The 143175-nt window shown below is 38.7% G+C and overlaps 17 protein-coding genes across 17 annotated transcripts in view; 8 read left to right on the top strand and 9 right to left on the bottom strand.

Moving 5' to 3' along the window:
- Positions 1-11784: 11784 nt before the first annotated feature.
- On the top strand, positions 11785-13225 carry GCK72_008848 (uncharacterized protein; the record flags this gene model as incomplete). The annotated part of the gene is made up of 4 exons (XM_053727080.1): positions 11785-12101; positions 12800-12878; positions 12923-13051; positions 13100-13225. The coding sequence occupies 4 exons, from the start codon at positions 11785-11787 to the stop codon at positions 13223-13225; spliced, it is 651 nt and encodes a 216-aa protein (XP_053586657.1).
- Positions 13226-37446: 24221 nt separating this feature from the next.
- GCK72_008847 (uncharacterized protein) lies at positions 37447-39610 on the top strand (the record flags this gene model as incomplete). Its single annotated transcript, XM_003107614.2, has 4 exons — positions 37447-37509; positions 37554-37681; positions 38481-38589; positions 39506-39610. The coding sequence occupies 4 exons, from the start codon at positions 37447-37449 to the stop codon at positions 39608-39610; spliced, it is 405 nt and encodes a 134-aa protein (XP_003107662.2).
- A 3050-nt stretch (positions 39611-42660) lies between these two features.
- Positions 42661-45700, top strand: GCK72_008846 (uncharacterized protein; the record flags this gene model as incomplete). The annotated part of the gene is made up of 6 exons (XM_053727079.1): positions 42661-42689; positions 42846-43009; positions 44326-44430; positions 44481-44583; positions 45476-45587; positions 45650-45700. The coding sequence occupies 6 exons, from the start codon at positions 42661-42663 to the stop codon at positions 45698-45700; spliced, it is 564 nt and encodes a 187-aa protein (XP_053586656.1).
- A 970-nt stretch (positions 45701-46670) lies between these two features.
- GCK72_008845 (uncharacterized protein) lies at positions 46671-47065 on the bottom strand (the record flags this gene model as incomplete). Its single annotated transcript, XM_003107473.2, has 2 exons — positions 46671-46967; positions 47015-47065. The coding sequence occupies 2 exons, from the start codon at positions 47063-47065 to the stop codon at positions 46671-46673; spliced, it is 348 nt and encodes a 115-aa protein (XP_003107521.2).
- A 1295-nt stretch (positions 47066-48360) lies between these two features.
- On the top strand, positions 48361-50168 carry GCK72_008844 (uncharacterized protein; the record flags this gene model as incomplete). Its single annotated transcript, XM_003107565.2, has 3 exons — positions 48361-48368; positions 48425-48897; positions 49897-50168. The coding sequence occupies 3 exons, from the start codon at positions 48361-48363 to the stop codon at positions 50166-50168; spliced, it is 753 nt and encodes a 250-aa protein (XP_003107613.2).
- A 2487-nt stretch (positions 50169-52655) lies between these two features.
- On the bottom strand, positions 52656-53906 carry GCK72_008843 (uncharacterized protein; the record flags this gene model as incomplete). The annotated part of the gene is made up of 5 exons (XM_053727078.1): positions 52656-52751; positions 52852-53031; positions 53080-53197; positions 53388-53423; positions 53857-53906. 5 exons carry the CDS (start codon positions 53904-53906, stop codon positions 52656-52658), a joined length of 480 nt encoding a protein of 159 aa, XP_053586655.1.
- A 3035-nt stretch (positions 53907-56941) lies between these two features.
- GCK72_008842 (uncharacterized protein) lies at positions 56942-60396 on the top strand (the record flags this gene model as incomplete). Its single annotated transcript, XM_053727077.1, has 4 exons — positions 56942-57031; positions 57075-57351; positions 59056-59208; positions 60074-60396. 4 exons carry the CDS (start codon positions 56942-56944, stop codon positions 60394-60396), a joined length of 843 nt encoding a protein of 280 aa, XP_053586654.1.
- Positions 60397-63996: 3600 nt separating this feature from the next.
- On the bottom strand, positions 63997-65247 carry GCK72_008841 (uncharacterized protein; the record flags this gene model as incomplete). Its single annotated transcript, XM_053727076.1, has 5 exons — positions 63997-64092; positions 64193-64372; positions 64421-64538; positions 64729-64764; positions 65198-65247. The coding sequence occupies 5 exons, from the start codon at positions 65245-65247 to the stop codon at positions 63997-63999; spliced, it is 480 nt and encodes a 159-aa protein (XP_053586653.1).
- A 3021-nt stretch (positions 65248-68268) lies between these two features.
- Positions 68269-68746, top strand: GCK72_008840 (uncharacterized protein; the record flags this gene model as incomplete). The annotated part of the gene is made up of 2 exons (XM_053727075.1): positions 68269-68358; positions 68402-68746. The coding sequence occupies 2 exons, from the start codon at positions 68269-68271 to the stop codon at positions 68744-68746; spliced, it is 435 nt and encodes a 144-aa protein (XP_053586652.1).
- A 1657-nt stretch (positions 68747-70403) lies between these two features.
- GCK72_008839 (uncharacterized protein) lies at positions 70404-72040 on the top strand (the record flags this gene model as incomplete). The annotated part of the gene is made up of 2 exons (XM_003107558.2): positions 70404-70536; positions 71769-72040. The coding sequence occupies 2 exons, from the start codon at positions 70404-70406 to the stop codon at positions 72038-72040; spliced, it is 405 nt and encodes a 134-aa protein (XP_003107606.2).
- A 1602-nt stretch (positions 72041-73642) lies between these two features.
- Positions 73643-76728, bottom strand: GCK72_008838 (uncharacterized protein; the record flags this gene model as incomplete). Its single annotated transcript, XM_053727074.1, has 5 exons — positions 73643-73824; positions 74778-74919; positions 75042-75154; positions 76371-76512; positions 76663-76728. The coding sequence occupies 5 exons, from the start codon at positions 76726-76728 to the stop codon at positions 73643-73645; spliced, it is 645 nt and encodes a 214-aa protein (XP_053586651.1).
- Positions 76729-80739: 4011 nt separating this feature from the next.
- Positions 80740-82602, bottom strand: GCK72_008837 (uncharacterized protein; the record flags this gene model as incomplete). Its single annotated transcript, XM_053727073.1, has 3 exons — positions 80740-81012; positions 81988-82115; positions 82440-82602. The coding sequence occupies 3 exons, from the start codon at positions 82600-82602 to the stop codon at positions 80740-80742; spliced, it is 564 nt and encodes a 187-aa protein (XP_053586650.1).
- A 14071-nt stretch (positions 82603-96673) lies between these two features.
- Positions 96674-100870, bottom strand: GCK72_008836 (uncharacterized protein; the record flags this gene model as incomplete). The annotated part of the gene is made up of 2 exons (XM_003107478.2): positions 96674-96937; positions 100649-100870. The coding sequence occupies 2 exons, from the start codon at positions 100868-100870 to the stop codon at positions 96674-96676; spliced, it is 486 nt and encodes a 161-aa protein (XP_003107526.2).
- Positions 100871-101458: 588 nt separating this feature from the next.
- Positions 101459-104273, bottom strand: GCK72_008835 (uncharacterized protein; the record flags this gene model as incomplete). Its single annotated transcript, XM_053727072.1, has 5 exons — positions 101459-101573; positions 101624-101743; positions 102709-102900; positions 102949-103224; positions 104197-104273. The coding sequence occupies 5 exons, from the start codon at positions 104271-104273 to the stop codon at positions 101459-101461; spliced, it is 780 nt and encodes a 259-aa protein (XP_053586649.1).
- A 12779-nt stretch (positions 104274-117052) lies between these two features.
- On the bottom strand, positions 117053-121485 carry GCK72_008834 (uncharacterized protein; the record flags this gene model as incomplete). Its single annotated transcript, XM_003107630.2, has 8 exons — positions 117053-117138; positions 117263-117456; positions 118374-118472; positions 118522-118633; positions 118683-118861; positions 119243-119802; positions 120635-121320; positions 121440-121485. 8 exons carry the CDS (start codon positions 121483-121485, stop codon positions 117053-117055), a joined length of 1962 nt encoding a protein of 653 aa, XP_003107678.2.
- A 3867-nt stretch (positions 121486-125352) lies between these two features.
- On the top strand, positions 125353-129255 carry GCK72_008833 (uncharacterized protein; the record flags this gene model as incomplete). Its single annotated transcript, XM_003107646.2, has 7 exons — positions 125353-125410; positions 126364-126602; positions 126832-126984; positions 128098-128259; positions 128312-128396; positions 128463-128717; positions 128765-129255. The coding sequence occupies 7 exons, from the start codon at positions 125353-125355 to the stop codon at positions 129253-129255; spliced, it is 1443 nt and encodes a 480-aa protein (XP_003107694.2).
- Positions 129256-141845: 12590 nt separating this feature from the next.
- GCK72_008832 (uncharacterized protein) overlaps positions 141846-143175 on the bottom strand; it is a gene marked incomplete at both ends in the record, with an annotated part of 6302 nt that continues 4972 nt past the window's right edge. Inside the window, 4 exons of the mRNA XM_053727071.1 lie at positions 141846-141948; positions 141996-142088; positions 142627-142776; positions 142833-142919. Of these exons, the coding sequence (XP_053586648.1) occupies positions 141846-141948; positions 141996-142088; positions 142627-142776; positions 142833-142919 (433 nt within the window). The remainder of the gene's footprint in view (positions 141949-141995; positions 142089-142626; positions 142777-142832; positions 142920-143175) is intronic.

The raw sequence follows: 143175 nt of genomic DNA, 5'->3' as shown, positions 1-143175 counted from the left end.
CAAAAGTTAGGGTTCAGACTAATTAGATTTTGAAAAAAGAGGGAGAAGATGTGAAGGGGTAAGGGAACGGATAATTATACAACAACAGTAAACGGAATCTCATTTATTAGTCTTAAAAGTGTACAAGTCTGATCTTTTTTCCGTCAGTTCTGTTATAAGGAGGTTATCCCTTCAAAATTTCCAAATAGTAGCTTTCGAGAATGGATTACGGCGACCGACGAAAATTACAAAGTTTTCCTGCTCATTTATCTTAAATTGTCAAAAAAGACAAATCCCGAAACCGCCATGAGGTCAGCTTTCCACAAGTTTAGATTTCATAGTCGTCAAATTTTACAGTTTATGTAAGATTTTGAATTACCTATTTAGATGCAGTGTCTGAAAATGTAACTAATTATGCTATCTGCAATTTTTTAAATTAGACTAGACATCACTTCCTTCTTAGCCGATCAGTAACTATCACATGTCAGACACCGTAAGAATTTCGATCTCCACTGACTAATTAGGTTTGGGAAAAAAAACGAAGCAACCGAGGAACAGATAGAAAAAAACAGGACCTTACTACCCGCCGATGTTTTAATTGAGTTAAAGTGAGGTGGAAACTAAAATGTTTGTGTCATTCATTGCCTACGTTGCCTTAAATTAGTTGAAGCATCGAGTGACGTCATTACCGGTAGTCTAGATACTATCGGTAAATGAGTGGGTGGGGAAATTACTTGGACTTGAGTTTCAAAATAGACTAAGATAGGTCAATCTAACATTTCAGAGAAGGGAGGGGGTCTTTTTGAGAAATGTCTGGCCCAGATCATCTTTAAAATTGGAAAATTGCTCTAACAGAGTATTATGAGAAAAATAGGAACTCCATTATGTCACTGAACTACCACTTTTGATTCCGGTCATTTTGGAAAACAGTCAATTTTTGTCGGAGAGTAGTCAAACTTGCACAGTGTTTGAAAATATAACTGAGGACGTGATTTTAAAAGTTTCAAGAATATAGGCTCCTTTTTAACCGTTTCATGACTATCCCGGAGGCGCGAGACGTCTCAAATCGTCCCATTTCGAGCGCTAGCTTCAACTATTCCTTATCTGCATACTTGTCAAATGAGGGCCGGCCCCCGGGCCCGGCCCGGCCCCCGGGCCCGGCCCGGCCCGGCCCCTAAAAAGCCCGGCCCCTCAGGCCCCTCTTTTCAGGGATATGGGATTTTTGAGAAAATTTTTCAAATTTTTCCCAAAAATTCAATTTTTCATGAGGAAAAATTTCCCAATTTACTCGTTTTTTATACTTTTTTCACGATGATTTAGTATATTTTTCGAAAGATTGACTGAATTTTTCAGCGAGACGCCTTTGGCAATAAAAAACTCTAATGTCAAATCTGATTTTTTCCCAGAATAATCTGTGTGTTTTCGTGAGTTCATTTCCATATCGAAAGAATATAAAAATTCGGTCGAAACCCCGCAGAGATCAAGCGGCGAAACAGTTTGGGCATTTCTGTAGCCGTGGAAGAAAACAATAAAAAATGGCGAAAGTAATTATGTTATAAAACTTGAAGAAAATTCTTTGAAAATTTTCTTTCGATATGAAAATGAATTCAGACACACATACATTATTCTATGAAAAAATCAAAGTTGAACTTAGCCCACCTTTACTCAAATTCGAAAAAAAAATTTGAAAAAAATTTGAAAAAAAAATGCTCTCCAAAAGACGGGCCTGAGGGGCCGGGCCGGGCTTTGGGCCGGGCCGGGCCGGGCCTGAAGTTTTGAAAAAAAAGCCCGGCCCGGCCCGGCCCGGCCCTTGACAAGTATGCTTATCTGCAATCAAAGCCTGCTAACTTCTGTTAAGCACCGAGGTATGACTCGGCGGGGCTCACCGTTTCAGACCGTCGGGCACCCCAGGGCATTGTCGGTTTGAAAGTACTGTCACAACTGAATTCGTGAATATATATCACGATGCCTAACTGGATTCACTAGATTCTCCTGTCAGAAGTGGAATCCTCATCGATAAGAAGTATTCTTTCCCACGTGACCTCCCGGTGTAAGGATGTCTGCGACATACAAAAAATTTCAGACAAACGTATGTCTTTATTGTAGACATTTTCCCATTTAACAAAGTTCCTAGAATTTCAAGTTCTCAGAAACTACACATTCAACAAAACTCTAAGAAATTCCTTTGGAACAATTAAAAATTATTGTCCCACTTTTTTATTGCGCAAATTGAGCCAGAAGAACAAAATAAAACACAGGGAGGTTGCTCTTGTCCAAAGAATACGAATGACGTGGAGTACTAGGAGTACTAATTTCGTGTCGTGATGTTCGTGAAGACAACACGGATTAAATTGTTGAGAGAGAGGGAAGAAAAAGAAATCAAAAGGTCAGAGGTGTTGCATTGAGGGATCTATTTTTGCAGAATGAAAGGAAATGAAATATTTCGAAAAATAAGAAAATCGTTTAACTTATATTTCCGACACCCCCTCGAGATTCTGATTTCAGTTCTGACTTGATAGGAAGTTTAGAAAAATGCAGAAATCTCTTTCTTACAGCATATGAAAAGCTATGCGCCGGACAACCTAATAGAAAATCTGGAATATTTATTCAAGTTCAAACCAAGAGATTCTTGAAAACCCACCTCTAGACAGGCAAATACGAGTATAAAAAGAGTTCACCTATCCAGACAGTTTTCAGCTGCTAGTTTCCGTTTTTTCAATGAAAATGAATTATCAGATAGGGAACTGGTGGACAATTAACAGAATAATGACACATGGATGAATCGGAATCTGGAATGTTTTTTACAGCGCCAGTTCCAGAACAACCACATGCATGCATTACACCACTTCAAAAAAGATACATCAAAAATTCAAAACTTCAGAGACACCTACAATATAAAGCTACCAAACGTAGCCGGCTACCGTTTTATTAACTTAGTCATGTACACCCAAAGAGGTCGGTTTGACCACTAACTTCCGAAGAATTAGCTTTAAAAAAATGTTGACCTTCAAATTAAATTACCACTCAAAAAAGGTACTGGAAAATGCTATAAATTAGTTAGGACCCAGAATTGGTATGCTGACAGGCATAACGCTTGACAAGGAAAGTACACGACAATCTCGGATAAATAATCATTAGAAGCTTGATCATAGATGGTTTATTCGCATGAAACAAAATATTATGATATGAAAAATATACCAAAATGTAGATCTCGGCGAGTTGTATCATTCTGATATATTACGTGCCGGATGGTCATTTTTTAATGGGCCGCGGGCCGGCAATAAGTGCCAAAAGAGCAAAAATGTTCAAAAAACCATTCGAGCACGGCCCTCGACACATTAACAAATTCCCATCCGGCCCATATCATATCATATACATAGAGCTCGTCAAGATCTACATTTTGGTATATTTTTCAGACCATAATATTGCGTTTCAACCAAGTTACGCGCCGGCCCATTTCGGCCCGTTTTAGCCCGGTTAGCAAGTATGCTAATATGATTGAACGATTCAGGAAAATCTGGAAAGTAACTGTTTTCTCGTTTTCATGTCCAACTGGTTCAGGCCCTTCGTGAGTGAAAACTAGTACCCAAACGTTAGCATGAATGATTTAAATGATAAGAGACAATACGGTAAAAATTAAATCAATTCTGTCATAATGACCAAAACTACATACAATATACATACCAAATGGCATTTCTGACACGGAACTACTACTACTCCAACCATCATCTTCTCCAAAAGTGACGCTGATGACTTCTGAAAGTTTGTGTGGCGCGTGCTGCTTCTCACTCTTTTCAGTGTGAATTCAAAAGACATTTAATACTTTGTGGCACCTCTTCTCGTCTCCATTGTTTACCGAGTGTAATTAAAATAAGTTGGAGGGAAAAAGAGAAGGAACTAGGAATGTATGGGTGGGGGAGTGGTGGAAGAGGAAGAATGAAGTCATGGTAATTTATGTATGCACATACTACTACACTGTGTCATCGAAAGTTGGAAGAAGGAAACTTAATTAAAAAACGTAATGAAGTTACGAGAAAAGGAAAAAGTTATCAAAAAATCATGGGTTCCAGAAATAGACTACTGACAGTATTAGCGGAGCAGAGTTCTTACAACTTTGTCCCACCGTAATCTCTCTGCGTCTCTCACTTTTCTACGCAATTTTCCTCAGTTTCGGTAGAGCGCAGTTGTAAGAGCATTGATTGTAACTTTCAGAAAACGAGACTAGACAAGTCCAAAAAGAGGCAAATGAGTAAGCAGTCTTGTGTGGGCGCGACGAGATAAGACTTTCCCTCTTCTTCTCAACTTAACTCAATTACCACCCCAGAAATTTCTGTATGAATGCATTATTAATAAATGAATAGTCTTCTTCGAAGAATCTCTCTCTCCTCCCACAATTTTTGGAGGAAATTTGTCATCTCTTCTTCTCTTCTTCTTTCCCAATCTAACCATTCTATTCATGGGGCCGAATGATGGATGAGCAATATACCGAAAGAGCATATATTTTCAGAGAGCTCATGTTTTATGCGTGCACCACCTCATTCTCATCAGGAAGGGCGGAAAAGTTTCAAAAGGTCTTCGTGGAGTTTATTGAATGACGATAAAAAGTTGAGAAGAAGGGGAAAGAAAGTATTGGATGGGATGGGAGGGAGGAAAAATGGAGCATGGGAGATCAGGAGAGGAAGATTGACTTTATAGGCGAAGGTATTAGCTCGACACAGTTCTTACAACTGCGCTCCACCGCAATCCCCTTGAAAAAATGTTTCTTTTTCTCAGAGTCTCTCAATCTTGCACACTATTTTCTTCGGTTTCGGTAGAGCGCGGTTGTAAGAAGCGTGCCGTGCTAATAGGTCTCAAGTACGGATAATATGGTCAGGTTCACAATTCATTCAGGGCTGGGAGGTGTCTCTAACTAGAATTTGTTATAATTTCTATGACATTGGTCAGTCGATGCCGTTTGAAGGGACACGTGAAACATTGGGATATCACTATTCTGGGCAAGAGTGTGGGTTTTCGTAGATCTTTTTTTCTCCGAACTATCGATAACCTAATAAAATTGTATTGGTTACTGTAGAAAAGCACCTCAAAAAGACCGTGGGGCAATTTGATATTGGAGTTCCCAGCCATGGACAATTTTCGCTTTTTCAGGCGGCCTTGTAGAGGACCAGAAGATTAGTCGATGCGCAAAAATTCAGCACATTTGGTTAATCCGCGGCAGGCAGTACGGCAGCAGTAGATTGGTGGGTCAAATTCACCACCATGGTGATAAATTTACCATGAGATTTTGGGAATGGTGGCATAGGCGGCCGTCCCGAGCTCGACGGCTAGTCAGATACCAACACAGAGTGAAGTCAAAAAGAGCTCAAAAACGCGCCGAGGGTGCGCCAACTTGCCTGGCCTATAGGGTAATATGGTCAAAGCTCTTTTTGACTTCACTCTGTGTTGGTATCTGACTAGCCGTCGAGCTCGGGACAGCCGCCTATGCCACCATTCCCAAAATCTCATGGTAAATTTATCACCATGGTGGTAAATTTGACCCACCAATCTACTGGCAGCCTTGCCCAGATGGAACATAATGCGCCGAATTCCAGGTACGCCTCTATCACAAGATTGAGAAATGTGTTTGTGTCAGATAAAGATGACAATACCATCAAAGTTATTATAAATCACGTAGTGCAGCGCAAATTCCCGTTAGTCAAACTGAGACTGAGAAAGATTGGATCATAAGAAAAGTAGGTAATAATAACTGACTGGATTTTAAAGATTTATAGATTAGAAGTCTTGATCACGTTGAACAACAACTGGTAACAATCTTGTACAGTTATCAGTTAACCAAACACAACGAGACCAAAAGTTCAACCTTCCCAATCATCACTCAGTGTACATTACTAAAAAAAAGTTGGACGCATCGGGGGTCTGTGAGCTCTACTCTTCCATTCAAAACACATCATATTAGACACAGAAGGCGGAATTACAAATAGAAAGTGATGAAAGGCAGCAGGAGGATCTACATAGATGATGCAGAATACATTTGTTGATTGGAGAAATGACCAGAGACCCCGCTTCGGACGTCTAACTCTAGTTTGATAAGTGGTCCTAGAGACTAGAAAAATGTGTCAGAAATCAGAGAGAAATTTGTACCTTCTTCTTTTTATTATTGTTGTTTTTCTTTTTGGAAAAAAAAACTTCCGGATTTTAAAAGGTGTCAGATTGGAGTATAAGGGGATAAAAGATTTCAGGGAAAAGAAAAAAAAACACTCGAATTTTGACTTTAATGGAGTGGTTCGAGGAGATCTATGGAACGATAGATGACAAAATGTTTTCGGTCTAGCCATTTCTTGGGACAGTGCTCCAAAAGTGAGTGAGGGTTCAAAAAAAACTTGCAAATTTCAAAGTGCAAAATCTAATTCGACAGAACACATATTTAAAGTGGACATTTTTCAGGACGAGAGTGAAGGACTTTTAGACAAGTAGCTAGAAATTTTTCAGACAGAAATTTTCGAACGCAGAAAATGAAAACTCACTGAGTAGCGACTCACAGTTAGTTGCCATGCGGACTGTGATACTAAATCAAAGCATCGTGGAAAACCTTGTTATAAGCAGATTATGGTTTTTACAACCGCGCTCTACCGAAACGAAGAACAGTTTATGAAGAGACGCAAAGAGAAACGTGTCATTGTTTCGAGATATACTCAACCTCAAATAGCGAAATGTGCCAGATGTATTGGCAACAACACCAAACATTATTCTGAAATTGAAAATAGGAACTCCAGAAATAAAATCAGGAAACATGAGTAACGAAGGAAGGGGGTGTACATAGAAAAAGAATCTGGAAACAGGTGAAAACTTTAAAAAGAAGAAAAAGAAAATCCGGGAAATGTCGAGCCAAACTTTCGGAATTGATCATAGGTAGGTGAATAACAGGGTATAGAAAAAACATGAATCATGAATCCGAGATTTTATATTTCTTGCCTCCCTTATGCCAATTAACTATTTTTCCGTGAAGAAACAAAAAAAAACATTCGTCAATTTCCTGTGGCTCCTATTCTTACATAGAGGTGCCAAAAAACAAGAAAAGAGCCTCAAAGAGCACACTCAATTTAGTCGGAGAGATGGAACCAACGGGAAACAATTTTTGGAAGGAGAGCAGGGAAGAGAAGGAGAAGATGAACATACATCACAGAAATATGAGAATATGGAAAAACGGTGAGCTTTGGGGGTTCAAAGAGAAAGACCGAAATTTTATACATTTGTGAACTTTGAAGTGTCATTTTTGGATAGAGTTGATTCCCGCAATCTGAAGGTCATGGAGTCGTTTTGGAGCTATGGAATGTGACCTATGTCATTGGAAAGCTCAGAAAACGCTGATTCCAAATATATATTTTGTTTTTGCCCTCGAGACCTGATCTTCGAGAAAAACAAGGTCAAAGTTCGGAATGTTCATTTTGTGACATCGATGCAATTTCTGACAATTTGGATTTTACATTAGAACGTTTGATCTGTGGGCATTAATCGGTTACAACTCAATATCTATAGAGTCTCCGTACAAAAAGTTGCCAACACGAAAAGAAAGAAATTTTTTTTCTTTTTCATCTTCAAACCTCATAAGCATCTGGAATTTTGAAATAACCCAAGATACCAAAGGACACTTCATATATTCCACAAAAACTTTAATCTGAAGTTAAAATACAAATAAATTTTGAAGAAACATAAGCATCAATTCACAGTGAACCAAGCTCCGGAAAATTCATTGGCCGAAAACACAAAAAATCCGCCCACCTCACTAAAAATTTCAGATAAATGACTTTACCCTTACAACACCTACCAAAATTCTGCGTAAGTAGAAAATACTGATTGATTATCGTGAAGAAGGAAGGAAGAATGAGAGGAAAGGTGAAAAAGATCCATGAATAGTAAATGGCAGTGAGTGTGAGGAGACAGTGATGAATGGTATTTTCGGGTAAAACCAATTTGTGCTTTGGGTTGACACGTGACTTAAGGCGTTCGAGGAATTTCTAGAAGCTTCCGTGGAATAATGGGTGCTCATTTGTCACGGGCAAACGTTGAAATTTTTGAAATTTTTTTTGATATTTTTTGGATTTCTTGGAAAAAGTCTAGTTTTCAACTGAATGTTTGGTATTTCAGTCAAAATGTATGGTAATTTAAGCATTTTTTTTTCTGAAATTTCAAAAGACCAGAGCGGGCCGGGCCGTGAGAAAGTTCAGCCTGGTCTGATTATTTGACAGAAAAAAGATGAAAATCAGCAGGTGAAATGAAGATATTACGGAAAAACATGCGTCACTAACCCGAATCGGAAGACTCGATTTTTTGAGATGTTGTATTATTTCTTCAAGTTTGAGAGGCAGAATGTCAATGAACACTGAAAGCTTGGTATACGGTATTGATATAACTTATGATTAGAAAAACAATGCTTATAGGCGCAGGACGGTTTTCATAATTGCGCCCTAATGAAATCTTCATCCGATTTAGTTTTTTTCATCTCGGTGGAGCGCGGTTGCCATTCTAACAACTATAGGAACATCACGGTGTTTACAAAACGGTATTCGGCAGAGCGCAGTTCCTGAAATAGTGTCACGCTAATAGATTGCTAAAGTTTCTAAACGAGAAAATAGAGTGTACATTAGTCACCAGAAATAGAAGATCAATCTCATGGAGGTCCCGAGTGTGTTTTCACGAAAAAAAGAGCATTTCAGAACGGAAGTTAATTAATTGACTATGGACTCCCCCACTCGCACTCTTATCTGAAACACCATCTTTTTGTGTTTTTTTCAGTCTATAGCAAGAAAATAGGGGTGGCATCGACGAAAAAAAATGTAAAAGGAAATATGAAAGGGTTAAAATTTTAAAAATCCAGATTGCCTTCAGATAATCTCAGATTTATGAGTTTTTCAACTAATATTTCATATCCACTCGAGCTACAAATAACTGCAAAAAGACAAATATTTATCCTCCCACATTACTTTATTTGTAGATCAAATCATCCGCCCTCTGAGATGTTTAACATTTTCAAAAAACGCATGTACTTCCGGTGCCAGATTTGATTTCTAGTTTTCTATTTATGAGCGAATGATCAGATGGATTAGAACGATGAAAGGGGGGATATGCTGGGATTATACGTATGGAGAGTAGAAGTACAACTATTGTGTTTGTGTCGGTCTGTGTGTCGGTGAGTATGGATGTCGCTGAAATGAATTATTTGGGGAGTGGAAGACGTACTCGAGTTTCCATTAGTTTTTGTTACATTGTTCGAATTTAATGTTTCAGAAAAACGTAAGTTTGCAACTATAAAACTCGATTATTAGGCTTAGAAAGAGAAAATTGTGAGAATACGAAGGAAACATAGATTTATACTCTTGATGGTGAAAAGTATAAGTCTGATGTAGCTTCGAAATAGTTAGATGCAAAGTGGCATAGTTGCGAAATGACTAGTTGTGAAGCCCACAAGTTCACTATTGAAAGAGTCAATTTTTTTTTTCGAAAACTGTCTTTTTTGGAAAAAAATCTTAACACTGATTTTTGTAGGTTTCAAAGGTTTTTGAGGAATTCTTTTGAGGAAACTTGAGAAAAATATGGAAAATCTTTAGAAAATATATGTTTCCAAAAAATTGAAGAGAAAAAAGTTCAAAATTAAAAAATGTGGGACGATCAGGAATTTCACAAGTCTGAATTTAACAGACAAGATTAAAAGTCAGAAACGATCTAGATGGAACATGTAGATAGATCGACCCGTTCTAATAGACAGACAGGAAACAAAAATTTCGGAAAGAATGACACACACACACCACGAAAAAGTCTGATCTAGGCGGGATACCCTCATTTTCTGATCTCCGTGTTTTCCAGATGAGACCTCACGTCATAAAACTTTTTGCAGCAAAAAGCATTTCAGACCCACGAAATCCTTGTGAGATCAGATCAGACGTATTACTTCAATGTCCTACTGAGTGATGAACGTTGGAACAATTTCGAAACAAAAGTGGATGATTTGGAAGAAAAAGCGTCATACAAAAAGTTTTGAGACTATTGGATATTCTATAACTTTTTTGGTGAAACACGGGGACGATAATCATCCAGAAGTGTTAAAAACCGCAAAGGGAATGCAAAATCAGTTAAATAATGAGTAATTAAAAAAGCATAACGAAATGATTCCAGGTTTATCCAGATTAGTCAAAAAGGAATAGGTTTCAAAATGTGTTAGGCGGATTTTCAGATCAAAAATTCTAAAAACGAGAAATTGGTAAGTGCTGGCCAAACTTTTCAATTGTTTTTCTAGCCCAGCCATCACCACTTGGTAGTTTTTCCCTGTCAGTCTATAAAAATTCATGAAATTTCATTAAAGTATCATCGCGAGGAGACTGACGGGAAAGGTCCTTCATGTGGCCTAGTAACCCAATAGCAAAAGTTCGGTCAGCACTGATCACTTTGGAATTTCTAGTTTTTTGAAAAAACAAAAAAAAACAAAACTTTTTTCGGACTGATAGTTTTGGAATTTTTCAGGGGTTTTGGGTCCATACGTATTCCCAGATTCCCGAAATCCCCATTAAAATGAAACGGTGAAATCAAAATAGAAACCTAATATAAAAACTTGGAGAGCAAAACTCACGACACAAAAAATATAGTCTAGTAGTTGAAGGATATAATTAATAGATCTTCCCAAAAGATAAGAAAACTCGAGAGTAGGCGTGTAAACAATTCATGAATCACACACTTTCTCATTTCCTCCTGGATTCAGAATCCTTCTGCTTCTTCTTCTCCACGTGACTTTATACTTTTCTTATCTAGATGGTGTGCTTCGTAGCTTAGACATTCATGGAAAAGCGAGACAAAATGAAACGAAATGTTTGATTTTCAGGGGAACGGAGGGATTGAAAAATAGGAAATGGAGAAGGATCGAGATGTTTTTGGACCCCTCGGTCCGGAAATTTCTTATTATGTGTTCGTTTTCTTCTTCAAGATTAATGGATTTGGCGTGCAAGATTAATAACAAAGAAGCACGAAATAGCTGGAAAGTCAATGGAATGCGATGAAAGAATCATACTTGCAAACCTTGCCGACACGGGCCGGCCCGTAACTCTCTTCAAACTCAATGTTATGGGCTGAAAATATACCAAAATGTAGATCACAGCGAGTTTTATGTCCGTGATCTACTACGGGTCGGATGACTATTCGTTAATGTGCCGCGGAAATGGCTTTTTTGGCCATTTGGAAACCAGACATTTGGAAACTAAACGTGAAAAAGTACACTGAATAATAAGGTTTGGTGACGAGGTGGTTTCGAAATGTCCGGCTTCGGAATGGCAAGGTTGCCAAGTGTCTCAGTTACCAAATGTCCGGTTTCGAAACTTTTATATAAGCACGGCACGCTTCTTACAACCGCGCTCTAATTGAACCAAAGAAAATTGCGTGAAAAAATTGAGAGACTCAGAGAAAAAGAGACACTTTTCAAGAGGATTTCGGTGGAGCGCAGTTGTCAGAACAGTGCCAAGCTAATATGTTTATTGCCAAAAAGTATAATTAAACTATTGTTAAAAACGAGTGATAGAGGTATTGAGGAGAGTTTCAAACTTGGATGAAAGACATTAGCAGTGATAAAATTTCCTTAAAAACCTTCTTTCAAAAAGCAAGAACCATAAATTTCAGCGTGATCCATTCAATTTCTTCACGTGCCCTTTTCTTTCCCCTCTTTTCCGAAACCGTCAAAAATTAAAAAATTAATTAGTTTTCAAAAATAAAAGAATCATCTTCGTCAAATTTCAAAAAAGGTATCAACGAGAGCAAAAGGCAAAAAGGATGTGTATCACAAAGAAGGCAACCAAGAAGACAACAGAACACAAGGATTCATCAGAAGATGCGAAAAAGAAGGCGGCTCAGAAGAAACCGACCAAAAAGTTTAAGATTCCGATGTTTGCCAAAAAGAAAAAGTCCGCCGAGCCAAAGGTGGAGGAGCAGAAAATTGAGAAGCCAGAGGAGCCAGAGGAACCACCGAAATCTGTGAAAGAAGAGGAGCAAGAGGTGGATAAGAGAGAGGAAGATGCAAAAGGATTGGATGAAGCGAAAGTGGAAGTGAAACCAAAAAGACCAACTGTCTTCCGCCCAAATTGTGCCAAGTGAGTGTAGTTTTTTTTCTCAACGCGTAAGATTGGTTTCCTAACCAGGTTGCTCTGAAACTGTGACATTTTGCAATCATTACTCGAAATCTTGATTATGATTTTGATCCCTACCAGAACAATGTGAGACGGTCTACTGTGAAAAAAATAAAGTTTGGTCAAGGATGTTGCTCCGCCCACAATTGCTTGCCGCACTTGCGATTGAGACCGCGAAATTTTTTTTTGAAAATCAATACAGTTTTGGCGCGATATGAAAGTGCCTTTTGATGGGGTTGACACAAAAAGTTGACCGGTTTTGTTTTGGGGGCGGAGCTAAAGGCTTAATTCTGAATTACAATTTCAAAAAAAAAGTTTAAATGTTTTTAAAATTTCAGAAAATCCCATAGTTGTCAAGGCCCGGCAAGGCCCGGGCCGGTATAAAATTTTTAAGGCCCGGCTTCAAAAAAATGACCCTTTTTTTTTCCAATTTTTTATCGAAAATGTGACCATTTTTGACTATTTTTCAGAATTTCTTCTAATTCTGACTGATAGTCAAAAATTCGACTTTTTCGCGAAAAAATTCAAAAAATTTCAAAAAATTTCAATAATTCGAACATTTGACTTTCGCGCCGCCAATTTGCCCGGGCCTTCGGGCCGGGCCGGGCTCTGTTTTCGCCCCGAGCCGGGCCTTGACAACTATGAAAAATCCCGATTTTCAGCCTCGCTGGATTGAGCGGCGCCACGAAAAAGAAGGGGAACAAGTACAAGTTTGGACAAATCGATCGGGAGGAGTTATCGGTAACTTTGAATAAGAAATCTCCAAAAACCTAAAACATATTCAGATCAACAACGACAAGACCGAGTTCCTAGAGAACGCGCAACTCACCAAACTGATGTCTCACGCCGATATGAAGGCGTTGATGAATGGACAAAATGCGCCGGGAGAGAATTTGGATGATCCGAACTGTCAGGTATGTTTAGGACCCTAACTTCAAGATCACACTAATAAAAAATTCTAGGACACTGTGGAAGAAGTGGACAGTGAGATGCAAGACATTGCCTTCTCTCCTCTGTTGGCTCCGATTCCGAAAGAAGAAGACAAACAGTTGCATGCTTTAATTCATCCAACTGATCAGAAAGCTTGAACTTCTTTTCTTTTTTAGAGGGAATAAAATAAATATTTTTTGCCGAAATCGAAATTTATGATTTCTTGGAATCCGGCATCCAGGAGAAAACCGACAGCATAAATCAAAGTTATGTTTTTGGTGACATAGTATTTTGTAATAAAAATTCCACCTGCAAAAACAAAAACGAAATGGCGAAAAATACAGAAAATGATCTGAAAAAGAGTGAAAACAACTGAGAAGGAGAGGATTAGTCATTAATTAGCAAGACGTTACATCATGGGTATTAGTTTCTGGAAGTTGAAAGACTATTGGTTCAGGGAGAGGTTTCTGGGAAAGAGGGAGAATCAATCAGGCCAGAAATGGTGTAATGGGTTCGAAAGTTCAAGACTCTCTACCAAATCAAAGTTGTTTTGTTTCAAATTTTCTGCAATTGTTCAGATTCTAACCTCAAGGGGTCACAAGTTTGGAATCGCTCCAAATTGCTAACAGGTATTAAGGAGAACTTGATTAGGCAAATCCTCATTTTTTATATTGTGCTCGTCACTTGTCTCTGTAAACCGTCTTCATTTCTTGTTTTGCAAGTAATTTTTGAATTTTCACAGGGCTTAACCACAGGGGTAAAAATTTGAGACGGTTTATCTCAGCGGCCAGAAACGAGCACAAAACAGACACTTGGGATTTGCCTAATCAAGTTGTCCTTAATACCTGTTTGCAATTTGGAACGATTCCAAACTTGCGACCCCTTGAGGTTCCCCGGGCCGGGTCTTGTCAGCAAAATTAAGGCCTAAAGTTAAAAAGGGTAGTTGACGCCAAAATTCAAAATTCAATATTTTTCGAATTTTTTCACAAAAAAGTAAAATTTTCGACTAGCATTCAGAATTAGAAAAATGTTTACATTTTCGATGAAAAAGTGAAAAAATCTCAAAAAATTAGGAAAACTTGGTTTCTTATTTGAAGCCGGGCCTTGACAAGTATCATAGATGTCCGGAAGCCGGATTCCGGATTCCGAACTTAAGGAATTCCGGGGTTTTTTGTCATTCCGGTTCCGATTCCGGATTCCGGTTTTTGAGTTGCCTATTTCCGGAATCCAAAAGTTGAAATTTAATTTTTTTTTTTGAGTTTAAAAGACGAAAACAGTACTTCCTTTTCAGTTTTGATGCTTAAAAGTAGTTTTAAACTTTATTTATCAATAAGAACACTCGAAAAATGACTTGGTCTTTCAAATTTATCGAATCATTCCGAATTCCGGGTCCCGAAATTCCGGATTCCGGGTTTTTTTATTCCGGTTCCGGATATCGTATTCCGGATAATGACAAATCTCATTCCGATTCCGGATTCCGGACTAACATGGAATATCTCACAGCTTACCTTTGGCCTTCAAACCAAGGCTGTCGTACGGTGGGCCGCGACCTGCAGCTTTTTAGGCCGCGGATCAACCAAAAAAAAACTGAATTTTTGAAAATCGGCTAAGAAGCAAAATGTTTCCATGGCTGGAAACTCTAATATAAAGTTGCCACACGGCCTTTTTGACAGTCTTGCTTGAAACCCAAAAGAAAAAATAGGTCATACCTTACTAAATTGGAAAGCTTTAGCTCTAATGATGGTGGTGTTCAGAAATCAAAACTGCTGAACACAAAATTCGCCCACATGATTTCAATTTCAATCGAATTTTTCATTTATTTTGTATTTGACTCAAAACAAAACGAACAACGAGTTTCACACCAATTTTCTTCCGAACTCATTCAAATTTATTCTGATTAGGGCCGTTCTCACTAGGAGTAGCATTGTTTTGGACAAGAATTCTCAGAAAGATATATGAGAAACATGAAATGGAAAATCTGATTTTAGATTATTTTATTTAGCTTACTAGGGAACGGCCAATAGATACACCATGAGCATTTTACGTTGGAAATGTTAGACTGTAACTGAATTCTAACCTGAAACTCGTTTTGACAGTCGACCTCTGTAATACTGGATATCTAAGATTTCGTTCAAATTGTACGGTTTTTACCGTGGTTTTGCTTTTTATACATCTTGATAAGTCAGTTAAGTCTGTAGACTTGCCTCTGTATGTCTTGGTGCGCGCATTTGACCTATGGACAAACGCGCGCTCTCATCGCTTTACTGTCGAATTTCGTAAAAAAGGAGTTTTTCTCATCAGTTTTTGGGGATACGCCGGCACGTGTGCCGTGTGAGATTCCGTTTTTGTTTTGTTTCAGTTTACCCAACTTGTTTTAAACCTAATTATTGTCATAGTGTGTTTTAGTAGTTATTGGAGCCTTTTGGCGTCACAATAAATCGATTCTTTCTTACAAAAAGTGTGTTTTGTGTGTTTCCTGCGCGTTACAGATTGTATTGATTTCTCTTTTGAATCCGTTGTTTTTCTCGCTCGTTTCGTGTGTTTTCTCGTTATTTTTAGATAATAAGTGTTACAAGTTCTCTTGAATTTGTAATTCTTATTACTTGGGGGCCGATTGCCAAAAGTTTTCTGTTGCAAAACAGAAAACGAGACCTTTTTCGTTCCAAAAGTAGAAGAAAAACACTTCGGCTGTTTCTTCTACAGAGAAGTATCCAAAATATATAAAAGAAAAACACCTCGGCTGTTTCTTTTATAGAGAAAGAGTAATAAAGTAAAGAAATACACCCCGGCTGGTTTCTTTACAAAGAAAATAGAAGAAAAACACTCCGGCTGTTTCTTCTATAGAGAAAGAATAGAGAAATAAGAGAACTCACTTCGCCTGACTCTCTTATTACGAAATATACCATCACAGAATCATTGCATTTCTGGTGATAGATAATAGAAAGTGAACGAATTTACGGATAATTCTTGAAATTGACGTAATATTCGCATATAATTCGTTTCTTTGTGGGTAAAATCACAAAGGGAAGAATAAAGTATTGATTTTGCAGCAGAAAGTTTTGCTAGCAAAAACATACGTTTCTATTATCTCTCAAGAGAGAATTCAATGAAATTTTGAGAACGGTTCGGGTGAATCAAAGAAATACGTGAACTTGTTATCAAAAGTAGCAAAATTATCGATTTTGTGAGGAAATTCTTCAAACTAAATAATTATTGTATTCGTATTCGTCTACTACCGCCCGCTCTGTATTTCTGGTGAAATAATCAAGAGATTAAATTGCAGAAAACGAGGGAAGCAATGGTTGGTGAGAGCAGTGACAATCAGACAATGAATGGAAGTGGAGAGAATGAGGATCTGTTGAGAGACGAGGAGGAGTTGAATTTGCTCAATGAGATCGATCCAAATGAAGTAATGGACATTGACAGTGATGCAATTCTAAATGAAGAGAAGGTAAATCTTGATAATCTCAAAAGTGGGCGAGCATTTATCATGGAAAAGGCTTTTGAGCATGCAGAAAAAATGTTAAGAACCTATACCAAGGGGAATGCAAGCACATATGAAAGTATCATGAGTCGCGTGACAGAAGCATATGAACAGATGATGGCAGAGGCCAACATAGATAGAGAGGAAAGGATTGTAGCAGAAAGTGAAGTGAGAAAAGTTAAAACTGAAAATGAAAAATTGCAGGAAGACAATACAGTGTTGAAAGCCGATGCCACGAGACGCGCGGAGAGAGAAGTGCTCGAAGCGACAAGTCAAAGTCAACGGCAACTAGAAATGGTGAGATTTATGGAAGAAAATGAAATCAATTCTGTAGAGCAACTTGAGAAAGTTATCACAAAAGTGAACAAACTTGGGGAGCTGACAATAAATCAATTCAAGCAATTACAGGGTGAGGAGCAGAAGCAACGTCGCTTGAGAGACGAATCACAACAATTGCAACAATCGCAAAGATGGATGGAGCTGAAAATGGAGGAACTGCAGAAAAAGTTGAACGGAGTTTTGAAGGAAAATGAAGAGTTAAAGAAGATGAGAACAGAAAAGGAAGAGGCCATGAGAATGGTGCAGGTTAACACGATGGCGAATTCGTTTGTGAGAACCGGTGAGCAGAGGCAAGAAAGGAATCAAAACAAACATGAAGTTCAGATCACGGAAAACGGATGCACCCATACGAAGTACAGAGGGGATTCGAGCAGTCGACAAGAACGGTTGTCAGGTAGGCAAGATGAACATGCCAATAGTGTGAGACCGATGCAGCGAGACAGAGAAATGGATGATATAATTGAGAGAGCGAGAGGGGTGGATAGTGATGAGGCAGTATCAGACAGAGCAGAGGTGACATTAAATTCTGGGAGGTATTTCACGGAATGGGATACGGGAAAGCCAAAAGAATTATCTCAAATGGAGCTAATGCATATGATGTTCACTCAGCAGAATCTGCCAGAACCCCCAAAGTTCACAGCAGAAGAAAATTCTGTCAACCTTGAACGTTTTCGGAAGTCATTCAGCCTGAAATTCGGGTCTTTTTCGGAAGAACATCAGATCACACTACTGGAAACAAAATATTTAGGTGGTAGGGCACTGAGAATATACAGAGGTTTACCAGAGCGTGAAAAAGAGACGGTTCGGGATGTGATGCAGTCTATGGCAAATAGATTAAGGATTTCGCCGGAAGATGAGAGTAGAAGGGCAAAAAGCCGCTGGGAGAATCTGAGGAAAAAGCCTGAGCAGACGATCGAAGATTTCTGTTTATCCATTGATGAGATTGCTCACATGGCATTTAAAAGAGTCAATGCTTCGGAATTGTCTTCACTCAAAACAAATAAGGTTCTGAATGCTATCGCTGAAAATGAAACCTTATCGTGTCTGATTGACAATCGCTTGCTGGGGGTACCAGAGAGAGATCATTATGACACATGTCGGATGTTGGCGATTAGATATGAACAAGGAATAAAAGAAAGGAGAGAAAGAAACAAGGTTCACAGTGGTGATAAAAAGACAGGGTTGCCACAGCAGAATAATAGTGCGGCGCCGTCGAGCAATCAATCTCAGCAAAGCATGCAGAATGTGCAGAAAAATAATATGCAGTCACAGAATAAAAGCAACTACACCAATAAGCAAGGGTCTAACACCGAGAATCCAGAGAATCCAATAAACCAGAACTGGAGACAGAGAACTCCAAACAATTCTGGGGAAAATGGAAACACAACGGGGTTTCAGAAGTGTGCGGAATGCAGCTCGATAGGTTGTCATGAACCCAGTTGTTCAAGAGCACCAGGAAATGCGAGAACATTCAGCAGACCAGTAGTCACTTGCTATCGGTGTCAAGAAAAAGGGCACATTGCTACATATTGTCCGCAAGCGAGTCAAAACAAAGACAAAGAACCACAGATAAAAGAGAACACTGTCAGTTCGGTGGAAGAAAGTCAAGTATTGGCCATTCCGTGCAAGTTAGCTGAAAAAGAGAATGAATGCTTGGACAAACCAGTCATCAGAGTAGAAAAAGGTCGTATTGGTGGTGCTGACGTGGAGTTAATGTTGGATTCGGGTGCATGTATCTCTGTGATCTCGGTGAAAACGTGGGAAAAGATTGTTGAAGTAAATGGAGTTGAGTGGGAGAAAAAGTTGACGAAAGGAAAGGCAGATCTTCGGCAAGTGGTTACAGCTAACAACCAGCCGCTCAAACTATTGTATACTGTTGAAGTAGAAACTTCAATGCTCACAAGAACAAGACTAATAAAATACTATGTTGCTGACATTGATCGGGATAACATCATTCTCGGCATGGATCAGTTTAACAAGTTAGGAGTCGAAGTTCGCATTGAAGAACAACCGCGTGCTATCAAGTTATGTAAAGATATCCGCCTAGTTCCGAGTTCAGCAAAGGTCATTCAAGTATCTGTGGAAGGCGTCATGCTAGAAGGAAAGGATCAGTGTTTGATAACTCCAATGCATGAATGTATTGCTACATCGGTGTGTGAAGTAGGGGCAGATGGCAAAGCGTATGTCACAGTTTCCAATTTTGGCACAAAATCGATATTGTTGAGAAAAGGACAGCAGATTGCGGGTGGGGAAGTAGATGACTTTGAGGTACTACAGGAGAAAGTAGAAGGAGAGAATTGGAAGGAGACAGAAGCAACGGTGTGCAACCTAGTACAGAAAGATACAGACATCGAACGGTGGAACACATTGTGTGAGCACCTGAAGAAGCAGGAAAGTAATTGTGAGAGTGAAGAGGAAATCTGGAAAGTAATTCAGAGTTTCCAACACATTTTTGCAGTTAGTGATAGTGAACTTGGGCGCACAAATGCAACCACGTGTGAGATTGAACTGTTACAAGGGGCAGAACCCATTCGACAACGCCCGAGACCCATCCCGTTAGCCATTCGTCCAGAAATCCGAGCGATTCTGCAGAAAATGTTAGCGCAGGATGTTATCAGAGTTAGCAAGTCTCCATGGTCCAGTCCGGTGGTCATTGTGAAAAAGAAAGACGGGTCAGTAAGGATGTGTGTCGATTACCGCAAAGTGAACAAGGTGGTGAAAAACAATGCTCATCCATTGCCACACATCGAGGCAACGCTACAGTCATTAACAGGGAAGAAAATATTCACGACACTAGATCTGTTAGCGGGGTATTGGCAGATTCCGCTAGAGGAAAAGAGTAAAGAGATCACGGCGTTTGCAATTGGTAGTGAATTATTTGAATATAATGTATTGCCTTTTGGTTTAGTCACGTCTCCCGCTGTATTCCAAGCAACCATGGAAGCTGTGGTTGGTGATCTTTTGGGAAAGAATGCATTCGTGTATGTTGATGATTTGTTAATTGCAAGCGAGACTATGGAAAAACACATCCAAGATCTCAAAGAAATTCTAATCCGGCTAGAAGCAAGTGGAATGAAGTTGAGAGCAAGCAAATGCCATATTGCACAAAGAGAAGTTGAGTATTTGGGGCATCGAATCACGCCAGAAGGGGTGAAAACTGAAGAAACCAAAGTGAATAAAATGAAGAACTTCACGAGACCTGAGAATGCTGAACAAATGCGTTCATTCCTTGGTCTTACGGGGTACTATAGAAAGTTTATGCTGAATTATGCTCAGGTTGCTTCAGAATTGACACCGCTGACATCGGTTAAAGTTGCATGGGTGTGGCAAGCAGAACAAGAAAAAGCATTTCAAGAACTGATTCAACTGATCTGCTCAGCGCCAGTGCTAATGCAACCGAACATTGAAAAGGCTCTGGATGGATCTAGACCATTCATGATCTATTGTGATGCGAGCAAGAAGGGGGTAGGTGCGGTTCTAGCTCAAGAAGGAGATGATGGGTTACAGCACCCGATAGCATTCTCGTCAAAAGCACTCAGTCCGGCGGAGAAGAGATACCACATAACAGATCTCGAGGCGCTGGCCATGATGTCAGCATTGAGAAAATTCAAAACCATCACATATGGTACTTCTGTAGTAGTGTTTACAGACCACAAACCGCTCATATCGCTGTTGAAAGGGTCGCCGTTGTCGGACAGGTTGATGAGGTGGTCCATTGAGATCATGCAATTTGATGTTAAAATTGTATACATAGCTGGACAGGCTAATGTGGTTGCTGATGCGTTAAGTAGAGGAGGGTGTCCACCAATTGAAGTTGAGGAAAGTGAGACAGCAGAGTTGCCTAATATCATTGGGGAGATTAGAGATAAAGGAGATGATGATGAGAGTGAGATGTGGAACATGGAGAATTGGCTAGAACTGCTAAAAAGGGAAGAAGGTTGGTGTGAGGTCATCCGGCTATTGGAGGAAAACAACACCGAAGCAATGGTGAAGCTGCCAGGTGTTAAAAGGGAAATTTCAGTTGAGAACTATGCTCTGGTGGGAAAGTCGCTCAGAAACATTGAAGATGAGAGATACAATCGGCATGTTGTACCAGAAAGTGTAAGAGTGGCACTAGTCAAAGAAGCACATTCGGGAAAAGTAGCTGGACATTTCGGCACTGATAAGATCTGGAGACAGCTCAGTAAAAGATACTATTGGCCAAAAATGAGAGTGACTATTGAAAGGGTAGTGAGAACTTGTCCAAAATGTCTGTGTACAAATGACCACCCAAAATTGATTGCTCCATTAAAGCCATATGAAACTTCTGCACCATTGGAAATCGTAGCTTGTGATCTCATAGATGTAGGGCTATCTGCACAAGGAAACAAATATATTCTCACAATTATTGATTTGTTCACAAAGTATGCCACAGCTGTGCCTATTGCGGACAAGAGAGGGGAAACTGTAGTGAAGGCGTTTACGGAAAGATGGGCGATAGGTGAAGGAAGAATCCCAAATAAACTGTTGACTGATATGGGAAAAGAGTTCAATAATGAACACTTTAAACAGCTCACAAAACTGCTGAAAATCGAACATATCATGACAAAAGGATACAATAGTCGGGCAAATGGAGCTGTTGAAAGATTCAACAAGACTCTGATGCACATCATGAATAAAAAGTCAGCAGTACCAATAGAATGGGACGATCAAGTTGCATTCGCAGTATATGCTTACAACTCGGTGGCACATTCTACAACAGGGGAGTCCCCAATGTATTTAATGACAGGAAGGGATCCAAAGGGCCCACTTGAAATGGCGGGAGAGGATGCTGTTGGCATTAATTATACGGATGTAGACGAGTACAAACATCTGATGACTTCCGAACTGCTAAAAGCACATGCTCTTGCTAAAGAACATGCGCAGAAGGAGAGAGAGAAGTATAAACAGTTGTTCGATCAAAAGCATAATACAGAGAAACGGAAATATCCGGAAACAGGAAGCAGAGTGTTGGTTGAAATTCCATCGGAAAAGTTGGGTGCAAGATGTCCAAAACTAGTTAATAAGTGGAAAGGACCATATAGAGTGATAGCATGTTCGGACAATTCAGCTACTGTGGTACCAGCATGGGGAAAAGGGAAAGAGTCATTGGTTATTCCATTTGATCATTTGAGAGTGATCCCAAATGAAATGGGGAATGATCCTATTGAAACAGTGAAGAGTAGAGCGAGGCAGCGCGTAGAAATAAATACCATGCACATACTTGACAAGGAGAAACATCTAACGAATAATTTTTGCAGTGATTTGTACGCATGCCGTTGCCCAACTCAATGTCATTTTGGACTCCAAGAAGTTCCAAATGTTACGACTACGGCGCCGACCCAGCTACAGAGGATGGCTGAATTAGTGAAGCGAATCCCTGCCCTCAAGTCGAAGGAAAAATCTGCGGAGTTACTGTTGCTGACTCAGAAACCAATCCAAGGACTAGAAGTCACTCCAGATGCTCACGCCTTGAAAGCCATGAGTCATTGCCCAACCTTGGCATTATGGGTCCAGGATGTCCGCGGATGGAAGGATGCATATGACCAATGTCGCAATGAGCTTCTCCTCAAACATGTGGGCTGTAATTTGGGCTCAATCAAGACCATCCAAGCCGTTCTCGCACCAAACGTGAACGCATCGGAATTCCCAGTAGTGTTGCGACATAAATGTGTTGTAAAGAATGCAGAGAATGCAGTAGCCGAAGTGACGGAGCAAATGTTGAAAGTGAATACTGACCTTCTATTGCTGGTAGTGCCATTTTCTCCAAGTGAGGATGATCAAACAATGTGGAGAGATCTGGTGAATGCAGTGCCATCAAACACAACGATTTACTTGGTTCCGGCCTATATGAAGTCTTTTGACCATCAGAAGATGGAACAATTCATAGCGCTTTTCGAGCGTGTCAAGCGAGACAAGGGAGAACTATACCATGTATCTCCTAATGATATAGTGGAGGGGAAGCAAAATCGAAAATTGTATTCGGCAAGTGAGCTGGTTGATCCACAAGAGTATTGGACCATTGTCAAAACCCTATTGAAGGAACGAAAATTGGAGTGGCCTAAATTCCAAGTGAGTAAGAAGGAGGAAAAGAAGTCAGCAAATCAGGCGACAGTATCGGGGAGTGAGGAAAAAGCCAGACAGGAAGGAGGAAGTTCAACACCATCAACTTCAGACCGACACCATCCATATATGGATGTTTATCGAGGACGTGGTCGTGGACGCAGTGTCCGAGGAGGAGGATTCCGCCGCGAGACATATCACCCATATAACCATATCTCCAAGTGATTCGATACCAGGATGGAATCTATTCAGCGGGTTTCGTGTTATGCTTCAACTATTGTTAATTTTTAATCGATTATTGCATCCATGTTCTTGCTCATGTTTTCTTGTCTAAATGTTGTAGTAGGTAATTGTATTAAAATTCATTGTAACTACCGTAATGGTAACTATTTTATTCTAGCTTTATAAATCCCCACCCTTATAAGTTTAGGTACATTATTTCTTAAGTTTAGGTCCCCGTGAGCACTTGTTATTATCCATTCCATTCCACATATTTCCTCTGTGTAACTCCAATTTCTTTTTGGTGGCAGATACTCAGCGAAAAGAGAGAGCACCTTGATAAGAGGGACTTGAAAAATACGAAGATGTACGGTTTTTACCGTGGTTTTGCTTTTTATACATCTTGATAAGTCAGTTAAGTCTGTAGACTTGCCTCTGTATGTCTTGGTGCGCGCATTTGACCTATGGACAAACGCGCGCTCTCATCGCTTTACTGTCGAATTTCGTAAAAAAGGAGTTTTTCTCATCAGTTTTTGGGGATACGCCGGCACGTGTGCCGTGTGAGATTCCGTTTTTGTTTTGTTTCAGTTTACCCAACTTGTTTTAAACCTAATTATTGTCATAGTGTGTTTTAGTAGTTATTGGAGCCTTTTGGCGTCACAATAAATCGATTCTTTCTTACAAAAAGTGTGTTTTGTGTGTTTCCTGCGCGTTACAGATTGTATTGATTTCTCTTTTGAATCCGTTGTTTTTCTCGCTCGTTTCGTGTGTTTTCTCGTTATTTTTAGATAATAAGTGTTACAAGTTCTCTTGAATTTGTAATTCTTATTACTAAATGCAAGAGGCGTTCAAAATCAAATTTAGGAAAACTAGCTTTCTAGAAATATAAGGACCTAGTTCCTTATCAAAAGATAACGAGCTTTTCCGTAATAAATTGGACGACTACTAACCGCAAAAAAGCAAGCAAAGTCTCCAGAGAAATCCGTATTTTCAGACATGAAGCATTTAATTATTTTTTCCATGATAATAACAAAGTGGAGAAGAAGCAATACTGGAGAAGACAAAATAAGAGCACATGATGTCTGAGACGTCTTCTGATGCGGAATTCTGATTTTTTGATTCAGAAATTCAGGATTTTCAATTCAGAAGACGTTAAAAATAATACAATTGCTTATTCTGAAAAAGGTTGACTTGACGTTCTCATCATTATGAATTCTAAAGTTTTTTAGAGCTTTTCCAAGCAATTGACCCATCTGAAAAATATTTTTCAATGCAAATGTGCTTTACTGAATTTGGATAAGTTTTGGCGGGAGTTTGAATTCTTGATGAATAATATTATCAAAAGAAAAAAGTTACGACATTTTTTCTCCCGGCAAAATGCAGACTCAGTGCAAAATTACTACTTAGTCGAACTTTTTTATTTCGACAATAGCTTCCTTATATTTCTGAGTGTTTTCTGATTTTCAGATGAAAAACGAAGAGTCGACACCAAAAATGAACCACTTGGAGCGAGAATATCAAATTATCGTTTCCTCACATTTTTCTTGTTTTTTTTTTCAAAGAGAAACTGCGAGCTTTTTTGGATTTTACGTGGGTTTCGGGATGTTTCTGTTTTGAAAATATGTAGTTTTGAAACTTTAGCTTTTGGCAAGAATAACATTGATTAGGAAACTTTTTTGGGCTGTTCGGCGACCAACTTTTTAGAATCTGACTAACAGAGTTGTGCGGAAATGATTTTTTCACTGAAGCCTGAAGTCGGAAACCGGAATTCCGCGTAACTCTACTAACTAGTATCAGTTTTGATCACAGTGGCACTGACTTTAAATAGAACTACAGTACCGGACAAAAAGGTATCAACTTTGGCTGTTTTCAGTGGAAAATTACCAACTTTGAGAGTGTGCCATAGTAATTCTGATTGTCACACCAAGAAAACTTTTAATGGATCATACAGATCAAGGGTAGAACTTCATTTTTGTTGTTGACAACTTTTTCGTTCGGACTAGCAAGTTACATAACGACAAAGTAATTTTTTCCTCAAATCGACCAATTTCAGTGCAAAATAGTGCGATTTTTGAGATGTCCCCTTCAAATGACCATAACTCTCTAAGGAGTGTCCGTACAAAAATGTTGTCAACTACACAAATAGAGCTCTGCGTTCAATCGATATGATTCATTAAAAATGTTCATGGTGTGACAATCAGAATTACTATGACACACTCTCAAAGTTGAACTTTTTCACTGAAAAAACCAAAACTTAATATACTTTTGAGCGATACTGTAGAACTACATAAGTTTCTAAAAAACTATACAAAAAATTATAATTGCAGTACCAGATACAGTAGCGGGCAGGGGTGAGTATACCTCCCTACTTTCATGGATACCTCAGCTCTTTTGCATAAATTGTTTTGACAGATACCTAAAATATCCAGTAAAACAGGTATACGTTTTCAGTTTGAAGCAATCAGCAGATTTTTCAGATTATTGATTTGTTTTAATCTTGATCTTTAAGAAAACGTTTTATTGAAATATGCGTATTCAGTCCATCAACATTCGGCGGATTACGGTGGGGCGAAATTGTAAAAAACTCTGCTCCGTTAATACCCTCTCTAAAAACCAGGGTTGGGAAATTCCGGGCCGGGCCGACTGAAAAATTTTCCTCGGTCCGGCCCGGCTCCTGTAGAAATTTGAAATTTTTTGAAAAATTCTTGGATTTTTTTGTTGATATTTTTTTGCAAAAAAGTGGATTTTTCGACTGTGTTTCAGAATATCGGTAAAAGCCTTAGCGTACGAGAAATTTTGAGAACTTTGACTTTTTTTAAATGAAAATTTTGCAGAAATTTGTGAAAAAATGGTGCTCATTTTTTGAATCCGGGCCGACCGGGCTGGGCCGGGCCGGAAGAATTTTTTGTCAGCCCGGCCCGGCCCGGGATTTCCCAACCCTGCTAAAAACTCTATTATAACGGCACCCATATATACTCAGAATTCATGAATAAGACTATCCGGTGTTTTTTCTTGGTTCTGATTGGAAGCAAAAATGCAGAATAACTTTAAATTCATGATCAAATAGAACGTCCAAAAAAGTTTTCCGTTTAACTTCAATGAGTTTCTGAAACCACAAAATTTATTTCGGAAGCAGTTAAAAAATATAACGGCATGCCGTTATAATACAGTTTTACGGTAATTCCATTTGAAATTCATGGTTTTGAAGAACATCTTTTTTAAAAAGCGCATTATTTCGAAGTTTCCAACTTGTGGCATAATTTTTTGTTTCAGACTCTTTGACTTGTTTCAGACTTGTTTCAGACTTTAGTTTCAGGCTTTAGTTTCAGGCTTTTCTCCAATTTATATATTCACTATGTTTTTTTTCCAAAAGTTTTCATGTATACTTTCTTGGATAGTTTTTGGATTTTTGTTAGACCTTATCTGAAACTGAGCACATTCCCCCAAAATCTCAAACTTGCAACGAGCCGGGCCGGGCCGTGACGAGAGTTTCCACGGCCCGGCCCGGCTGAAAAAAATTAACTAAATTTTGAACGAAAATTTGAATTTTTTTGAATTTTTTCCCAAAAATGCCGAATTTTTGACTATACTTCAGAATTCAATCAAAAGCTAGTTATGCATCAAAAATTGAAATTTTTAATGTAAAATTTCAAAAAAATTCAAAAAATTTGGTACTGTGAAAAAAATAAAGTTTGGCCAAGGATTTTCAAAAAAAAATTTCGCGCCAAAACACTTTAGTTCACAAATGCACTAAAGTGTTTTGGGCGCGAAATTTTTTTTTGAAAATCCTTGGCCAAACTTTATTTTTTTCACAGTAAAAGTTAAGTACCTTTTTTTGAAGCCGGGCCTTCGGGCCGGGGCGGGTCGGGCCTTGAAAATTCTCTACCGGCCCGGGCCGTAAATTTGCAAGTATGTAAAATCTATTATAATTTTGCTCTTGCATAACACTATAGAATTCCAATATTTTAATATTCTACTACTACAACTTGTACAATTTCCGACCATAGTTTTAGTGAAGTCTAGTCTCATCATCCATTTCGTATTCAATTGTTTACCAAAACACAAAAAGAAAAGCATTCGCCCCCCTCCCTTTGTCTGCTTCTTCTATTCCTTTTCATCTCCATTTTCCCACTATTCTATTCCATTTCCCTGTCTGCTCCTCCTCGTAATACCTTCTATTTTCCAGAACGTTCCCCCGCTCTGAAAATTCTTGTTTTCCCTCACCTTTTCCTTTTTCCATTCCTTTATTTTGCACCGACTGGTATAATTTTTGGGGAATAAGGCATTGAGACTCTTTTCAGAAAGAATAGAGGAAGTGGTGAGTGCAAAAAGGGAGTTGTTATTTGTGTCTCATGACCACGAGTTTTGGAAAAAGAGCCACACAGCTTTTTCTTTTTTTCTGAGCAACCATCAATATTCCCTCAATATGGGAGGTTATTTTCGCATTTGACTTCATTTGTTATCTTGCATAACAAAAGAGAATGAGGCGTCTGATGTCTAGATGTCATGGGAGAATCAAATATGAATGTTTTATTTTTCAAGTTGAAGTATTAGCACGACACGCTTTTTACAACCGCGCTCTACCGAAACCGAAGAAAATTGTGTGCGAAATTGAGAGATTCAGAGAAAAAGAGAAATTTTTCAAGGGCATTTCGGTGGAGCGCAGTTGTAAGAACTTTACCGAGCAAATATGTTCGTTGAGTTTCTCTATTCATTCTGTAATAGTAATAACGTTGTGATGTAGAAAAGGTATAGTGATCATTTATTTATTTATTTATAGAAAAACTTTTTTCTGCCCATTTCAAATCTCAGGTGCCGTTTTGTAACTCTTCATGATTTTCAGTGGTCCAAAACACTCGAGAGTTCTTGGAAAGTTTCGCTTTAGAACAGATTTTTTTTCATTCCTGGAAACCTCTAAAAACTTTTTAGAGCATTTATATTTTATTGCAGTAGCATTAAAACAGGAGTGAATTTTTATGTGAAGTAAGCATTAAAATTGAGTTTTATAGTTTGCTTTTCTGTGTTCTGAGAAGTTTTATTGTTGTCATGAGGCCGAACTTTTGATCAAAGTATTGAAATAATCGGAAAATTGAGGTCGACTTAAATGTTTTGGTTGTTTGAAATTCGCAGATTTTCCTTTACCCCAATTATTAGATTCTTTAGATTTTATTTGCAAATTTTCACTTTTTTATCAGATTTTTTGTCTATTACGAAAATTTCCTCTTCTAAATTTCTCCTCTGGATTTTTATCTTCCCCGGATTTTTCCTGTTTTGATTTTTTTCCACTCGTCAGATATTGTTTTCTCTAGATTTCTCTTTTTTGGACTTTTCCTTCCCTGGATTTTTTTTCCTTTTTTTTTAGGATTTCTTCTCCGTACTTTTTTCTTTCCAGAATTTTTTTTGCTTTTTTTTTTTAAACTTTACTTTTACTTCCTAAATTTTTCTTCTCCGGATTTTCTCTTTTTTCCAAGTTTTTCTTCTTTTCCTGAAACTTTATTTCCTAAGTTCTAATTTTTTAAACTCTCCGTTCTCCAATTTCTCTCTTCCCCCAGAATCATCATTCTACGGATTCTGCTTCTCAGAATTTTTCTTTTCCCTGGATTTTTCATGTCTTCTCAAAAACTCTCTATTTGCTCTACAATAACTTTCATCACTGCAATCACAACAAAACAACCGTAATGCCAACAGACTGATATAATTCAGGGCGTGTGTTTGTGTATGTGTGCATGTGTACATAAATACAACAAATTCCAGTTGCAAAATAAGAAAAAAAAATCAGTTGATACGATTTCGTATTATTTGATTTCCTGGCCCTCCAGGTGTACGCGTGTGTTTGTGTGCACATTTAGTGGCGGGTATAAATTCAGGAAGTTATTGTTTTTTTGTTGGAAGTGGAATGGCGGCTTTTTTTTTTAGTTTTTTGGGGGAAAAGTGACTCGGAAATTACTATTTCTCGAGGTTCTTTTTTATAGATTTTGTTTCTCAAAACTGTTTTTTTTTGAAAGGCGCCAAAGGTACCCCAGCCACATTCTCAGGACAAACAGACACACAGATAGAATCGACATATTTTTTCTCTACGTTTTAAGAAAACGTCAAAGGCGCCCCAGACACAAACTTAGAACAAACTGACACTAATTCTCTCTCATTAACTTATTGGGAAAGCGCCAAAGATACCCCAGACAGATATTGCGATTCCTGATTTTCCTGATTTCCGTTTTTCCCTATCAAAAAGAACCAGCCGATTCACGAGTCGCTTGAATTAGACTTGTTTTCACTTTCAAAATTTCCGAAACTCGAGTAAATCTCATGTCTATTCAGATCAGTGGAATCCAAAAACCAAGAATCTAGTGGTCATAAAATAGAAAGGTTATTTGTTTTTTTTTCCTTCTCAGACACCCGACTTTTTCAATTTCCAACCAACTGATCCTCCCCATTCAATATTGACTCTCTCTTTCTCTCTACCCGATTGTCCTCTTGTCGATCGAAAATTGTTTGGGTTTCTCTTTCTCTCTCTCTCTCCGTTTCAACTTTTCACTTTTCCCTACCTACAAACAACAACACATGATTGCAACAAACGTGTCCATCTCTCTTTTTTAAATTCTCTCTTCTCCTTCAAAACTGATAAGTGAACAAATGATGATATTCGTGTGTCTGTGTGTCCAGTTTTCTAATGTGATATGGTTTTGGGAGTAACCGGTTACAGGGGGGAAGAGGGCAGGTCAGTAGGATGATTGTCTTGGAGGAACATTTATGGAGTCTCTGTTGAGTTGTTTTATTGTTTTTCTGATGTTATTTAGGAAATGGAAGGTTATACTACATACGTCCCCGTTTACACTATATCTGTTTTGCAGAACAAAATGTTCACTTTCAAATCTTTGTTCGATTTTCAAACTTCAGGCTGATAACCTAACATCTTGTTGTTACAGTTTTGAATCCTGGAAACTGTCTTCATCCCATCGGTACTAACAGAGCTTAGGCATTTACGATACACTAACAGGCAGGGAATTCTAGAATTCTGCCTACTTGGACCGGTGTGCCATACTAATTTTATATTACCGTAAAACCTCTAATATAGGTGCCCCTCAGGATCAAGAGTTTGGTGCAAAATATCTCAACTGCCTTGAGAGCTATCAAATTTTTTCCAACTGAAGAAATATTTTATAAGTATTCAGCTATATTTTGTCAGTTGGCAATTTTTTGATATTTCCTTTGAGAAAAAAGATACACCGCTTTAAATTAATCATGAAGATGTTGAGTTTTTAAATAGCTGCTAATCTACTAGATACTATTCTTGAGACGCTGTTTTTCCGAAGTACCAGGGTAATACATAAATTACAGCTTGGTTCAGAACATGAAATATTTCAAACATATTTCCATAATTCGAGTGGTCAACTACAATAACAAAGCCCTTGATTTTGTCTACTTGTTCCAACAGTATTTGTAAAATTTGGGCTCTTCCTGCCACTGTTACACGATTTTCAAAATGTCCTCCTTCTCTAATAGAGCGGTACTGTAGTTAGTTGTATCTGAACAATAAGTTGACCAATGTTGAGAGGAATTGTTTTTTGCAAGTAATGCATTTTCAACTAGAATAAATATACCGATTAGGTTTTTATATTTTTGACCTGATCTCTGTACTCCAGCTGAATTTCTTTTCCCAAATAAGTAACCAAAAACCTAATTTATGTTCTCTAATTCTTGCAACCCCCCTACTTTCTCAGAACTCTCTTCCATTTTCTTCCCCCCTCTACACCAAAAAACAGAGACTTACACCAAAATGTTCTCCATCCCCTCTCGTCCCAATCTATCTTTCCTTTTTCCAGTTTTCCCATGTGATGTATCAATTCTCTGACACCTCACGACGATCCGTCCGAAAAGTCACAAGTGTGCGTAAGGGGGTGTCCATCTGTTCCAATCTACCCTCATTCATCTTTTCCTCTTTTCCACCACACCGCATGATATTTCCGCTGCTTTTTCAGCTGACTGGTGGAAATAGTGAGAGGGGTGACCTGTGTTGACCACCCGGTACACCCCTAGGGTACAAGTTGCAGAAAATGAAGAGAGGGATAAGATATCGATCATTTGTTATAGGGGAAGTCTTGCAAAAGAGAAAATGAGAGATTTAGAAAAATGGAAAATTTAGGTTTTGCAAAAAGTAGTTAATTTGTTTCCCAGGATTATTTGCGAAACTAAATTTGGAAATCTGAAATTCAGAATTCGAAGCAGAGATTAAAAATACAGAAAATTGGACGCCCCAATCAGACGACCGGAACTTTTCTTTTTTGATTTCTCTCTTATGTTTTTTACAAGGCATGCCTGGCGCGCCTCGGGCGCGTTTTTTTGTTTTAAAAGCGTCAAATGCGCTCCAGCCATCAACAAAACCAAGCTTTAGTAGTGTGTGGCGCACCTTAGACGCGTTTTCCTAGTCCAAAACGCATCGAGACAGATTACCGAAACCTGTAGTTTACTAGCTCACCTTTGACGCTTTTTTCCACAATGCGTCAAAGGCGCGCCAGCCATTCAATAAAAATTGACCCTGGAGTGTCTTTGGCACGTTTTTTTTCAAATCAGAACCGTCCAGGTAAAAACTTCCCAAATTTGAACCACTTGAATCAGAATTGGTACTAATCCAACCCGACTAAAAAAGGATAGAGTTGACGGTCCTGATTAGTGCCAGTTCTTTTCCGGTCGGTTCTATTTTGGGCAGTTTTTGCATAGAAATATCGAATCTAGTACGAATTATAACTGGTATGAATAACAACTGTTGCAACAAGGTGTTTCAACTTTCGACGGTAGTTCCGAGTTGGAAAAAAATTCATAAAATTACTGTACTCACTCCTATACACGTGCTCCTTACCGAACCATAATTCGTATTGTGTTGTTAGAATGTACATAATTGGTAAACTAGTAATTTTCTCGCTGGTCTATTAGAGAAGCATCCCTTAAATTAAGTTCAAATCAGAAAACTTTTTCCAAAGTTTTTACGACCCTTTTTTTCGTTAATTTCGAAAAACTCCACTCCAAACTAACTTTGTTTTCCTCCTCCTCTCTTAAATTCGTCGTCGTCCCAAATGACCCATCCAAAAAAGTTACCCGGTTCCAGGTACGAGAAGTGTCCTCTCTCCCTCTGTCTCCACCGGACGTGCTGGCCTGTGGCCGCCAGGAGAGCGTCCCGGGATTGAATCAATCAGCTGTCCGCAGGGTTTTCAACTTTTTCATTCTGCGTCTCGACAACTTCTCCCCATCCCTCTCTCCCTAAGTGTCCTCTGTCTCTTTCACGACTTTTCGCAGGACGCAGCACACACTCCTTCGAAAAACATGAAAGGAGAGAATATATTGACCACTTTATGACCCCCCATACCCCACTTTTCCCAATTCATATTCGTATAGTCAATCAGCTAGAATTGGTGAGACGACACTGAGAGGAATACGATCTTCCAGTCTTGATCTTTGTTTTGTCAGCAGACACTTTTCTTGTTTGTCACGTGTGCAGCCGTTTCGTCCGCACTGAGTACGTCTAGTAGCACATACTTTGGGAAGGGAGGAGAACATAAACGTGTGATTGTAGAGGTATGACCTACTGGTTATCCTGTTCTTTTTTTCACTAAATGAAAATATTGACCAATTTTTAAAAGTCTTGGTCAAGTTTTCAGAAACTATGATTTCCCATGTGTAGGTTCATCTCAATGACCCCTTCAAACCGGTTCAATTTTCTCATTTCCTGTTTCACTTGTGGGTTTATTGAGGGTCATTTGATTAACTATCACTTGAATAGAGTGTCAGAGGGGGGCCTAGTCTTCACTATCATTCATTTTTTAGTCCGGATGTCCAAGTTTTATGGTTTATGACCATTTTTTCAACCACCATGTTAGTATACTATAAAAACATCACAGCTGGTCAAACAGTTTTCGAAAATGTGATTGTAAGTAAAACTACCATGCCGTGGGGCCAAAAAACTGCAGTCTTTTTTTAACCATACCATTTTTAAATAACAACCTTCATTTTTGTTGTTTGCAATATTCTTGTACAAACACCCTCTGGAGGACACCTCCACGTAAAACACCCTCACGTAAATAATTTTACTGACGCTATTCGATAAACTATAGAACTTTCACTTATAACTTTTTATGCATGCTCCTTACAAAAAATCCGTCCACTACAATATTAAAGTACTTGATTTTGTCTATTTGTTCCAACAAAATTTGTAACATTTGGACTCTTCCTGACAGGGGTACACGCTTTTCAAAATGCCCTCTATCTCAAATACAGTTAGTTGTATCTGAACAATAAGTTTGACCACTGTTGGCAGTAATTGTTCAAGTATTGAACATTTTGAAAATTCTATATCCTAGAACATAATTTTGTCTTCTTTTAAGGGATTGTCTAAAAAAATTAAATATTGAGTGTCTTCGGACCATTTTCTCCGTTTTCGCTCAATGCAGAAATCAAAATAACAAACATCACTACTATTTTTTCTTCATACTCAAATTATACATTCCACAAGAAACATCCAAAGAACCGAGTTCCTTCCTTCCCTTCTTCTACTCTCTATCTCTGCCCATTTCCATTGGGAATTCTCACATCACATGCGCCCATTTTCTTCATCTAACTCTCTCTTCTCTCTTCCTCTATCTCTATTTCCAGAAATAGACGCTTTATAGTCTTCTCCCTCATTTATCTCCATTTTGTTAATGTATTCATGGAGGGGAAGAAGATGACGGAAAGATTAGAAGAGAGACCTTCTGATGAACAAGAAAACAGCCAAAGGAAGAGGAGGATATGGTGATAAGCATCAGAGCATGTGACATGATGTTTGAGATAGAATCGTTGATGGTTTTTTTTATGCAAGTGATGATCACGAAAACATGAAACATCAGAGGACTTGCAGAACTATATTTTATTTACAAATTATTGTTGTTTTCTAAGAATCGGTAGACAGAAACGTACTTGCCACGGTGACTAGACAAAACTGGAATCAAAATTTTGCAATGCCAGGCCCGGTCTGTAGTTCGTATAAAAAATCCACGTCCCTTAACAAGGGAAGGATCCCGAGTCAAGATGGAGTTTCAGGGTCAGACATATATCACTAGAACGGAAATTTTTCGCTGGTTTCAAATCTGTATTCTGTTTTTGCTAAACGATCTCGTGAAAAGTAAGCCTTCAATTCCCTTTCCGGCGCTTTTTTTGTACCTTATACCTTTTTTTTAACCTTTTTTTTACCCGTTCCAACCTTAACCGTGTTGACCTGTTTCTGCAAGGTTTTTAACGATGGAGTATTCATATCAGCCTGTTTACAACGCTAATTAGAAACAATTTTCATGAAAAGTTCCGATACACGCTGCCACATATCGGTTAGTTTATACTTGTATTAGCACGGCACGATTCTTACAGCCGCTCTCTACCAAAACCGAAGAAAATTGTGTGCGAAATTGATAGACTCATTGAAAACGAGACATTTTCCAAGGGGATGTCGGTAGTTGTAAGAACTGTGCCGAGCTAATAGCATATTACGAGCCGGATTTAAGACAAGTTTTGTGCTTGTTGCTGGTTCGATTGTCAAAAATCTATGAAATTTCGAATCGTACTAAGTCACAGATGCCCATATCTACCTACATTATGATAAGTTTTTTACACATCAATTTGCTTTTACGACCCGGTTTGCAATCTGACAATAAACTAAATTTATCTTGATTTTCCCCATATTGCTCTTCCCCAAAATCGAAAAGTTAGTTCAGAACTTCCTATCTCCCCACCATCCCCTGATAACCTTAATTTGTGATCCTTCAAAACTACGTCTGCAGGCGAACTCTAGTTAAAGTCCAATACACTTATTCTGCACATTTCATCTTTTTGAACGATGAAGGCTTTCCTCTTTTTTTCTCTTACAAAGTCTCAAACCAACTGACATCGTTCATCAAAATGCATCCAAACGATTTTGCCCTTTATCCCGAGAGTCGCTCGCGTTTTTCTCGTTTTTCGAATTCTGACGTGCAGGTGTCGTCTTTTATTGCACTTTTTCCTTCATTTCGTGTATGAAATTTTAAGAGCTATCGTAAAAAGAATATCATGCGCCTTTAAATTCCAAGCAAGACCTTCCTATTTTTGGGAGCCTAGACCAGGGCTACGTGCAGTTTGAGGCTTCCAAGTATGACCAGAAACCTTGTTGACCATTTTGACCTTATGAGTGTGCGGCAAGTGCGTTCTACTGAAAAAACTCTGTCGTATTTCCGATTGCAGTAGAGCGCGGCTACAAAATCCGTGCAGCGCTTCTAGACCAAGATTCCGCTGGGCAGTTTTTTTTTCAAAACTTTAGCGCCAATATCCCACACTCCTGTTCTACAAAATCTTTTTTTTTGAAAATCACAGGTGTCCTTCCGTCAGTCACCTGTACTTACAACCCTCATATATCAAAGTGTCGCTGTCCTTCATCCCGCCCATTTCAATCCTCTGATCTACCCGTCGTCTGACAAAGTCATTTCTCGTTTAACGATTCATTGGTACGTGTCGGTGTCTTCTCTATCTGAAGGTGTCCTTTTAGTGCATTTGGCAAGTGCGAGCCACCACCAGCCGGGGCGCGTGTTCACTCTCTGCGTCTCTCGCTATCTCGGAGAGTTGTAGACTTGGTTGTCAGACACGGCCATTCTTCGAATGAAAATGGTTGAGAGAGACACATTCGAAGGCTTTTCTTTTTTCCCATTTTTAGCCCCCATGAAACATCTTTTGAAGGCTCTTAAGATCTCCTTTCTTAAGTTTTTTATCCGGTACAGTAGGATTCGTGTAGTGTTTTCTTTTCTTATATTAATTAGGTATTTTGATTTATCATAATCAGATGTCAGGCACCCCTGGTCTAGACAACATTTCTAACAAGCTCGTTATCAGCTTGCCAAACCATCAGTCAAAGAACAGAACACAAAGTTTGTTATTCATGAGAAGCCTTGTTGTTGTGGTTTGGTAACTAGGCAATGTTATTATAAGCAATGGATAGAACATGAAGATCAGCTGGGACATAACGGGTACTGGGAAGTGTTAGCTGAAAATTTTCATATTTCTGAAAGTATCTTCCATTCATATCAAATACTACCGTAAAACCTGTAATAGAGGCACACCAGCTAACAAGAGTTTGGAGCATCCTATCTCGGCTGTATTGCAAGATATGAAATTTTTTCAACTGAAGAAATATTCTATGAATATTAAGCTATATTTTGTCAGTTAGCAGTTTTTTGATATTTACTCTGAGAACCGAGATATACCGCTGAGAACAGGCACGGCTAGGTGCGCCGCTATTACAGATTTTACGGTAACTGACTAAAACATGATTAAAAGTTATATCAATTGCTGTTTTACCTATGTTCAGTAGTTCTTATCCGTACCAGGTCTAATCCAGGCGGTTCTGACCAGGATTATCAAACTTTTTCGAAAATAATCCTTTGGGACAGAGATACATGGAAGTAAATCCGGAAGTTATACGGAAATGCATTCTTTTGGACAGTATGAAACTGACAGCAATTATTACCCTCCGTTCATGAAAATTTTCAATATTTTACTTATCTGGCACCAGTTGACCGAAAAAAGACTCCCTTTCTGACTTCCGATTTCCTACTTCCAAGCTCCTTGGGTCAAATCCGGAGACGCTGGTACCAGATAAGTAAAATGTTCAAATTTTCCATGCAAGGAGGGTAGTAATACCTTCGAAAAAATCTCACCTCCGTCTAATTTCCGGATTACTTCCGCGCAGCTCTGCAAAAGGAGATTTCAGTTCTTCAAGACATGTCTACTAGCTTTTTCTCAATGATCGAGTCTAAACTATAAATAGTAAAATTTTCGAAAATTCCTAAAGTGTAAGCACTTTTCTTCCCAATTTCATAATAGGGCCAAGCCAAGTGAGATCACCAAAAAGTTCAAAAAACTACTTCCCGGAACGCCCCCGATTCTGACCATAATTAGATAAACTCCTTGTTCTTCTCTCCTTTTGCAGAATTCAAAATAATCTTATTCTCCACGTCTCCTATCCTTTTGTCTTCTTCTTCTTTTCTTTTTGCCTCATTTTCACGTCTTCTTCGTCTTCTTCGGCTGAAAAGCTGACTCATTTCGTGCTCAGGCTCTAGGAAGATGAGAAGAAAGAAAATAGTCTATAATTATTTTTCTCTTCTTCTTCTCTCCCCCCTTTCCTTCTCCTGTTTTCAATTCTTTCTTTCATTTTTTCTTTTCACACAATTTCAAATTATTTCCTATTCAAATTTTCCTCGTTTTGCAGAAATGATGAAGGTTCTTGAGAACTCGAGTAAACACAACACACCGAAGAAACAGAAAACGTTTCAAGTAAGTTAGACGGAATCTTTGATACTAGGGGAATTCGTTTTCAGCACTACCTCCCAGCCGGTGATCGGTGCTACAGCTGTATACACTGTCGGGCCAACTTGGCAGCCCATTCGGAACTGATCTCGAAGAGTTTTCAGGGCAGTCAAGGGAAGGCGTACTTGTTCAACGCAGTGTAAGTTGGGGAATTGAAAGAAATTAGGTTCTAGAGAACGATATGAGTTTCTTGAATCCTAATTAGCTGCTCAAATAGAGAATAGAGTTTGACGGTCCAAAGATATGTCATCATTTTTCAAGTCAAGTTAAAATACATACGCGATTCCTCTGAATGCGATCGACAATCTTCCAAACATCCACTGCTCATAAACTAACTAGAGAAGGTCATGTAGTCAGTTTGGAGATATGGGACGTGACCTATACCATTGGAAAGCTGAGAGAATGCTGATTTTGAATATATATTCAGTTTTTGCCCTCGAGGCCTGGTTTTCGAGAAAAATTGGGTCAAAGTTCCGGCAAGTAATTACCCTATGACGGCAATCTGGTGTGCACCGGAACTTTGACCCATGTTTTCTCAAATACCAGACCTCGAGGGCAAAAACTGAGTATATATTTGGAATCAGCGTTTTCTCAGCTCTCCAATGATGTAGGCCATGTTCCAAAAGTCCAAACTGACTCCATTCCCATTCCTTGATTCATATGATCATCATGCCAGAACAGCTATTGTGTCACAGCTCCAACCAAACTTTTAGCTCACGCTCTGCGTTTATTTTCGACGTTCTGATACCCTCGTGCATTATTTGCCCATTGTTTCATTTCATATCTCCAAATCTATTGACGCTCTTGATTTCCTTGTCTCTCTCATGAAAATTCATAACCTTCTCTTCATTCTTGTGACCTGCTCTTCTTTCTCATTACCTCTTCACTCCTCTCTTACTCACAATTATTTTCAAAAACTCATCACTTCCTGTTTTCAGTGTGAACATTGGATGCGGGCCAGCCGAGGAGCGTGTCCTTTTGACCGGTCTTCATGCGGTCGCCGATATTTATTGTGAGATCTGCAAGACGACGTTGGGATGGAAATATGTGAGTAATGAAGGGCATTTTCAGGGGCACCCCGGGGGAGAGAAAGAGGAAAGGAGTGTGGGTTGGGAAGGGACGGGGCGGGGAAGGTCGTTATGATTTAGGAGAGGGAACATTTTTCAAGAGTCAGATAGCCCATGAGGGACTGATTCTTTGAAGACACTAATCATGTATTGAAATGGAAAACATCATACTTGTCAAGACTCGTGCCTTAGGTTCGGCTCGAAGGCCCGGATAATTGGCGACAAAATTCAAACTTTTTCGATTTTTTTGAAATTTTTTTGCTAAAAAGTAATGTATTTAACTATAATTCAGAAATGTTCACGTTTTCAATAAAAATTGAATTATGAGATGGATCACATATGACATGGTGATGAACTCTTAGTCTAGGGAAGTGTTAAAGCGCTGTAACTCTGAATCTTGAGAAACAATTATAAAAATTCAATCGGTACATGTAAATCACAAAATTTTGCGTATTTTGTTAGTTGACAACTTTTTGATAGCACCGCCCGTTCTTAAGATACAAGCGTTTGAAGTTCTTACATCTCCGCGTCTATATCTCTGTAGGCTTGTTAGCTATCAAAAAGTTGTTAACTAATAAAATGTAGAGCTAAAAATTCTACACATTGTACTAGTTGACAACTTTTTGATAGCTCCGCCCCCTAAGGAGATACGGGCGGTGGAAGTTTGAAAAAAGAGAGGGAGAGACGTAGTGAGTCGAGAGCGTCTAGGTGTCTGTGACTCTTTAAAACTTCAACTCTCTTATGTGCATTTTCTCCCCTACTGTCATAAATACTAGAAAGTTCTCCAGATGGCCCTGCAGACTTTTTCTAGCGACAGCTGTTGTTCGAGACCGCACACACCTAGCACGATGTCCGCAGACGTTCTTCTCTCCTTCATCTCATTTCATTATTTGCAGGAACACGCCTTCGAATCGAGTCAAAAGTACAAAGAGGGAAAGTTTATAATCGAGCTGGCACACATGGTGAAAGACAACGGATGGGATGAGCAACACGACTCATAACACCCCTCGCCTACTCTATCACTTTTTTCCTTTCTTTCGTATTATTCGTTTCGTTTAGTTTCTAGACGATTCTAGACGAAACGAATAATAACAAATTCAGATCTCATTTTCCCCAGCTGTCTTTGTACATATGTTGTCCATACTTTGAATAGGCATTGACCTGAAAACGCCTGTCATTCCGTTCACCCCCCAGACACTCGCTTTACCCATTTTTGGCCACTCACATCTCTGCTGTAATCGTTTTTTAATTATTCAAAATTATTTGCGCTTTGAGCTCCGCCCACTTTTAGGCACAGATAATTTTGAAATGATAATTTGAGGTTGAGAAGTTTTACTTCGGGATTCCAGATTTCGGATTTTTTCACTTTTCAAATTTACCGTACAGTCTGTAATAGAGGCGCACCGCTAGCAAGAGTTTGGAGCATCCTATCTCGGATATCTTTAAATATATGTAAAAAGTTTAAACTGATGAAATATTCTTTGAATATTAAGCTATATTTTGTCAGTTAGCAGTTTTTTGATATTTCCTTTAGGAATCGAGATATGCCGCCGAGAACAGGCACCGCTAGGTGCGCCTCTATTAAAAATTTTACGGTAACTGAGTATCGTCGCCAACTGGGAGTCGATACTCAGCGAATTTGAAGAACTCGGTGATGTGAGGTTTTAGGAGTCTCAATGTTAAAGAAAATACCAAAATTTAACCGCTGTGACTACACTAGCCTTCCCGACTACAAGGCTACATCATTTTTATCTTCCGTCAGCCACCGGCTAATCGATGAAAATGAAAACAGCCCCCCCTACCCCCCTAACCTCAAAAATCATTCTTTCCTCTGCAGATACACAATTTGTTCATTTCCTTCTTTTCTACTTTTTAACTAAAAAAACAATCACGCGATCCCTCCCCGAATTTCTGTTTCCCATTCTATCTCTCTCACTCCCTTTCACTATAGGTACTTTTCTCTTCAACGGTTTTGACTCTCCTCTTCTTTTAGCCATTTCGGTTCTTTTTTTGGAATTTATTGATTTTTCTTTTCTTTTTATAAAATTTAACCCCTTCAATGTCCTCCAAATTCCCTTTGTTCCCCCCATTCCGACGAATCGACGAACTTTTTGAAAATACGTGGAAACAAGTTACAAATAAACATGTTCTTCTTAAAAACTATCATTTCTTGAATTGAATTTTCCTACAGACAGAAAATGGAGAAGAAAAAGACACTAATGACAAAGATCTCAACGACAACTAGTGGGTCAATCAGTGGATCCAAATCGAAAGAAGAGGAAGTTGAACTTGGAAAGTGAGTTGATTGATCTGATGGTAAATAGAGAAGAAGTGATACGAGTTTCCAAGATTGAGAGAGCGAAAAGATATATTTTGAATAAGTGCAGTGAGAGTTCAAATTCTATAAATAACCTTGAATGTTCCGAATTCATCTATAGATCAAAAAACTGTCACGTTTGTTGATGATGTAATTTTGACGATATGTTTTGAGTGATCACTGATTATTTTGACACATTTGTCCCAATTTTCTAGTTTGTGTGCTCGAACAAACGTAACGTGTTCTAGATGAATTTCAAATTAAGTTTTAGTTGTTTCTGCAGGTCTGCGTACTTTTCAACATTTGTATGGGGTTATTATTCAAGTTTTTATTTCCTAAAAACAGTGAGAAGCCTCGAAAAATAAAATCTATGCTCAATTTGCCCAATTAGAGTTATTTATATCAGTTGTGATTAGTACACGTTGAAGAATCAGCTCTACTTTCTGTCGCAATTCAAAAAAGGACAATAGAGAATGCTATTTAAATTTTCAAGGAGGCATTCAAAATCTGAAGAAACAAAAACCACCTTAAAAATACATTTTTGAGAACAACCTCTCTTTTTTTTTTTGTTGAAATTTTTGAGCACTCCAAAATTGAAAATCGAAATAGGATTTGAAGATGAACATCATCCTCGGAACCGGCATCTTTATCCATTTCCAAAGTTCCAAATAATTAAAGGATACCAGATTTGGAGACGGGCTCGCCTGTTGGATGCAATAAAATGAAATACATTGGAACACAATTTCAATTTTGTTATATCTACCTCACACATTGTTTTATTCTATCTTACTTAGTAAACCACTGCATTTTTTGACAAAGGTGATCTAATGTGATCTAATGAATTTACATCGATAATTCAAACAGTGTTCAGCACTTTCAAATCAAATTTTCCATGTTTTTTGCGCAAAGAATCTCTGAGGATAACAAGCTTTGAATTAGAAATTGAAAGTCATATTCAGATATAATTAAAAAGAAAGGAAATTTAAGAATAATTAATAAACATTAGCAGAATTTGAATAAGAAAAAATGATTAAAAAAAACACTTTTACATACATACTCCCATTATGTTTGCAATTTTGCTGAATGCTACTTTCAATGTATTGGATTTTAATTTATTAGGATAGATCGTATCTGACAGTTAGACTGCCTAATGAAACCATGAAATCTGTAACATGTGAGTTCAACTACCGTAAAACCTATAGAGAAGCGCATCCGCCAACAAGAGTTTGGAGCATCCTATCTCGGCTCTTTTTAAAGATATGAAAGTTTTTTTCAACTGAAGTAATATTCTACGAATATTAGGCTATTTTTTGTCAGTTAGCAGTTTTTCAATATTCCCTCTGGGAACCGAGATATACCGCTGCGAACAGGAATCGCTAGGTGCGCCTCTATTACAGGTTTTAAGGTATCCCGAAAAGGTAACCCTATAATACATCACATGCAACATAGTATTGAGGGTTGTAACTGGTTGTAACACTATGATAAATGAGTATGAGTACGTGACACTCTTTCTTGTCGACAACCGACGGAAAAACCTGTAATGAGTGAGGGAGAGAGAGAGGGCAAATGAGATAAGAGGTCGGTTAGAAAGAGAGAAAGAGAGAGAGAGAGAGTGGAAGACAAATAATCGAAGAGTCGGTCAGCCATTTATTATTATTTGAACTGGAGGAAACACACAGTTTGCCTAGAGAAACTCTGCGAATTTATTACTATTATTCTGGAACTTTCTATAATATGTCAACTTTAAATTTGATAGATAATGAGTGAGTTTTCAACAACAAAAAATCCTATAGCAAATTTTCTTGTAGAGAAAGAGGAGATTACGGGAGTGTTGAGTAAGTCTCTCACCACTTTTCACCTTTCGACACGAAACTCGATACCACGCCTTCCTCTACATATGTATACATATTCTGTTTCAGATGGACACCATCGACGTCAAATATTCTGGAGCAAATCGAGCATGTGCCGGAGTCCACAATCGAGGAGGAGGTTCGGACGTCGACGTTGATGGGTTTTAGCGCGTTTTTGATTGGGATCAAGTCGGTGACACTCATCGTTTATTTAGTGCTTCTTATTGTTTCCAGTGAGTTTTTTTTCAAATTTCCGCAAGACCGTTGATGTGGAGGCGGGCCATAATTGCGGTCGGAGACAGACCCGCTCCGGATAAAATCTTCCCTAACTGGTTATAAATGTGCGAATAAACGGCTATAAGTGTGAGGATGAGCGATGCGACAACAGAACACAAGTTAAGACAGTGACCCATTTATTTACGAAAGATTTAGATAATTTACAGATAGATATATTTAGAAAGCGTCCTTCAGGAAGTGCCGCGGGTCGAATAGTAGACAATAGAGCGGTCACAACCGCGGATCGCTTAAATTGGCCTAAAGGGCCCAAAATAAGAGAGTTTTGGGTATTTCCTTAAGTCAGTACGCGCTTAATTGGCTAGAAATAGTCCTGGAAAATTATAAGGATCTATTTCGCCGTGGAAATCTCTCACTCTCACGCATTCTAACAAAAGATAGAAGTACTAGTCTCTCTCGTTGAACGAGATAGAATCGAGATGCGCGGTCGACCGCTACGCGGACACGCGTCGCGGCTGCCGGCAACGAGATAGTGTTGATGCGGAGGAGAGTTGGGTTCAGTCGCTGAGCGACAGAGCGTGTTTACTGACAAAATGGAATTAAGGGCGGTAATTTGAATTATAATTAATTGAATATTCCTGATAACAGGTGATTAAAAAGAGATAAATAAAGTGAATTAGTGAACAGATTGGAACAATATTGAAATAAGAGATTAGTAAGGCGATGATGAGCCTAGTTTTGCGGGGAAAACCATGTGGGGCTCCTCATTCAGCCTTTCAGTTGTCGACAAATTTGTCTTTAGGGAAATAGTTGACAACAGTTGAGCGCATTTGCAACTTAAATGGAACTCAGGAAAATGCGCTTCATTGTGAAGTAACCCCCAAAACACGGGTAGGGAGTGAGTCAACCGCGCTTCGCTGAAACCGGCAAACATTATAGCCCGAAATTCAGAATCAATTTTTTATTTACAAATTTTAATCAATTTTTTCTAAAATTGATCTGAACGCGCGACAGTCGAAAAAGTGACCAAAAATACGAGAATACTGACATAAATGGGCTCAAAAATTGGTCGATTAAGCTGCGTATCAAAATACCACAACGAAACAGCAAATTGAAAAACTAATTTTTGAATTTACCTCCAAGTCTATTAGAGCGCGTTCGATACGCAGGCTAAAAATTGAATTCAACGGAGCGCAATTGCTCAAAAATGCCGTAAAACAACAGTTCATTAAAGCGCACTAGCAATTCGCAAAAAAAATTGCAAATGTGCTCCATTGAGAATTTATTAAAAACTTTAAATGCTCGAAATTTTCAGTAATCCTCCTCGACAACTCATTCTTCTTCACAATATTAGCATTTGGATGTGCTGAGTTGGTACTCATAATCATCACGATTTATCATGGAATAAAGCCGACGCTTAGTGAGTTTTCTGTTAGAGGACTTGACAAAACTAAGGAAGAAAAATTACAGAAGTGGTATTCGCAATGCTGGGATTCGAGTTGACACTATCACTCGTCAAACTGGTATTTGCGATAGTTTTGATGGCAAAGGATGGTGGAGAGGATTGTTCAGTGTGAGTTGTTGTTTTGAGGACATCTGGGGGGAGTTATGAGTAAAAAAGTGACAGGCAAATCTGGAAAATTTTTGAAAATCGTCTTCTTTAAAGGAGCGATCCAGAAGATCCAAATTCTGAATATTTTATGAAAGCCCCAGATGTCTCCTGAGGCGGACATCTGAACACCCGGAAATATCGACAGACAGACATCAAAAAAGTTTGCAAAATGAATGGGCCAAGTAATCGTCACGTGTGATTGCCCACGGACTCCGGACAAAAAAGAGAAAAACCATGCACGCAGGGTTATCCATATAAATTCAAACTATTTTCCCGCGGAATCGGAAGTCTTGTGAAGCGCGTTTGCATACCACATGGCTAGCTGCCAAGGCTGTCGCACGGCCGGCCGCGGCCCTCTTCTTTTAGGTCCGTCGAGGCCGCGGATTAACCAAATGGGCTGAATTTTTCTACATCGACTAATCTTTTGGTCCTCTACAAGGCCGCCTGAAGAAGCGAAAATTTTCCATGGCTGGGAACTGAGATATAGAATCGGCCCACGGCCTTTTTGACAGCCTTGCTAGCTGCCAATAGAGTTGCCGCTCAGCCAAATCGCGTGTTTATAACGTTGACGAGCAATAGGGAGTTAAATTTTTTGAATGAAGCTCACTTTTCCTTCAATTTTTTCGCCATTTTAACTTTTTGAAATTCGCGCTGATTTTACTAGAGCGCAGATGCTTCATATGGACTTTCTGTGTAGAGAATCCCGGATTTCAAAGACATAGTCTTCTAGAAAACTCACTTGACGTATGTATAGCTTGTTTTCTGTTAGCAATTCAAAAGAAAACTTTTCGGACATCTGGACATACAGAAAGACAGACTTGATTTCTTGTCGTAATTCATGTACCATTTCCAGAGACCACCCGTGTTCCATAATGAACATCTCAGTGAAAGAGCGATTCGGCCTTTTCTTCTTCATTCTCTTCACCGCTTTTGCCGATGGTCTCACTGCTCTCCTCACTATTGCGGTATGTGTTTCTTCGATTATTATTATTATTTTCTGTTCTTGCCTCACTAAAACTCATTCCAGAACTCGCCACAAATGCACGAATTCGAGATGGGCGACGAGTATCTCTTCTAGATGAAATCATAAAATAGGAAACGAGTGAAAACGGGATGAATTCAGACAGATAATTATGATTTTACGCAAATTCGATCGTGTTTTTTTTGTTCTTGTAATAAAACAGGTTTTTGACAAATTTAGGGTGTTTGGTGATGATGTTGCGGGGTACTGTAGCTGTTGGTATGGTATCAGGTTTTGAAGTTTGCTGTTTATTAAGTGTCGTCAATAGTGTTGCCCATAATCGACACATTTCAGTGAAAAATAGTGCGATTTTCGAGCTGTCCTCTTAAAACGACCATAACTCTCTAGGAAGTGATTGTACAAGAAAGTTGTCAACTACAAAAATGGAGCTCTACATTTGAACTGTACAATCCACAAAAAAATTACTTATTGGGACAATCAGTGATACCATGACACACTCTCAAAGTTGGTCATTTTCAACAATTTTAACATACACGAAGGGACTAAGGCACCAGCGAATCACAGTATTTATAACTGCGCTCCATAGAAATCCTTTTGAGAAATGGCTTTTCTACGGAATTTTTTCAAGTTTTATGTTGAGCGTGCCTAGATGTCTATTAATTCAATGTACCTTAAAATCGAACTAGAAATCACTACGCGAGCACTTCATTCAGGTTTTGTAACACACAATCGGCGGGAATGTCTTTGGTCTTATGAATTCCACTGATAAACGCAACCATTAGGGTTACGGTAGGCGTTGGACAATACATCTTCTATTAAGTTTAAAAAAAGAGAAAGAGGTATGTACTAAACTTTATTAACATCAAAAACAAAAGAAAACATTATCAGTGACACAATGCAAAAAAAAGGTGAACAAAAGGAGACTTAGTAATTATGAGGGTGAAGGGTCAGATATTTACCAAGATTTACTAGAAGTAGGTTTGGCTTTAAAGCGAGAGAGGTGATTTGACAGGGGAAGTGATGGACCGGCTGGGTAAGTATTGAGCATCAGGTAAAAAAAAAAGTTTCAACATAGTAACAGACGAGTCTCTACGGTCACAAGAAGATAACGAAAGACATGGAAAAGTTTATTTATGATTTTCCTGCATTTCGTCTTGATCTTTCCCCAGATCTTGCCAAACTTCTTCTTCGTCTTGCTCTCCTCCTTAGGAACTGCCAAAGGTCCTCCCCATAGGGCGTTCCTCCAATCTTCGAATGTTATAACATATCGAATCTCTTCGATCTCTTCGATATGTTCCAGACGAGCTCTTTCTTTCTCGTTTTCCTCGTAATGCTCCGTGCATTCTTCTCGATTGTGAATATCCTGGAATTTATTGGAATTAAGAATGGAAAATGTAATGAAAAACTCACCCAAGGGCATATTTTGCACACTGGGACGTGAATTGCGTTCCACGGTCTCATGTTGGCTAGGTGTGTTCTAAAATAAAGTAATAAGGAAAGATCTATCACAAAAAAAGAAATTAATGGGTGTAAATAAAAACGCTAGCAAGAAGATGTCGGTGAAATCGACTACTCAGTCACTGTAGTGTGAGAACATCATGGAATGACATGAATGCGTAATCTTCTCTTACTGTAACGCATAAACAACTATGTTATCTTTCTTCGTGGGAAACGTGGTCGTTCGTGATCGTGGGAAACTGTGAAATGACTATGAGCAGATGATTGATCGATTGTCGTGGGAAACGAACGTCCCTTTCAAAGTTCGGGAGGATATCGATGAACATTAACTAAAAAAAGTTAAATTTCTGAAATTTTTAAAATTCATTCATTTTTTGATAGTTGTGAATCTCGGCAGATTAAAATTGGATCAAAATGAAGAAAAAGGAAACAGACCCCACCTATTCCAAGCCCCGCCCCTTTTCCCACAGTATCAAAGAAAAATTATATATTTCTCAAGAGGATTACGGTGGAGCGGAATTGTGAGAATTGCTATTAAAGTGAAAGTTATCCATAATAGATTTTCCACATGAGAAATATAGTGCAGCAGAGACCGTACCATCCCAAGCCCCGCCCCATTTCCCACAGTATCCCATAGAGGATGGCAATTGGTGTTCCTCAGGGATCCGTTCAGCCATCGGATCGGCATCTCCTCGGGGATCCGAGGATCGAGCCATTCGATTCTATGTCTGAATGGATAAACGATCTCTGCCTCGGGAAGAATTGGTGTTGGAATCGAGAGGAATCGAGCAGGAATCGAGCAGGAAGAGAATCGACCGACCACGATTAGGAATATAATAGTAAATACCTGTATGTCATTAATTGTATCTAATTAAGAACTAATAAACACATTTTTTGAACTTTTTGTGATCTCCAAAAGTGGGAAGTGCTATTAGCCCGGCACAGTTCTTACAGCTGCGCTCAACCGAAACCCCCTTTAGAAATGTCTCTTTTTCTCTCAATCTCTCAGTTTCGCACGGAATTTTCTATCGTTACGGTAGAGCGCGGTTGTAAGAAGCGTGTCGTGCTAATACTACCGGAATCAATTTTTTTTAAAGTTCCGGCATTTTTCAACGCGCCGCGAAAACTTTAAACGTGAACTAGCCTCCCTCTGATACTCCAACCCCACTGCCCTCTTTTCTTGACCTCTGCATAAAAATCAAAATTGCCATAAAAGGATCGATCGATCACAAAATCAGTTATTCTCGACACTTAGGACAACTCGAATCGCCAGTTCTCCCTCTCTCCAAGTAACTACGATGACTTCGTGAGTTTCCTCCTGACGTACCATCCACATATCTGAATCCCTCCGAATCCTTACAGACTGAAGAAATCGAATCCAACGGAAGTGCACATATCAACAAGTCGTGATCTTGTTCAACGCACTCTCGTTCTTCGCAACACGACCGGCAAGGACTTCATTCTCAAGTTGATCTCCTCCAACGAGGCCATCTCGTTTCCAACGAACGTGTTCCGTTTCCCTCCGTCTTCTCATCGAGTCATTCAGTTTCGTGTCAACTCGTCGAAAATCTCTCAATGGGACAGAACCAAGTTGACGATCAAGGGATTCGTCTTGCCAATCTATGCGAAGAATCTGAAACAATTTATCGATCAGAAGACGGTGGCAGGTACCTCGTGTCAGGAGGCGTTCTCTCTTTCCGTCATGTTCACGGAGCAGTTCTCGGCTCCACAGACGATCATCAATCTGCCGGGAAGTGCCACATGTATCGAGTCGTCTGATCATCCGGTTGATGTGGAGGAGTTGGATACACTCACTGCCATCAATATTGAGAAAGGTGAGATTGCTTTTCAGATTGTGAGTAGGACGAAACTGAGCCGAGATACAAAGATAACGTGTTGAGCTATAAGCGCAGGGCCGATAAAAATCTTGTAACTCGGTTCAAAATGGCTCTAATCGATGTTTGAAACTTGATTTAGAATTCTCTAAACGCTAGCTTTCCGGCCATATAATTTTCTTAGCGAGTTCAGAACGCCAGACCTCCTGTTCTTGCAGACTGATAGCGCTAATACTGAATGACATCAGATTACTTTATCCATACTGTTGAAAGCCATCGAAAACATTAGTTGACCGGAAAGATGAAGCCGCGAAGATTCTGAATCTATTTTCAAAATTTTTCTAACGCTACTAGAAGACACGTAACTCGGTTCACTTGGACGCTAATCAAAATTTGAAAAGAGATTCTGAATCTTCGTAACCATAGCTTACCAGTTAGAATGAGAGTTTTGAGAGTTCTGAAACCATTTTCAAAATTTGAATAGCACCAAAGCTATCCGAGAAACGCCCATTACTAGAAAACCCTATGAAACTATTAGCTCTGGAGGTTCACTGGGTTGCCAGGCGTAAGGTCCGCAACGAAAAGATTTGAATTTTATCCGAGTCGCGTTGCGTACGCGCCGCGGTTTATATCAAAGACACGACAAATGTACGGTAAACTCAAATTTGGCACTCAGCCAAGTCTTTTTTGCACTGTGCTAACCGTTTTGCGACGAAGCGCGTTTACGCCAGCTTACACCTCGCACTGCTGTGGAGGTCCTTAACAACTGCGCTCTACCGTAATCCTCTTGAGACTGCCCGGTTTTGATTCCCTCCATTTTCCACGCTATTTCTTGTTTTGGCACACTGTCGAATTCTGAAAATCAGTTTGGAAACAACTTTTTTTATTCCGTTTTCAAATATCCCACTCAAAATCTCATCCCAAAAAAGAATAGCTTTATGTTATGTAGATTATAAGCTCCCCGACTCCGCCCCCAAATTTCATTATTTTTTCTTCCAGACGTGGTCACTGCCGCTCCAATTGGTTCGATGACTGGATTCGTTGAGGAATACAAACGTGGACAACAGAACAAGGGATGCTGGCTGACAAACTATGTGTGCGGTGGACCCGAGAAGCCACTCGAGAAGCAATCGATAAGATCTCGTCGTTCTGCGTCGAGAAGTGGCGGATCTGCAAAGAGTTGTCGTACTCAGGCATCACGCAAGAAGAGCAAAGAAGTCAATGTGTGTCTCGAGGCGACTCCGTGTGGTGGCTCCACGATTCAGACATAGATCACCTGAATCGGAGGAATGAAATCTCATCTGAAAAGGGTTAACAAGGAAAAATAGGAAAAAATAAAGTATTATGTGTGTAATTTAAAACTGGAGAAATTTATTGGTTACATCAAGATTCAAAAACATTTTTCAGACGGGAAACTCATTTCGAGTGTCTCTTGCCACTTTCGCAACTAGTGATACACGAAATGAGTTGGGTGGGGAATTCTGATTAAAAGTGATCGGGAAAAATTTTAAACATTTGACAGGATTGGGGGGTTTTTCGAGAGTTGCGCGCTCGACGCTGTGTGTATTTTATAAATAATCAAAAAAAAGTTAGTCGGGGTGAGGAAGGAGGAGAAGACAATCGAGAGGAAAAAAGTAGATTCACAGAGAAGGAGAACAAAAAATGGGTGATTTGAGGAGAGGGGGTTGGAAAATACATAAATCGGGCCACGAGAAGGAGAAAAAAGAAGAAGAAATCGAAGAGATTATGGTAGTAGTATAGACAAATTACGGAGATGATTAAACATATGATGCCGCACCGAAATGCTGAAAAAGATTCAGATTTTCGGGGTGGTGGGTGGAGAATCGGGCAAGATTACATGAATCTATGAATCTACTTTGAAGGGGACAAAAAACCAATTGGATGACATTAAAAATTAATAAGACACGCAGGGAAAATGAACAAAAAAGTATCAGTTTACGAACACCGGGTTCTGAAAAAAAATGGGGGGGCGGGGCTAAAATGATAGAGGACTATCTAGCAAATGATTGGGTAAAATGATGAAGAACTGTCAAAAGTCTGAATGATTCGAAAATTGAGCAAATGGAGAGTTTGGTCCATTCGAGACTTGTGACACGACGAAAAGGGGCGGGGCCTCGAGATATCGGGAAAATGGGCGGGGCTTCTGAAGGCGGGAGAAAGTTGGAAAAAACAAAGTTGCCAAAACTCTAAACTCCGCCCATTTTCACCGAAAAAAGGACTAAAGCAAAAAAAACGCTCTGTCGCTAAAATAAAGAGCTTGCTTTCGACGAAAAAACTTGAGTAAATTGGGTGATGAGTGCACAAAAAACTGGGGCGGGGCGTCTACTGAAATGAAACCATCTAGAAGCGATTTGCGTTGAAAAAACACGACACAAAATCACGACACTTTTCTACTTTTGTGTATTGATGTGATGAAAATTGATTGGTGGTGAGTTGGGATGCATGGGGGGAAATTGATGGATGGAGCAATTTGAAGAACAAAAAAGAGAAAAACACAATGGGGATGGAGAGAGAGCAAAAAAGCGAGTAGTCTAGCATGGTCTAATTTTTGTCAGAGAAATTCCAGAAGTTTCAGAGGAAAAATCTTGGTTTTCAAGCTACAGATTTTTTAGGCCATGGCCTAGAAAATCCCTACAAAAACCGAGATTCTCTGAAATTCTCGAAAATCCCGGACAATCTCACAAATGTACTTATTCACACTTTTTACATTTTGTTATACAACAGACGCGATTGATGATGGGGGCGGAGAAGAGAAGAATGGAAGTGGGTGCAAAATTATAAATGAAAAAAATTAGAAAAATTATAGAAATTTTTTCGACAGACAGAGCCAGCGGTCAATAATCGAGTATGGCACCGTTGTGTTCTCACCTATAACAAAAGTTATGATTCGGAAGCTGGAATCGCTCCAGAAATCATTTTTATATCGATGTTACAAAAAGTTCAATATGAGCTACATATCGTATTTTGATTGTCTGGAAACCTGGAAGTTGGAATCACTGGAATATAGGAGACTTATTAATGACCTACTGTGCATATACAAATCCCTCATATCTAAGGAGATATGCACTTATGATAACCTTCGTACGTATTATCCTGATGTCGCCAACTTACGTAGGCACAAATATTACATTCGGTGCGCCTTAAAGAATACATCCAATCAACGTTCACAATTCATTGGTAATCGTGCATTAAATTGGAATGAACTTCCTGAACATGTTTTCCCCGTTAAAATTTCTTCCCGGTGTTTTGAATCTAATATTGCCAAACTAAATCTTACTAAATATCTTACCCTCAATACCCATACCATCTAATTCTGTGACCCGGTCTAATTTAAATCTCACTCAACTCCTCTTCTGAATGTAACGTGTCAGTGACTTGTTCCTTCGTTTCAAATAAAATATAATAAAAAAAGCGGTGTCTCCAAACCCTCATAATTCTGCTCAAAATTGTCGTAGAACCATCATCTTACCACCATTCGAACGATACTGAATTGATGCTTGCTCGGGTCACATAAAATCAGAAATCAAGTCATTTGCTACAAAATGGTCGTAGATCAAAAATTCAAAGCTTGCTTAACACTGCGTACAAGGCAAAGCCCGTCTAGAGGAGCCCGCTGGGAAGCGGGGGGCGCTAGTCGTTTCTTGTGGTAATATATCGTAAGTTTCCTTTGCTTGTAAACGAATTTTATTCATAGAATCGTAGAATCGTTAAAATAAAAACAAGTAATCAGTTTAACTTTAATCATCAACTTCAACTTGTCCGCAGATGAAGATCAAACAAAAAGATTTCAGCTTCAACCAGGTAAGACAACGAACATTTTCCGTGCAGAAGTTCTGAAATTGAAAATCAAAATTCAACTCTGACTTCGCGAAGTATCACGGTGAGTGAACATGTGACACTCTCAAACTAGAAAAAAATGTGGCATAAACTAACGATGAAACCGGGTATGATGAGAAGGACAATTCCAAGCAGTCCTGTAGCGACACCGGTCCAAAATAGAACAGGTTTTGGTATTCCAATAGATTTTACTTCAGCGATGTCCATTGTTCCTAAGATTCCCAAATTCAAGCCCATCACAGACAAAAAAAACCCAGCCAGATGAGCAAGGTCAACCTGAAATATTTTGATGAAAAGGCTAGTCTTTTGCTATCTGGTTTTTACATGAGATTTTCGGTTCTGAAGTCTGCTAGGCCTCGACGCACTACAACGTCTTTTGTTTGCATCTCTTTCCCAAACATGATTTCGAATGCTTTTAACTTTCCTCGCATTAAGGCGAGTTCTGAAAAATACTAATTAGATTGTTTTTTCATAACTCAAAGTAGTCCATCAAAAATCGCCTCTTAAATTGGTAACTTCTCCGTGTGCTCAGTTTTCAAACAGGTTTGTTGTCACAATTTTAATTAATCTCACATAAGTGAAACATCTCTCGAACGGAATCGGGAAATAAACCAGAATTGTTCTTTACTCACGGTGATTGTCTTGGTCCCTTGATTTTTGCGATATGACTGAAAATTCGTTAAATGACGTTTTTGAAAAATATTGCAACACACGGTCTCCCAGTCTGCAAAAAGAACTGCAAGGAAGTTTTTGATCTACTATCACGAAACCAAATTTTTGAGAAAATTGCAGGTGTGAAACTTTACTACTTTAGTACTTAACGTAAAGCTCAAGGTCGGAAGTAAGAAAATTTCAGTTTTAGAGATAATCTGAATGCATTATCCACCCATTCAATAGAAAAATCTTAGTTTCTACAAGTTTCTCAAAAATTTCGTTTTGTGAAAGTTGATCAAAATTATCCTTGCAGTTCTCTTTGGGGCCTGGGAGACAGTGCAATACTCGACAATTTACAACTTACGCAGATAGAGCAGATTGTTTTCCATACACAGATTGAAGATGCCTGAAATTTTCTGTTAGGAAATATTTTCCAATTATACTTACTGAGCCAATTGAGATGAAGATGCAGGCACTTGACTTCTAAATGAAGACATTTTATAAATAAAAAAGCCGTATTTCATAGTTTGAACATGAGCATCAAAATTTCTGGTATCGAATAATGAGAATCCGAGGTTTTCCGCTTCAGTTTTTTTTCAAAGGTTCCCTAGATAACTCACTCTGGAACAGTTCCCGCCGTTTCGCTGAAAGAAAATTGAGATTTTTGGAATAAAATTTTTAGTTTAAAATCTTTAGAAACAAGAAACAGAAATACTCACTCGACAACGTGTACTTGAAACGAACTAGAACTATCATCGCTGAAAATTAGATATAATCTACCATTCCCATGAAGGATTTCAGCTGTGAAAAGTGAAACAGAAACGATTTTCTCATGGAATGAAGATGGCTGAATGAGGATAGCAGAAAGGGGAACTTACGACATTTTCAAGAAGAGTAAATCAATGAAAGGAGCAAAAAGAAAAGAACTGATATCGTTGCTTTTGTAGGATTTTTTGCATCGTCATTTTTGACACGTCAGCCTGTGGAAAAAAAAACAGGAAGAAAGTTCAGTTCACGTAAAAAACAAAAAGGAGCTTGACCATGATATTAGTATTATTTGAAAATAGTTATTGGCGTTGGTTATGACATGGTACATGTAGTGCATGAATCTGGAAGTATGTTGACTGCATCTGCAACAGTTGGTTCGCGTTGTCTGTAGATGGCTCCGTCGAAATCTAGAGTATCGATCGAAAGGTTATGAAAATGTTGTTTTTTTGGACATCACTTGTTTCAAATTGATAAAAATAAATTTAAACTTTTCAAAAACATCAAATGTTGAGTTTAGGTGGTAATTACAAAAAGATGAATGAGGAATCATGTCTCCCAATTTTTTTTAAAATTGCCGGAAATAGGAAAACTCGAGAATTTCCATAATTTCATTACCGGTTGATCAAAAGTAAGGCGTATAGCATAGTTGTACGGAATGCCATTTTCCGAAAAACCGGAATCCGGAATCCGGAACCGGAATCAAAATTTTCATTTTCCGGAATCCGGAATCCGGAACCGGAAAGAAGTTTTTCAAATACCGGAATCAAAATTTTAATTTTCCGGAATCCGGAATCCGGAACCGGAATGACGAAAAAACCCGGAACTCCGGAATGATTCGATAAATTTGCAAGGCCAAGTCATTTTTTCGAGTGTTTTTAATGATATATAAAGTTTGAAACTACTTTTGAGGATCAAAACCGAAAAAGAAGTAATGCAGTTGTCCTTAAAACTCAAAAAAATTTTAAAATTTAAACTTCAGAATTCCGGAAAAAAATTCAAAAAACCGGAATCCGGAATCGGAATGAAAATTTTCATTTTCCGGAATCCGGAACCGGAACCGGAATGTCAAAAAAAACCCGGAATTGCGGAATCCGGATTCCGGACAACTATGGCGTATAGTATTTTTTGAACTTTTTGATAAATAGATCAGTGGTTTGGGCATTCGGAGTTTTAACTATCAGTGTTTAACTATCAGTTGTATGTTTTGTTACGACGGGTGCTGGATGAATGTAGTATTTTGTTTTGGAATGGGTCGGACAGTGTGAACTTCTTTTACCAAAAAATTGCCGGTAAGAAGTTTCTGTCTTGCTCAACGCAATCGGACGTTTTGCAACCAGGAATTTCTGAACCGGACATTTCAAAACCGATAGCTCAGCTGTTTTTATGCGCGAGCAAAAAACCAACAAGGCGATCAAGGGGTTCGATACGGTCCGCGTCAGAAGTTGGTCGGAAGTTGGCCGGATTTTGATTGACTTTAGACTAGCGGTCTTCTCCTGGATACGAACAACTTCCGCGCTAAACCAATCGGCGACTGTCAAGTGGATATCTACTCTAGGTTCTATGATTCTTCTACTATAAGTATTGACGCTGTGATCCTCGTTCTCCCATACTTCTTCTCGGTTGCCTTCTACTTCCTTATCAAATTCTCACTCATCCAGCTCTGATTCTTCCTCGTTATAAAAACTGTCGTCCTTTTTTTTTGGACCGAAAAAAATTTGAATTTTTTTGTCTAATTATAATTTTAATTGAAAATAAACTCAAATGGCATTTTTTGGTATAATTTTCGACAAATTTTGATAATTCTTTATTATTATGACGATTTTCCAAGAACACTGTTTTTGACATCTGGAGCTGTAGCACAGTGTACGGGCTGTCAGAAACAAATTCATCATAATTTTTTATTCAAACAAATTTTTTGAAACAAATAGCTCCAATAGAAAAATTTAAGGGTTTTCGAACTTTAAATCAAGATCGGAAAAAATCGATTATCGGAAAAATCAGGGATGGAAATTTTATTTTAAAATTACTGACAGGAGACACAGGGTCATGAATAGTCCAGCATTTACGTTCTTGTAAATTTAGCGCGAAATTCAAAACATATAGATTCAATAACCAATTTAGTGAGGCGATCATGTTGATTTTTTTTTCTTTGATAAATCCGATCTTTTGTGCGAAGTTTTACCGTGAATTGCAAACCAAACAACGTACGAAGCGACTCTATTGGTAGCCTGTCAATTGGTGTGCAAACGCGCTTCAGTATACTGCAGGTTTCGCGGCAGAAATATTTGAATTCATATGGTCCATATATGACCCTGTGAGGACGGGAAAGAGAGATAGAAGGGCACTTGTTCTTCCGATGAGATCGCTTCAGAAAATACTGCACGAAAATGATTGCCTGAGCAGATAGGCAATCGATTTCTTACGATATTCTGATATGGAATTATACAAACACGGTTTTCTGAGACTAAATTTTTTGCTCATATTACATTATATTTCATTTGCACTATTTTAATATTTTTTGTAAACTAACTTCCTTCCAAAAAATTGGTCTTTCTCAATATTATTTCTTTTCAAAACTATTACTTATCTTTTTCAACTTTGAACAAAACAATTTAGGTATGCGATTTGTCTGAAAAGTATCGTTTGCATACCACCTCGGAGTATCGTGATTTGTTTTTATAATCTTCGCTGATTTTTCAACTTTTTCAAACTTTCATTGTTTTAAAGGTTATTTTTTGTGGTTTTCTTCGATTTTGATTCAAAAATGACTCAAGTTGTATTTACTTTAGAACTCATGAAGCCATGGTATTCAATTCAACTCCCATGCGAGCCGAACTGTGAAATTTGTTCATGGGTGAGTTCAAATCTCAAACCTTCAATCTTTATTTTATCTTCAGGAATCTTATCGTAGAATGTTGGTGGACAAATGTATGGAAGAATATATAGAAGTTGATAGAAGAACGACTCGTCTGGAACGGTTCGAAGGGATTTGCTATGCTAGTCCAACAACTTATGAAGACATAAGAGATGAACTCATGGAAGCGAGCGTTAAAAACATTTTGAGTGATTTGGAGTTTTTAGAGGAGTGGAATGTCGTTTTGGAGAAGAGAGAAAAGCGATACGGTCTTAAGGTTTGGGGAGAAAAAAACGGCATTCGAAAATCGGAGAAAAATTGTAAGAAACTGTGGAGGAACATCAAAATTACATGGAAGAGAGTCAGTTATAAAATATTCCAAAAATGATAGTGCTATTAATTGCATTGACTACTATTGGATGATACTTAAAACTTCGGTCGTCTAGTTTTATTTCAACGATGCTTCTTATGGATTTTCTATGAACCTTTGTTTTATTACTAAATGCTTGTTGAAAGGAGGACTGAAGTCATATTTTTTATTTCATATTCTGATACTTCAGAAAATTCTGAGCAACTTTCATCATTGGAGCATATGCTAAAAATCGCTCCAAATGCCCTAATTTCACGTTTTCCCGACTCAAATTGAGCTTTCGTGGAAGAGTTTTCCCATGTGTATTTTTGCCCCGTGTAGTCCTCTCGGACAAAATGATTTCTTTAATTTCTTGATTTCTCGTTTTCTTGCTTTTTTCAACAAATTTTCGTGTTTTTTTCCTTTTTTACGATATAAATTGAACGATATAAATTGAAAGAAACACGAAAATTTGTTGAAAAAAGCAAGAAAACGAGAAATCAAGAAATTAAAGAAATCTTTTTGTCCGAGAGGACTACACGGGGCAAAAATACACATGGGAAAACTCTTCCACGAAAGCTCAATTTGAGCCGGGAAAACGTGAATTTAGGGCGCTTGGAGCGATTTTTAGCACATTCTCCAATGATAAAAATTGTTCAGAATTTTCTGAAGTATCAGAATATGAAATAAAAAATATGACTTCAGTCCTCCTTTAAGTTCAATTTATTAGAGAATCAATCTGCTTCAAATTATTCAACCTAAACGGATTTTATAACATTCTTTAAATAAAGCGTTTAGGAGCTGTAATGTTTTCGTTACTTCAGTTTTTTGAAGGTACTCAGAACTTTGACGATTTAAAAAAACATCATAAATTACATAGTTGTCAAGGCCCGGGCAGGCCCAGCAAGGCCCGGCAAAGCCCGAAGGCCCGGGCCGGGCCGGGAGGAAATTTTCAAGACCCGGCTTCAAAAATGATATTTTTTTTCCCAAATTTTTTTTTGAAAATTTTTCAATTTTTGATGCTTTTTCAGAATTTCTCCTAATTCTCAATGATAGTCGAAAATTTGGCGAAAAAAATTCGAAAATTCGAAAAAAAATTGAATTTTTGAATTTGGCGCCAATTTTCCGGGCCTTCAGGCCGGGAAAATTCAAGATGAAGTTACAAAGTTTTATATGGCTAGGAAACAGAATTTTAAACAACTGGCGTTCGCAGTAGCTGATTTGAAGACGTCTTTTCTTTTGTGTGCATCTTCTCTGGAACGTGCCCTTTTTCACTAAGATCTTCCTATTCAAAAGCGATAAAACTGTTTTATGGCCCATGAGCCCAATCCAAAATAAAATAATTTTCTGATTTTTTATTCAAGATCAGGGAAAAACTGTTATCAAATCAAAAAACCACTGAACAAAATTTTTATGGAATCTTATTTACAGGATATTTCAGATTCTTTTCAATACGAAAATTCTGCAAAACCGATCGCTTTGAACGAAATTTGTTAACACTGCTTGAAACTAAATATGATCTTTTCTTGTCCATTTTCAGACTTGCAAAACATCAGCCCGGTGGAGAAGTTTGCCGGCCCGGCCCGGTCCGGCCAGCACGGAGTCAAAACTTTTTAAAAACAATTTTTCACAAAATTTATCGAATTTTTTGAAAATTTACATTAATTTTCATTAGATGCATTCTTTCTTTCCGACATGTTCACGGAGCAGTTTTCGGCTCCACAGACGATCATCAATCTGTCGGGAAGTGCCACATGTATCGAGTCGTCTGATCATCCGATTGATGTGGAGGAGTTGGATACACTTACTGCCATTAATATTGAGAAAGGTGAGATTGCTATGAGGGGAATGTTTAATTTGAAAGATAGAGGTATGGTTAGGAAGCTAACACCATTGGGATTCTGAAGCAGGTTTTAGATTGTGGATAGGACGAAACTGAGCCGAGATGCAAATTTTGGCAGGGACAAAAAGTCTCGCAACTCGGTTCAAAATGGCTCTAATCAAAATGTGAAACTAGAATCTGAATTCTTAAAACGTTAGCTTTCCCGTCATATAATTTTCTTAACAATCACAAAAACGTTAGTTGACCGAAAAGCTGAAGTCGCGAAGATTCTGAATCTGTTTTCAGAATTTTACAAACATCAAAACCATACGACATTTGAACGCTAATCAAAATTTGAAAGAGATTCTGAATCGTCGTAACCATAGCTTACCAGTAAGAATTAGAGTTTTGAGAGTTCCGAATCTGTTTTCAAAATTTGAATAGCAACGAAATTATCCGAGATACAAGCCTTCCACAGGGGTGCCAGGCGTAAGGTCCGTAACAAAGATTTGAATTTTATCCGAGTCGCGTTGCGTACGCGCCGCGGTTTTTATCAAAGACACGACAAATATACGGTAAACTCAAATTTGGCACTCAGCCAAGTCTTTTTTGCACTGTGCTAACCGTTTTGCGACGAAGCGCGTTTACGCCAGCTTACACCTCGCACTGCTGTGGAGGTCCTTAACAACTGCGCTCTACCGTAATCCTGTTGAGACTGCCCGGTTTTGATTCCCTCCATTTTCCACGCTATTTCTTGTTTTGGCACACTGTCGAATTCTGAAAATCAGTTTGGAAACAACTTTTTTTATTCCGTTTTCAAATATCCCACTCAAAATCTCATCCCAAAAAATAATAGCTTTATGTTATGTAGATTATAAGCTCCCCGACTCCGCCCACAAATTGTGTAGTTTTCTTCTTCCAGACGTGGTCACCGCCGCTCCAATCGGTTCGATGACTGGATTCGTTGAGGAATACAAACGTGGACAACAGAACAAGGGATGCTGGCTGACAAACTATGTGTGCGGTGGACCCGAGAAGCCACTCGAGAAGCAATCGATAAGATCTCGTCGTTCTGCGTCGAGAAGTGGCGGATCTGCAAAGAGTTGTCGTACTCAGGCATCACGCAAGAAGAGCAAAGAAGTCAATGTGTGTCTCGAGGCGACTCCGTGTGGTGGCTCCACGATTCAGACATAGATCACCTGAATCGGAGGAATGAAATCTCATCTGAAAAGGGTTAACAAGGAAAAATAGGAAAAAATAAAGTATTATGTGTAGAGACCGCAACATTTTTTTCAAACTCGTTTTTTCATAAAAATTTCCATCCTGACCTTTTCTTCAGGTAAATGGAAGTATATTCCCAAATTTTTTTCCGAAAATATTCACTCTCTCCGAAGTTACAGGACCTTTTAGTCAGTCATGGTTTCTACTGAATTCTCTTGGAGAATTCTTTCGTTTTCCTGACCACGCAAAAAATAATTTCTATTTTCACGTTCAGTCAGTCAAATTTTTGCAAAATTTGGGAAAGTTCGAACCAGAAACTTTTTGATTCAAAACCCAGCGTGTTATCCACTGAACTAAATGAGCACAAATGTGACGCTGATAATAGGAAAATATATTTTTGACGTGATTTTTTAAAATTCAAAAGAATTTTTTTGAAGGATATTCAGCATATATCGAGATAAAACATCAAATATCTAAAATTCGACAGCTCAAAATTTTTTGTTTCCAAGTGGATCTAGATCGAAATTTTGCGTAGAATCTGAATCCGTCAAGAAACGATGCGTGTTTAACCTCCTTTAACCTAAACTGTCGGGAAAACTGATTTTCTTTCTGTGTCTGTTGTCTTCCGACACAGAGGAAACTACATTTTACAAATCAATGAGCTTCAAAATTTTGGCCCCAGGTACCTGAAGAGATGTCCAAAAAGAATATGTAAGAAAATAGATATGTTATCACAGAAAGTTTTTTGATGTGATGTCTTGCAGTTCAGATGGCTCCCAAAAAAATTCGACAGCACGAAAATCGAATTTTCTTTCAAAACCTATTAGAGTATGTCCAGAACTATCAGGAACTGTCAAAAAATGATGCGTGTTCGACCTAGAACAAATTAAACGTGACATTTTTCCGAAAAAAGCAAAACGGTTTTCCAGTTTTCCGAGAAAACAAAACATTTGGGTGAAACGAAAGTGTGTTCATTGAATTCTACGTACTCGATTACATAGGGGTCAAAAGTTTACATTCTGTTTTAGCATACTGAGCTCTCAGGGCAGACCGTCAAATATTCTGATAATCTCCCCATGACGCCCCAAGAGAAGAAAATGAAAAACTCCGCCCACGTTCATTGAGGTCCCTAATTATGTGTGTAATTTAAAACTGGAGAAATTTATTGGTTACATCAAGATTCAAAAACATTTTTCAGACGGGAAACTCATTTCGAGTGTCTCTTGCCACTTTCGCAACTAGTGATACACGAAATGAGTTGGGTGGGGAATTCTGATTAAAAGTGATCGGGAAAAATTTTAAACATTTGACAGGATTGGGGGGTTTTTCGAGAGTTGCGCGCTCGACGCTGTGTGTATTTTATAAATAATCAAAAAAAAGTTAGTCGGGGTGAGGAAGGAGGAGAAGACAATCGAGAGGAAAAAAGTAGATTCACAGAGAAGGAGAACAAAAAATGGGTGATTTGAGGAGAGGGGGTTGGAAAATACATAAATCGGGCCACGAGAAGGAGAAAAAAGAAGAAGAAATCGAAGAGATTATGGTAGTAGTATAGACAAATTACGGAGATGATTAAACATATGATGCCGCACCGAAATGCTGAAAAAGATTCAGATTTTCGGGGTGGTGGGTGGAGAATCGGGCAAGATTACATGAATCTATGAATCTACTTTGAAGGGGACAAAAAACCAATTGGATGACATTAAAAATTAATAAGACACGCAGGGAAAATGAACAAAAAAGTATCAGTTTACGAACACCGGGTTCTGAAAAAAAATGGGGGGCGGGGCTAAAATGATAGAGGACTATCTAGCAAATGATTGGGTAAAATGATGAAGAACTGTCAAAAGTCTGAATGATTCGAAAATTGAGCAAATGGAGAGTTTGGTCCATTCGAGACTTGTGACACGACGAAAAGGGGCGGGGCCTCGAGATATCGGGAAAATGGGCGGGGCTTCTGAAGGCGGGAGAAAGTTGGAAAAAACAAAGTTGCCAAAACTCTAAACTCCGCCCATTTTCACCGAAAAAAGGACTAAAGCAAAAAAAACGCTCTGTCGCTAAAATAAAGAGCTTGCTTTCGACGAAAAAACTTGAGTAAATTGGGTGATGAGTGCACAAAAAACTGGGGCGGGGCGTCTACTGAAATGAAACCATCTAGAAGCGATTTGCGTTGAAAAAACACGACACAAAATCACGACACTTTTCTACTTTTGTGTATTGATGTGATGAAAATTGATTGGTGGTGAGTTGGGATGCATGGGGGGAAATTGATGGATGGAGCAATTTGAAGAACAAAAAAGAGAAAAACACAATGGGGATGGAGAGAGAGCAAAAAAGCGAGTAGTCTAGCATGGTCTAATTTTTGTCAGAGAAATTCCAGAAGTTTCAGAGGAAAAATCTTGGTTTTCAAGCTACAGATTTTTTAGGCCATGGCCTAGAAAATCCCTACAAAAACCGAGATTCTCTGAAATTCTCGAAAATCCCGGACAATCTCACAAATGTACTTATTCACACTTTTTACATTTTGTTATACAACAGACGCGATTGATGATGGGGGCGGAGAAGAGAAGAATGGAAGTGGGTGCAAAATTATAAATGAAAAAAATTAGAAAAATTATAGAAATTTTTTCGACAGACAGAGCCAGCAGAACAGAGCCCAGACAGAGCCAGCGGTCAATAATCAAGTATGGCACCGTTGTGTTCTCACCTATAACAAAAGTTATGATTCGGAAGCTGGAATCGCTCCAGAAATCATTTTTATATCGATGTTACAAAAAGTTCAATATGAGCTACATATCGTATTTTGATTGTCTGGAAACCTGGAAGTTGGAATCACTGGAATATAGGAGACTTATTAATGACCTACTGTGCATATACAAATCCCTCATATCTAAGGAGATATGCACTTATGATAACCTTCGTACGTATTATCCTGATGTCGCCAACTTACGTAGGCACAAATATTACATTCGGTGCGCCTTAAAGAATACATCCAATCAACGTTCACAATTCATTGGTAATCGTGCATTAAATTGGAATGAACTTCCTGAACATGTTTTCCCCGTTAAAATTTCTTCCCGGTGTTTTGAATCTAATATTGCCAAACTAAATCTTACTAAATATCTTACCCTCAATACCCATACCATCTAATTCTGTGACCCGGTCTAATTTAAATCTCACTCAACTCCTCTTCTGAATGTAACGTGTCAGTGACTTGTTCCTTCGTTTCAAATAAAATATAATAAAAAAAGCGGTGTCTCCAAACCCTCATAATTCTGCTCAAAATTGTCGTAGAACCATCATCTTACCACCATTCGAACGATACTGAATTGATGCTTGCTCGGGTCACATAAAATCAGAAATCAAGTCATTTGCTACAAAATGGTCGTAGATCAAAAATTCAAAGCTTGCTTAACACTGCGTACAAGGCAAAGCCCGTCTAGAGGAGCCCGCTGGGAAGCGGGGGGCGCTAGTCGTTTCTTGTGGTAATATATCGTAAGTTTCCTTTGCTTGTAAACGAATTTTATTCATAGAATCGTAGAATCGTTAAAATAAAAACAAGTAATCAGTTTAACTTTAATCATCAACTTCAACTTGTCCGCAGATGAAGATCAAACAAAAAGATTTCAGCTTCAACCAGGTAAGACAACGAACATTTTCCGTGCAGAAGTTCTGAAATTGAAAATCAAAATTCAACTCTGACTTCGCGAAGTATCACGGTGAGTGAACATGTGACACTCTCAAACTAGAAAAAAATGTGGCATAAACTAACGATGAAACCGGGTATGATGAGAAGGACAATTCCAAGCAGTCCTGTAGCGACACCGGTCCAAAATAGAACAGGTTTTGGTATTCCAATAGATTTTACTTCAGCGATGTCCATTGTTCCTAAGATTCCCAAATTCAAGCCCATCACAGACAAAAAAAACCCAGCCAGATGAGCAAGGTCAACCTGAAATATTTTGATGAAAAGGCTAGTCTTTTGCTATCTGGTTTTTACATGAGATTTTCGGTTCTGAAGTCTGCTAGGCCTCGACGCACTACAACGTCTTTTGTTTGCATCTCTTTCCCAAACATGATTTCGAATGCTTTTAACTTTCCTCGCATTAAGGCGAGTTCTGAAAAATACTAATTAGATTGTTTTTTCATAACTCAAAGTAGTCCATCAAAAATCGCCTCTTAAATTGGTAACTTCTCCGTGTGCTCAGTTTTCAAACAGGTTTGTTGTCACAATTTTAATTAATCTCACATAAGTGAAACATCTCTCGAACGGAATCGGGAAATAAACCAGAATTGTTCTTTACTCACGGTGATTGTCTTGGTCCCTTGATTTTTGCGATATGACTGAAAATTCGTTAAATGACGTTTTTGAAAAATATTGCAACACACGGTCTCCCAGTCTGCAAAAAGAACTGCAAGGAAGTTTTTGATCTACTATCACGAAACCAAATTTTTGAGAAAATTGCAGGTGTGAAACTTTACTACTTTAGTACTTAACGTAAAGCTCAAGGTCGGAAGTAAGAAAATTTCAGTTTTAGAGATAATCTGAATGCATTATCCACCCATTCAATAGAAAAATCTTAGTTTCTACAAGTTTCTCAAAAATTTCGTTTTGTGAAAGTTGATCAAAATTATCCTTGCAGTTCTCTTTGGGGCCTGGGAGACAGTGCAATACTCGACAATTTACAACTTACGCAGATAGAGCAGATTGTTTTCCATACACAGATTGAAGATGCCTGAAATTTTCTGTTAGGAAATATTTTCCAATTATACTTACTGAGCCAATTGAGATGAAGATGCAGGCACTTGACTTCTAAATGAAGACATTTTATAAATAAAAAAGCCGTATTTCATAGTTTGAACATGAGCATCAAAATTTCTGGTATCGAATAATGAGAATCCGAGGTTTTCCGCTTCAGTTTTTTTTCAAAGGTTCCCTAGATAACTCACTCTGGAACAGTTCCCGCCGTTTCGCTGAAAGAAAATTGAGATTTTTGGAATAAAATTTTTAGTTTAAAATCTTTAGAAACAAGAAACAGAAATACTCACTCGACAACGTGTACTTGAAACGAACTAGAACTATCATCGCTGAAAATTAGATATAATCTACCATTCCCATGAAGGATTTCAGCTGTGAAAAGTGAAACAGAAACGATTTTCTCATGGAATGAAGATGGCTGAATGAGGATAGCAGAAAGGGGAACTTACGACATTTTCAAGAAGAGTAAATCAATGAAAGGAGCAAAAAGAAAAGAACTGATATCGTTGCTTTTGTAGGATTTTTTGCATCGTCATTTTTGACACGTCAGCCTGTGGAAAAAAAAACAGGAAGAAAGTTCAGTTCACGTAAAAAACAAAAAGGAGCTTGACCATGATATTAGTATTATTTGAAAATAGTTATTGGCGTTGGTTATGACATGGTACATGTAGTGCATGAATCTGGAAGTATGTTGACTGCATCTGCAACAGTTGGTTCGCGTTGTCTGTAGATGGCTCCGTCGAAATCTAGAGTATCGATCGAAAGGTTATGAAAATGTTGTTTTTTTGGACATCACTTGTTTCAAATTGATAAAAATAAATTTAAACTTTTCAAAAACATCAAATGTTGAGTTTAGGTGGTAATTACAAAAAGATGAATGAGGAATCATGTCTCCCAATTTTTTTTAAAATTGCCGGAAATAGGAAAACTCGAGAATTTCCATAATTTCATTACCGGTTGATCAAAAGTAAGGCGTATAGCATAGTTGTACGGAATGCCATTTTCCGAAAAACCGGAATCCGGAATCCGGAACCGGAATCAAAATTTTCATTTTCCGGAATCCGGAATCCGGAACCGGAAAGAAGTTTTTCAAATACCGGAATCAAAATTTTAATTTTCCGGAATCCGGAATCCGGAACCGGAATGACGAAAAAACCCGGAACTCCGGAATGATTCGATAAATTTGCAAGGCCAAGTCATTTTTTCGAGTGTTTTTAATGATATATAAAGTTTGAAACTACTTTTGAGGATCAAAACCGAAAAAGAAGTAATGCAGTTGTCCTTAAAACTCAAAAAAATTTTAAAATTTAAACTTCAGAATTCCGGAAAAAAATTCAAAAAACCGGAATCCGGAATCGGAATGAAAATTTTCATTTTCCGGAATCCGGAACCGGAACCGGAATGTCAAAAAAAACCCGGAATTGCGGAATCCGGATTCCGGACAACTATGGCGTATAGTATTTTTTGAACTTTTTGATAAATAGATCAGTGGTTTGGGCATTCGGAGTTTTAACTATCAGTTGTATGTTTTGTTACGACGGGTGCTGGATGAATGTAGTATTTTGTTTTGGAATGGGTCGGACAGTGTGAACTTCTTTTACCAAAAAATTGCCGGTAAGAAGTTTCTGTCTTGCTCAACGCAATCGGACGTTTTGCAACCAGGAATTTCTGAACCGGACATTTCAAAAGCGATAGCTCAGCTGTTTTTATGCGCGAGCAAAAAACCAACAAGGCGATCAAGGGGTTCGATACGGTCCGCGTCAGAAGTTGGTCGGAAGTTGGCCGGATTTTGATTGACTTTAGAGTAGCGGTCTTCTCCTGGATACGAACAACTTCCGCGCTAAACCAATCGGCGACTGTCAAGTGGATATCTACTCTAGGTTCTATGATTCTTCTACTAAAAGTATTGACGCTGTGATCCTCGTTCTCCCATACTTCTTCTCGGTTGCCTTCTACTTCCTTATCAAATTCTCACTCATCCAGCTCTGATTCTTCCTCGTTATAAAAACTGTCGTCCTTTTTTTTTGGACCGAAAAAAATTTGAATTTTTTTGTCTAATTATAATTTTAATTGAAAATAAACTCAAATGGCATTTTTTGGTATAATTTTCGACAAATTTTGATAATTCTTTATTATTATGACGATTTTCCAAGAACACTGTTTTTGACATCTGGAGCTGTAGCACAGTGTACGGGCTGTCAGAAACAAATTCATCATAATTTTTTATTCAAACAAATTTTTTGAAACAAATAGCTCCAATAGAAAAATTTAAGGGTTTTCGAACTTTAAATCAAGATCGGAAAAAATCGATTATCGGAAAAATCAGGGATGGAAATTTTATTTTAAAATTACTGACAGGAGACACAGGGTCATGAATAGTCCAGCATTTACGTTCTTGTAAATTTAGCGCGAAATTCAAAACATATAGATTCAATAACCAATTTAGTGAGGCGATCATGTTGATTTTTTTTTCTTTGATAAATCCGATCTTTTGTGCGAAGTTTTACCGTGAATTGCAAACCAAACAACGTACGAAGCGACTCTATTGGTAGCCTGTCAATTGGTGTGCAAACGCGCTTCAGTATACTGCAGGTTTCGCGGCAGAAATATTTGAATTCATATGGTCCATATATGACCCTGTGAGGACGGGAAAGAGAGATAGAAGGGCACTTGTTCTTCCGATGAGATCGCTTCAGAAAATACTGCACGAAAATGATTGCCTGAGCAGATAGGCAATCGATTTCTTACGATATTCTGATATGGAATTATACAAACACGGTTTTCTGAGACTAAATTTTTTGCTCATATTACATTATATTTCATTTGCACTATTTTAATATTTTTTGTAAACTAACTTCCTTCCAAAAAATTGGTCTTTCTCAATATTATTTCTTTTCAAAACTATTACTTATCTTTTTCAACTTTGAACAAAACAATTTAGGTATGCGATTTGTCTGAAAAGTATCGTTTGCATACCACCTCGGAGTATCGTGATTTGTTTTTATAATCTTCGCTGATTTTTCAACTTTTTCAAACTTTCATTGTTTTAAAGGTTATTTTTTGTGGTTTTCTTCGATTTTGATTCAAAAATGACTCAAGTTGTATTTACTTTAGAACTCATGAAGCCATGGTATTCAATTCAACTCCCATGCGAGCCGAACTGTGAAATTTGTTCATGGGTGAGTTCAAATCTCAAACCTTCAATCTTTATTTTATCTTCAGGAATCTTATCGTAGAATGTTGGTGGACAAATGTATGGAAGAATATATAGAAGTTGATAGAAGAACGACTCGTCTGGAACGGTTCGAAGGGATTTGCTATGCTAGTCCAACAACTTATGAAGACATAAGAGATGAACTCATGGAAGCGAGCGTTAAAAACATTTTGAGTGATTTGGAGTTTTTAGAGGAGTGGAATGTCGTTTTGGAGAAGAGAGAAAAGCGATACGGTCTTAAGGTTTGGGGAGAAAAAAACGGCATTCGAAAATCGGAGAAAAATTGTAAGAAACTGTGGAAGAACATCAAAATTACATGGAAGAGAGTCAGTTATAAAATATTCCAAAAATGATAGTGCTATTAATTGCATTGACTACTATTGGATGATACTTAAAACTTCGGTCGTCTAGTTTTATTTCAACGATGCTTCTTATGGATTTTCTATGAACCTTTGTTTTATTACTAAATGCTTGTTGAAAGGAGGACTGAAGTCATATTTTTTATTTCATATTCTGATACTTCAGAAAATTCTGAGCAACTTTCATCATTGGAGCATATGCTAAAAATCGCTCCAAATGCCCTAATTTCACGTTTTCCCGACTCAAATTGAGCTTTCGTGGAAGAGTTTTCCCATGCGTATTTTCACCCCAGTGTATTCCTTCCGGACAAAATGATTTCTTTAATTTCTTGATTTCTCGTTTTCTTGCTTTTTTCAACAAATTTTCGTGTTTTTTTCCTTTTTTACGATATAAATTGAACGATATAAATTGAAAGAAACACGAAAATTTGTTGAAAAAAGCAAGAAAACGAGAAATCAAGAAATTAAAGAAATCTTTTTGTCCGAGAGGACTACACGGGGCAAAAATACACATGGGAAAACTCTTCCACGAAAGCTCAATTTGAGCTGGGAAAACATGAATTTAGGGCGCTTGGAGCGATTTTTAGCACATTCTCCAATGATAAAAATTGTTCAGAATTTTCTGAAGTATCAGAATATGAAATAAAAAATATGACTTCAGTCCTCCTTTAAGTTCAATTTATTAGAGAATCAATCTGCTTCAAATTATTCAACCTAAACGGATTTTATAACATTCTTTAAATAAAGCGTTTAGGAGCTGTAATGTTTTCGTTACTTCAGTTTTTTGAAGGTACTCAGAACTTTGACGATTAAAAAAAACATCATAAATTACATAGTTGTCAAGGCCCGGGCAGGCCCAGCAAGGCCCGGCAAAGCCCGAAGGCCCGGGCCGGGCCGGGAGGAAATTTTCAAGACCCGGCTTCAAAAATGATATTTTTTTTCCCAAATTTTTTTTTGAAAATTTTTCAATTTTTGATGCTTTTTCAGAATTTCTCCTAATTCTCAATGATAGTCGAAAATTTGGCGAAAAAAATTCGAAAATTCGAAAAAAAATTGAATTTTTGAATTTGGCGCCAATTTTCCGGGCCTTCAGGCCGGGAAAATTCAAGATGAAGTTACAAAGTTTTATATGGCTAGGAAACAGAATTTTAAACAACTGGCGTTCGCAGTAGCTGATTTGAAGACGTCTTTTCTTTTGTGTGCATCTTCTCTGGAACGTGCCCTTTTTCACTAAGATCTTCCTATTCAAAAGCAATAAAACTGTTTTATGGCCCATGAGCCCAATCCAAAATAAAATAATTTTCTGATTTTTTATTCAAGATCAGGGAAAAACTGTTATCAAATCAAAAAACCACTGAACAAAATTTTTATGGAATCTTATTTACAGGATATTTCAGATGCTTTTCAATACGAAAATTCTGCAAAACCGATCGCTTTGAACGAAATTTGTTAACACTGCTTGAAACTAAATATGATCTTTTCTTGTCCATTTTCAGACTTGCAAAACATCAGCCCGGTGGAGAAGTTTGCCGGCCCGGCCCGGTCCGGCCAGCACGGAGTCAAAACTTTTTTAAAACAATTTTTCACAAAATTTATCGAATTTTTTGAAAATTTACATTAATTTTCATTAGATGCATTCTTTCTTTCCGACATGTTCACGGAGCAGTTTTCGGCTCCACAGACGATCATCAATCTGCCGGGAAGTGCCACATGTATCGAGTCGTCTGATCATCCGATTGATGTGGAGGAGTTGGATACACTTACTGCTATCAATATTGAGAAAGGTGAGATTGCTATGAGGGGAATGTTTAATTTGAAAGATAGAGGTATGGTTAGGAAGCTAACACCATTGGGATTCTGAAGCAGGTTTTAGATTGTGGATAGGACGAAACTGAGCCGAGATGCAAATTTTGGCAGGGACAAAAAGTCTCGCAACTCGGTTCAAAATGGCTCTAATCAAAATGTGAAACTAGAATCTGAATTCTTAAAACGTTAGCTTTCCCGTCATATAATTTTCTTAACAATCACAAAAACGTTAGTTGACCGAAAAGCTGAAGTCGCGAAGATTCTGAATCTGTTTTCAGAATTTTACAAACATCAAAACCATACGACATTTGAACGCTAATCAAAATTTGAAAGAGATTCTGAATCGTCGTAACCATAGCTTACCAGTAAGAATTAGAGTTTTGAGAGTTCCGAATCTGTTTTCAAAATTTGAATTGCACCAAAACTATTCAAAATGCAAACCTTACTAGAAAACCCCTTGAAAGCCATCCGTCTATCCCCGATTTTTTTGCATCCTCCATTCCAATTTGGAATGCTATTACTGCTAATGTTCCCCAATTCCTTTCTCCATCTAAATTCGAAACTCTCCTTAACTCCTCTATTACCCTTTTTAGCATTTTAGTTAATTGTCATACTCTCCCCCGGTTTTCTTCGCTTCCTCAACTTGCTAACTCCATTAATTTTTCTCCCGGTCATTTTACCCCCTATTCCAATTCTCACTCATTTTTCTTCATTTTTTTTTACTAGTCCATCTCGTGAGGGATGTATCTAGTCTCCCCCTTCTTAATGTATTCCTTTCGTTATTTTACTTCTGTCAATAAATATATATAAACTATTAGCTCATTAGGTCCACAGCTGTGCCAGGCGTAAGGTCCGTAACAAAGATTTGAATGTTATCCGAGTCGCGTTGCGTGCGCGTCGCGGTTTATATCAAAGATACGACAAATATACGGTAAATTCAAATTTGGCACTCAGCCAAGTCTTTTTTGCACTGTGTTAACCGTTTTGCGACGAAGCGCGTTTACGTCAGCTTACGCCATGCGGTGGAGATCCTTAACAATTGCGCTCTACCGTAATACGAATGAAATCTGAAAATCGGTTTGGAAACAACTTTTTATTCCGTTTTCAAATTTCCCACTCAAAATCTCATCCCAAAAAAGAATAGCTTTATGTTATGTAGATTATAAGCTCCCCGACTCCGCCCACAAATTGTGTAGTTTTCTTCTTCCAGACGTGGTCACCGCCGCTCCAATCGGTTCGATGACTGGATTCGTTGAGGAATACAAACGTGGACAACAGAACAAGGGATGCTGGCTGACAAACTATGTGTGCGGTGGACCCGAGAAGCCACTCGAGAAGCAATCGATGAGATCTCGTCGTTCTGCGTCGAGAAGTGGCGGATCTGCGAAGAGCTGTCGTACTCAGGCATCACGCAAGAAGAGCAAAGAAGTCAATGTGTGTCTCGAGGCGACTCCGTGTGGTGGCTCCACGATTCAGACATAGATCTCCTGAATCGGAGGAATGAAATCTCATCTGAAAAGGGTTCACAAGGAAAAATAGGAAAAAATAAAGTATTGTGTGTAATTTAAAACTGGAGAAATTTATTGGTTACATCAAGATTTAAAAACATTTTTCAGACGGGAAACTCATTTCGAGTGTCTCTTGTCACTTTTGCAACTAGTGATACACGAAATGAGTGGGGTGGGGAATTCAGATTAAAAGTGATTGGGAAAAATTTTAAACATTTGACAGGATTGGGGGGTTTTTCGAGAGTTGCGCGCTCGACGCTGTGTGTATTTTATAAATAATCAAAAAAAAGTTAGTCGGGGTGAGGAAGGAGGAGAAGACAATCGAGAGGAAAAAAAGTAGATTCACAGAGAAGGAGAACAAAAAATGGGTGATTTGAGGAGAGGGGGTTGGAAAATACATAAATCGGGCCACGAGGAGAAAAAAGAAGAAGAAATCGAAGAGATTATGGTAGTAGTATAGACAAATTACGGAGATGATTAAACATATGATGCCGCACCGAAATGCTGAAGAAGATTCAGATTTTCGGGGTGGTGGGTGGAGAATCGGGCAAGATTACATGAATCTATGAATCTACTTTGAAGGGGACAAAAAAACCAATTCGGATGACATTAAAAATTAATAAGACACACAGGGAAAATGAACAAAAAAGTATCAGTTTACGAACACCGGGTTCTGAAAAAAATTGGGGGGCGGGGCTAAAATGTTAGAGGACTATCTAGCAAATGATTGGGTAAAATGATGAAGAACTGTCAAAAGTCTGAATGATTCGAAAATTGAGCAAATGGAGAGTTTGGTCCATTCGAGACTTGTGACACGACAAAAAGGGGCGGGGCCTCGAGATATCGGGAAAATGGGCGGGGCTTCTGAAGGCGGGAGAAAGTCGAAAAAAAAAACAAAATTGCCAAAATACTAAACTCCGCCCATTTTCACCGAAAAAGGGACTAAAGCAAAAAACGCTCTATCGCTAAAATAAAGAGCTTGCTTTCGACGAAAAAACTTGAGTAAATTGGGTGATGAGTGCACAAAAAACTGGGGCGGGGCGTCTACTGAAATGAAACCATCTAGAAGCGATTTGCGTTGAAAAAACACGACACAAAATCACGACACTTTTCTACTTTTGTGTATTGATGTGATGAAAATTGATTGGTGGTGAGTTGGGATGCATGGGGGGAAATTGATGGATGGAGCAATTTGAAGAACAAAAAAGAGAAAAACACAATGGGGATGGAGAGAGAGCAAAAAAGCGAGTAGTCTAGCATGGTCTAATTTTTGTCAGAGAAATTCCAGAAATTTCAGAGAAAAATCTTGGTTTTCAAGCTACAGATTTTCAAGGCCATGACCTAGAAAATCCCTATAAAAACCGAGATTCTCTGAAAAACTCTCAAAAATTTCGGACAATCTCACAAATGTACTTATTCACACTTTTTACATTTTGTTATACAACAGACGCGATTGATGATGGGGGTGGGGAAGAGAAGAGTGGAAGTGGGTGCAAAATTATAAATGAAAAAAATTAGAAAAATTATAGAAATTTGTTGAATTTCGACAGAGCCAGAGCCAGAATCCAATCCTCGTTTAATACTTGTTGTGATACGATTGTGGATTCATGAACATTTGTGTTTGGGCGTCGAGTGTCATGTGTTGTGCTCCGTTGTTCAGACTGTAGAGACTGGCGGTGTCGAATTGGTGTGGGGGACGGTTGGTTGAGCCACCGGGAGTTGAGAGACCCGAATAGCCGCCCGGCATGTTGTTGAATACTGAAATGTCTACTGGAGGATTATAAGGGAATTCTGGAGAGGAAGAGGGGGCCTATTGTGAAAAATAAAGTTTCGACAAGGATTTTCGAAAAAAGTTTCGCAGGCTGAAACGCAAGTGCTGCAGGGAGTTGTGGGCGGAGCTTAAACTGCGACAAGAGGCGTGGATGAAATTTCAGATGATTTTTTAACGAGCATCATTGAATTTTAAGAAAAAATCGTGTTTCAATCGTTGTTTTCAACGTTTTTTCTGTATATTTTCACAGTTCTCATGTTTAATAATCTAAAATACGATTTTTTTCCTCAAAATTCAGTGTTGCTCTTGAAAAAACTATCTGAAATTTCATTCGCACCACTTGCGGTTTAAGCTCCGCCCACAAATCCCTGCCGCACTTGCGTTTCAGCCCGTGAAATTTTTTTTGAAAATTCTTGTCGAAACATTATTTTTTTCACAGTATTTAAGATTTCGGAGGCTGTTTCAAAACCGGTATGCGGTTCTAACTCGTACCAGTTTTATTCCGGGCGGTTCTTAATCGTGAAACCTAAGAGAATTCGTACTGAATACACACGAATTCGGATATGGCCTAACTTTTCAATTTGTTGGATTTCTAGGCCACCTTCGGCTACTGATGAATTCACAGTTTTCAGTTTCAATTCAAACGGTTCTAGATCTAAAATGGGCGGTTCGAGACCGAGTTTGCCCTTTGATTCAACAACTATTTATAAATGGCCTAGAATTCCACTTCCCCAATTTTCTCGGCCACCAAAATTTTAGGAAATCTTGGCCTCGGCCACCAGAATACCAATCTTAAAAATCTCACCAAAAAAATCGAGAGCTCATAAACCAGTCAATCAACCGGATTCCATTCCCCTGTTCCCCTAGAATGACTCCCAAGGGAGCATTCTCGCTCCATTGCACTTTTTGCATTAGAGCGCACTTTCACTCGAAAACTCACCGTTTCCGAATCCTGGATACATCAAATTTCCTCCGAATCGTGGCAAGTATTGAGCGTAGGCGAGAAGTGTCTCTGGCGGCATTCCGTACAAGTTACGAGCGGCGGCGGCACGCGATTTGTTCAATTGAACCGGGAGCATCACCTGAAATAGAGGCTCAATCGGGTGTGATGCCTTTTTGTTCTTTTTGGGAGACGAGGGAAGGAGGAGGTCTTCTGAATCTCCAGAATCTCCAGAAGACCTCCTCCTCCCTACAGTATACTCACCTCTTTCGGCTGAGCCTTCTTGCATTCCACCATTTTTCCGTTGATCTCGTGGAAGTGAATCTCACAAACTTTGTCGGCAACCTCGTCACTGTCGAATGTAACAAACCCGAATCCTGGAATTGAGAGAATTTAGAAAATTGTTTTGGGATAGAGTTTTGAGTGGATCTTATAGAAAATTTCACGCTGATTCTGAATCTGTGCTCAGATCTGGAAGATTCCGGTTGTGCAAAAAGTTATTCACGATTTTCTTTTTCAGTGTTAAAGTAAGCAGTTTCATGGGCTCCGAGACGTATAGAAACTAGACGTTTGGAAACTGAGACATTTGCCAACCTTCACATTTCGAAACCAGCCGTTTCGAAACCACGACACATTAAACGTGAAAAAAATCACTGAAAAATAAGACATTTTTCAATATATTTTGTCGCGATTAGTCTCGAAATGTATGGTGCCAAATTGTGAAAGTTTCGAAATGTCTCGGTTCCCAAACGTCTCGGTTACCAAACGTCCCGGAGCCGTTTCATAAGTCCAAAACTACTTTTGTGCAAATTTTCCAGTTTTTTTGTATTATGTATGTAGGTACATGTAATGACAAAGTTAGGCGTTTTTTCATTGGCTTACAGGTAAGAAAAATTTGGAAAAATGCACAAAATTGCCAATTTCGGTGGTACTCGCTTTTGGAACTCGGTGAAATAGAACTGTTACAAAATGGAACCGTTACAAAATGGAACGGTCTAATATAGAACTGCTACAATTTGGAACTCGGTAAAATGGAACTGAACAAAATAGAACTGTTACAAAATGGAACTGAACAAAATGGAACTGCTACAAAATGGAACTGCTACAAAATGGAACTCTATCACTGGTTTTGAAAATGCTTATTGGGCTTATCTAATATAGTTTTATTCAGTTTTTTGTTGACTATTAAATAGACGAAGACAATCTCTTCATGATGTAAGTGTTTTTAAACCTTAAAAGTCGACTATCCCCACAAAAATTGGTTCTATTTCTTCTAAAAAGTCATGAATGCAAACGCGCTCCATTCGAACAAGAGTTCCATTTTGTAGCAGTTCCATTTTATCCAGTTCCATTTCATCGAGTTCCATTTTACCGAGTTCCAAATTGTAGCAGTTCTATATTAGACAGTTCCATTTTCTCACAGTTCTATTTTGTAACAGTTCTATTTCCCCGAGTTCCAAAAGCGAGTACCACCCCAATTTCATCGTTGAAAATACAAAAATAACGTTTTTCACAGATAGAATCTGCAAAAACTGAATAAATATTCAGAATCCTCTTTCAGAAGACCTACAGTAACCCACAAGAATCACTTACCTCGGTGCCTTTGTGTGGCCTTATCATACATGAGCATCGCGTCCTCCACCTTTCCATAAGTCTCAAAATACTGCTTCAAATCTTCGAGTGTCGACGTGGCCGACAGTCCTCCGATGAACACTTTCTTGGTTTTGGTGACAAGCTGTAAGATATGTGATATTAATGGGATGAGGGACTAGTTTTTCATTTCTCGGCCTCCAATCTGAAAGTTGGGCCACCAGATTTGCGCATCCCCTTTTTCATTCAAATCTAAAGTCTTTAGATTCTAAAGATCTAAGTTTACCCAACCTACTCCAATACCGGCCACCGATGGTATGGCCACTGGCAACTGAGGGATACCGTATGCCACGTATGCCATTGTAAGCTGCTGGATGTAGTCCTATACGCCTAGATATACAATGATATTTAAGTAGTATAAAAACGCGGAGGAGGAGAAGAATAAACGGATTGCTTTTCGAATAAAAAGCTAAGCCAGAACGGCGGAAAACAAATGCCAAACGGGGATAACGAATTCTGTTATTAACGGAAATGCCATGAGTCAGGGAGAAAGAGAGCTACCTAGATTCAATTGTGACCGGCCAAAGAGTACCCGAAACTCGGTCTATCGAGAGAATGTGCAAAAAAGGGGAGGGAGGTCCTGAAGACCGATTAAAAGTAAGTAAGGAAGAGCACACACACATACGGGGCGTGAATATGTGTGCTCTCTCTCTCTCTTCATCCAAAAAGAAGCAGAGTATGTGTGTGTATGCTCGAATGAAAAGTGGTTTGAGCTTTTCAAAGAAGCACGACGAAAAACGGGGAGGAGGGACCACTCTATTTGCCATGGGTCCCCGTTTCCTTTTTCTCAACCTGATGTGAAGACCACGCCCACTCACTTTTTGAATATATATTGAGTGCGTTTGGTATATCTTCAGAAACGTTTTTGGGTTAATGGGTCGAACCACTTTGTGGGCGGAGCCTCTTTGTTCTTCCAGAAGACTACAGTAACCTCGTGATATTTCGAAAATTGGACAAGGACTAGTATTTAGACCAGTGGTACGATATCTGTGATCTAAGCTCGACGCCGTGCCAACAGACTTCTGACGACTTCAAAATCCTAGCTCAACGTCTTCTGACCAGGTAAGTCTCGACCTATCCAATTCACACACTCAACACAAATCAGGAAACAAAAGTTGACGTGAATTCGGTGCCGTCTCTCTCCACTTTCTCCCTTATTCTTCCTGCTCCCGACGACCCAAAACGGGGTGTGATGGGCATGTAATTCGAGATGATGTGACGGAATCGAGGTCGTCGTCAAAGTGGATGGATGGATTGGGGGGAAGGAGATGGAGGAAAATGATGATGATGATGGTAGCGGTGGAAGAGAAGAAGTCGGAAGAGAAGTGGTGGAACGGAGAACGATAACGAGCCACTCACTTTCTTTTGGCAGTATGGAAAGGGAAGTCGTAGGGAAGGGGAAATTTTCAGAGGAGGTCTTGTCCTTTATCCTCACAATTCTGCTCATGACTATAACTAAGTTCCGACTTTCTAAAAAGAAGTCAAAACCAGAATGCCTCCTAAGCCACCACCATCTATCAACTTGAGACAAGCGACAAATCAGGGCGAATTAGGAGGGTTTTAGTGAGTTTCCACTTCTTTTCTTCGAGTTTCATGCTACAGAAGCAGGCGAAGACCCTTCAAACAACGCATCCATCGTCGTGTGCCAATTCAAAACCAATATTTCTTTAGAGCCTTCCTACTTTTTCTTTCTCCTTACTTCCTTCCAAGTAGGGGACAGAAGAAGAAGAAGCGAGGGTTTAAAGGATTGCCGAATTGAAGAGCACACGTCTTCTTTTTTCTTCAAATCATCATCATTTTGAACATAAGGAGCTGCCTAGAATACTAGATGGAAACTAAGAAAACAAGAAAATCGGGGCGCTCAAAAAAAAAACAGAGAGCTTAAAAGGAAGGGGGAAAGCTAGAAGAAGGGCCTGGCAAAGAAAAAAAAACGGGGAGTATTTTCATAAAATAAGCCTGCAATTAGGTACGGGGTGGAGGGACCCATTCAATAGTTGTGTATGTGTGTCTATACACTTCTTCAAATACTTCTTCGTTGTTGTCGTATGCCTGAGTGTGTATGTGTGTGCCACATCACTCACGTTAAATAGCCCTCTTTGATGCGTTTCCCGCGCGACTTCCCCCTTTTTTGCTGGAAAGCGGGGGGACAAATCGTCCGGGACACAGAGAGAGAGAAAGCATTTGCGCTCCGGTGAACACCTTGTTTTTTGTTTTAAAGTGTCTAAGAGGCACAACTTTCAAGTCGTAGGGTCGGGGAGTACTGTAGCAGGGGGACTACTAGAACCTCTCAGGTAAAAATCCGGATTCCATGCTGACAGAAGACTCCGCCTTTCTTCCAGGTGAGTCCGGAGTAGGTGGCAACCGAGAGCTCTTAGGATTTCACGGACATCAGAGAAATGGTTGTCAAGGAATATCTGAGCCGAGTTTCAGCTAAGAAGAGAAATCTTTGGAGACGGGGCTTTCAAATGATCTATATATTTGGTTGAAGGTACTTTCGACTACGGGGATTCCATTTCTGCAGTCAAAACCTGCCAAATGTCTCTGGGAGCTGAGTTATGAGCTCTCAAACTTTTCATATGGTTAAGCGTTTTCGCATAGAATTCCAATACTATTTGCCGATTTGGAATTTCAAGTGAAAAAGCTTGACCATATAAAAAGGTTGAGAGCTCATAATTCGGTTCGCAAAGATATTTAGCAGGTTTTGACTGCAGAAATGGACTGCCCGTAGTCGAAAGTACCTACACACAAATTTATCGGTCGTTTGAGAGCCGCGTCTCCAAAGATTTCCCTTGTAAGGTTTGGAGGATATCAGGTGGGTCAAATTCAGAAAAACTATTAAAAACTGTATTTCTGAATTCCGATTCTCTGATCTCCACCAACCGAAAGACTTCGATTTCTAGAATCTCATAGAATTCGTGGTAATCAAGATCTCATTTCGCATTTTTTCTGACTTCAATCTAATCAAATTCCAGTTAACCTAGTTTCCCACATCAATTTCTCCTTGCTTTCCGATAAGAAAAACAGAACGGAAATCCGGGGGAAAATAAGGAATAACCAAATCTACAGACAGATTGGCAAAAGAGAGGCAAGAAGTCGGTGCCGACGAAGAAGGCACGACGGAGTCACAAATCGAATTAGCGCCTCCTCTTCTCTTTTCGTCTGTGTCCGTGTGTGGTGACAATCGTATTTGCATATAAATAAATATACATTTACTTATTTTTCTTCAGAGATTTCTGGTAGAAAAACTTGAATTCGAGGAGTGGTCTTTGGGAAATTTTAGGGGGAAAATTGAAAATAAACAAGAATTTCTGGTCGCCAGTCAGCAGTATCCCATTAGCACGGCACCCTTTTTACAATTGCGCTCTACCGAAACCGAAAAAAATTGTGTCATTTTTCAAGAGGATTACGGTAGAGCGCAGTTGTAAGAACTGTGCAGAGCTAATAGACAAAAACCATTTCTACCGGAACTTTTAAACCCGAAAACTATAAAATCTCGCACTTCTCGACACTAAATCAAAATGCCTTCACACCGTTTTCCGCCACTTTTCATCAAGCCTTCAATTCCTATTTCTCAGAGAGGCTTCCGCCTTTTCTTTTCGTTCGAACGCCTTCACGAGATTCTAATTGCCCCTCAATTATCTCAAAAGAGGAGAGCTCCACACCTAACAATTTTCGCACAGAAAGAAAGTGTAAAAGTTTTGGGAAAAAGCGTGAGGGAATAAAGAATAAAAAGAGGAGATCTTTGAAAAAATATTAGACTTAAAATTTTTTTGAAATTTCCAATTTTCCCAATGTCAAGGCCCGGCGCATGACCCGGGAAGGCCCGGCTTAAAAAAAATTAACCAAATTTTTTCAATTTTTCATCGAAAATGTGAAAATTTCTGATGATTTTTCAGAATTTTTTTCTAATTCCGAATGATAGTCCAGGTATGTGCCCGGGTGGCGTTGAGCGCCTCGCATTTTCAGCCGAAATTTGAAAATGCGACGAGAAAGAGTGTGCGAAATGGAGAGACGCAGACACACTCTCTCGATTTTACACACTCTCTCTCGTCCCATTTTCGCCCACTTTGAAATCTTTCAGCGCCCAAAGCGCCTCCATAGGCACATCCCTGTGATAGTCGAAAATTGGACTTCTTCGCAAAAAAAAATTCGAAAAATTGAAATTTGAACTTTGGCGCCGCACATGCCTTTCCTACCTCTCCCAAACAGTCTCCTTAAAAAATTAATAGAGAGCAACTGCGCTCCACCAAACAATCAATGTCCAACAGAGCGCACTTGCATGTCTTAAATCGCCCACAAATAAAACTTATATCTAAACCTTGGATCTGTACTCGTTTCGGTTTCGCGGTGGGCGTGGCTGTGACTGTTCGTAGTACATGACCTGTTCTTCAGTTGCGGTCATCTCGTTCATCATTTTCATCAAATTACTCATGAACTCATCATGATTCGAATGATACTCATTCTGTGAATTGCGGTTATCCCTGTGTTCTTTTTCCTCACCAACCTTGGCTTGTGTTCTTTTCGGGAACGCAACCTTTGGGTCGATTTTTTTGCCATCGAGCTCGTGTTCCCGCGCATTCAGCACCTGCAACAATGAGCAAAGATTTTTCAAATAAAAGTTGGATTTGAACTGAAAATATGCAGAAAAAAATAAAATTTTGTGATTGTCTGTATCGAGGTTTCAAAAAAAAGCTAATTTACGCATTTTTTATTTAAAATTTTCCGCGGTTTTAGAACGTCTGTTTTTCGGGTTTTCAAGTATTATCAATTCAAGTGCTCCTCTTCACATCGAGGCTCCGCCCACTTTTTCACTCATGTTCAAGGTAAAGAGGAAAATGTGGGCGGAGCTTCAAGAAGCTTAGAATTTCTGGCACTGATAATTTGGAAACAAGAATATCTTATTAGGACGACACGCTTCTTACAACCGCGCTCTACCGAAACCGAAGAAAATTGTGTGCGAAATTGAGAGACGCAGAGAAAAAGAGTCACTTTTGCAAGGGGATTTCGGTGGGGCGCCGTTGTAAGCACTGTGAGGAGCTAATATAGTAAAGGTTTCCATTTTTTCAACAAAAAAAATTCAGATCAAAAACGAAAATTTGTTACAAAATTAAAAAATTGAGTTGAATTTTATAAATTTCAGCGAGCTGTTCAAAACTGAAGACTCCGCCCAATCTGATACCAAATATGGGCGGAGCCTCAAGAAAGCAGTACCACAGAAGACAATCTCATACTTGTCAATGCCCGGGTATTTGGCCCCAAGGTCAAATTTCAAATTTTTTCGAATTTTTTTGCGAAAAAGTAAAATCTTCGATTAACATTCAGAATTAGAAGAAATTCTGAAAAATCATCAGAAATGTTCACATTTTCGATGAAAAATTTGAAAAATTTCAAAAATTTCAAAAAAAAAAATCCAAAAATCTGGTTAATTTTTCAGAAAAAAAAATTTTCCAAGAATAGTCCCTTCGGGTCTTGACAAGTATGGCCAATCTAAGATGCAATCTCGAGTAAAAAGAGAGAAGTTCCAGAATTTTCAGAAAACTAATAAAATAAAAAATCTCACCTTATCAACACTGGACGGATCGACGAAAGTGATGAATCCGAATCCGCGAGCTCGCTTTGTCGCCGGATCTCGCATCACCATACACTCGTTCACCTCACCGAATCGTCCGAAATAGTCGCGGAGGTTTTCTGAAAAAGAAATATAAGAATTGGGTTTATTCATACTTGTCAAAGCCCTGTCAAAAAAATGAATCAATTTTTTTGAAATTTTTCGAAACTTTTTCAATTTTTTATCGAAAATGTGAACATTTTTGATGATTTTTCAGAATTTTTTCTAATTATGAATGATGTTCAAAAATTTGACTTTTTCGCCAAAAAATTTCAAAATTTCGAAATTTTTTAATTTTGCCGCCAAGTACTTCATGGCCAATATGGTGGCTAAAATTCAAGCAAAAATGAATTTCGGCTTCTCAGAATTCAAATTTTTAGTAAATTCCAAAAAATTTCATTTACCTGCCGTAGTCTGCCAACTCAATCCCCCGATGAACATCTTCCCAGGATCCTGTGATCCGTGTGACCCGTCATCCGAATCCGCATTGAGACGTGCCTCTTCGTGCCCGTCGACGTCCTGAGGACTTTGCTCACGAAGTGAGACTCCCGTTGATGTCGTTGTCATATTGTGCGTTATTTATATATAGATAGTTGATCGTCGATTTTCAGTAATTTGTACAAAGTTTGGGAAGAAGAAAAAGAAGAGGAAGGGGGAACTGGATTAACTGGTTTCTCTGATTCTGCTGAATTAGTATTTGTAGTTGTAAATGTAGGCTGCTTCTGATTCTGACTGACACTGCGATTCGACCACTACACCTCTGAAAATAAGGGAACGAATTAGTTATAGTTGTATAGAAACGCATTTTTTTGTTGGGAATATGAACGAGGAGGGGATGATGGGCTAGAATTTCTAGAAATTTGTACATAAATGCTTCCGAAAATGCAGAATTCAAAAATCGTAGTTACAGGAATCACAGGAATTCTGGAATACGTCTAAAATCTGCAGAAAACCATGGAAATTCTTATAATGACAGTCAAAAACAGAGAGAAATTTCTCAAAAATTTCCAAAGTCTTCAGCGCTGGCCGAGTTTTTCCTATTGCGTTTCTAGGCCAGCGAGCACGAGGCGAAAATTTTTCTCCTTCCTGTGTACTTGAATTCTCAAGTATTTCTCTGAACTCATCAAAGAATTTCACGACATTGACAGGGAAAAAACTATCAATTTGCTATTGCTGGCCTAGAAAAACTAATAAAAAAGTTCGGCCAGCGCGGAACACTTTGAGCGTTTTCAGACTGAAAATCACCATTCTCACGGCTTTTGATGAATTTTTTGGAACGAGTCTTTTCCGGAGTGCATCTACAAAATTTTACAGAAAAATCCAAAATTTGAAAAACCCAAAACCATTCAGAAACATATAGATTCCCACAGCACAATATACCTAGGTCTAAACCGGAGAGACGCAGAGAAAATGAACGATTGATTTTTGTTATTTTTGCAGAAAACAATATATATGTAGCATCCAGTATCAAAACAAAAACAATCGGAACGTTCTGGACGGACAGAGAGAGAGAGAGATCAGTGATTTATTGGATGTGTAGTTAGATTAGGCTCTAGTGGAAAACAAGTGATTTTTGTTGGAAGGATGATGCAACTTAGCGATGGCGATTGCTGGAAGAAGGAGGAGAATTGGTAAAGGATGCACCGACACACCGACAGACGGGGCATTCATAAACTCAAAATCATACTTGCAAACCGGGCCGGAGCGTAACTCTGCTTAAAACGCAATATTATGGACTGAAAAATATTCCAAAAAGTAGATCTCGACAAGCTCTATGTCTGAGACCTACTACGGTCCGGATAGTTATTCGTTAATGTGCTGCGGGCCGGGCTAAAATGGCTTTTTTGTCCATTTTTTGCGTTTTTTGGCACCTTTTCCTTGCCCGCGGTATACTAACGATCCGCCATTCGGTCCGTAGGGGTCAGGATTATAGAACTCGTCGAGATCTACATTTTGGTATATTTTTCAGCTAAATTTGTGTTTTAAGCGAGTTACCGCCCCGTTTCGGTCCGGTTTGCAAGTATGCTCAACAGCGAAAACTTCAGAAACAGCACACATTCAAACAGGTTGAAGCGTCCTCTGCACACATTCAACCAGGTTGAAGGGTCCTCTGGCAGCAACGACACCAAAGCTCCAAATGAGGAATCAATATATGGAATAAATCAATAAATCATCTGAGCGATGGGGATGGTGTGTCCTCCACCATCTCACGACGGAGACACCGTCAACAACACCATCACATCATCATCGTTCCTCTTCTTTTTCTTCCACTCATTCATACATCAAAACGAACGAAGAACACAGAAGAGAGAGAGAGAGAGAGGGATGGCTGGGCGGCCAAAACGAAAAAAAACCGACGACCCTGCCCCCCCCCCTCCCCCAGGCGACTAAACTGGTAGTCAGTCACTGGGGGAAAAAAGGGTTGCATCGTTCTTCTTCTTGTTTTTCCGTCAATTACACCACATTTATAACAATAAAAACAGACAAAGTATATGGTATGATCTCATTGAAAAGAAACGCAGACCCTGTGTGGGCGTGGCCTATTGGTGACCGGCACCCCCAGGGCGTCGGAGCCATTGTTTTTTGTTTACTTGTGTGTGTAGAGGTGGCGGTGGTGGTGACACTTTGTGAATAATGTATGAAAAGTTAGAAGGAAGTCGAAGTCATCGACGAAACGAAAAAAGTGGGCGGAGCTAGTGTGCCAGGTACATCTCTAATTGGAACTCCCTTAAAAAGTGGGCGGAGCCAGACTTGTGACGTTTTAAATATTGTTTTTTCAGAAAAATATTTCTGTTTTTAATCAAAAGCCTGATTAATTAGCGGGAATTTCAAATTTTTTTTTAGAAAACTGTAACTATTAGAACAAATTTTCAAAAACTCTAATGGTAAACAAGTGATAAAAATGGAAAGTGTGTGTGTGTGAGTGACCAGGCACCAAAAACAGGTGGAAATTGTGTGTAAATAAACACTCTCGGGTTGTTTATCAGGTGTTTGGTGCTGGGGTGTTCCTCCGGATACAACGAGCCGCCCGATTTTGGGAGGCGGAAATCCGATTTTGATGTGTTCGAAGAGGAAGGAAAAGTATCGGCAGAATATTAATGTAATCCGAGAAAAATATTCCTAGAATTTTCGTGGGAAAAATACGAATTTTTTGTGAAAATTTTCAGATTTTCTATTAGCTCGGCACAGTTCTTGCAACTGCGCTCCACCGAAATGTCGTTGAAAAATGTCTCAAAAATTCGCACACAATTCCGTGCTAATACGTGAAAACTGAAGAAGAAATGAAATTTTCAAAGAAATCTGATTATAAGATTTTTGAGAAAAATCGGAAAAATATGATTTTTTGCAGAAAGAGCAAAAAATTGGAAAAATCCATTTTCAGATGATTTTCAGACAAGATTTCTGTTTCAAAAACTTCAGAATTGACTAACAATAGCAAAAAATCACAAAAGTTGTAAAATCCGAAAAAAAATTTTTATTCTGAAATCCCGACTCGGAATTCAGAATTAGATTTTCAGCCATGGCGGAGAAGAGAAAAGAAGAGAAAAAGTGTTTTCAGATGAGTCTCGTTCGGAACACAAAAACATGTTTTTGCAGTGCGGGTGTATCGCGTCCCCGGCGGTCCCCATCGGCCCCTACAATGATAACTACTTTCTTCCTCTGACTGTCTGCGTCTCCGCGCTTCGACACACTCTCGTCCTATCTCTCGTCTCTATTTCGCCGCGGCGCCCGGGCCCGATTCAGTTGTTTTGTTGTGAAGTTGAGAGGGAAGAGTGAATGGAGAGAAAGAGAGGAGAAGTTCAAAGGAAAACAAAAGAGAAATATCCTTTTTTCGGGTTTTGATACGAAAAAATTCATATCGAATGACTTACACGGTCTAGAAGGCGCGAGCGATCCGTGCAGGTTCGAGCGTCGAGATTCTGAAAATTTTCATGAAAAGAAAACAGGAACTGAATTAAAATTTCAGATGAAAAAAGAATTGGAATAACAAAAAGAAAGAGTCAAAGCCAGTGCCAACGAGAAAAACAAAAAAACTGAGAAGAAAAAAGTGGGCGGAGCCTCGAGAGGGAACGCGAAAAAGCAAAAAAAGTGGGAAGAAAAACAAGAGGAGATGAAGAGTCGGATAAAGAAAAATCGATGGACGGAAATCTGGAATTAAAATAAAAATTTTATTTGAGAGAGATAAAAAATACACTTTTTTAGAAGAAGAGAATGAAAAAAAAAGTGAGTGAAGGGTTCGGAGGACACGAGACGATTGTCATGTGAAAAGAACATGTGAGAGCAGGGAGAACGCGATGATTTGACGAACAAACATAAACCGAATTGAGAAAATCGATTTAATTTCGGGGAAAATCGAAGAAAATCACTGAAAATCACTGAAAATTCTGAAAATCACTTTTAAAATTTGAAAATCAAACTTTAGCGCCAACGAGAGGATTGCGTACTCTGTGCATGATTGCGTCATGGTGTACTTTCGAAATAAAAATTTCAGACATTTCCAGCGAGTTTCAGATGATTTTTTAGCGATTTTCAGCGATTTTCAAAGGGAATTCAAACGAAATATTGGTTTTCTTTTAATCAGAAATTGTTAGAGAAAGCAAATAAACCAGATTTTCAGAATTTTTTCAGAAAAAATGGTCTGAAAGCGATAAATCCAAAAAAAAACATCAAATAATCTCAAAAACTCCCCACGTTAAAAAAAATTGAGAGAAAAAATGCATTGATAAATAGCTCAAATCCCCTCCTTCATTTTTCATCTTCTCATCTCTTCTCACCTCATATCCGGATACGAAATCATCCAAAAAAGAGTCGTTGCTAAGCTGCCGATTCTACGTCTTCTTCCCTCTCCAATCTCATCATTTACGTCATTGAAAAATAACATTTATGACGGGAGAAAAATAATGTCCCAAGAGAGACGAATGATGCACATCGTAGTGGATCATGTGATTTTTGTATTAAGAAAATAAGTAAATTTTGAAGAACTAGAACAATAAATTAGGATGAGTTAAATGGGTAAGGTGATTATCAGCTGATTTTCAAAAAAAAAAGTTAGGAAATCACGAGAACTTGGAAAAATATTGTATGTATCTCGGTTTTCGATGAGCAGTTTTGCAAGGAAGAGATACAAAAAATTCATTTTCCTACGAGCAATTTCAAAGTGCGAATCTCTTTCCAAGATTGATCGTTGGCATATAAAAAAGGTAAAAACTGTTTTGCAAGCAAGCCATATACAGAGAAAGAGACGGTTCTCTGTGTGCGCCGGTGTGGTCGGACAGTGTGTGGTAGGAAAAATGGGGGTTGGCGGGAACGAAACTGATTCAGTATTTTCGATTTTCAAGGTCTTTTTCTCCTTTTTTCCGAGGAGGTACCTCTAGAGGGGGCACACGTTGTTGAACCGAAGGAGGTAGGAGAAAAGGAGAAGAAGAAGAATGAAAAAAAGAGAAAAAGACGGGGAGAGGGAACACACATGCATAAACAATGAACATTAACATTTTTGTGTGACGATGCGATGCGTCGAAGCGATTTGGTAAAGGATAGATAGGGAGAGAAGAGGGGGGAACGGTCAATTTATGGTAGTCGGAGTGGATGGAATGAAATGGCAAAATAAGAGAATGAAATTGGAGAAACACCATGGGAGGTCTTTTTTGTGTAGAGGGGTTAATTAAAGTGACAGGAGAGGGAGCGGTGTACTGTAGGGTGGTGGGAAGAGAGATAGAATAGTACATATGGGCTTGGAGAGTCTTCAGGAGAGGAGATGGAGATTCTGTGTGGTGGTGAGCATGAGGGTTAGGCTCCTCCCACCTAGAGACTTTGTGCTCTGAAAATCTGGAATCTGAGGTCTGAGTCAGCAGAATGCTAACTGGAGGAGAGCGGGGTTTCAGACCGATGGAGTGTGAGAATCGAAAGTTTTAGAGTCAAAATGGGATGCCTCGTATCTTTTGAAAAACCCATACCTGTCAAGGCCGGCACGGGAAGGCCTGAAGGCCCGGGCCGGGCCGACTGTAAACTTTGAAGGAGACAAATTTTGATTATATATTCAGATTCAGCTCGTCAAGGCGCTTCGATTGAGTATAATCATGACTAGGTTTGGGTCTTACCACGAAATTCCACATTTTGAAGGCGCATGCCGTAGTTTTTCGTGGTGAGACCCAAACCTAGTCATGATTATACTAATTCGAAGCGTCTCGGCAAGCTAAATTCGAACCTACCAGATTTTTAAAAAACCAATTTTTTCTTTTTTTTTTGCTGTTTTTTCAATTTTTCATTGTAAATTTTCGATGGTTTTTCAGAATATCTCCTAATTCTGAATTTCAGTCGAAAATTGAACTTTACCCTGAAAAAATTCAAAAAAATTCGAAAATTTTGAATTTTGAATTTTGACAAAATTCAAAAATCCAAGAAATTTTTGATGAAAATTCGTCTAGACTCCTGATTTCTCTCTTCCTAATCGAACTCTTCCCAGACCACTGACGTGTAGAGTCTAAACGACTAAAACAGCTTGAGGGCAAGAGATCATGACGGAGCTCAAACTGAGAAAAATACAGTAACCTCTACAAAAAATTAGCAAAAATTAAAAAGGCACCTGAAAAAAATTTCCTCATTCTAACACCTTGTTTATTTACATTACAAATCGGAAATACTTGTGATTGGGCATAGGAAGTAAAACGTTGCGAAACAAGATGATTTTTGCGCAACATTTCGAAAGTTGAAGAAGGCGGAAACGGCGCGCCAGGCAGTGTGGAAAGCGGGAAAAGAATGGAAAACGTTCGAATCAGAAACCAAGCGAAAAGTTTACCTTTCGCATCAATTTCTCTTTTCTTTTTTTTCGTTTTTTCTTCTGACTCCAAAACTCCCTTGAGAGAGAGAGGGAGAGAGTCAAAAATAGGGTGAAAATTGAAAAAATTGATAAGAAATTGATAGACACAACAAATAGAGGTAAACAACTATCCAAAAGTTGGTTGGAAGCTGAAAATGGAAAAGTGCAATGGAGCGTACTTGCATACTTGATTAGATGCTGAAAAGAGATAAGAGATCAACGAAAAATCAATAATATCCGTCTGATTTCATTTCAATGGAGGAGCACAACACGGGGAGGGACAGCAAAAAATGTTCTGGTGTGTGGTACATAAACTGTCAAGTTTGTATGTTGTAAATGAGAGGGTAGAGAGAGAAAAAGAGAGAGAGAGAGAAAGAGAAAAGTTAAAGGGACATAGAGGAAAAAAGAGAGAGAGAGAGGCGCGGCGACTGCGGCGCTCTCTCTTTTTCACTGAGTTGTTGGTGGTTTCTGAAAGAATCCGAAGAGAGAGAGAGGAATAGAGAAAAAGTGGACAAAAAAAGAGACATACGTGTTTGAAAAAAATGGCGAAAAGACGCCTGGGAGTAAGAGTGTTCCCTTTACGCGTGGCTTTTAGATTAATTGTGGAGTAGTGGAGAGGAAAAGGGGCGGTGATTAGGTAGTGAGACTCTAGAACTGAGATTGTAGGCTATGATATTGCAATGGCGCTCTACCGAAACTGAGAAAAATAGTCATCGGAGAATTTCAATGGAGCGCAGTTGCAAAACCCCCAAAATAGCAGGAATTAGTTGATACATTAAAAAAATGATGTAGCAAACGCGCTCTACTACAAGCTTGATACGGTATTTACAAACGCGCCCCACCGAAAGTCTCTAGAAATTTCGTGTTTGGTATTAGCTCGGCACTGCTTTTACAACTGCGCTCCACCGAAATGCCTTTTAAAAACGTCTCTTTTTCTCTGAGTCTCTCAATTTCGCATACAATTTCCTTCGGTTTCGGTAGAGCGCGGTTGCAAAACCGTCATCATGCTAATATATTCCTCAAAATCCAATCTCCATAATTTCCAGAGGCTCCGCCCACTTTTCAAGATGCCTCGCACGACGAACGAACCCAAAAATAGGCGGAGCCTCAGGAATAAAGCGTTTTCGTTTTCCTGCGAAATTCTAGTAAACGCGCTCCACCGAACACTCCTCAACGGAATTCTGATCAGTTTCAGTAGAACGATCAAGTAGACCAAAATCAAAAATAAGAGATGTGTGATGTGCCTCCCATCTCTAAAAATCACTGACATGGATATGTAGATCACAAGTTCAACTTCATGTTAAGCTCTCAACGAAATGAGAAAAATAAGAAATCCAGGAGAGAGAGAGAGTGAAAAAACTAGTATGTACAAATTAGCTTGGATTGGATTTCTTTGATGTCTTCTTTTCTTTTGGCGGGTGGGAAAAAAGGGGGAAGAAAATAAAAAAGGAGGAAGAATAATGGAACTTTTCGAATAAATTCAAGTGATTGGAAAGCTGAACTAATAGTAATTTCGAATCTGTTGCTATTTTCCCGATAGCTTAAAAAACCCGAGTTACAAGGATTTCTGAAAAAGAAAAAGTGAGATCCATTATTCAACGCCACGTAACTCCGCCCATTTCAGCACCAGTCAAAAAGTGAGGCCAGGTACAGAATCTTCATAATTTTGGCTTTCTAATGATACCTCTTATGTTCTACAATTGCGCTCTACTGAGAAGTTGATAAAACTTAAATGTGACAAACGCGCTCTAGGGAAACATCATTGGTCGGTATTCGGTGGAGCGCGTTTTGCCACTTTTGGAGCTAAAAAAACACATCTTGAAAAGTAGGCGGAGTTTCGAAGGAACCTCGAAGCCGCGCTCTCTTGAAACTTTAGAAGCAAAATAGAGAAACGCAAAGAAAAATATTTCGGTAGAGCACAGTTGCAAACTGTCCTACACCAAAAAGAAACAATGATTTTTCCTTATTTTCCAATCCCACCAACCTCTTATATACCCGATGCGACTTTCATAGTCTCCTCCCCCATAAAATTAACGAAAAATTTCTTCAAAATTAGCTAATTAAAGGCACACACCTTCCGACTAACATGAACATTTTATAGCAATTCATTCGATAACATCTATTCTTTTTCTCTTTGATCGTTTTGCGCGAAAACAGAAAATTTAGATTTGTTATTTTCTAGGGAACTTGGGGGAACTTTAGGAAGTTTTCACAGATTGTATCAGTAGAGATGTTCTACTGTACTATTTCTGTCACTACTAGTCTTGGTTCATTTCGAAATCCTGTCGAGACCCATCATCATAACACCCATCTTCTTCTTCTTCTCTTTTCCGTTTTCTCTTTTCATGCCGGCGATGAAGAGCAGGTGTTTCGGCTGCCTTCGGTGACGTCGATTTTTCAAAAAAACCTTTTTCGCAGCTGTGAAAAGAGATAAAAGTGAAAAGGAGCCTTATTTTTTTTTCGATGATTTCGAGTTGCTTGAGCTGGGTAGAGGGTGTACCCGGGCGCTAGAAGATAGGAGAAGTTTGGAAAGGGGTGTTCATGGAATTCATGAAGGGAAGCTGGAACAGTGATGAACACCAGACTGATAAGCCTAGCGTTATGATGAAGGGTCTCGTGTTCTAGCATATAATGCTGAAAATCGCTCTCAATGCTATAATTTCCGTTCTCCTGACTCAAAAAGAGCCTAGGTGGAAGAGTTTTTCCACCCGGTCGTGTAGTCCTTTCGGACAAGATTATATCTCAATCCCTCGTTTCCTCACTGTTTTTATAACAAAAAAAAAGTAAACTACGAAAATTTGTTGGAAAAATTGAGAAAACGAGGATTTGAGATTGTAATCTTGTCCGAGAGGACTGCACGGCCGCGTGGAAAAACTCTTCCACATTATTTTGAGTCAGGAGAATGGGAAATGTAGCGTTTAGAGTGATTTTCAGCACATGCTCCAATGAAAGTTTGTTAGAATTGTCGGAAGTATCATAGTCTGAAATAAAAAATTATGACTTCAGTCCTCCTTTAAGTTAAAACACGATTGACTTTGTAAGTGTGTCCCGATTCCCCTGATTATTCCACATTGGCAACCGTATTTGTGGTCCATAGATCAAAAGTAGAGCTCCATTTTATTAGTTCACAATTTTTTTGTGCGGTTACACCCTAAAGAGTTCAAGCTCGGCAAAGTACTTTCTCTTACTCGAATCGATAGTGCAAAGTAAGAGATTCGTGAAATATCAAGGGAGCGCGCACAAAAAAGTTATAGAGCTCACTACTGATCTACATGAACCGACATTATAAGACAATCGGGAGACACCGGGGACACTATCAAAGCCAGTCGTTTCACTATTAGATAGTTCTCCGTGACGAACCAAACCTCACTGGTCCACGTGGTAGTCAGAGTTTTCAGGCAGTAGCCGTAGATATCCATCAATATTCGTTGGCCGCATACTTGCAACGGGCCGGGCCGGGCCGATTTGAGAATTTTCACCGGCCCGGGTCACAGTACCAAAATTTGAAAATTTGAATTTTTTTGAAAATTTTTTCGATTTTTTCGCAAAAAGTCGAATTTTCGACTATGTTTTTACATATCGATAAAACTCAAGTGTACATAGGATTTTTGACTATTTTTGATGAAAATTTCAAAACATTTCGAAAAATTTTGTGAAAAAATTGTGCTCATTTTTTGACTCCGGGCCGGGCCGATATTTTGCCGATATTTTGCAAGTATGGTTGGCCGACCGCTCGCTCAAAGATCTGCCCGGGTACTAGGTGTGGGTTTCTTTAAGGCTCTTTACCGTACTTTTCCCATAAAAAGTTTAAAAGTACGGTAGTCGCAACGATACCCGCACCGTGTCCCCGGGCCGAACTTTGAGCTAGCGATTGGCGACTTTAGTTTCCGAACTTTGGAATATGACAAACTTCCTCTGGTCGCCCAGAACTTTCTTACTGTAACATTATTTTAAATGGGCTGCCCATGTTTTCTCAGAAAGTGCAGACCTTCCTCCCTGCTAGCGTTAGAACACTTATCCGGATTATAGACAACCTTCTACTTATGCTCTACATGCCTGCTTCAAAGATCTTCCACTCTAGACTTATTTTAACGATTTTACATTTTACTTAAAATTCTCTGTTTTCTAACTTGAGCCTTGTGATCATCTGACAATGAGCTACAGTAGACTATCAGACCTTTCAAGTTTAATAAAGTTTATGCAACACCTTCTGTCCCTACCCCCAGTGTACATATTATTTACCTCTGATTCATTCAGATTAGCCACAAAAAAAGCGACAACCAATAATACAAAAAAAACCTGCAGATGACACAAAAAGACGCCAAAGAAAAAAGGGAAAAGAGGAGTTCCTCGAAATTCCTGGGAAGAATAAGAAAAGAAAAAGGAAGAGAGAACAACAAGAAGACGGGGGGAAGAGTTTGTGTATTCGGTGATGCATAAGTGAATGACGTGGCAAATGGGATGAGGCAAAAATGGGAATGATGGAGGGTCAAGATTCTGTGAAGAATTTAAAAATTGAAGATTTTTCTGAACAACCAAAAGGAAAGGACCATTCTGAAAAATGACACAGAAAATAAATCGGTTCCGATGGGCGTGGCCTAACAAGAGGACGCGGATTTCAAAAAACAGGTCATAGGCACTTTAGACCCTGGAGATTTTGTTTCTGCAAAAATTAGCTAAGCTATATATATAATCCGCCAAAACTTGGAATCTTCTGAGTCAAAAGCGTCTATGGCCAAGTTACTAGCACGACACATGTCTTACAATCGCGCTCTACCGAAACCGAAGAATATTGTGTGCGAAATTGAGAGACTCAGAGAAAAAGAGACGTTTTTCAAGAGCATTTCGGTGGAGCGCAGTTGTAAGAACTGTATCGAACTAAGTGTAGCGACCTCCATGGTATTTCTATGGGTTTTATCATTTTGAAAAATTGTCATTAGAGCGCATTTTCTGGGGTACTTTTAAAAAATTCAGATACAAAGAATTGAAATGGGGTCTTAGTTCTCAATGCAAAAAAAACTTTAATATCCAAAAAAATGAGAAAAAAACAGAATGAGTGTCCATTCATCGAATCTCTCTCCCTGTCTCTTTCTCTTCCTCCCATCATCTACATTTTCCATTTTCTCTCCAACTGCGCAAGCCACTCCGCAGAGCAAAAAAAGAAGAAGATGCTCTCCCATAATATTTCAACCCTCTGCGGGTGCAACACTGGCTCTTTTCTGTCTCTCTTCACTGCTCTGTTCCACACTGCCGAATGGACTGCTCTCACGTATATATGACCTGGAATAGAGAAACGAATAGAGATTCAGAGCGGTTTGTTTACTTGTTGCCATGGGCCTGTGCGCGCGCCTGGGCGCCTGGTGCCAACCCGTGTTTGTCTATGACTTCTCTGGGGCGCTGCTGCGTTGCCCTCCAGTCGGGCGTCGCGCATTTTTCGAAAAAATGAGATCAAATAGACGCGTGGGGAGGAAGGAAGGCGCAAAAAAAAACTGCTAGAGATTCAAAGAAAGAACTGGTAGAGAGTGAGGGAATGTTTATGGCTAGTCAAGAACCCCCGTGTATGTTCTCACTTGTTTTCGATGAACACACGGGTGGCACCGTGCCGGATGGATGCAACACAACAAGAGTCGCGGAGCCCCCCCCCCCTCGCTCATATACACTTCTCGAATTACGTTTCGAATGCGACGTGTGTGTGCTGGAAAGGGGGGGAGTGAAGAAGACATCTGGCGACGAGTCAGGGGAACGAAAAAAGAACAAAGAAAAGAGGCGCCAAAGAAGAGGTCATTGGCAAGCCAATTCTCCAGATGCTCACAGGAACAAAGGTATCATCAACACAACATTTTTATTTGAAAAGGGGAAAATGGGGAACAAAGAGCTTCCCAGCTACGGTAATCCAGATACCGTGAAAACTGTATTTGAGGTGCATGCAACTCTATTGTTCAAAGGGTCCGTTGGAGTGCAACTCTATTAGAGGGGCAATTCAAATAGAGGGTGCACCTCTATTTTTCGTCGACGGATTTGCCCGACCCCGGGACCCAACTATCTTTTGAATTTGTTAGATTTCATTAGTTTTTTATGTCGAATTCATCGAACTTTACGTAAAAAACGGAGAAAATCCTGAATTTTCATAGCAAATTACGTTTTTAACAACTGAAATGCTGAAATGGTAATGTGAGTGAACAGTTCTGAGTCAGTTAATGATGATATAAAACTCTTCGACAGGTGCGATGCAGGTGTTATCTGAAAATGGAAAGAGCAGATGGGCGAGCACAATTTCAATATGAATAGAACAAAGGACGTTGTGTGGGAGTTAATTAAGAGTAGGAGGAGGGATATTCGGAGAAGAGTACGGTAGAACAGGAATATGCCAGTGAACCAAATCCAAGAATAGCTTGAAACGAGGCATTTGAAAACCGAATAAGTGAGATGAGCCGTCAAAAATTCTCACTCTTCAAATTCATAACAACACGGTCTTCCACACTACGAAAAAGTGCTGCAAGAAACCTGCGGGCGATTTTTTTTTCGCGTTCTAACTCAATTATTTTATTTTTTGCACTTAAAACCCAGTCATTCAGGTTTTTAGACGGCCCAATGGATGAAAAACGTTTAATCCATCAAAATTGTAGAAAATGAATTTCTCTATCGACTGAGCCAAAAAAAAAGGGAAGTTTGCTCAGAAATTTACTATTTTGATACAGAAAAAACGGATTTTCAGACAATTTTTATTTTTCTAAAAACTGAAACAGTTTCAGAGCATCCTCAAGTACAAAATGTGCAATTTTTGTTGAAAAAATGTTCTCTGCCAAAAAATGCATACTCATTTTTCTGAAAATCGACGATTCTCTATCAAAAAAGTCAATTTCTGACCAAAATTCACGCTTTCGGGCTCAATCGACAGAAAAATTCATTTTTCACAATTCTGATGGATTCATTGGTCTAGTTTTCAGATGTATCCGTTTCGACGACTTCTGGTTTGAAAAATTCTTTGAGCACATGTATAGGGTAGCAGGTTTTTTGTTTTCAGTGCAAAATAGACAGAAGGCGTCTCTCTCTCACTCTTTGTCTCATTATGTCGAATTTTATAGAGAATGTAGATCAAACATAGATCTTCATTTTTGTTGTTGACATCTTTTTTGTACGAGCCTTACTGAAAAGTTACAGCCTCCAAAATCTCACCTTTTCGATGAAATGTGAAATAGTGAAATAGGTAGGATCCGGGGGGAAATGCGTTTGATGATCTGTAAGTTTTTTGGGAGGGCTCGTACAAAAAAAAATTGTCAACTACAAAAGTGAAGCTTGAGGAGTGGAAAATACAATTAAAAAATATTGGATCTCATCAAAGTGCATTCACCACCGTTATAAGTAGCTGAAATTGCTCATTTTCTAATGAAAATAGCAAAATCAGTGGTCGCTAGCACAAGTTCAGTTCTGATTGTGCCCAGTGAAGCAAACCGGAACATAGACATGCTTGAGGAGACAACCTTCAAGTAACATTCATATAATCTTGAGACAGAGAATAGCAGTACTCTTATCACCTGCCAATTCCGTTGTCTGGGAATTTTTGTTCCTCTTTCTTGATATATTATTAGAATTCGATTTTCAGAAGTTCTTGCACTTTAACAAATTGTGCACTTTTTTAAATAACCTCTCAAGAGTACACGAAGGTCACTAAAAACTATTTTATTACACATTTACATTTACAAAAGCCGTGTTGAGAACAATGTCTCAAATCACAAAACTTTCAAAAAAAAAGACCAAACCAGCAGATTTGCAGACGACGTTTTTGACATTTCTTGGAGCATTTCTTGGAATCCTTCCACTCTAACGCTCTCCTTTCTCCATGTGCTCTCTCTTCTCGAGACGTTTCGCCCAATGACAATCCAAATCATAAGGCTTATCATCCACCAGATAGAACTCTCCATTCGGCAGTGGACGGTTGCACGACGAGCAAGTGAAACAGCGGGGGTGCCAGTGACGATCCAGAGCCAGAAGGCAAGTATCGACGAGAGTTTCCATGCATCCAGCACACTTTGGATTGTACTTTTGGGCGAAGCATTGGACACAGTAGGCGTGGTTGTCGGCGGCCTGGAAATTGAGAAAATAGGAAGTTTTTGTTTGAAAAATGTTCAGATTACTAGATTTTTGGATGCAGTCTTTTAACATATTAATCAGAAACAGATCAAGTGAGATCTCTCAATATCACTAGGTTTAATATTGAAAAACTGGGATATTGGGTCTCCAGAAAACTTTTTGATTCAAATAGGATTTTTGGAAGATTTGGAGAAGGCGCTCACATGGAATGTACTCCGACTGCTCCCCCACAACTTGCGAGTTTATTGGCTCATTTGATAGATTCTGCGAAAAAAATGACCAATCCAGGAGCTTTTCCGGTGACTGGACCTAATTTTCAAGATATTGAGATTTTTAGAAAAAACGATTTTTGGAAAAAAAAAATTAAAATTTTTTTTCATTAATTTTTTTGTCCACAACGCAGCATGGAGATCAAATAGGAAATACATGTAGTAGATACATAATGTCTTCAGCTACAAAAAACTAAAATTTAAACTTAAAAAATTATTTCGAAAATGTTTGAATTTTTCTAAAACCTAAAGGCCTCCAAAAAAAACTTTTTTTTTAAACCATGAAGGTGTGAGTTTTCAACTTTAAAAAAAAAGAACAACTCATTTTGTGTATTTTTTTCAAAAAAAATTAGGGGGTACATGAAAAAATAAATACATTTTGTTGAAAATTTCGGTTTTTCAATATTTTGATGGGTATAGAAAATATGTCAGTTGATCTGTTTTAGCTTTGAAAATTATGTTCAATTAAAAAAAAACTAACAACCACGGACTTGTAAAACTTGTATCAAAAAGTTTGATTGTTTTTTGATCAGTTTCCAATTCGAGGAAGAGACTCATAAATTACATTTTTTTCAAGTAGTGAAAACTTCAAACGTTTGCCACGTGCTTCAAACTTCAAATAAACGGTTGTTGTTTTACAAACATACTTAAAATAGCTTAATTAACAAATTTGGTCACTTTAAACAAAAATTTTGAATTTTACGTTTTTATGAAAATTTCATGTGGTACCCCCTTACGACATTTTCGAAAAATATTAAAATTTAAATTGTTGTTTAAAGTGACCGAATTTGTTAATTCATCTATTTTAAGTATATTTGTAAAACAACAACCGTTTATTTGAAGTTTGAAGCACGTGGCAAACGTTTGAAATTTTCACTACCTGAAATAAATGTAATTTATGAGTCTCTGCCTCGAATTGGAAACTGATCAAAAAACATTCAAACTTTTTGATACAAGTTTTACAAGTCCGTGGTTGTTAGTTTTTTTTTGAATTGAACATAATTTTCAAAGCTAAAACAGATCAACTGACATATTTTCTATACCCATCAAAATATTGAAAAACCGAAATTTTCAACAAAATGTATTTATTTTTTCATGTACCCCCTAATTTTTTTTGAAAAAAATACACAAAATGAGTTGTTCTTTTTTTTAAAGTTGAAAACTCACACCTTCATGGTTAAAAAAAAAAGTTTTTTTTGGAGGCCTTTAGGTTTTAGAAAAATTCAAACATTTTCGAAATAATTTTTTAAGTTTAAATTTTAGTTTTTTGTAGCTGAAGACATTATGTATCTACTACATGTATTTCCTATTTGATCTCCATGCTGCGTTGTGGACAAAAAAATTAATGAAAAAAAATTTGAAATTTTTTTTTCCAAAAATCGTTTTTTCTAAAAATCTCAATATCTTGAAAATTAGGTCCAGTCACCGGAAAAGCTCCTGCTCAGGGAATTTTAGGCGAGGGTTTGGCGCCTTGCCGGCGTTTTGCCACTATTTTCGGCGAATTGCCCTCACTTTGGGCAGGTTGCCCACTGGGCAAGGGTTGGGCAAGAGTTGGGCGAGGGTGTGGTAGAAGAAGTGGGAGTGTGCGTGAGGATGGAGTAGGGCAAGATGCCCATTTGTAGGGCAATTCGCCCACTTTATAAACATGCGCTCTATTGCACTCTGAAAATCATCAGATTTGCTGCCACGTTATTTCTTATTTTTCTACTTTATTCGTTTTAAATACACTATTCTATCAAGTGCATGCTTTAAACTACTGGAAAAGATGCCATCCGAGAGTAAAGGAGATATTCGTAAGTGAAAAAACTGATTAATCCAGAATAAAATAATTTGGGACTTCAGAACGCTGTTCGATGGAAATGAACTATTCTCTATTCGGAGCTTCTAACGGCAGCTACTGATTCGACTGTCGGAACTTCGACTTTCTGATGCTAGACAGTGCGGATTCGACTCATTCAAGTAAGTTATCTTATAGTGGACACGACAGCTCATGATTCGACTTCTCCTTCGCTAAACCGTCTCATAATACTAGTGCTATGATGAAAAGCAAAATCTCTTCGAAGACGGAGCACTGCTGCTACTAACGAATTCTACTATTATAAATATAATTTCAGGTCCCTCGCCGAAGACTTCTCGTTTAAATGAAACGTCGAAACACACTACTGCCCGCCGTTCTCTTCACTACTCCGATAGAATTTGTTCCCGTCTAACCCTTTCTTGCTCACCAACTCTTTTCACATACATAGTTTTATATTTGATTTTGTATTTTGGAACGAATTAATAAATGCTGATTAAATCCATAAATGTTCTTCTGTTTTTTGAATAGATTGCGATGAGGGGAGCAAGCGAAGCGCACGCTAGAAATAACATAAAATGGGCGATTCGCCCTCGATTTGGGCGGCCTTGCCGCCATCGTGGCGGCAAGCCTGCCCAATTGTTGGGCAAATCGCCCTAAATGGTGGGCGAATTGCCCAAAATTCCCTGAGTGGATTGGTCATTTTTTTCGCAGAATCTATCAAATGAGCCAATAAACTCGCAAGTTGTGGGGGAGCAGTCGGAGTACATTCCATGTCAGATTGTGGAAATTTGTGAATTGGTACGATAACCTACGGCTAATGTAACATTATAGATTTTTTCCAATATGAGATACCCGACTTGGATGCCATCGTGCAAAAAAGTTGTCAACTACAAAAATAGAGTTCGAGGATTGGACTTCATAGTCTAAGTAATTTTATGCTCAAAGAAAAGTTTTTATCGTTGAGCCAAGTAGCCAAAGTAAAATATTTGTTCTCTGAAAACAGAATATGCAATTTCTGTAGCCGCTACTGTACTATTTTCACATACAAGTTACATTTTTTCCACAAAATTCAGATTTTGAACAGAACTACCACTAGCAAATTTTAATTTCCAATTCACTAATATACTTTCAATCTGGAAGTGGTACGGTATGGCTCACTGAATTATCAACGTTTGCTATTTTCAGTCAAAAAATGAAATTTTGGCTGGTTGGAACAGGAATAAAAACTATTTTATAGGCTTAAATTTTTATTTGACTATGTAGTCCAATCCTAGAACTTCATTTTTGTAGTTGACAACTTTTTGTACGGACGCTCCCTAGAGAGTTATGGTAATTTTAAGACGATAGCTCAAAAATCACTCTATTTTGCACTGAAATTGGTCGATTCGAGGGAGAAATTACTTTGTCGACATATAATTTGCTAGGGAGTGTCCGTACAAAAAAAATTGTCAACTACAAAAATGGAGTTCTACTCTTGGTCTGTTTGACCCCATAAAAAGTTATTTTGTGAGACAGTTAGTTTTCCTATGGTGCCCTCTCAAAGTTGGTCAAAAATTATACAAAACACGGTGTCCGTTTTAACCACCTGTTCCACCAAAAACCTCCTTCCACACCAACCCTTCATACCCAATTTCTCACCTGGAAAGTCTGCTTGATCGGACGTTTGCAAGAAGAGCAAGTGAAATGATCCGGATGCCAGAGACGGTTCATGGCAACGAGCGCCTCACTTCCAATAGATTGATGACACTGTCCACATTGACGACGATCGATGCTTCTGTCCATTTTTTCAGTTGGAATCGGGGGATTCGATGAGACGGGAATAACTGATGAGTTGGTGAGTGGAACTGGACACGTTGACATTCGGGATGACGTGGAACTATGTGTGTTGGCAAAAAGAAACAAAAAAATGGATACAGGGTGTCGCGGGAATATTCGATGTTTCTTTAATCGAATATTGAAATTTTAGAAAGGGTCACGTTAAAAATTGCAATTTTTCCGAATTCTGCCAATCTGTGTGTCTGTGTATCCCGAAGAACCCGGAACTTCTCTTCATTTGAAAAAAAAAAACAATTTCTGTTCTCACCAGACAGAAAAACGGGAAAACGACACAAATAATTGTACGGAATAAATCAAAATTATTCAAAGAATTGTTTTTCGGAATAAAAGGAATTGGTGGGAAGAAAAATAACATATAATTTCGTACCGATACTTGGGACAAAAGGGGGTTTTTCTGGAGAAACAAACACATGGAACACAAGAAATGAAATGGGGACCAAATAAATACTGGGGGAAGAAACTAGATGGGGGAAGAAGCAAGACAATATCTGGAAGTGAAGGGCGGGGTTCTCGTTTATAAGAGACCGAAATCTCTATAAACGGAAATGAAAGGTGGGAAATTGTACAAACGGAGGGAGAAATAAAAAGAGAAAAAAGAATAGAAAAAGACGTTTAATAAATCTGCGGCGGCGAAAGAAAATTGCCGGATGGCTCGTTATCATTATCATCCGTCTGGTTCGACTTCTGTTCGAACTTTTCGGCAATTTCCTCTTGTGGCGAGTTAGATCTATAAACTAGGTTTGGATTAGTGAATTACAGGGGAGGATAGGTAAGGACCTTCTGGTGGCGCTGGAAAGACTGGTTCCGTCGTCGGTGCCGGTGGAGACGACGTCGACGGAGACGCGCGCGCGGAACGCGTTGCTGCACTTTCGTTGACGACGGAGTTCGGCGTAGTAGCTGGAAGAAAGGAGTGGTTTTTTTTCGATTCGAGAGATTTTGAGGGCGACGAAGTCATCATGAACTTCCAACTGTCATCGTCATAACTTTTTCAGAGCAGTGGTTTTACTTTTGGTCTACTACAAGATGGACAACTATTTTTTGACTAGACCAGGCCGAAATGTGACCTCGTTTTTCCTGCAAACTAGGCCTCGAGGGCAAAAACTGAATATATTTGGAATCAGCGTTTTCTCAGCTTTCTGATGATATAGGTTACATCCTATAACTCCACGGTCACTCGGAGATCTTTTCTAGTAAGACTTTAGGAAAGAAGTTTGATTTTTTTCAGAAAACTTTGTAAGACAGTTCTTTGGAGTAACACAAGACCTCTACGAGTCATGTCATAACTTTTTACAGAAAATGAGTTTTTGACGTATGATATTTTGAATTGAAGTACTCTAGAAGAGGTCAAGTAACAGATTTTCGAGTTTTGTGAGTATCAGTTCTAGAAATTGCAAATAGGCCATAATTCAAACTCGCTCAGTTTCAGCATTCAGAACAGAATCTTTGAACTTTTCAGAATTTTTCGTAACACCGTTCTTTAGAGGCTCCTTATCTTCGTACGAGCCGATAAGGAGCTTTTCCACTCAAAGTGTAGGTCACGTGGTGATCCACATAACGGACAACTCAAATTTTTCTAGACTGAATGTATACACTCCTAAAAGTTTTGAACTCTCAATCTGACCAGTTTATGTGTAAGATCCTATCAACCCTTAAGAGTATAACTCATGACAAAACTCTCTCCCCGAAACAAAGTTATGGCAGGTCTCCTCTGAGATGTCTGACTTTTCTCTCAATTTCTTAGTCACAGCACAATTAAAAATGTAAGTGATCAACTCTCCTACATCTTTAATTCATATCATCTCCCCCAACAACTTTTGATCTTATCTTCTTCTGAATCCTTAATCACCCCGCCGCCAACTCACCCATCTCTGACCGCCGAGAATACATGAGTTGTCAGCAGATACCATGCCGTCGCAGTTTCACTTGTCAAATGGGCGGCCTGATCCAAGAATGTGCATTCTGTGGCGACGGCGTCGGCTGTGGCAGCGAAGAAGTCTGGCTTGAAACCGTACAAACGGAATTGGACGTGATTGCAACCGTACTCCTCGGAGATTCTGGAAATATTGAGGTTGGAAAAGACTCTCTGTCTCTTTAAGACTTACCTGTTGATCTCATCAATATCTGTCAAACTTTCAACGATTCCCAACAAGAATTGCTTCAAATAATTCGAGTTTTCATATCTCTGCGCCTTGCTCAAATTATCAATAAACTGCTTGAAGTCGTCTCGTTTCTCGAGAACTCTTCGGAAGATTCTCTCTCCAAGATCATCTTTCGAATTATCCACACATCCTTTGATAATCTGTCGCTGACTGATTGAGAGTAGTGGTTTACGATTTCCTTGGGATGACACGGACGGACGGCTGCTGCTGCTGGAAGATCTGAAGATGAGGGAAGTGTTAGAACGGAGATGTTAGAAGGGGGGACAGAGTAGTAATTTTAGTAAGGAATCCCAATCCCCCATAACCTTTCAAAGTTCACATCTCTTTCTCTCATTTTTTCGCCCTTCATCATTGATGAGCCCACTCACTCTCCCCAACAGACACCGGCTTCTTCTTCCACACAATTGTAATCTGCCTACGTCACAGATATATAAAAATAACATGGGGCACCCTGGGGTGGAGATGGACCAGTGGCACTTTGTAATAAAATTCAATTCCGAGTGAGAGAGAGGTCATACAACATGAAATTCGAAGCGATGGTGAGGAAGAGGAACGGCGGAGTTATGGGGAAGTCAAAGATGATATCATTAGGTAGAGAGTGTGTGTAAAGGTCCGAAAAATTATGTCTAGTGAACATTCGAAGTTAGTTTACTAAAGGTTTCGGGGATGGATTCTGAATCTTGTTTCAAATTTTTGTCTTTGTATTAAAATTAGGTTAGCTGAAAGAAATATGTCTTTGTTTCTCAGTTTAATGGATCGTACAGACCAAGAGTAGAACTCCATTTTTGTAGTTGACAACCTTTTGTACGAGCACTAGCAAGTTACTTATCAACAAAGTAATTTCTCCTTCAAATCGACCAATTTCAGCGTAAAATAGTGCGATTTTTGAGCTGTCGTCTTAAAAAGACCATAACTCTCTAGGGAGTGTCCGTATAAAAAAGTTGTCAATTACAAAAGTGAAGCTCTACTTTTGATCTGTATGATCTATTGAAAACTTTCTTGGTGGGACAATCATTATTACCATGAAACACTTTCAATTTTGGACAATTTCAATTGAAAACGGCCAAAGCTTACAACCTTTTGACCGGTACTGTACCTACAGTAAGCAAAATTGTGATAAACAGGTTTAACCCAAAACTTAAGGACACAACGTTCCGTTAGTTGGCAAACCCAAAAACTTAGAATTCTTACCTGGTACTCGGTGTGGTGGCCGACTTTCTGCGCGTCGATTTCTTCGGAATCGACTCAGTGGATTTTGTGTTTCCCATGACTGCCGAGAGGAAGTTGAAGTTCTTTGTCTGAAAGAATCTTTTTCTACTAAGAGGAAATTGGATCCAGAAGGAATACGGGGGGTAGGCTAGAAAAAATAACGAAAAAATAAAACAGAAGCGGAAGAAGAAAAAATAAGGCTCAAAAACAATTGGAGGGCAACGAGGAGGAAATAAAAGAAGAAGAAGAAGACGAAATGAATGAAGTAGAGGATAATACGGGGAAGGGAATAACAACGAGCACATCTAGAGGTGCTAAATCTCGTCACACGTGATAACTCTCTGGTTTCTACTTGATGATTGAGCAAAGGGGCGGGGCTTAGATAAAGGAGACAGGGAGGATGAGGAGAGGAGGGGAGGAGAGGAGGAGTGTTTACTCTGTCTTGAGCAATTATTATGGTTATTATGAAACAACAATAACAGCTGATATGATGAAGAGAAGAGACAAATTGGTAGGTTCGAGAAAAGGGATTTCAGATTTTCAGAAAAGGGGCGGAGCTTAAAACGTGATAAACGGGAAATTGGCAGGAGTGTATTTTGAGCTAAAATGGGAAAAAACGTGAGAATTGGAATTTTGATTCAACAATGCTATATTTCAGAAAAAATGAACCAATTTTTTTCAAAAGTTTTTAATGAAAATTTTTCAAGATTTCATCGAAAATGGGAAATTTCTGAATTATAGTCGAACATTTAAATTCAAAATTAAACTTTGAAATTTGAACTTTGGCGGCAACTACCCGTGCCGGGACTTAATTTCGCTTACAAAGCCCGGCCCGGACCTTGACAAGTATGAATTACGGTGGAGCGCGCTTGCAAAAAATGCGAAGTCGCAATCTCAGACTATATATTCTCAAAATAAGTAGTTATTTCTTCAGAAACGGTCATCCAAGTCACACACAAAAGTGGGCGGAGCCTAGAAGAGATAGTCTTGTGTATTTACTCTTGTTATGAAACAAGACCGTGTGAGTCATTTACACGAACTTTTCTCTCTTTTATCCTCAGTCATCGTTTATTCATAGTCACAACGTCACACCTTTTTCTCGGAAAGTTATTTTCGAACCTTTTTCCGGAAATGTTGAGCTGCTGAAAATATAAGTTTGGGATTAGACTAGAAATAATCTTTTTGGTCGAGGCATTCATTCGTCACACTTTTTTGTAACTGCAATATCCGGCTGGATTTACGGATATCCTACAGTAATGGGGATATGGGATTAGAAGGGAAGTGAGAGAGAGAGCAAAGTAGATAAAACGGAGTTATATCGAGGAAAAAGAAATAACAAAAAAGTTACGGAAAGTTACTGAGTCATTTTAGAACCGGGACGGTTTAAAACTGAAAAAGTTTCGGTCCGTAGCTTATTGTGAGCTCTGAAATTTCCGAATTTTCAGAAGTACCTAGTATTCCTCGATTTTCTAACATTTTTGAATTTCGCGCCAAAGCATTCGTCGAGTCAGACGGAGCGCGTCTGCTCAATAGTACAAAGCCTCATTTGAGTTCGTATGGTTTCAAAACATTCAGTTTTCCAAAATTTCCCTGTACTCGATATTTCAAAACAGGGGCATCTCGGAACTGAGACGGTTCTAAACCAGACATTTGAAAACCATAGAGATGGGAATGAGGGGCAAAAAAATATATGTCTTTTTTATTTTTCTACGAGTTCTGACAGTTTTGAAACGTCCAATCTCGCGAAACTGAGACAATTCTAAACCTGACAATGAAACTTTAACCATACAAGTCTTGAAACGAATACTTTGAATTTTTAACAAAAGTTTTCCAGTTTCAAAACGCCCCAGTTTTGAAATGTCTCGGTTTCAAACTAATGGTTTCAAAACTGTTGATTTGGAAACATCCGGTTTTAAAATGTCCCGGGTGGCATAATGCTCGTTTTAATCAACTTTTCCATTCAAAATGAAAAAAAAAACTGAGAATAACTTGAACAAACTTTACTTCCTCTATCTACAAAACTGAGAAAAAAAGGAAAAATAGGACAAAAAGAGAAGAGAAATAAAAAATAATCAGGAATGAATGACTAGAAGAAAACCCAACGGTAACCGGAGGCCCACCCGAATGCATTTCATATTGGATATTCTTTTTTTTTTGAGGCAAGTGACCAGAAAAAAAAGAGAAAAAGTACACGATCACAAGCAAACAAACAGGAATTATTAATCAGAAAAGAGGCGACGTGTTTTGGATTCTGAATCTGAATCATCTAGAACAATTCTAGAACTCGTTACAATTTTAGACACTATGTGTCATCAAAATGCTTCGAGAGCCGATTGTGACGATGCAGGGGGCGGAGCCTAATCACAAAGTGGTGGGAGGCAGGGAACATGATGAAGTGAATGAATCAAGAATTGAAAAGTTGCAAGAAGAGAGATAAATCTGTGACGTAAGAAGCAGAGGGAGGAGCTATAGCGGGCGGAGTCTGTGAACACGATAAAAAATTTGTCTGTGGGAGGGAGGGAGAGAATTGAAAATGAGACACATGCGGACGGGGTGGTGTACATACATATATACAAGTGTAGTACAGCAGGGATTGTGACGTAGGGAAAAGGGGGGCGGGGCTTGTTTTAGGAACTTACAATCTACAATCTTGTGAGGTGGTTTCTGATCATGTTTTTGGGTTTTGTGAGACCAATTGTCAAAATTTTTGGGCTCCTTCGAAAAATATAAAAATATCATAAATCATCAATTGGGGGAAGGTTCAGGAATCACGACGGTTGGTAGGGAACAACTGACCGATCCGATAGAAGCAACAAAAAAATCAGACGTTTTGAAACCGCACCATTTCGAAACCAAGTCACGGGAGTCTTACTAAATGGAATGTCATCTCTGATTTGAAAACAGTTTGACTACATTTTTCGAAAGAATTTAGTTATATTTCGGCCTAAAGGACGTTTTTGCCGCATTTTCAAAACCATGCCTTTTCAAAAATTTCTGGTTCTAAAACGTCCCGGACCAGTTTTCTGACGGTTTCGAAATTACTGAATCTAGAAAACTCTATAGAACTCAACTCCACTCAACTTGAAACTCAATATTTTCGTGTTCAACACGTCGGCTTTTCTTTTCGAAAATAAACTTACAAACTCCTCATGTGACACACCTTTTCACTCTCACCACCAATCAGTTTAAATACCAACTCGTTAAACCTATGTTTGTTTTCGAAAAGAAACTCGACAAAATGAGCTCTGAGCTCTATTTATCATTAGAGCGCCAAATGACACACACACGTTCTTGTGATCTACGTGGCCTCCTGTAGCAGGATCTGACTCAAAACAAGAGAAAATAAAACGGAAAAATAAAAAACGGGGAAGAAGCCTTTGCACCTTTTTCTCCGGAAAAACAACTTAGTGATGTCTGGAGAGGGATTCTTTTCCGGAAGAGATATCTTTTAATCAGTGGAAGCAAGAAGGTTGAACTGATCCGTCTCTTTTTTCAACGAGCCATGCGGGATAACAGCTGACAGGACAGAAGAAGGGATCAGAGGGGAAACAAAAGGGGAGTTGGTTGCAGGAGATAAAGAAGACAAATGAGAAAAAATGGGGTTTTCCAAGAAGAAAAAAAAACACCTCCTGGGGGCTGGGGGGGGGGGGAAGATAGGGGTGATAGGGGTGGTCTGGGATGGAAGCCTAAGAAGTTAAATGGTAGGGCTTCGATATGGGCGGTGTGGAAAAGGCGTAGAGGCCAGCGTCGGTGATGAGTCAGAAAATTGGAGTAGAAACCTGGTGAAGCTGCTCTATTAGTGGACTCTTCACAGTCTGGCCGTTTTCACTGCTTCATGCTTCACAGAGGTTGAGCAATACATGTAAAATACAAAAAATACTCCATCTGCACTCAAAATAGTGAAGAAAGCTAGGAGTTCCAAAAGAGTTATTCTCTCGCACTAAATCCGTCAAAATTAGAAGAATTCTCCGAAATATTCAAATAACAGAATTCTGACAATATCGGCTCATTCCTTACTCTTTACATGCCTTTTTATATCTTTTTCACGGTGGCGGGGTATTATTATGATCGGAGTCCTCTACAAGATTTCAATGTTTTTTAAGTAGAGAAGTACGGTAACACGGGGTCTGAAGGATGAGTGCTCACAGTAAACGCGCTCCGCTGAAACCGAATTTTTTTTTTGAATTTGTCTAGTAGAGCGCGTTCCATTTCAGCACTCACTTCCAGACCCCATGCGTTAAGAAAGCAAAAATTATCAAAAAAACTCAAATTTGTGGAAAAAGTTGCCTGTTAAAACCCGAAACGTGTTGGCAATTATGAAATTAATTTTAACAGAATCTAAAACTTCATAAAATCCAACTGAGGACTGGTATACCAGCTTCCGTAGAACTTGAACATCATCTCCTCAAATAGTCTCAAAAAATCTCAGAACTCACATAAAACCCTCATAAACTATTCATCTCAATTCGTGGAATGCTTGAACATGTTGGGGATGAACTTTGAATGATTCAAGAAGTGTCATGTCAACTTAGAGGTTTCCTAACATAGTCTAGACATAAATTGTCACTTCCATTTATTATAAATTTTAGTTTGCTCACCCTTCGAATTGCAAATCTGAAAATCCAGGCGACTTATATGTGGGGATTCATCTAATCAGGGAGTGACAAAAAAATGGATCTACTGGGCGGTAGAGCGTTTGGACTTTCAATCTGTGTAGTAATCTTCGCTTTACGAAATATAACCTCTGTGCAACAAGGTGGCTGTCGAGAAAGATAACGACACTATACATTGAAAGGGGATCCCCATCCGATCATCCGTTGCAAAATATCTCAGAAGAAAATGAAAAAAAGAAGAAAGAGATATAGTGAGCAAAAGAGCAATCATTTTTCTATTTTCAACACACATACACATAGCGCCTCGGGGCGGGACACTGCAGAGGAAGCAAAAACACATAAGTGTCAATGGATACACAATCAGTGGCCACTTGTTCAAAAGATCTGAAGGCGTGACGTCTTCTGGTTGAGAGAGAAAAAAATAAATGACTGCTAACAAGATGGAACAAAATTGTCAAAACTGGGAGGCTCTTTCTCTCTCCTTCCGCGTCGATGGGCGTGGCGATGCGATGCGAAAAAAGATGAAGCCTATAATCAGAAAGGAAACTGCCAAACGATGACGACGACGTCACAGGGAAACGGGGATTGAGTGGATAAATATAGGAGTGAGGGTGAAGAAAACAAGGAAAAACGGAAAGAAGAGGAGGAGAAGGAAAATATTGAAAAAGAGGTGTGTATGGATGTGAAGGGAGTTGTAGGAACTTGTGTTCCTGGAAATCTAATTGGAAGGAAGGATGTGATCGGATTGGACGCAAGTGTCAGAAAGTGTGGTTGAGGGTGTCACATGGTGCTACAAAAAGATTGTATGGTTCAGTTAAGCTCAACTTAGAAATTGACGTTTTTTAGGGTAAGGAAAACTTTTGTCTTCGGGACGTTTCGAAACCAGACTTTTGAAAACCAAGTGTTTAGAAACCGAGATATTTCAAAGCTGTGACGTTTTAAAACAATGATTTCTCGAAACTAAAGCTTCTTCACGTTTAGTTTTTTTGCGGAACCGTAAATTTTAAAGTGGTAGCAGGAAGCTGAAAACCCGCGTTTCTAAACTGAATGGTTTTAAAACAGCTTGTCTTGTCGTTTCGAAACCAGACCTCTGAAAGCCATATGTTTGGAAATCGAGACGTTTCAAAACAATGACATTTCGAATCTAAAATTTCTTCACGTTTAGTTTTTTTTACGGAACCGTAAATTTTCAGAGTGGTATTAGCTCGGCACAGTTTTTACAACTGCGCTCTACCGGAATGCTCTTAAAAAAGTCACTTTTTCTCTGAGTCTCTCAATTTCACACACAATTTTTTCGATTTCGGTAGAGCGCGGTTGTAAGAAGAGTGCCGTGCAAGTAGCAGGAAGCTGAAAAAACGAACTGTTTTTCCTAAAAATTTTTCTCGAAAGTTTTTAAACTCATGTTGATGTTTTATGTACTTGCCGAGGCCCGGCTTCAACAGAAAAACCAATTTTTCCAAAAATGTTTTGGCATGTTATTAATTTTTCGTAAAAAATGTGAACATTTTTGAAAATTTATCAGAATTTATTCTAATTCTGAATCATAGTTGAAAATTTGACTATTCAAAAAAAAATCGAAAATTTTCAAAAACAAGAATTAGAAAATGTATATTTCACAACATACATAAAGGCAATTTTGAAAACGTCAAAAACAAATCTGAAATCGGAATCATAGATTTCGGGTTTAATTATGATGCCTACGTATCAATCTCTTATATGTATTCACAACATGTTGTTAACTATGAGCAGCCCGTGGCTCCTCTACCCCGTAAGCTCTTCATCCTCCCAGATTAGGCAAAAATCAAACAATCAAAACGTTACACTTTGATTTGATAATGTCGATTTCCAGAGCGGATTTAGTTGTTGTTGATCTTTCCAGGTCTGACAACCTTTTGCACATCAGAAAACTCAAATCAGGTAAACAGGCATGAGAAATATCTAAAATTATCCTTTACTTACAGTTGAAAAATGGATTTCCAGTGACTAACCGAAAACGTGCATGTACCTTGAGAGCTCTTTTAGTCATGAGTCCTTCTGATTATAGGGTAACTCTAATTGTACTTGACATCCGTCTAGAGACATTACGTAATTGATTATAGATGAGGAAGTGTATGCTTGTTATTCATATCTGCATGTAATTTTGCCTTCAGAGCGGGGACTGAGTTGTCATAGAACGTTCCAGACGATACGGTTTTAGATGCGCTCCAACAGATAAGAGTGTCTAGACGCTCTCTGGGGAGGATTACGTATTTACCGGGTTTTTGGTGGAAAGAAGAAGAATTGAGTCAAAGCGTTCTGAAATTAGAGAACACGAAAATATGTAGGGATGTTCTATGGGATTACTGATTATCTATGAGATTCTATAAGGTTATACTTTTCTTATTCCAATAGAGCAAAGTACCGAGAGCATAAACAATTTGGTTCATCGAGTATCGACATAAAGATTACATCTGTAGATCAAACCAAGAACTTCACTTTCGTAGTTAGATCGGCGGAATCGATCCATTTCAATGATACATTGTACCATATTACGTCGATTGGCTGTAACTCTTTAGGGAGAGCGCGTACAATACAGTTGACAACTACAAAAATGAAGTTCTACATTTTGATTCACAAATTCTTCAAAACGTGGAACTTATATTAGCGCGGCACTATTCTTACAACTGTACCAAAACCCCCTTTAAAAAAATACCATTTTTTTCTCTGCGTCTCTCAATTTCGCCCGCAATTTTCCCTTCGATTTCGGTAGAGCGCGACTGTAAAAAAGTCATTAACAGTTTGTGATTTCATTGGCGGAGTCCGTTGTTATCTGCATAGCCAATTATGTTGCGATTTCTCAAATTGTACATCTTTCTCTGTAAAATTCAAAAAAGTCAGGTATTAGGGACAGGGACCTGGGCAAGACGTTACAGTGAGCCCAGCGAAAACATCAATTTCAAAAATAAATTAATTTGGAAAAATCCCAGTATTTTCAAAAATACAAAACGGGTTTCTGATTTATTTGCTCGACACAGTTCTTACAACTGCGCTCCACCGGCATGCCCTTGAAAATGGCTCTTTTTCTCTGAGTCTCACAATTTCGCACACTATATTTCTTTGGTTTCGGTAGAGCGCGATTATAAGAAGCGTGCCGTGCTAACAGAGGTACAAGTCATTCATATTCAAGGTTAACTGAATCCTGGAAGTCGTTAAAGCAGTGGTATTTTAATTCTCTTGAAAAAGACGGAAACTAAATATGACTCTATAAAAAAAGGAAATGGATTAACCCGGGAGCCGTTGTGACCTTTATCATAGGTGGCATCTGGTCCAGAGTAGGTCCGGAGAGTAGTGACTTGTACAATTAGTTAGAGAATCAGAAACATAAGTCAAGACTACTAAAAGACAGTTGTTGCCGGAGTAGCCGGTGTGTGTAACCGATTATAAATCTTGTGTGAAAAGATAGAAGTCTCCCATACAACTGGAAGCTGGAGATGCAGATGCAAGGTCAAAAACTAACCTACTTTGCAGCAATTGATACTTGTTTCACTAATTATCTTTTTTGGACTAATTATGGTCTTCCTAGAACGACATGATTAGTTTGACTCATTTCACAAAAAAAGAAACGAAAAAAGACAAAAGAAGACTGGGACCCCCCCCCCCCTTGCTCCATTTGAACTTCTCTGTGACGTAGCGGAAGGGGGCGTGGCTTGTTAATCAGTATACAAAACATAAAAAGAGCATCACATTTTTATGCGCTCTTCGCCGGCGGGAAGACACGAAAATGATGGGTCGTTGAGCAGCGACAAAGGGAAAAGAAGGGGGGAAAAACAACGAAAATACGAACAGAATATATCGGAAATAGTGTTGAAATCAATGGAGAGTTCTCCGGGAGAATGAGAGAAGAACAATTGGTCCTCTCCGGATATACAAGCACTTCCCGACGAGAAAAGATATTTCGGATGGATAAAAAAGAATTGAAGAGAGAGAGAAAGAGTACTGAATTGAATATTTGTAATGAGGAGGCAGAAATGTATTTTGAAAGAATGGGATGATGCAAACATGCTCCAATGATGGTCTCAGAACTTTTGAAATTTTGTACAGTAAAAATGTCAGGGGGTCTCGGACTGGTTCAGTTTTTGATATAATCCTTTTTTAGAAAGTCCAGTGAAGAAAGGTACTCATCAGAGTTGCATGGAAGCGATTTTCCTTAGCCGGAAGTCGGAAGTCTAAAAACGCCCGGAAGTGGGAATTAGATTTTTTCGCAAATTTTCAAAAACTCCTAGAAAAAGTTCATAAAACTCGCGAAAATCAGTGGAAATTTAGTTTTTGGCTGAAGAAAAGTCTGTTTTCTGTCATTTTAGACTATTTTTCCATGTATCTATGCGAAATGCACTTTTCGTTAATTCCACAATAATGGAATGACGGAAGTCGGAAGTAAAATTCCTTATCCGGAAATCGGAAATCGGAAGTCGGAAGTCGGAATTATATGCAACTCTGGTACTCATGTGACGGTCTATCTACATAGCCCGGACCATAGAATAAGGGATCTGCTTACAAAAGATATTTATCGGTTCTGGAATAGTCTAACCCAGAAAACAGAAGTTCCAATCTTCGCAATGACGTAAATTTGCAATGGATCTCTCTCAAATATCTGAGTTCTCTCTCATCTTCGAACGGTTAAAAGACGTGTTCATCACTATAGGAGTTTGACCTATTACCAGAAAATACGCCACATTAATGGGCATGAAGATTTAGTTGAAATTTACGTGTTTCGAGAGTGCGTCCATGTATCACAATTTGTAGTATGATTCCACTGGTTTTACCGAAATGGAGTTTCGTTTTTGTATAATGTTTTTTGAATCACTTCCTTCGACCCTATGTTCATTTGTTCATTTCGGTCAGTACATTTTCATAACGAAATAATTTTTCAATTCGCTTCAAACCCCGCTGAGAACGAGCGGCGAAACAGTTTGTTCATTTCTGTGGCCGTGGAAAATTCTAGGAATTTCACTTCCAAAATGTTGGTTTTTCAGGTTTTCATCGTTTTCTCCAAACTTGCAAAATATCGGCCCGGCCCGGCCCGATGCCAAAAAATGTGCACAATTTTTTCACAAAACTTTTCGAAATTAAAAAAAATTTCTACAAAAATAGTCAAAAATCCTATGTAAACTTGTGTTTCATCGAAATGTAAAAACTGTCAACAATTTTGCAAAAAAATCGAAAAAGTTTTCAAAAAAATTCAAATTTTCAAATTTTTGTACTGTGACCCGGGCCGGTGAAAATTCTCAAATCGGCCCGGCCCGTTGCAAGTATGGTTTTTTCTACAATTTTTGTAGTGTCCTTATCAATTTCTGTCGTTTACTATCAAAAACATTGAAGGAAAACAACTAAAACGAGCGAAAAAATTGAAAAGATGAACATGACCGAAGTCGAATTTCTAGGCCACCGATTGCTCTCACTGGATTTCAGTCCAAATTACCAAATTAAAACCAAAAAAAAAATTATGTGGAAACCAATCTCTTTTTTATATTCTTCTTCCATATTCTTGTTGTTTTTCGTCACCTTCCTCCCCAAACTAGTCTCCTCCACTCTGTCTTTTCGGCCGCCTAATGATTTATGCACAATTATTATGAGATTTGGTACGTGTGGTGGGGGATATGAATATTGACACCCTCGGAGGAGAGAGGGACCCTCCGAAAATCAGCAGAATACAAACTACAACGTCATCATCAGAATACACATATGGAGATTTCCGTCAGAATTCTTCAGGGATTTTTCGGCGGAAATAGTGTAGATGCAAGCTTTCTGTAGACAGGGACAAAAAACTCCTGATGATACTTCGGCACGTCATCTTCATCCCCATTTTTAATCCGATATTATTAGAAGATTGGATTAGGGCCATCTCTTGAATTGCAGGGGAAGCAAAAAAAAGGAAAAGAAGAGATGAGAAGTGACATTTTCAGTCGGCGTGCGAAAAAAGGAGGAATTTTCAGATAAAAAGACAGGAAACATGTGCCTTTTACGTGTGATTTGAGATATTATGTTCACGGGGAAAACGTGAAAAACGGGATGATAAACATGGGGGAAAACGGATTAGGTGTGTTGTGCAGGGAAATACATTTCAGCAAAAAAGGGACTCTAACAATAAGGAAGAGGAATTGTATTACCGTTGCACGGTTGTTGCAACTGCGCTCCGTTGCACAACGATCGGCACGGTGCCAAAAAAGAGTTGGCCGAATGCCAAATTTAAATTTGTCTTTTTTTTTATATTGTCGAAATAAACTTTCTTGAGATTCGGGGTTTGCGGACCTAACTTCCCGCGCTCAAAATAAGCCACGCCCTCTTTCCGTTGTCTCGGCTATATATTCAGAAAAGATCGGGGAGTTCGACAACTGTCGAAAAAATAAAGTTTCGACAAGGATTTTCAAAAAAAATTTCGCGGGCTGGAACACGCAAGCGCATGAAGTTATGGGCGGAGCTTAAACTGCAAGCTTAATTAAGCGGCGCGGTTCTAATTCCAGTTGTTTTTTTCCAAATTAAGAACCGCGCCGCTTGCAGATTAAGCTCCGCCCACAACTTTATGCGCTTGCGTGTTCCAGCCCGCGAAATTTTTTTGAAAATCCTTGTCGAAACTTTATTTTTTCGACAGTAATATTATAGCCGAGACAACGGAAAGAGGGCGTGGCTTCACAGGGTTGCAAAACGCAAGGTCGCTTAAACGCGCTCCGTCGCTCAGCGGTTGGCACGGTGCCAAAAACTGACTTGGCTGAGTGCCAAGTTCAAGTTTAGCGTGTGTTTATCGTATATTTTGATGAAAAACGCGACGCACACGCATCGCGACTCGGTCGGTAATTTCAAAACTTTTCGTTGCGGACCTTACGCCTTGCACCCCTGTGTGGCTTATTTTGAGCGTGGGAACTTTGGTCCGCAAACACCAAATGTCAAGAAAGTTTATTTTGACAATATCTTTCAATGAAAACCGCGACGCGCACGCAACGCGACTCGGAAAAAACTCAAATCTTCTCGCTGCGGACCTTACGCTTCGTACCCCTATGCTCCATCGTCAATACCCACGCAAAGTCTAGGAGAGCACGTTTACTACTGACATGATTTATCACTGTGTCTATATATTTATCAACGATGGCTTTTAAAAACGCGCTCCAACGAAATTCTGAATTGCCCGCGAATTCTAGGGGAGCGCTTTTGCTACTGACATGTTATTTGGCAAAAACAGTGTGGGGAATAGAGAGACGTAGAGAAAGGAGACGAATATCCAGAGGATTTCGATGGAGCGCAGTTGTGAAAATATTTCGAAAAATTTGAAAAAAAACTGATTTAAATAAAAAATATTTGAATTTTCCGGATTTATTCATATCAAAATAAAATTCTGAAGAATAGCAGAAACTGGAAATTCTCAAAAATTGAACTTTTTGAAATTTTCTGGAAATTCAAGCGACAAGTCTGAGTTATGATTGTTGAAAGCGCGCTCCAATGATAATTTTTTTTTGAAAATCCCAATTCCAGCAGTTCAAAAATGCTGTATTTTGCAACAGAAAGGCATTAATTAGTCTCTTTAGAAATGCTCTGAAATAATTTTTGCTTTGAAATCCACTACGGTAGACATTGCCAATTGTGCAAACACCACCACGTCAGAATGCACACAAACTGAAAATTTATTTTTGCGAAATTCAATTCAAAGAAAAATGCTCTTTGATTCTCAATTTTTAATTATCCATTTCTATTTCTAGAAAGCTCGGAACCAAAAATAGGAAATCCGAATTTCCATGACAACATATGTAATCTCTTCTTTTCTATTTTCGCTTCGCCAAAAAAATTGGAGTTCCATTTTCGTCATCTGCCGTGTCAGAACGTTCTGAATGACGCAAGTCGAGCTGAAAATGACTGGAAATTCTGAAAACTAAAAATTTCTGAAAATAGAATTCAACGTTACTAATTTTATGAAGAATTTTCTGGGGAGATGGGTACAGGGAAGATAAAAATGAATAGTTTCGGGTTGACTGGACTGAGAAAGTTGGGTGGGGGGAGCACGCACGGAAAGAATTGAAAGAAAATGACAAACACAAAGGAGACAAAAAACATTATAAAATTAATATAATACACAAAAATTATGTAACTTAAAAGGAAGTAAATCAACGAGGGGATAAGAGCAAAAATGACTGAAAATGTAAAAAAAAACAATGAAAACGATTAAATATAGAGAAAATAAAGGGACAAGATGAAAAAATTTAGACATTGAAAGTTTTCAATCCAGGAGTCGCCGAGTAGTTGATCAGGGAACTTTGGCCACACGAGAAGGTGCGCTCACGGAAACCTGAAATATTAAAAAAAATTGAGGAATTTGCAAAGAAAATTAAATTTTTTGTTTAATATTGAAAATTTTTGTTCTAAACTACTGGATTCTGGGTGCTCATCTAATTAATCTTACATCCATTTACCTGTACTCATCACAATATCGTCCTCATCCAAAAAATCGAGACCCTCCGAGCTTGACACAGTTTCCGCCGACTTCTCCGACTTTTCAGCAGTGGCACCGGCGACTGCATTCCAGCACAATGCTTTGGTGAGAGTCGACAAGTCTTCAGCGAGTGGAGAGAACTTTCGCATCAGTGGAGTCATGAATTGGCTGCTTCTGGAAATTATATGATTACCGTAATGATGTTATTGGAGGGATTGGAAAGATGTAATTTAAATGTTGTAATCAAACTTGTGGGCCGGGCCGGGGTTTAAAATTCAAAAACTTTTTTGGACTAAATTTTGTACGAAATTGAAGTTTTTGCCGAAAATGTCGAATTTTTTACTATATTTCAGAATTCAATCAAAAGCTAGTAATGCATCAAGGAATTGGGTTTTTTGATGTAAAATTTTCTAAAAACATTCAAAAACATTAGTCAAAAAATGGCGCACTAACGCTTTGGAACTGTTGTGTTTTGGAACTGCTGCGATTTGGAACTGTAACGTTTTGGAACTCCTTTCGCGTTAGAGCGCGCTTGCATTTTTCACTCAATTTGAGATTTAAAGCCATATTTTAAATATGTTTTTCTCTTTTTTTTTATCAAGAGTTGGTATTTTTTACTTTTTTTTGATAGAAATTGAGAAAAATATATTTAAAATATGGCTTAAAATCTCCAATTTGAGTGGAAAATGCAAGCGCGCTCTAAGGCTAAAGGAGTTCCAAAACTTTACAGTTCCAAAGCGTTAGTGCGCCCAAAAAATAGGCACATTTTCTTGAAGCCGGGCCGACGAGGCCGAGCCGAATTTTGACAAGTTTGGTTTTAATTATAAATTTCAGTTGAGAGTCCTAGATCAAAAATACGGGAATTCTATGAATTTGCAGCAATTTTCGAGAAGAATTCAAAAAAAATTGCCAAATGCATTTGTTTTACGATTTCACTGGAAAAAATGGGTTTAGAATTACTCAAAAGAAATGAAAAGCTAGATCGGCGCCTAGAAAATGGAAAGATCTTTGAAAGCCCTGAAATCAACTTTTTGCTAGAAAATATGCAATTCGGGAGCCTAAAACAAGTGTCTTGCCACAAAAAAACTCACACTTTCAAATGGAACCCATCGAACGGGAACATGTCATCGAATGGTCTCTGCACTTCTTCTATTGGAATCACGTGGTTACAGTAAACCAATTGAAGTGATCTGGAACTTTTTCAGTGATTTTATCAAATTTCAGCCAATCTAAAAGTACCTTGTGATAGCAGAGAAGCATCTGGCGACGGGTTTCGACACGAATCTGAGTGGTTCTAATGGAGAGTGGACAACACGACCGACACCCCAACGACGTATTGTTTCGAGCATTTCTAGAAAAAAACACAATAATTTGGAATTAAAAAAAAAGTTTTAAGTTACCTTGATCCTTAACAAATTCCTTGTATCTAAATGCAAAAACGAGGAAAAACGCTTGAGAGACCGCGTAGAATGTTCCGTGTCGTTGAAGTCCCGGAAGGATTTGAGAGCTTCCCGATCCGAATTGGTCGACGTAGTGACGGAGCCAAGTGTAGATTTCTTCGAGCCAGGTGAATGCGGTGCTGAAAAATGAAATTGATGTCTGTCGTCAAATTTCTGGCGCGCCTTTGACGCATTTTCAACCACCAAAAGATCAGAAAGCGCCAAAGGTGCACCAGATTCCCACTTTTAGTCGTCTTATGGTTAGAAAACATAAACTGGCGCGCCTTTGACGCGTTTCATTTTAGTAGAATTCGAACTTGAAAGCGATACCCCACGGTTTTACCCTGGTAAGACCATACACCATTTTTCAAGAAACTTCGATTGGAAAATGCGAGAAATCGTGTGCGCCAAACGTACGCCAGTTGCCATTTTTAGTCTTCTGGTCATTGAAAACCATAATCTGGCCAAATTGTAGATGTAAAAATCCATCGAAAATCTCTAGATTTTGGTAACAAACTCACTTCTTCTTAACATATTTAGCTCGTGCCAAAAACGCTGCCAAATACGACGCGGCACCCTGACTTTTTCTCGCATCAGCCGGCGCCCTCGGCATTCGAATAGTGACTTGCCACAAGTGTTCGAGAACTTTCTGTTCATATTCTGCTTTCAATGATCCGAAATAGAGCCAAACGAATGAAATATATTGGACATGAGTGGCATTGAGCATTGTCGATTCCAAAACTTCCAAAAATGTATCGAATAGTTTCTCGGCCGCCAACACTTTGTCTCCGCTAAATTTGAATGAAGTCAACCATTTCTCATCGATCTTCTCTCCTTTCTCCTCTGATTCTTGTCTATCGATGCCTTCTGAATCTCTGATGAAAGCGATGACGTCAGTGCAGACTGCATCAAGATACTGAAGCATTTGTTCTCCTTTACGCTGCTCCAAAAGTTGTGGAGTGACGTCTTCTGAATTGTTGGTACTTTCAACGATCTCTTCGATAAGGATGTCATCGTTGAGAGCGAACAGGCGTGGGCTTTTGTTATCTTCTTCGTTTTGTTCGCATCTCCAGTTGTGAGCCTGGAAAAATGATTTGAATGAAAGAGTTTCGGAAATTGTATCGCGAGTAAATGTGACTACTGTGAAAAATTCAAGTTTCGACAAGGATTTTCAAAAAAATTACGCTGGCTGAAATGCAAGTGCGGCAGGGAATGGGGATCTTAAACTGCTAGCGCCGTGGATGAAATTCCAGCTGATTTTTTAACGAGCAACATCGAACTTCAAAATGAAATCGTATTCAAATGGACGTTTCCAACTTTTTTGTTGTATATTTGCATATATCTCATTTTTAATCAGTTAAAATACGATTCAATCTTAAAATTCAATGTTGCTCGTTAAAAAATCAGCTTGAATTTCATCCGCGCCGCTTGCAGTTTAAGCTCCGCCTACGATTCCCTGCCGCACTTGCATTTCAGCCCGCGAAATTTTTAGAAAATCCTTGTCGAAACTTTACTTTTTTATAGTAAGGGCCGCTTAAATAGGTTTTTCAGAATCAACTAGCAAAATCCTTTACATTGAAAGAACTAGGCCAGAATTCCAGAATTGTTCGTGCCAGCAGCTCAGGGATGTGCCTATGGAGGCGCTTTGGGCGCTGAAAGATTTCAAAGTGGGCGAAAATGGGACGAGAGAGAGTGTGTAAAATCGAGAGTGTGTCTGCGTCTCTCCATTTCGCACACTCTTTCTCGTCGCATTTTCAAATTTCGGCTGAAAATGCGAGGCGCTCAACGCCACCCGGGCACATATCTGCAGCAGCTGAACTTTTTGTTTCTATCGATTTCAGAAACTCTTCTATTTCATTTAGTAAGAAATTTACATAAATTAACATATAATTCCCAAACTTCCAAATCCTTACATCATCTCTAGCCAATCTATCGAACATTGTCTCCCATAAATCCTTTGAAATACTCGACGGAATATACTTTTGCATCAAAATCAAATTTCTCATGTAACCAGAAACAGTAACCGCTGGACGAGTGACATGTGGCATCGCTTTCTTCGCACATTTCAACAAAGTTTTGGCGGATAACGGGAAACATCTGAGAACACTTGAAATGATATAATGAGCCATTTCGAAGTGCTCATTCTGTTTCTCTTCTGTCAAAACGAACGTGACGATTCGAGTCTCGTCGTTGACAGAAACCTGGGGAACGAGACGTTCAATCACAGAGTTATACACGTCTTCAGTGAAACAGAGATGTCGAATGGCAAGTTCGCAAAGGAATGTACGGAATTTTTCGATGACAGACGACGGGATTTTGTCCCAACGAAGATTGAGAAGTCTCTTGACGAGTACATCAGTTCTCGCTTCCATTGCATCAGCGATACCGAGAAATTGTTCCAATAATTGTAGTTTTGGCGCTTCCGACTCCCATTGATCGAATGTTTCCAGTGCATTACAGATTTTTCGGTAGAGGACAGCCGAAGTGACGTCTCCTTTCAGATAATTTTCGATGATTTCACGTCCAGTGGGGGCATTTGGTGGGTTGGAAGTGGTAGCCGGCTTGACGTCTTCCAATTTCACTTTTTTCACGTCGCTTTCTGGAAAATAAAAGATTTGGGTGAAAAAGACGTTTTTTCCGTGATAAAAATGGATTTTCGAAAGATTCAAAGCAGAAAAACTTCGATTTTCTAGCTGCAATTTGATTTTCACTACTTACCATGCTTTGGCGACAAGCTGGGTGCGCTGGCAGTGGATCTCTTCATGGCGATAATGATGATACGTCTTCCGAGACACGATTATTATAAATTGAGAATTGAAAACCAAGAAAATTCAACAAGAGTATGCAACAAATGCTGAAAGAAAGACACAATTAATAAACCAGTTCTGTTCGATTTGAAAACAAAAAGTATCGATTTGTAACCAAAACTCACAATAACAAGACCTGTACACAACAACGAGGACGCTTTCCGTCGAAGATTGAATTTCGAAGAAAGCGGGGTTCCTTGGCGCTTATGCGGTCATTGCCAAAATCCCAAGTTGCTGAAAATTGCGAAATTTTTCTTCATGTTTTTCAGAAAATCAAAGTTCAAAAGAGTTTCGAAACGGGAAAAAATCAATTTGAGAGACAATTTATGAGAATTTTTGGACGTTTTATATATCAAAATGTTCCAAATAATTTTCTCTACTCGAATTACACAAATTAAATCAAATTCTGCGGCTCGGAAAGAAATAAAACCATGAAAACGTTAATCTGTTTATTTCAGAGGCACGAGTAATGCGCTAACCGCCCGGTTGGCGCATTACTCGTGAGATGGCAGGCGCGATTCTCGACGAGTGGCCATTCGAATAACCTCTATTTGTTCAGGTCGAGAAATAGACAGTTTTTGCACTTTTATCAGTTTTTTTTGTAGTTTATGAGTTCTTTGAACATTCAAGTTTCTTCTTTTATACACACAAGTGCATGAAATTGTGTGGACCAGCTTATTATGGCTAATTACAAGTTATGAAGCAAAAAGAGCAATTACTTGCTCAAAGGACCTGGATAATTAGGAACAATATACTATTATTTTGACAATTACACTGTTTTATCTATAAAATGTTTGACTTTCTCGAATCAACAATTTCTAAATTTCTAAAAACCTAGATCTCGGCGAAAAACAGAAAAAGAGGTAATGGCAGGCCATTAGGTCAATAAATCACAAGTACTAATGAGATTGTTATCGATTTTTACTAATCTACCTTGTCGTCGAAACGATTAAAGTAAATATCAAAACCCGTTTCGATTTTTTGGACTATTTAATTGAATACTCCAAGAAGATGGAGTACTCATTTCAATTTTTTGAATTTTGGTAATGGAGCAGGCTTAAAGGGGTTATTTTTGTGTTACGACGTGTATGACTATAGTAAAAATTTTTTTGATTTTTTGAAAAGTTTTTATTAAATTCTTCGAGACATCGCGGTCTATTTCATCTCATCTGACATTCGAGAGCGCCGGTTTATTAAATATAGTTTCAGAAAGTAAAAATTAAGAAATTCAAGAGTTTTGATAGCAAAAGAAGAACATTTTCTGGAGAAAAATTGATTTTCTCCTAATTCTGAAGGATAGTCGAAAATTTGACTGTTTCGCAAAAATGTTTTTTTCAAAATTGAAATTTGAAATTTGGCCCCAAGTACCCGGGCCTTGACAAGTATGAGTTTGTCTAATTATCCCCGATGTTCAACAAAAAAATTCTCAATTTCAAGGATTCATAATTCAATTTAGAATTCTTCACTGTTATTTTTCCATTCCAGTTCCTAACTCCAGGTACCGTGACTATCTTCATGACGTCTTCTCTCTCCCCGTACCCAATTATCAAAATCACCCCACAAGGGCATCTAGAATAGTCAGTGTACACCTATCGTACACTGACCAAAGTTTGTCTCTCATTCTTACCCGAACCGAACAAAAAACTTCGTCTCGACCGCTCATCAAGATCAATAAATATCAGTCATTTGACACAAAAAAGTGTACAATTTTTTTCGTGTCTCTCGAAGTGACGATGTATCCCTTCCCAGCCAACCAGCACACCACCACAACACTTTCAATAATAAATCATTGGGGTCCCTCCTTCCAATAATTATCCGTCCCACCACCGACAAGAAGAGGGAAACATGAACCCCTCCCTACTCCGACTCTTTTCTTCTCTTGTACCAATCCAGTAGTCTGTGTCTCTTTTAGTGTGTGTCAAGCCAATTACCCTCCCCGTCCGTTTTCTTTTCTTCATCTTCCTTCCCCCGCCCTCGTTTATATCCTTTCTTGAGCTCCAAGAGCACTCTTCTCTCCTTTTGGGACGCCACTTCTTTTTTCTTCTTTTTCAAACGCACTTCGACTTTTTGATGTCTCATAAAGACCCCTGTCGATTAGTTTTTTTTGTTTACAAGTCTACGCTACACAAGCTTGAGAAGAAAACCCACCATCAATTATTCATAGTTTTGTTCGTCTCTTTTCTGTTACTTTTGCTTTCACAAAGATCTTAGAGTTTGTAAAAAAAAGTAGTTGTAGGAAGTAGATTTACATAGTAATTCAATTTCTGCTGAAATTTACATTTCGATGAACATTTTTTTGGGTCTGGAACCTGACTACCCAATAAGATTTATTGAACAACGTTCTCTGTAAAACTTCATTGATAGGTATTTGAAGTTACTATCAGACAAAGTAAGACGCAGCCTGTTTAAAATTTTCGGGTCAACATCAGTTTTAACCGAGGTCCGTTACCTTTTACTCTACTGAATGCCTCTCATTTTTGCGATTGCTCATCCCGACACGAGTCTCTAAACAGTGCGTTTCATCTAAAATACACTTGCAAGCCAAAACGGGCCGGCGCATAACTCGCTTAAATCTTAATCTTATGTGCTGAAAAATATACGAAAATGTAGATCTCGGTCAGATCTATGTCTCTGACTGACTACGGACCGGATGGATGTTAGTTAATGTGCCGCGGGCCGGGCTAGAAGGGCTATTTTCGAGTTTTTGACACTTTTTCTCGGCCGCGGCATGTTAACGAAGTAGGTCACAGACATAGAACTCTCTGAGATCTATATTTTGGTATATTTTTAAGCTCATAAAGCTCAGTTTTAAGTGAGTTACGCGTCGGCCCGGTTTGCAAGTATGATCTAAACCGTTGCCCCGAATTTCAAGAATCGATTTTATGGAAACTAGAAATTTTCTGATGATCGCTATTATCACGATAACTTGATTGTAATAATGGCACATCTTAAATAGGTTTACCCGTGAAAAAATGCCTTATCGTAGTTTGTAGTTCGAACTGATGACTCATAAGTTATGAGCCTATTCATAAGGTAGAAAAAGCAAAAACTTTTTGCTATCGTATGAAAAGACTCATCTGGGGTTTTCATTATTTGATCTCTGAATCCATCAGGTTCTGCAGGCTTTTGCTGACCGATAACAAATGTTTCTCTGTTAGTGGAGCTTCGTAGTAAAACATTTGAAAAAGTATTGCTATGACTTATCTCGAACCAAATTGACAGTCAGAAAAGCAAAACTGCATTTGCATCATTTTCATTAAAATTTCCCCCTATGCTCTTCCTAATTTCCGGCATACCAACTAGTCCCTATCATCTTTTCTCTATTTTTCCGTCTGCTTCTTCTCCATGCATTTTTTCTTCTTCACATCTTCATTCTCTTGCAAAAGAGCTACGAATCGTTGTCTCTGTGACTACTGTATCCTGGCTACCGCGCGCAGAAATTGTGTAGTCTGATTCGAGAATATGTATTGTGATATTACGAATCTACAAAAAATGACGTGACCAAAGAGTGTGAGAAAAAGTTTCTGCGCACATGATCTAGATTTTCTCACCCCCCTCCCCCTCCCGAAAAGTTTTATAATCATATCAGAATATTGGTATTGAACTTCCTCAACTTCAACATCTTCTCTGCTTACTCATGATAAATGTGTTATTCATAATCATCGAATCAAGCGAAGCGAATTAATCTTTTTGACACATGACTGAATTTAATCACCTAAACTGAAAAAACACATTGAAAAGTCTTCTTTCACAAACATTTCTTCTGACTTGTATAATCTGATTTTCATTTGATCTCTCAATTTTTTACACTTTTTATTTCAGATATGAGGAGTACATCAATATCATTACTGGTAGTTTTTCTGGTGTGGAGGATAACAGAAGGTGAGTACTTGTACCTTATTGTAAAAAAGTACTTTAATAAAAAGGCACCCCTCGATACCAAGAGTTCCCTCTTTTATGTTGAACTTTTCTTGAAAGATGACTGAAGTCGTAATTTTTATTCCAGATAGATTCCGATAATTTAAAAAATTTTAAAGAAGCTTTGGTGGAAGAGTTTTTCCTCTCGGACAAGATTTTTGCTCAAATCCTTGTTTCCTCACGTTTTGGAACAAATGCTTGTGGTTGTTCCATTTTTTGCGATAGAAATCAGGCTTGCGAAATTCCGGGTTGGCCCGCTGGGCCGGCCAGCCAGCCCGATCGGCTTGGATTTGAATTTTAGAACTTTTTTTACTACATGTTTTTTCAAAAAATAATTTTCTGAAAATTTTCCACAATGTTTCTCTAGCAAATTCCTCAAAAACCTTCAAAACATGCAAAAAATCGTCTATAAGATTTTTTTTCGAAAATATAATTTGAATTTTTTGCAGTACTGAACTTCCGGGCCGAAATCAGAATTTCTCCGGTCCGGCCCGACCCGTTGCAAGTCTGATATAAATTGAAAAAACACGAAAACTTGTTGTCCGCGCGGAAAAAAACTCTTCCACAAAAGTTTTTTTTGTATTTCATTATGCCGGGAGATCAGAAGTCACGAACATCCTGAAACTGTTTCCAGACTTTTGCTAGTAGAAAATTTTCCAAGTCACAAGACTTTTTGTTAAAAACTGTAGCTAGGGATCATCGCAGGAATATAGCTTTAGATACAATTTAATTTTTATAACATTTATAATATTATCAGGAATGGTAAACTTGTCATAACTAGGTAAATTTCCTTCAAAAACGTTTAGAATTTTCGAAACTTCTGAAATCGACATATATCGAAGCAATAAAAAACGTATCTTTGATAACCAAACAAAACAATATTCTAAAAAGTGTGTATAGAACTTCCAATTTCCCAGCCCAAAACATCGAAGTCTCCCGAGAACGTGTGCCTGAACAAATCCGATATTCCGAACCCTCCACAGCCGGTCCAAACACAGAAGAGGAATTCGTTCCACTGTCACCAGTCAGAAAAGTTCGTGCGGCACCAATCCCAAAACCTGTTTCCCAAGATGACAGGTGGACGGCGGAAGATGAGGAGGAAATCGACCCGGCAACTGCTACAGTACCATCAGATGTTGAAGTGAAACAGGATTCGGTAAGAGAGAAGAGCGTGAAGTTGTCTGATTTGCATGATTTCTAAATCTTGTTGCCTTTTTGTAATAAATTGTTTTTTTCCTTCTTTTTCTACCAACGCATGTTTCTTGCATGACACACTTTTTGATTTATGAGCTTCTCTCGTCTTCTGCATGCTGCATGAACAATATGGATGGCTCCCCACTTCATCATTTTACACTTGTTCTTCATCTCATCCCCCATTTTTCTAGGTCGACCATCACTATTACCAAGCGGAGACATATGTTGGAGACGTGGAGAAACTCAAAAAGTATTGGGTCAATGTGGAGCAATTCATGAAGAAACCAAAGACAATTGGGAATACAAGTCATCCGTTGTTGAGTCAGAGTTATAGACGAGCTGTGGTCCGTTTGGGAAGAAATACTTGGGGGATACAAAGTCTGAAATTCATTTCTGAAAGTCTAAAAAAACAAGAAAACACATCTAAAAAACTTGCTAAACTTCTCACGCTAGTACAAAAGTCAGATGGAAATCTCGTGATATTTTATAAGTTCTCAGGCCTCTTAGCAAAAAGGATACACAATGGTGGTACCCCTAACCAAAGCTAGTATTGATCAGAGCTCAATCAGATATCGATTTGGTGGCTCTGATTTTTAGCAGTCCTGATTCGAGGTAGCACAAAAGTAATTCCAATTTTTCCTTGATTTAATTAATTCCAATTTTTCCTTGATTTTCGATATTTTCTGGCTATAAAACGGACATACCTTTCAAAATGTGCATGTGACGTGCTTTATCACGCATAATGAAATACATTTTTGAGTTTTTTGTTTGTTTTATAGCCAGAAAACATCGAAAATCAAGGAAAAATTGGAATTAAAAATTTTTTGAATGAAAAAAAATTGAAAAATTATTTTTTCTAAAATGTTGAATTTTTGATGATGGTCTGTAGAAAAACTTAAAAACGTCTTTTGGTACATGTTTCGGCTAATTTGGATGATTTTTTGATGAGTTATGATGGTTTTCCCGAGGCGCCACTTTTGACTTCTGGAGCTCTAGCCCGATGCTTAGGGTTTCAGAAACCAATTCAACATAATTTTCTGTTTATTTGAACATGTTCCATCATTTTGACATTAAAAACTCAACAACTTCTAGAGAAAAATAAAAAGTTTTTTTTCGAATTTTCAAATCACGGTCAGGAAAAATCGATTATCGACAAAATTTAAAGTGTTAACTTTAAAAAAAACTTATTTTCTTATTGCTGAATGTTTCAGCTATCTTTGAAAAAAAAGTTTATCCAAAACGGACTTGTTTCAGCTGAGATACACATGAAAGAGTGGAGGTATACTCACCTATGACCGCTACTACTTCACACAAGAATCTATAAACTCATCCTTAGTTTAAGACTTTTTGTTTTTGAATTACGTCTTCGGGCAACTATGAATAATTGTAGTTATTGCTCTAGACTACACAAACCTGTAAAATATCTGCAATTTTCAACACATATTTATTAATTCCAGGGCGCCCGTCTCCAATTCAAATTCCCATTCTACGGACACAAAATGGCAAACCTCACAATCGCCACCGGTGGATTTATCTACATTGGAGATCACACTCATAATTGGTTGGCAGCTACACAATACATTGCGCCACTGATGGCTAATTTCCACACTTATCTCAATGTAAGATCTATATTGTTTTATTATTATACAACACCAATTATGAGACATTTAGAACTCGAATATCGTGTATGCTGATGACGGAGAGTCATTTGTGGTTGAGTGGAGAAATGTGCAATTGAAAGAGGATAAGGAGAAGAGTGAGTGGAACTTGGGAATTTAGTCTAGAAATATATATAAGAATGATTAAATTTGCTTATTTTCAGATGCATTCACCTTCCAAACCATTCTTCACAAAAATGGAGATATCGTGTTTATCTATAAGGATGTTCCATATGACATATCCAACATCTCCGATGCCAACCATCCCGTCAAACTTGGAATCTCTGACGCCTACATGTTCAAACACAATTTGCACCAATCAGCAGCTCCAAAACGTGTCATCTACGAGTACCATAGAATCGAGTTGGCTGCTGACAAAATTGTCTCAAATACAGTTGTCATTCTGAAAGCGCTTCCGAGTGAGTCATCATTCAATTTTTTTGTTTTCATTTGAAAATATTTTCAGCTTGCATCTCCTTCGACACCTGCGATTCCTGTACCAACGCCACTCTTCCACACTTCAACTGTCTTTGGTGTCACGCCAAGAAATCACATGGTGGACCATTCTGTACTGACGAATCTGGACTTCATCGTCGCCGTCAACAATGGTTTGAAGGAAACTGCTATCAACGAAGCAAGGCGTTGTATTGTGATGCAGATGATGAAAATGAGACATATGACGATGAGGATTATGTGAAGGCACAACTGTTCCCGGATGATAAGAGCAATGGTGAATCGAATGTAGACGTTGAGAAGATGAAGACATCGGATAAGGGAACGAAGTCAGCAATGCTTGATGAGTGGAAGAAGAAAGTGAAGGATGAGAAGGAAGCAAAGGGAGGAGTTGCCACGTTGACAATGATTGTTTTGGTGTTGTTATGCTTTGTTGCCTGGTTAGCATATGCTTATTATTATCCACATACAACAAGTGGACAGTTGTTGATTAAGGTGAGTTGATGGTTTGGAGATTTTTATCAAGGTCATGTGATCATTAGGGATTGGGATCATTCTATCAAGGACAGCGTTTTGAACAAGTGAAATCATTGATCAATGTTTACAAAAGCCATATGTTTTTAGGATACCGTAAAAACTGTATTTGAGATGCCCCTCAATTTGAAGTGCCGCTCTAATAGAGTTGCACTCCGACGGACCTTTGAACAATAGAGTTGCATGCACCTCAAATACAGTTTTGACGGTAGTTATTGCCAAATTGAAGAAAATCCCTACTTAAATTAATTGTAGGCTCCGCCCCAAAACAGTACACACACACACACACACACACTTTTGTTTGATTAAGTTCATGGGCCTGAACAACGAGGTTGAGATGTCTCACATGGCCATAGAAAGACCATATGAAGCATCTGCGCTCCAGTAAAATTAGCGCGAAATTCAAAAAATGTATCCAAGAATGTTTTGTGTGTGTGCTGAAAATGTGTATTTTTTCTTTTTGATGAATTCGATATTTATTGTGAGAAGTTTAATCGAAAATAGCGAGAAAAATAGAAGAAAAGTGAGCTTCACTTCAAAGTTAAACTCCCTATCGTTCGTTCACATTATAAACACGCGATTTGGCTGAGCGGCAGCTCAATTAGCCGCCTGTCAACCTGTCAAGTGGTATGAAAACGCGATTCATTAGACTTCTGGTTTGCCGCAAAATTGAATTGAATTCTTATGGACTAAATATCACCCTGTGTTAGGTATGTCGAGAAAGTGTGAACCGGCACTTGGTTTGGGGCGGGGCTTAAATTTCTAATTGACCTACTGACGAACGCGATATAATACATTTTTATGACATCAAAATGCAAAAAATTCACGAAATTTCCTTCGTGAATTGAAAAAAAAAATTATTAAATGGTACGTTTTCTTCGTGGGTAGGTTCATAATTAAACTTCAAAGTCTGCAAAAACCCATAAAACAGCTACCATGTGATAGAAAAAATTATCTGATGATTCAGAGTACCCCTTCAAATTATTTTCCTTAATCTCACATTTTCAGTACCGCCCATCCCGCTGGCACGTTCCAAATAGCCACGTCCGTTACAGTGCATCCGTTCATATGTAGACGCCTCATTTCTAATCAGTCTTCCTTTTTTATTTTCTTTTATTATTTTTCTATTTCTTTAAAAACACGAGTTGACCACTGGTGACCTGTCCATCAAACTTTATCACAACTCTAATTTTTCTTCTGCTTCTTAACGAATTGATCTCCCACCCCCAATCTACAAAAATACTTTACTTGTTTCTTTCCCCAGTATAATAAGTTTTTCAATGTTTCTAGAGAGCTTGTATAATGACTTTACTTGGGCTTTTTCTACTTTAGCATTTTCAATATTTTCAAATGTAATACTTTGCATAATGACAAGTTTCCTCCATTTTCAGTGATAATAATGAATTATTCTTTGAACATGTCTAAATAATTGCACCTGCCTCTTTCTCCCTTGGTTCAAACCGAAAATTGTTCATTCAAAGCCATGGATTCGCCAGATATTCTGAAACCCGCATCAGTCGACGCGCCGTTTTTCATAGATTGCGATACAAGTTATGATTCTACGATAGAGTTCTCTAAGTACTTATGCCAAGTTATCTATCTAGTCCCTGCTTTGATTCTACACTTGGCTTTACTAAGAGTATTACTGTATACTCATAGAAAAGAGTGTTTAGATAACTCTTATTTTTTTATTTTCTCGATGGATTGCGTTGTGGTAAGTGTTCGAAGGTGTATCAGAGTCTGTTCTGTTGTTTTCATATAAATAGCGAAAATTGAAAAAAAAAACAGTCGTTATTATCGGTTCAGGAATACTTGCCAGGGAGTGTTGTCTATATTGTTCAAAATGGTCTCGAAGCGGAAAACGTTGTTTGCAGTTCTTTTCAGATCTGCAAAACTAAACAACATTACATTTGTTATTTTCACATACGAGACAGTTCCGCGATATTACGAACAATTGACTAGCGTCCCCCGCCTCCCGGCGGGCTCCGCAAGACGGGGCATCGCCCCGTGCGCGGTGATTAGCAAGTTTTACATTCAAAAATTAGATTGCTCGATTTGAAGGAAAATGGAAGAACGACCAGCTTTTGAATTCAAAACAGACACACCGACTGATCCTATTTTCCCCGTATTCGTTCGAACTTTTTACAATATTTCCTTTCATATTCATTTAGAAAGTTCATACAAAAAAAAACAACAAAAAAACGAATAAGAAGGTTTCGAACCCCCACCACACCGATTATCACCCCCGCCCTCTCCCACTGCGCCATTTGTGCACAGAAAACCGAGGTCATGGAGAGAATAGAAAAGAGGGGAGCTCCTCGCAGCTGTACAATGACACATACAATGACAAAATGGTCAGTGTATTCGAAAAAATGTCAGTGTAGATTCAGGTTTCTCCACAGAATCGTCCGATATCAATATTTTTTGATCGGACTTTTTGGTTCCATTAGATCTCCAAAAGTTTAGATCGGTGTCAAAAATTCAGAGCGATTCAGTGGATCCAGTGCCCAGGACAGCGAATAGAAAAAATCCCAACATGACCGAAAAACCACGAAAATCACAAAATTCGGTTTTCTGAATGGGTTTTCAGCTAAAAGTATATTGAATTTTACATGGATCGATAGAGATTTTTTTTCCACACATTTCCTTTTTTTCGGATCTTGAAATTTCTCAAAACTGAGCGAGTTACAGCCGGTCAAAGTTTTAGGCGAAAAAAGGGGGATCGATCGATAATCGCTCATTTTTTGACTGTTTTTTGAGTATAACTCGATTGCATCACTTCCAAATTAAAATCTGTTTTTTTAGTCACCTTCCCCATGCCAAGTTTCATAACTGTACCAAATTTCAAAGCTTTCGGTTTAATACAACGCGAGATATCGAGAGGAAAGTAAAAAATTTGGAAAAAAAAGTAGTTCCCTTTCTTTTATGGCCATAAATCATATTTTTTTATATTTCCAGATAATTTTTACATGTCTCGATAGCCAGATGTTCAGAGATCTTAAGTCCAGAATATCCCCCCGAAATGTTCAAAACTGGCGCCGTACGAAGCAAGAAAAGGCAAAAATCGTGAATTTCTCAAGCCATTTTTTTGAGTGAAAAAAGTTGCTCTTACTTTTGTGCTCATAACTTTTTCGCGAATGCTCCAAACCCAACCCCTGGCGGTCGCCACCGGCGCCCCAAGTTTTTGTATCACCTCAAAAAAGAATTTTTTGAAAAAGTTGAGAACAAAGAGAGTTATTAAGAAAAATGAGTGCGGACGTTTTTGTGGACATTTTTTTTACCACAAGCTCCGCCCACTCCAAATCGGCACGCCTGTCCATAGGCGATTTAAGAAGAGGGGCCGACTAGCGTCCCCCGCCTGCCGGCGGGCTCCGCTAGAAGGGGCTTCGCCCCTTGCGCAGTGCTCAGCAAGCTTTGAATTTTTGTTCTACGACCATTTTGAAGCAAGTTAATTGACTTTTTCTATTTTATGTGACCCAAGCAAGCAGAATTTCATTAGCTTTCGAATGGTATTAAAATGAAGGTTCTACGACAATTTTGAGCCGAGTTAAAAAAAAACAAAAAATTAGACCAGCCAGAAACTCGAACCAAAAACCTCCCCCGCGACGCACCACAACACTGCCACTGAGCCACACACTCGCTGGTGTCTAGCCACCCAAATGGCGTTTAAGTGGTGGGAAGACGCACGCTTGCTTCGACTCGACCAGTCGTCTCCTTTCAGAAATGTTCTCCACAGTTTGGGACACTGTAACTCAGGTCAAAATCAATATTTTTTAAATCTGTTTTTTTCTCCCCCTAGATAATTTTCTTGGCTAACACATATCAAAAAACCGTATTAACCGGACAGATGACACTCCAGAGCTAAGCGATATAAGCGAAAAACACGTTTTCTCCACAGCTCAGCTCTCCCTGGACCGTTTTGGCTGAGACTTGATATTCCATTAGATAATTCCGATTTGACCAACATATCAAAAAATCAAAACAACTTTAGTACAAAAATTTTTCAGCACAGCCAAAAAAGTCCGGTGGAGGCCGACTACAGCAAGGCGTTTTTTTCTGTTTTTCTGCAGTCCACCGGCCGTACCGGACGGGGGGTGATTCAAATTATGAATTTGACGTAAAAAAGTGATTTCTCGTCTAATTTTACGTCTAGTTGTCAAGTTATATGAAAAAATATCGGGTAGAACTCGAGATAATCAAGGTAAAGCAAAAAAACCGAAAAATCAAAAAATCGAAAATTCTCTCAAAATGAAAAGTTGCCTCCATTCAATCGATTATAACTTGTTTAGAAGTATAGAATCTCAAAAAGGGGGTTCTTAATAAAAGATTGCCCCGAAAATTTGCTATCGATTAAAAAAATAAAATCAAAATTTCATCGAGAATTCGGAAAGTTATGAATGGCTCAAGTTGCGGACAAAAATTTGGACATTTTTAGTCGTTTTTTTCGCCGAATTTTGAGCATAACTCTGCTCTTTTCCACCACAGTAATATGGAATTTGGCAAAAAGCAAGAAAAAGTTATTAGCTAAGAAGCTAAAAAAAATTATTGAAAAATATAAAGTTTGAACAAAGTTACACTGGCCAAACTGAAAAACAAAATTGTAGACACGCGCTTAAGCCCCGCCCACTTTTTTTCCCCCCGCCATACCTACTACCCATTGGGAAAGAAGGTGGTGGACTAGCGTCCCCCGCCTCCCGGCGGGCTCCGCTAGGTGGGGCTTCGCCCCACGCGCAGTGCCCAGCAAGCTTTTAAATTTTGTTCTACGACCATTTTCAACCAAGTTAATTGACTTTTTCGATTTTATGTGACCCAAGCAAAAGGCAAGTGAAGAGCTTTCGAATGGTAGTAAGATGAAGGTTCTACGACAATTTTGAGCCGAGTTATAAGATTTTGAAGTTTAGAGGCTGGGGTACCGCGAGGCGCGAAGCTTCTGAAGTTTATCAGTGGGCTATCACCCTGTGGGGACACATCTGAAATTCACCACGGCAAAATTGTAAATCTACCACCCTGTGGGGACACATGTGACGTCATGGTGATAATCCGATTTTATTTAACTGATGGTAAAAGTACCGCAGGTGCTTTCATAGTTTCCAGGTTCTTCAACAGTTTCAGGGCCTACGGCCCCGGGCCTCCGGCCCTGTTCTTCCAGATTTTCAAGAGTTTCAGGGCCTGAAACCCTTTCCCAGAACATAACCGGGCCTTCGGCTCTGTTTCCCATGTTAATAATGATTCCCGGGTCTTCAAAAGCAAATGAGAAAAAAGCGCCAAACGCGCCCCAGCCCGAAAACGCAGTGCAAAAGCTGTTTTCTCCACAGCTCAGTTCCCACCGGACCGATTCCGCTGAAACTTATATATTCCATTAGGTAATTCCAAGCTGACCAACATATCAAAAAAGCAAAACATTTTCAGTAGAAAAATTTTTCAGTGCGGGCCAAAAACCCCTAAAAAACAGGAAAAAAACGCCTCCTGAAAAATTTTTTCACTAAAAGTATTACAAATTTTATATCAGTTTGTTCAGATTTTTTTTCTACGTCATATATTTTTGTCAGAACCAATAATTTCTCAAAACTATGCGCGCTACAGGCGCCGGAAGAAATGAGCGGGAGCGGTCGGCAAGTCGTCTTTTTTAGCGTATTTTTCGTGTTTGACGGGGTGTCCTGAGAAAACGGTCACTCTGATCAAAAATCTTTTTATTTTATTGTTTTTCCAGTTCAATTTTACATATACTTACAAAGTTTCAAATTAAAATCTACAATACAACCCGAGATATAAGGAGGGAAGTGAAAAAAATAAAAATTTTACAATTTTTTGAAATTTTTACCAGTTCGCTTGTAACTTTTTTTTGAAAAGAGATAATCAGATAATTTTTTTTTTCCAATCAGCCACGATTTTTCTCTATTGAGCCGCATACGTTTGGTGGTCATAACCCCAAAACCAACCCCACACGAAAGAGGGAAAGTCAAAAAAACACCATTTTTTCGAGCGAAAAAAAATGAATTTCACTTATCATCTTATCACTCAGCTGTCATGAATGGTATCATTACCAAATTTTGCAAAAATGATGGGGCATCGATTTGCTGATTGGCAAAAAAAGAATCTTGAAAAAAGGTTAAAAATGAAGCAAGTTATTAACGGCCAAACTTTGGGACATCTTTTCTGAGTTTTTGGAGTTTTTTCACTTTCCGGTTCCTCAAAAATTTTTGAAAAGAGATATCCGAATAATTTTTTTTTCTCCACTTAGCCACAGTCTTCCTCTAAAAAGCTATATACTTTTGGTGGTCGTAACCTCAAAACTAACCCCACACGAAAGACGGAAAGTTGAAAAAAATTTATTTTTTTTGGACTCAAAGTGAAGTTTTTTCCGTATAACTTTTTTCAAACATCTCCAATCATAAAATAATTTTGGCGTGAGCATCTACATTCACTTCCCAATCGATCAAAAAAAAATTTCGAAAATCCATCCATACATCTCTGAGAAACGGGTGCGGACACGCGAAACTTACACGAAACGACACCTAAGCCACGCCCATTTGAACCGACCATACCAACGGGGTATTATTGAAGAGTTGGGGGAGGACTAGCGTCCCCCGCCTGCCGGCGGGCTCCGCTAGAAGGGGCTTCGCCCCTTGCGCAGTGCTCAGCAAGCTTTGAATTTTTGTTCTACGACCATTTTGAAGCAAGTTAATTGACTTTTTCTATTTTATGTGACCCAAGCAAGCAGAATTTCATTAGCTTTCGAATGGTATTAAAATGAAGGTTCTACGACAATTTTGAGCCGAGTTAAAAAAAAACAAAAAATTAGACCAGCCAGAAACTCGAACCAAAAACCTCCCCCGCGACGCACCACAACACTGCCACTGAGCCACACACTCGCTGGTGTCTAGCCACCCAAATGGCGTTTAAGTGGTGGGAAGACGCACGCTTGCTTCGACTCGACCAGTCGTCTCCTTTCAGAAATGTTCTCCACAGTTTGGGACACTGTAACTCAGGTCAAAATCAATATTTTTTAAATCTGTTTTTTTCTCCCCCTAGATAATTTTCTTGGCTAACACATATCAAAAAACCGTATTAACCGGACAGATGACACTCCAGAGCTAAGCGATATAAGCGAAAAACACGTTTTCTCCACAGCTCAGCTCTCCCTGGACCGTTTTGGCTGAGACTTGATATTCCATTAGATAATTCCGATTTGACCAACATATCAAAAAATCAAAACAACTTTAGTACAAAAATTTTTCAGCACAGCCAAAAAAGTCCGGTGGAGGCCGACTACAGCAAGGCGTTTTTTTCTGTTTTTCTGCAGTCCACCGGCCGTACCGGACGGGGGGTGATTCAAATTATGAATTTGACGTAAAAAAGTGATTTCTCGTCTAATTTTACGTCTAGTTGTCAAGTTATATGAAAAAATATCGGGTAGAACTCGAGATAATCAAGGTAAAGCAAAAAAACCGAAAAATCAAAAAATCGAAAATTCTCTCAAAATGAAAAGTTGCCTCCATTCAATCGATTATAACTTGTTTAGAAGTATAGAATCTCAAAAAGGGGGTTCTTAATAAAAGATTGCCCCGAAAATTTGCTATCGATTAAAAAAATAAAATCAAAATTTCATCGAGAATTCGGAAAGTTATGAATGGCTCAAGTTGCGGACAAAAATTTGGACATTTTTAGTCGTTTTTTTCGCCGAATTTTGAGCATAACTCTGCTCTTTTCCACCACAGTAATATGGAATTTGGCAAAAAGCAAGAAAAAGTTATTAGCTAAGAAGCTAAAAAAAATTATTGAAAAATATAAAGTTTGAACAAAGTTACACTGGCCAAACTGAAAAACAAAATTGTAGACACGCGCTTAAGCCCCGCCCACTTTTTTTCCCCCCGCCATACCTACTACCCATTGGGAAAGAAGGTGGTGGACTAGCGTCCCCCGCCTCCCGGCGGGCTCCGCTAGGTGGGGCTTCGCCCCACGCGCAGTGCCCAGCAAGCTTTTAAATTTTGTTCTACGACCATTTTCAACCAAGTTAATTGACTTTTTCGATTTTATGTGACCCAAGCAAAAGGCAAGTGAAGAGCTTTCGAATGGTAGTAAGATGAAGGTTCTACGACAATTTTGAGCCGAGTTATAAGATTTTGAAGTTTAGAGGCTGGGGTACCGCGAGGCGCGAAGCTTCTGAAGTTTATCAGTGGGCTATCACCCTGTGGGGACACATCTGAAATTCACCACGGCAAAATTGTAAATCTACCACCCTGTGGGGACACATGTGACGTCATGGTGATAATCCGATTTTATTTAACTGATGGTAAAAGTACCGCAGGTGCTTTCATAGTTTCCAGGTTCTTCAACAGTTTCAGGGCCTACGGCCCCGGGCCTCCGGCCCTGTTCTTCCAGATTTTCAAGAGTTTCAGGGCCTGAAACCCTTTCCCAGAACATAACCGGGCCTTCGGCTCTGTTTCCCATGTTAATAATGATTCCCGGGTCTTCAAAAGCAAATGAGAAAAAAGCGCCAAACGCGCCCCAGCCCGAAAACGCAGTGCAAAAGCTGTTTTCTCCACAGCTCAGTTCCCACCGGACCGATTCCGCTGAAACTTATATATTCCATTAGGTAATTCCAAGCTGACCAACATATCAAAAAAGCAAAACATTTTCAGTAGAAAAATTTTTCAGTGCGGGCCAAAAACCCCTAAAAAACAGGAAAAAAACGCCTCCTGAAAAATTTTTTCACTAAAAGTATTACAAATTTTATATCAGTTTGTTCAGATTTTTTTTCTACGTCATATATTTTTGTCAGAACCAATAATTTCTCAAAACTATGCGCGCTACAGGCGCCGGAAGAAATGAGCGGGAGCGGTCGGCAAGTCGTCTTTTTTAGCGTATTTTTCGTGTTTGACGGGGTGTCCTGAGAAAACGGTCACTCTGATCAAAAATCTTTTTATTTTATTGTTTTTCCAGTTCAATTTTACATATACTTACAAAGTTTCAAATTAAAATCTACAATACAACCCGAGATATAAGGAGGGAAGTGAAAAAAATAAAAATTTTACAATTTTTTGAAATTTTTACCAGTTCGCTTGTAACTTTTTTTTGAAAAGAGATAATCAGATAATTTTTTTTTTCCAATCAGCCACGATTTTTCTCTATTGAGCCGCATACGTTTGGTGGTCATAACCCCAAAACCAACCCCACACGAAAGAGGGAAAGTCAAAAAAACACCATTTTTTCGAGCGAAAAAAAATGAATTTCACTTATCATCTTATCACTCAGCTGTCATGAATGGTATCATTACCAAATTTTGCAAAAATGATGGGGCATCGATTTGCTGATTGGCAAAAAAAGAATCTTGAAAAAAGGTTAAAAATGAAGCAAGTTATTAACGGCCAAACTTTGGGACATCTTTTCTGAGTTTTTGGAGTTTTTTCACTTTCCGGTTCCTCAAAAATTTTTGAAAAGAGATATCCGAATAATTTTTTTTTCTCCACTTAGCCACAGTCTTCCTCTAAAAAGCTATATACTTTTGGTGGTCGTAACCTCAAAACTAACCCCACACGAAAGACGGAAAGTTGAAAAAAATTTATTTTTTTTGGACTCAAAGTGAAGTTTTTTCCGTATAACTTTTTTCAAACATCTCCAATCATAAAATAATTTTGGCGTGAGCATCTACATTCACTTCCCAATCGATCAAAAAAAAATTTCGAAAATCCATCCATACATCTCTGAGAAACGGGTGCGGACACGCGAAACTTACACGAAACGACACCTAAGCCACGCCCATTTGAACCGACCATACCAACGGGGTATTATTGAAGAGTTGGGGGAGGATATGCGAATTTAACACCCCCTGACACGAGTTCCTGAACTGATAATAACGAAATGGAATTTCTAGAAATTTTTACAACCAGCCTAATGCTAAAACATTCATTACAATATGAGACAGGCCGAATTTAAAAATTTTATCTTTTGAACAAGAACACCCATTTCTTTTAATTAATCTGTGGATTCCCAACCGTTTCAAGATGGTGATTGAAATTCAATAAGTATGGGAATTATTGCTGAATTTCCACATGCTATGAAGACTTTTAAGAAACAAAGAGTTTTGCAGGATTCAGAAAATAAAATCAGGTTATTGTTGAAATTCTAGAAACATTTATCCCTAAGTTTTCATATTATGAAAATATTAGAACAGAACAGAGCTCAAGTCTTCCTGCTTCAACACACTTTTAGAACACTATTTTACTATTCGCTTCTACATTATTCGACCGCCCTATAATCTACATAACTTCACTATGCCCCACATTTGTCAACCTCTTTTCTGTTCCTTCAATTTTTCAACAATACTTATTCGTCCAGCCGTATTATCTCCGAGTCGCAAAACTATGCATTCAAATCTTCGCAACTATCAATCGCATGACTTGTGTCTTGTCCCCACTTGGGTATAGTAGGGTGAGTGTCCCAAGGTTTTCTGTCTTTTCATGATAATTTTCAACTCCAGATGTGGAAATGCTTTACCCCTTTCATGGTTGTCATAGTCGTATTGTCTCCTTTCACTGTTATCTGGAACATACTGATATCTCGTCCGTTTGCTATAAATATCTATGGCGGTATTTCATTTGGATACTTGAGGCGGTTCGAGTGGGTACGTTAATTAGTGAAACACCTGTCTGAAAACATTGAAACAAAAAAAGCAAAGGTGTCTGAAATGTTCTCATTAATATGTAAGTTTGTTCCTTGTAAGCTTCCGGGAAACGCAACACTTAGTTTTTGCCCGTACGTATCGGGAAACTCAAAAAGGCATGTCACATTTACGAGACAGAACACACAGTCTCCACCCCTAGACAGCAAGCACCCGTACGTGAAAATAAAAAAGTTAAAAGTGCTCAAATAACCACAACCCTGTTAGACAATTCTGGACGAACAGTATTTTGAAATTCGTCTTCAAATTCCAACACAATCCCAACTACTCTTTGTCAATCTTACAATTAGTTTCCAGGCGAGTCTCTCCTTATTCTTCCTTATAATTCACTTTGTTTCTATCTTGATAACTCTGATATCAACTGCAATTACTCTCATTTACCTCTGCCGTCTTTCCGAAAGAATCAAGTCAATCGAAAGAACTCTTTGCTCAACTTCCATTTGTATATCAGTATGTTTTATTCTCAACTCATGCTTTCAAATCTATTTCGTCTTTGTCCGCGACAAATACTTCAAAACCGTGTATGCATTTCAGTATATTGCATTCGATATTTTGATTTTGGCGTGAGTTTTTTCTTAAAGTCACCGCCAAAATGTTCTAAATTATTCCAGAACCCCAATGATTCTACTTATATATTCGAAACAACTTCGATCTCAAGTATTTGGTTTTTGTCATAAGGCTCGAGTAATTTCAGTCGGTTCTGGAACGTTATAACTTATTTTTAAATATATGTTTATAATGATTTGTTTCAATATATTTATTTATTAAACACCCATGGAAGTTGTGCAAAATGAAACAGTTGAGCACAGATTCATAATTTGTACAGGAAAAACGAAAAAAGGAAGACAAAGTTCACAGACATTGTATGAGAACGAGAAGTATCTAGAAACCGATATGAAACAGACCAGCTGCTATAATGAATGGAGGGGGGAGTTCAAATAAAGTCTAGGACTCAGGTAGAAGGACTAATAAAACTATTATTATTATAAAACAGTAAAACATGATGCATGAAAATGGAAAATAAAAAATATAAGGCACATGGAAAAAAGGGATGTTGGAAACTTTGGAAAAAGTAAGAATTGAACTAACAAGAAAAAGTTTGAAGTGTAATAAACTGAGTTGAAATGCTCAAGTTAAAAAACCACGAAGAGAAATATGGGACACGTGGTAGAGCGGCTAGAAGTATGACAAGCAATGCACACCAATAATCTCATGGAGAGTTTAAAAAAACTCATTAATACCAGATGGTCCTACTTGGCAGGAAATTTGTAAAGTTTAGAAAGTGAATGGGCGTGGAAGAGTCAAGTAAGATAGGTGTAAAGAGTTTAAAGAAGATGAAGAAGCAAAGAGAGTGCCATACGACGTCCTACTGGCGTCATGACGCCGCAGGGGAGTGACACAAGACTATAGTCAGAGCACTATAAAAGTCTCTAATAAGAACCCAACGAGGTTGGGTCTTGGCTACGGGTCACTAGGAGTACAATAATACTCACCGCTCATAATTAACTTATGTCACCTCTTATTATATTTATCTATTTCAATAAACTCTCTTAACCCGGATTCATACTCTTAGTTATTTCTAGTTCAGAGCCTTCCAGATTTCAGTCTAGAAATCTCCCTCGTTGGCCACTCGGGATGGTTCTAACTAACTTCTCAGGCAAAGTTTAGGTGGAAGGACTAGATTAAGAAAACGAACCAAATAGCAGGAGGAAAAACGGGAGAACTCATGAAGTTGAGAAATAATTAAAGAAGGAGAGTAGTAAATGAATAAAATAGCCGAGATGGGGAGAGAGGGGAAGGAAGGGAGCGATTTAACAAGGCAAAGTTAAAGTCTATTGATTGAATTATTTTAGTAGTGAATACAATTTACCGATTGCCATTAGTCACTGAGTGTGATGTATTTGTCTTCATCACTATCACTATCACTTTCATAGTAGGGAACTGGTTTTCCTGTCCTGTATGCCCTTCGACTCATGTCTAGTCTGAAAAAAATTTTAATTCTAGTTTATATCACATCAGTATAACTCACGGTGGTAGTCTTTTCTTTTTGAGTTTTTTTGGTGGAGCTGGACTTTGTGAAGAATTCGTAGTAGTCAGGATTTCGTCAGCTTTTGTGGGTTGTCTGAAAAAAGTTTGAGTTACCGTAAAAACTGTAATAGAAGCGCCCCTTTATTAGAGGCGCCTTCTAATAGAGGCGAACCCTAAAAGGCGGTTTGAATAATAGAGGCGCACCCTGTAATAGAGGCGCACCATCAATACGTTTGAAATGTTTCTACTGGTTTTCAACCATTCTTTTTCAAAGTTCGTGAAAAAAAACTGAATAAAACCTTCATTTTCGTTCAAAATACTGCAAATTTTGGGGTTTTCGTGTAATTTTGTCAGAGAAAATGTTAGTTTTGTTGAAAATTTCGGCAGGAAGTTGAAAAATAGAGGCGCATGCGCCTATATTACAATTTTTAGGTATGTTATTAGTTAGAGGACGAGTTTTGTTGAGTTATAACTCAGGAATGAATAGAAGCGCCCGAACCAGAACTTCCCGTTTCAAAACTGAAACATAATCTACTAAATAGCTAGAAGTCATCAAACCAATTCTGAAAGTGCTGATCAAAGGTCAGCACCACATCTTTAAAAACGGGAATACCGCTGTCTAAATTACTCACGCTGATTCCTGCCTGAATGCAACATTCATCGCTGGTGGCACAGGAATTTCTGAAGCACTCGGTGTTGATGGGATTCCATCATTTCTCGAGGTTGGTGGGATTAGTTGTTGGGTCAGAGAACGATCTTCGAACATGTGGCTTTCGGGAGCCCTGTAACTTTTAAACTTAGTTTATTTACCTGGCAAAGGGAAATCTTCATTACTCACGGTGATTGTTCCTTGAAAGTCACTCGCCTCGTTGGAGTTGGAGTTGGTGGAGTAGCCGAGGTGGTTGGACCAGTCATTGAAGTTTGTCTAAAGATGGAACCACAGGTAAAGCGCGATAGGCGAGCGGTAAGCTATCTGCCGACCGCTGGCATGCGAAAGGGGAACAACGCACACGTCTGTGGGCGGCCTACCAGTAAGCTACCAGCGCTCCATTTTTCAATTTTTGGGCAGCGGTCCCCCTCTATTCTGGGTCTTATTTTAGAATACTCCCTATAAATATTATCGAGATCTGTACGAAAGGAAGCCCTGGCCTAGAATCCGACAACTCCGCGACCGCGATATT

The sequence above is a fragment of the Caenorhabditis remanei genome, chromosome III (assembly GCF_010183535.1).
Source record: "Caenorhabditis remanei strain PX506 chromosome III, whole genome shotgun sequence".
Lineage (NCBI taxonomy): Eukaryota > Metazoa > Nematoda > Chromadorea > Rhabditida > Rhabditidae > Caenorhabditis > Caenorhabditis remanei.
This window is presented reverse-complemented; position numbering and strand designations above follow the sequence as displayed.